The sequence below is a fragment of the Dermacentor silvarum genome, chromosome 1, assembly GCF_013339745.2.
Source record: "Dermacentor silvarum isolate Dsil-2018 chromosome 1, BIME_Dsil_1.4, whole genome shotgun sequence".
In the NCBI taxonomy this organism is placed as follows: Eukaryota; Metazoa; Arthropoda; class Arachnida; order Ixodida; family Ixodidae; genus Dermacentor; species Dermacentor silvarum.
The window spans coordinates 235,244,626-235,388,804 of NC_051154.1; the positions used below are offsets into that span (position 1 = coordinate 235,244,626).

Consider the following 144,179-nt stretch of genomic DNA (forward strand, 5'->3'; position numbering starts at 1 on the left):
ATCATAATGTGGACACACGTGGCCAGGAATCAAACCTGTGGCCTTCAGCTCAGCAGCACCACGCTGTAGCAACTGAGCTGCCACGGTAGGTACAAATTTACACAGAAACCACAACTGTAATTTGGTACTCAATCTTTGGAGCCATCCAAGGTGTGACTGTCACTTGCATGTTGCTATCACTATCCTCCTGTTCACTGTTATAACGGTTTCATTAAGTTTCCAGATGAATATCAGACCAGCCTTATTGAATTCTACAGCTACAGTTGCAATGGTGTACATGCCGAGAAGCTAATGGCACTGACAACCGATTTTTACAGTGCCTAATTTTTAGTGCAATGGAAAGCTCACTGTGTCTGGAGTGCTTAGTCCTGAACTGGTCAAGTGAAAAACACTGTAGAAAATATGACTTTTTCAATTTGTCATCATGTTTGTGTAGTTCTACTCTGCAAACAGTGATTAAGTGAGCTAGCAGTGAAGCAAAAAAACAAGTGTAGCCCTAGTCATAAGAAATTAATCTTTTCTTTATCAAGGTGTTTGTCATATGGCTCATGCTTTCAGAACTGCTGAATTATTTCTACTGACTTTTATGCTTCAATATCCAAACCAAGTCTGAAACATCTTAGTTTCACATGTGACTACATATCTCACTTTTCAGCAGCGTTCATACTCTGTTACAGTGCGAGTCGATAGAATTTTCTAGCTCGCAGAACACTAGGAGCCTAGCAAACTTGCACAAATACAAAGCACCCTTATGTGGGCTGTCACTGTCCCACTCATTTACGCAAAGGCAGTACTACTTTTCAATGGAATCATGTTTGCAGCAAAATTTGCATAGAAATGAGCACAAATTTGAATAATATATAATGAATGCCTTCTTAAACAGAAAACATGGTGCATTAATAACAGACACATATGTGTACTGATTTATCATGTTGGGAGGGCTTCAATGTCAGTACCCATGTTGCACAGTGATGTGTTGCTTCATCTAAGTTTACGTCACCTTGTGTACCAATTAAAATTGATAACGCCTTGTCGGACTGCTAATATCATGCTTGCTTGCCACTGTCAAGCACAATCTCTTTGACCGTCATCTCATTACACATTTTGGTGTCTGTTATTAATAAGTAAAAAAAAAAAAAAAAAAAAAAAAAAAAAAAAGGCCATAGCCTATCCTGCTGTAAACTCGCATGATGAAAATATAGGAAACAAGAATAAGCTACATACACTGGGAAATATATATGCCAAGATAGTATGCTTAAAAAAAAAAAAAAAACAATGCTAAGTGAAGGAGCTCAAGGCAGTGCTTATCAAAACGGAAAACATGCTGAATGTATCCAGCAGTAAAATATGCTGCACCTATTATAAGGTAATATTCCCATCTGCTGTTTTAGGCTGCATCTCGAAAGAAGACGTACAAGTACAAGACAAAGAAAAGGCCATCTAGTATACTTTCAGTTGTGTTACCATCAGTCATAGAAAAAAAAAAAAAAATGTGTTCAAGACTTTCTTTCAACCTTACAAGCAACAAAAAAGATGACTCCTCATTGTTCCAGAACTTTGCAATGCAAATTGTTTTCATACCAGACAGCCTCCACACCGATTCTGTAACATGCTCACTTATAGCAACACCACAAAGCATTCCTATAAATGTGACAATCACAGCATATTGTAATTAAGGAAAAAATGAAACCAATACAATGAATTTCATCATGAAACTGTTCACTACCGGAGATCTCTGCAAGTCGACTTGCTATCAGAACAATTAATACAGGAGCCAGAGGATGAACATGAGCACTTAATTTTTGAAATTAATGCACAGGCAATAACAGCCAGAAATTGCTAATTAATGTCTGCTTTAGTAGTGCTGACTGAATAATTTGTCAGGTTCCCCAGTCTACCTAGATATTCAGTGCCACTGCCAACAATCATAATAGACAGACAGTAGCTTCACAAGTTTGTAGAAAGTGATCTGAGTCTGCTTAAAAGACAGCAAGAAATAAAACATGGACAAGTGAACCACATAAAAAAAAAAAAAAATGTGGTCCCTCTGGAGGCACTAATGAAGTGAATGAGATGGCAAAAAAGGGAAAAAAGCACATGTGCCATTAAAACTGTGACAGTAATGTTCCAATTGTTTGCCAACTCCTAGGAAGTAAAGATGACCAAGCAATAAACCGATTTCACCATGTTGAGAGTGCATGCGCAGTGACCCTGCTGGCGCCATGATGACGGTAGTCCTCACCACTATCCCAATGTACTTGGGTTCAAGGCAACCTTAAGAAAATGCTGAGGTAGATGCCACCGTGGACTTTTTCAGTGAATTTTAGGGGGAAGTTAGGGAGTGAATCTCTTCAACCTCACTTCTATTGTAGAATGTCTTTATTCTTACCTCGCTGCTTTTTATCTCGAGGGCTAAGCAGATTTGTTCATGGTACAAACATGTTTCTTACCATAATTGCCCTTCAGCCTGCTAAGGACTACAACTACTGCTACTACCAGCATGTCTTGTGTCAGCGGTGGCTCAGTGAAACTTGTGAAATTGGTCTATTTCATCTCTATAATGGCCAGCCTTGTCTCTATTGCATTTAAAGGGGCCATGATACAGTTGTTCAAACATTCTCAGTTTATCATTGTAACTGAGAATGGAGGTGCTGATATGGTTACACACACACGCGCGCACCCAGATAGATGGAGAGAGAGATAGAAAGAGGGGCTCTCAACGCACATTTTAACCTGAAATTTCAATCTAGAATTGCTGCCTCTATTCATCCTCACTGACAGCAGGCACATGCAAAAATGAAACCACACATATACCACACACTATGACTGTACAAATTTCATTTTGTCACCTGTCAGTGTTGCCACACTGCTGTACAATTAAACTGATATAAATTATAGCATACATTTTTTAGTGCAGCGAGCACGTCCACATTCTACCAGCTTACTGTGGGATGTGTACAGTTTGACATGCAATGCATAATTCAAGCTAGAAAATTTGGTGTCCAGTATGAAATGGAGCATAGTGAATTATGCCCCATTCACCCATCATCAAAGGCACATCTGATTTTGAGAAAACTAACATGTGGCTTTCGAAATGTCAAGGGTACCTTCCATGCCATACAACTGAATGCTTAAGGAATTTTGTTCCCCTTTCCATATCTCTCCACATAATGTCGAAGTGTAATGATTTAACACACACCATATTACACCAGTGACTGCTCTGAAAAAACTGCACAAACATGTGAAACAGCTGATCTTGCATAACAACCACACCCCTACTTTGAGCAGAAATCCATTAATACACTACAGCATTTTTAGATTTTATCACCATATGAGTCGCAACCATAACATTACCAGATAAAAAGAGCCAACTTCCTGAGAAGAAAGCAACAAACCTCGTTTAGCCTTGTGGAGCCGAAAACAGCTGCACTGTGCATGTTACATATGTGTGCACACTTTTGGCTTCAGCCCATATGAGTATGCAGTAGTTTCAATTTGTGAACACAAGAACACCAACTTTAATGCAGACATCTTCATGTGAACAAAAGTTCTTATCCTTGTGATAGCAGCACCCCACACTTTGTGAATAATATGAACCGAAAAGTGTAGCTATCGCACGAGTCTGTGTACTACATGGCATGGTGGCTGGTAATCAATCATAACCAGCGAGTGCCACACTCATATACCAAACTGAGGAAAGGTTTTCTACCATGATTCACAAAACACTGTTAGCTGAAAATGTTCCCAGAGCCAAATATTATACATATGCTTCTTGCATGCCATAGCTTCTGGTAGCTACGGTTAGCTGATGTTACCAAGGCTGGCAGTGGCGCACCGACGGGGGGGGATTCGGGGGTTGTAACCCCCCCCTGAGGCCGACTTAACCCCACCTTTTGTTTAACCCCTTTTCTTTGCTTACGCATTTGAGTACTGCAACTAAGATGTAAGACGCGCAATCGTCTGCACACTCGCAAAAAGCGCATTTTTTTTACAATTTCCCGTGAAGAAATCGAAATTAGTGCTGTTTAGATGGTATTGGCAAACTGTCAACCCCCCCCTGGCAGACATCCTGGGTGCGCTACTGAAGGCTGGTATAGCGAGTCTGAAATGGCCCTCAAAAGCAGACCCTTGAAATCTGTAAAAAAATGTTACCATGGCTCTGCAATATTAGCGCTGTGATCATAATTAAGATTCTAAGTGATCTACCAATTAATATCCATGTCCTAAAAATGCAGCTGGGCTAAGAAGTGGCGCAGTTGGATGGTTTCTGGTCTAAGTTTGGTTACCTGGGGTAAAATTTTACTGTGCACAAGTCTCAGTAAATGGGCGTTTTTTTCCCCCATCAAAATGCTGCTGCCACAGCTGCATTTCGAACCAGCAACTTGGTGCTTAGCAGCAAAAAGCACCAGCTCCTGAGCCAGCAGTGCAGATTTAGAAGGCATGACACAATTCATGCACGTAAACACTGCCTGCCGAAATGCCTAGCACCATTTGCACAAAACCCTGCACAAGTTATGGAAGATTTGGAGGTAATGTGTCATAGTAGTAAAGTATAAGTACTACCAAATGTCAAAGAAGCACTATGAAAAAGACCTCTGGCTCAGCTTTGCAGGAATATTTCTCTTCCCGTATCTAGTGCACTTGAATAGCTAAACTGCATACCATGATGCTATAAGAGATAACACATGCAGAAGGCCATAAGTACAGCCTTTATCAAAAGTATAAGCCACCTGTGAGGATGCCACTGAAATATTACTACAGTGGTGTATTTCGGAATCAGGGACGAGAGAAGCAGCACGGATGACTGGCCATTGCACCAAATATGGCAGACATAGGGGGATATCATTTTCTAGGGGTGTGCAAATATTCAGAAATTTCAAATAACAAATCGAATGGTGTCCTATTTGACATGGTCCTCTAATTGAATAGCAGTCGCGATTTGAAAATGCAGACATTTTTCGAATAGCTCACATTGCGAGGAGAGTCCAATGAAACAACAGAAGTGATAGTGCAATTAATTTCATCTTGCATGAAGAATGAGGAGTTATGTAGAGCATGCTGCATCACTCAGGGAGCTAACTTTTCCAGGTAAGCTGTGATCATTTGCATTTATATTTTGCTCAGACGTATGGAGCTGTGGGTATTGTTTGGTACTAATTATTGCAGCTGCATCTTTGTGTTTGAATTAAATACGAATACAGGGGATTGCAACATTATCTAATGTGACAGCGGCATTACCGTATTTTTCTGTGTATAACCCACGCCCTCGTATAACCAGCACCCTCAATTACAATACCCAGAAAGAAAAAAATAATCCACACGTGTGAGCCACACAATTAACTGCACAACCACGCTCAAATATTTATGAAGCAGTCTTGCCAATGCATGACCCTTCCATGTCGTATTTTCAGGCAGTGGCTTTGTTCCCTACCTCTTTGGCTATGCCGATAATCTTCTGCTATGCTTTAAAGGACTGCCGTCAAGCGCAGCACTATTCACCAACTACTAACTCAGCGAAAATGCGAAATGGCAGTCCGAAAAGAGAAGGAAAATGGGTGACCATGAAAGAGGGGAGAGGAAGCTTCAACATGCCACTGGGGGGTTCCCTACAAGAGATAATGAAACTTTTGATAGTGGAGAATGTTGCCTTAAGGTGTGGCTTCACGTCAGCCCAGCGCGAGCTGCTGTGAAGTCACACCTCAAGGTGAAATTTGCGTATGATTTGCACCGACTTACTGTTAATTTTTTTGAATTTTTGGTGTTGGTTATATGTGTAAAAATACGATATCTTCCATAAACATTGCAACTAAAAAACATTGTGCTTTTTTCATTTTGCAGTCAATGCATACTTCTGATGAAGTTTTGAAGGTATACATGAATGCTAACGGGCTCGCAAGGCTATCTTTTCAAACTTCATTAGGGCATTGCATGAGCATGTATGCTGCTATCAGTCCCGAGTATACGTATACGAACAAACTCATTGTTTTTAACGCTACATTTGTGCTTTTGGTACAGGGTACGTGCTTCATAATGTGCAGTGTAATGGCAGATAGGATGTGAACATTGTTCTATCCTAATGGTGAAAAGGCTGTTCATTATTCTAAAGCTATTCGAAAAGTATTTGATATTCGATTTGTTTCCATTATTGTGTATAGAAAAATGTTTCTGTGGCGACAGTGCCCAGAAAGGAGAGGTGTTGTACGACAGGGGACATGTATCCCATCAGACACAGAGCGTGAAGTAGAGCTAATTGTAATACCGTATTTTATGTTTGCTGCAATTTGGCCAGCACTGACCTTCTTGTGTAATTTAGTTACTCCAGTGAGCTTGCTGTACTCATGCAAAAAGGATAGTGCCTGAAAAAGCGTACCTAAACAGAAGCTGTGCCTTTGTTTCCGATGTAACCTGCTAGAGTACAAAATCTCCAAGCAAGCAAATAAGGGACACCTTTCAAGCCATAGGTAACATGAGCTGCACGAACCTGCGCCACCATTATTGCTAGGATCAGGAACTTGGCACAATGTATAAGAAAACAAGAATGGGAACTGAAATAGTGTGTTAAGAATACAGTCCCAGGCTAAAAAATGGCATGTGCAAGAGCACTGGATATAGTGTTCTGGGCCACAATACCCAACAAGGAAAGCCGGCCATGAAGAGAGGCAACACAAAAAGATACTTTCGGAACAGGGCAGTAAGCACGGTCATTTCCTTGCAAGCATCCGAGGTTTTGCTGATGCTGAGCAATGCATGTTACTGTAAGCACGATTCACAGTGTTCTCTTATTCACTTGTGAGAGCCACTTTCTGCTGTATATTGCCACTTCAGCGGCCATTTGTATTGTATATTGTATTGTAATTATTGTAATATCATATTTTTGTTGTTTATTCATGCCTGTCTCTTTTGTTGTCTTCTGTACCCACCCTGCTATGATCTTAAAGGGGCCCTGAAACATTCTTCTTTGAAGACGAGAAATGCATTTAAGGTTAAGCTAGACTATTTCAAAAATACTTTGCAGTAAAAGTATTTTAATGCATTCTGCAGAAGGGAAGTTATTGGCAAACAAAGATCACCTTTGATCCTCTTCGTGATGCTCCCGCTCTTTCTTCAGTAAATTAGAATGCAAAGGTTACGGCGGAGCGGGGCATGCCCACAACTCTCCGCCTATTGAATGTCACCATGGGGCGCAGTTCAAATTTGATTTTGGATGTTAATGTAGACGCACAATTTCCAATTTTGGCACCTACGATGCGCCAAACACGGTTGTCTTCAGCTACCACATTTGTACTACAGTTATCTACAACTACCGCATAGATACCGCGGCACCTTGCGGCGGCTGCGGTATCTACGCTACATAGCAGATGCAGCTACATGCAACTGCAGTGCATATGCACAGCGTTTGCTTTGTGCATGACAGGACTGGAGTGCGCGCTCACGCTCATGTGCTCCAGTCTGGCTGAGCTACACGGTGCCGACCAACTTTGTCCTGCACCAGATTGATCGACGGATAGTAGCCAAATCCAACTTGTGCATTTTGAAGCGCTTTCAATAGCTGAATACGAAGCATTGCTGCCAAGGCGTCAAGCCAGGAGCGGCAGGAGTAAGCGCATGCTAGCTAGTGTACATGTGGTCAGACATTAAGTTTTGCATGGTGCAAGGCTAGTTGAGGGCTCAAAACTTATCGAAATTAGACCTCATGGCTACAACACCGATAAGCAAGGTGGCCAAAGTTTAATTTCTACGCAGGCAGCTGCGCGTGAGCAGACGATAGTCAGCTTCTTCTAGAAGTATGCAATTTTTATCGAAATCTGAAAGATTTTCGCTTACTTCAGCCTGTTAATTAAACTGCGTCAATAAATATACAGAGTAACAGTGGGAAGAAGCAGACTCATCCACACACCCTTTTTTGATTGACGTCAGCAGCAGCCATGTATAGGAACCTTGCATATGAGGACATGTGCAAGCCCCCAGCAGCTTCGAAGCGGGCGAGAAGAAGGCGTCATTTGAAAAGATAGTGCTTGAGAAATATGACTTTGCACTTTGCCTGTGAGCTCCACACACCGCGCACGACTGCAAAATTTGACTGAGATTTTCACAGCAGCGTATACTATCCGTGGACTGCGTTTTTTTCACCAAGCCCGAGAGGTGGTTCAGGACCCCTTTAAGAAAGATTTCAGTATCAATAATATTAATAAAAACAATGACCAACCCCAGTTATTTCGTATAGAAGTAAACAGGCAATTGTAAAATTACCCTAGTCGACTTCCGTTAATTCGACCCTGATGGGACCGATGAAATTAATCTAATTACCTGACGGGCCGAATTAACAACATGAAGAAAAATATGCATAAACACACCACTGATTCATTTGGCAGTATTTGCCCTAATCTAACAAGCCACCGAATCAAATGCACCCCCACTTTCTATGTGTCCGAAGTAGAAAATTGATGTATAAATGACATTAAAGCTCCTAAACAAATCAGAAATCTAACATGCATCCAATATTTTAGCAAAAAAAATGGTGAAGGGTCTAATATGTGTTGCACACTGGTGGTAGGTTTCCTTAAGTCCGCTTCGCCGCAATACATCCGTGGTATGCGGTAACGCATGTGTACGCCGTGGAGGTGGTTTTGGTTTCGTGTCAGATTGAGCTGTACCAGGCAATTTCCAAAACAACTTTCTCAGAAAAAGAAAAAAAAAAATCCGTATTAGACTCGGGCAAATACCATAATCAGATATTATGAGCTACAGTTATTGCTTGAAAAATCCTCCTAGGGTAGGCCGAAAATAGGTGTTTTCAACGGGAGGTGATGGTGTTCAACAAGTTCAACGACTCCTAACCTCCGCCGAGACAGACTATGCCACTAAAGGGGTCGCTACTGAGGTCCCCATAGAGGTCAGGTGGGTGCGTGCGGACTGGTGAAGTTCGAGTTATTCGGTAAAGGCCGATTTTAGGATCGAAACAACGAAAGTTTGGGCCCATAGAAATGCGTGGGCACCAGCCAGAACCTCCTGTCAGGATCGAATTAACCAGAGTCGAATTAGCGGCAGTCTACTGTATAAGCAACCCTCTAAACAAAAACGACGATTTCTCAATTCATAGACTTCATGACCACGTGATATGATTATTACAGCAAAATTGAGTCATATATGCGAATGTAATATGAAACATCAAAACATACATGCAAATGCTGCAAGGAGCATTGGCTGTGTCAGCAAATGGGTGAAAGGTCAACTCCCACCACTTTTCATGCGCGCCTGAATATTCTAGTTCACACGCGCTCGCATTCGTGAATGGGACTTTTTGTCCCATTCATGAGTCAGGGCATTGCCATCACCTACAGCTTCAAAGCACACACTCAAGCGTGAAACAAATATACACGCAATTAAAATACAGCATCAGCATGTACAAAGTGTCCCTGGCATCTCCTGTCTCTTATTCGTGTATAGGTGGCGTGGTGGACCCAAAATTCATGGTGTATAGATGTCACTGTGTGTAACTAGGGCTGTTGATTTGCCAGCTAGATAGACTTCTGTTGGAATAACAAAAATACAGAGCTCTGGAGAGTGAGGACAAATATTCTACTTATTTTCCAGAGCTCTGTAACACTACGAAAGCAACAGAAGCTCAATGACACCACCTAGAGTGGACTCTGAACACACAGCTTGGCTTGCACAAGGAAAATAGTATACTACTAGTGCCAGAAGTTAAGAAAACAAGAACGAGGTGAAAAAAAAAAATAAAAAAATAAAAAGAACTCAAGTACTGTTTAGCCTGGGCACATAACTTTTGGCGCTGTGATCAGCACATCGTGCATGACCCACATACAGGTAAACCCTGGTTATAACGAACCTCCATACAACAAATTCCTGGATATAACGAAGTTTTTCTATTCCCCGCCGTTACTCCATAGAAGCACATGTATTTGAGACCTCTAAGTAACGAAGTGGCAGCGGGACACCCCTTCGAAATAACGAATTTTCCCCTCCGACAACCTAGAGATTTCGCCCCAAATTTTGTCATTTTTGTGCGAGCAGCAACCGGAAGAACTTTCTCCGCCACGACGGAATGCGAAGCAGCGGCGTCGCGCTTGGCGCGCTCGAATTCACAGCGACTTCCTGATTCAAACCTGATCCCGCCGCTTGCTGCAGCTGGCCTAGCCCGCCTAGCCAGCACTCTCCTTTTCCAGTCTACCAATTTAGTTAAACAGCGAATGTTAACAAGTTTATACGGCCGATAAAGCTACTATGCTTACTTCGTATAGCTGTCTGCTAATTTGCTGTCGCTATCGATGCTTCGCCTTTCGGGCGAAACTTGTGACTTTTTTGTTCATCACAACTTTAGTGTATTGGGAGTAAATCTTGAGCGATAGTTGTATTTCTGTATGAAAGCATGAGGCTCGCGGTACTGTAAGGGATTTTTTTCCCTCTCTTTTGGTCTCGGAAAACGGGTGCGCGTTATAATCGAGTGCGCGTTAGAATCGAGTAAATACGGTAAGCTTTTCTTTTTGGAATTTTCGTTCAGGACGAGACTGCTTTAGAAGCAGCTGTCTGACAGTGGACAATCGCTGTATAAATGAACATTGTTTCTGAAAGTTACAGAGCTAGGCCAACTTACATTTGTGAAAATTAGTACAGATTTTAACAGCTGTTAACCATGATCATAATGTGCCAAGTGCACAACTGAGCATTTCAAATTAGTAACTGAGCACTAGACAACCGTATCCACCTTATCAATGGCTGTACTATTCGAGAAAGTAAAGAGGTGCAAGGAGGCATGCAGTATAAAATAATTTTGATGTTGGAATGCTTGTTTGAACGTGCAAGTGACTTGTACTTTGTGAGATTCAAGACCTGGGCCGGTATAATGTAAAACTATTTCAATCTCTTTTTATTCCAAATTGCCCATTAGCCCTCCCTGATAGGTCAAAACGGCTCAGGCTCTGCGCAAATGGGCTGGACCCAAACCATTGTGACCTATCACGGAGGGCAAATGGCAGATTTGGAATAAAAACGGATTGGAATAGTTTTATGTTATACTGGTCCGATTACACAAAGAGTCACTTGGAGCTGAACTGGCAGAAATCTGACATAGAAAGACCAAAGAAATGTAACAGAGCCCACAGAAATGCAAGCAAACTGAATCAGGGATAGCAACCCCCTCCTTTCATGTTTAGTGTTCTGAAACATTATTCAAATCAACTGATATTCAAAGTTATAGTGCCTAGTTGGCCTGAAGCTTTCTAGAAAAAGAAAACTACCACCACAGAGTAAACAAAAAATAGCTCATGAACCTCTTAATTGGTTTTGAAGATACAGTTTGACTACTACTAAAATTACTAATTGGGTTCATTTCTCATCACAGGCACATTTCAGTCTCCTGGTAGTGCTTGCCAGCTGCCATTAACAAAGAGATAAAATAGTGCAAAGAATGGCATTATTTCAGACTGGCTGGCACAACAAAAAGTTACTTCATGCTAAATAAATAGTCTTTAAGGTGAAAACTAATTTCCCATTAACCATGCTATAACTCAAACACACTATTTTATCTGTATGAATTAAATGACACTCTTCGAGCTCAGTGTTGGCACAGTAGCTATTTCTCTTTTAACTTCCTTCATTTGTAGCTGGTATATAACTCAAGCCCTTGCATGGGTATCCCATTTGCAGCCCCATGATTAACAGCACCACAAGGCTAACAAAACATAATGATATGACATAACAGGTTGCCAAGTCCCTAATACCATAAGAAGATGACTTGATGAGTGAAGTACCTATACCTTAGCACAAATTTTACACCTAGCATCAGTAAAGGCAACAAGTGTAAACTTTATGAAGCTCAATGGCACTTAAAAAAAAAAAAAAGCAACAATGCTATAGGTTGTCAACCCTAAACGCCATTGCAAGGTAATAATGCAAGTGATTGTAAAAAAGAAAACTGCAATATTTTGATATAGATGAGCGAGACAAGGATAAAATGGATGGCAAATTGCAGGCCGAAAAACGGCAACCAGATCAACGAACCCTTGCTTCCATTCTCTGAACAAAATGAGCAAGTGGAAAGACATTGAACATATTAAGTACAAAGAACAGCCACGCCTCCAGCAGCCCACAATACCATAAACCCAGAGCAACACATGACTAAAAAAAAAAAAAAACTAGAAATACCAAAATGGCCAGAAATATCAGTTTGCCAGAATGATATCTAAATGGCTCTGCAACATCTAGATGCCTAAAAAATAGCACAGGTGTAAAGGCTGTAATGAAAAGACCACACACTGCATATAACATCAGATCAACAGCTCAATGAATATGGCAAGGTGCCTCTGTACAACATGGTGGTGGCCAAAAGATCCACTATTACCGACTGCAGAACACTTCCTAGAGCAGTTTTTGCTGCTTGACTATGGCACAAGCTGCTGTTTGTTGTGGCAGATAGGTACCCAGGCAACAGCTTGTCAGATCCTCACACTTCCAAGATGCGATCTTGGTCACCAACAGTGTCAACATCAGGCTCTGGAAGCGTTTCGTCCACTTCTTCTTCGAGTGCGTCAAACCTAGAAAATAATAGCCATCCTCTGCATTACTTATTAAGATATACATACTAGTCTGCCTTAAAATAAGACTGAACAAATGTCCTTGGTCAATATTTTTAATTCTGAGAAAAAAAGAAGTTGGAAGATGTTGACCAAAGGAACGCTATTCAGAACTCAGTTTTTTAATAATAATAATGATACAGTCGACTCCTGTTAATTGGACTTTTTGCTTAATTCAAATGCACTGGAAAGTCCCGGTGAGAAACTATACATTGTTCCAGCCAAGGGGTGCAAAGTGACACAGAGCGCAGTATGAGGTGTGGGGGGTGGCTTAGGTAGATGCCACTTTAGTGGCCGCAGAGCAGTGGGCATTGACACGTTACTACGAATTTGTTCTATTGTATGCTTCCCCATTACGGACTTTGTATTGGCCGCTGTGATCCCATTTGGATGCAAGTTAAGTGCTGGTCCTCACATAGTGCACATTGCCACAGGCTGGGGACGAACGGAGCAAAGCGGGCCCTCCTCCGTAGTACCTAGGTGCAATCCCAATGTTCTTCTCTTGCAACTCACACATGCACACAAGTGTCGGGCAAAGGCGACACAGCTCTCACGTCTGCGCCGTTGCCAAATTGGAAATACGCTCTGCAGTGATAATGACGACTTGCGCTGTGCCTTCAGTGATGTCTCTTTTGAGAATTTTGTCAGTGCCGACGACAGGTTAGGTCTGTGGGCCACTGGCGGACGACGACATGTTAAACTGTATGTAAGTAGCCTGTCAATGATAGCAGCTTACTTCAAACAATAAAAATTATTTGAAACCTGTTGTTTAGCTGTATTTAGGGCAAACCCCAAAATGCGCCTGAACCTCAACAGCAAGATTCAGTAGCTGTCCCCCAAAACAAACTTTGCTTCATGCACTGTTGTGAAGATGGCCTCTTCTATATCAATACTGTGGTTGAACAAAGCCCACAAAGGCTTTGAGGAGGTCCTACAGGAGTAGGGCGTCCTTCCAACTTGAAAGTTGAACCCTCTGAGCAACCAGAGATACCAGGAAAGATTAGAGAAGAATCAAAAGAATCTCTAGAACACAGACAGCTGGAGCTAAATCTTGTCATTGCACTCTAGCAAAGAAAGCCTGGCTGGAGGAAGAAGCTCGCAAGGGCTCTAAAGGCACCACCTATACAGCAGAAAAATTGTGAAGCTTTTACACTTCTGGAAAGACTTGTGAGCATTCTGGCCAAGTTTTATGCATATTGATCGTCTGTAATAGTAATAAGCATGTTTAGAAACTTTCAACTGCGTGTTTCTCTTTTCTCAATCTTACGCTATTTTTACTATACGTGCACAAACATTCTTATGTTTGTGCATGTATAGTATATAGTTTGTGCACAAACATATGATTCAATATTGCCCCAATTTCGCATGCCCATGCACAAGGATGTGTAGAATGCAAGTATCTAGGTTTTATTATAATTTGTAGCAACTTTGATCATGTGCATTTTATGGAATTAATCATGAATGTTCTCGACAAGTATAGTCAAGATTTTGTTTTTCTTTACATCATAAAGCTAACAGAAAATAATCTTTGAACTTACTTGAAATTGCTTATTAGGAGAAATATAGACTATCTTATAACCGTCTCTTAGGCCTGGTATGAAGCCCAACCCTTCACAGGAGGCCCTACTTTTCCCACTTCCAGGGAGCACAGAAAAATATCAGGATATTGAGAAACTAAAATCATATTCGAAAATAGAATAAACTTTATGCTGTGCATAAATTTCATCCAATTAGTTTCATTATTACCGGAAATGGATCTCTGAGGCATATCTGAGATACCACAATCTCAGCACACAGGTGTTTTTTGCATTCTACATCCACTGGAATCACTTTATTCTTTCGTAAAAGGGAGTACAGTGCCACGAGCAGGGTTCATACAGCGCATCTGACATAAAATTCAAGAACCCTTCAAGGATATCAAGGTTGCTGAAGTACAAAATTCAAGGAGGTTGAAACAAACTTCACTCATACATGTAAACTAAAAAATATTCAAATCTCCTTCTTAGTTGCAATTCTTTACAGCTAAGCAGCCACTGAATTGCACACATGCTTCAAGCTCTTCAGGTGGAACTTCAAAGTGAAGTTTCCTATTGTAATGCAGTCAATCGCCTTGTGGCACATTACACACTTCGCTCAATGAGGGTTAGTAGTGTCCGTCTTCACCCAATAATACTTGTCACATTAAAGCCAAATGGCTGAAACTTACTTTCCTCCAAGTATTTCTCAAGCCCAGGTTTCAAAAACGAAGCCATGATGGCTACAATCTAAACCAATTAGCAAAACAACAAAAATAGTGGTACAGCTTGGTCGCTTGATAATGCTTTGTCTAGCCCCACTATGGCATGGCGATTTAAACAAGCCTATAGTCAATAGCTGTGGACTTGCCAGACTGCAATCACTTGTTGAAACTCTCAAAAGAAAATATATAGGATTGTTTCCCGATAGACAGTGTCCACGGCATAGTGCCAATGCGAGGTTTGTTATTTCGAATGTTCAGAAGTCGCCCCCAACGCATGCTTTCAAATAAAATAAGGAGTGCATTTATCGTTACTGAGTTTTAAGGGCCCTTTTAAGAGATCCTTTTAAGGATCTCTTTTCTCTGCACTATCTGCAATTGGTTGTGGGAGGCGTGACTCTCTGAACTGGACTTGGGAAGCCAATTAGCGACCCTCGATCAGGCCCGGTGAGCCGCAATAGCCAGTGGGGCCCTGGAAGAGGGGCTCCACCTGCAGTAACAAAGCACAATCTTTATTTCAATAAAGCTGTTTCTCTCTCTCTCTTTCCAGATTCTTCTTTCTTTCTTTCTGGGGTTTTACGTGCCAAAACCAGTTCTGATTATGAGGTATGCCATAGTTGAGGGCTCCGAATTAATTTTGACCTCCTGGGCTAGATTCAAGGGTTTTAAAGGATTTCAAGAAGCTGTACGAACCCTGCACAAACATTTCAAAGACAAAGCCAGCAGAAGTACCTGTCATACGATGCTTCTTTGTCAGCCAAAAGAGCCTCCTTGACTTCAAGGTGATTCTTGTAGGTAAGGATGAGGTAAAGGACACACAGAACTAGTGTTGTGGCACCTAGAATAATAAAAAAAAAAAAAAAAAGGGAGGAGGGGGGTAGCATGTCACAATATTTGCCTGCGTGCTTTATCAATAAAATATGCAAACTCACCAGCATAACCGCCTAACCAGGAACTGCTGTGGTAAGCAAAGCACAGGATGGACAAGGCCAAGTAAAGGATGCTTTTCCGCCACAGATCTACCCATCGAATTCCCCTCCACAGGCGAAGGCAATAGCCTCTCTCCTCCCTTGAAGTCAAAGAACACTCAACTGTGGTAAATGTGAAAAAAAAAAAAAAAAAAAAAAAAAAGCTACCGAAGAATGAACCTGTATTAGAACTGCAATGCACTATAAGTCTATTCTGTAATGGTTTACAACTGCTGAACATCAGCTTTTTCTTCTGGCAAATGGAATTGATGAGTGCAGCCCACATTAAGTGTCTGCTTGTCTGGCAAACATACATGCATAGAGAAATTATGCTTATTTCTACAGCTTAGTCTGCCTGCTGCTACTACTACTCTATCTACATCTGTTCCTTTGAGTTCATTGCTTAAAAAAAGTTCATATTTAAAAACTCTTTAAGAAGTCATACAACTGTTCTCAATTAAAACCTAAACTGTACCACTACCACTGCTCTATTGTGAATAACAGTGAGGTGCCAAAGTTGTGTCCTCCCAGCAATTAACCAAATAGAAAAGTTCATTTCTTGTGAAGCCATGCCACACTCTTTCACTTATTCTCTGCATTAATATCACTCTACAATGTTCCACCACTATGTGCAACTTTTATGAACATTTCTCTATCATAATGTCCTGTATCTTTGGAACATGCTCCGTAAGTGTATCGCTCGCCTTGGGTGGCCTGCAAAAATTGCCTTCAAACATTTTGTGGTCACACTTAACACCGTTGTTATTGTAAACTTAAGAAGTTCGCAGAACGATGTACTGCCTGGGATACTTCAAATTTTATATCCAAGTGCAAAAAATTTTACTGCATACACAAATCCATACACCATAATCAAAAACAAGACTGCCTATAATGGCCATTTTTCATGATAAGTGATTTACTAGATATAGCTAGATGCCACACTTCAGGATGAGACCTGTGTCCCCGATTGACAGCGGTGACCCACCTACTTAAATACCAATCTTGTGCACAATATGCGGTTCCCAATGACAGTTCTATGATCATACCACATGAGGAAACTGCACTACATAGGGAACTCAGGATGAAATGACAGGGACACTGCATCTCCTTGTTCTGGCATTTTTCAATTTTTCACCATTTCCACATGTCTAACAAACTAGCCTACCAATGTTTACTACTAAGCTAGTATGTCTGCTAGCATGTACTGTGGGGGCTAGTTGGACGTTTATGGTGTATGGTGAAGATGATGCCGCAGCATATTTTATATTTTTTTAATTTCCCTGCTTGTGTTTCAGTGTGCAATTATAAGTTTCCTAAGCTGACCTAATTTTTTTTCTTTTTTTTATGAATACATATTACATGTAGTACATGCAGCAGGTCAAGTACTTACATACCTTATGCAAACCTCGAGGAAAAGGTCCACAGCAAATGCTGTTTCAAAGAGCGTAATAAACACAGCTGACACCCTGAAATGCGAGTTGGCAGATGTCAGTACATGTCTTCACAACATATAATATCGAAGTGTGCGAAATGACACAGCTACAGAGAACAGCTGATACCCACAGTATGTACGGTCCCAAGGAGTCGCCGTGATACGTGATGTCAGCGCCTATACCCCAGTAAACTACAAGTGCACAGAAAAGAACGGCATCAAATTAGATGGGGAACGCGAGCGAGTGAGACACACGGCATGGTGTGGAAAAGGGTTGTTTCTGAGAAAGGCAATTATAGGAACTGGTTTTATTACAGAACAAATACATACCCTGTTCACGCGTGTAAGAACATTATACGAGCATCGATATATGGTAACTGAACAGTGCAATCAGAAAAAAATAATTGTGGCCTGCTGCTTGGCCAATTTTGACTATAAACAGGATATACGTGCTCGGGTTTGCACGCTGCTACGCACACGTGCAGGCAACTTTCAGTGACACTTGCACATGCGTAGCATGAGTGAAGGGCAAAGTAACGTGCAATGACATGCTTCTAAACGTGACCTGCTTAAGCTAACTCGCGTCAATGTTTAACGATGCAAGCAGTAAACAGCGTGCTCGTCCTACGGTGCCCCCAAGTAGCAATCCCTTTTCTCTCTCTTTTTTTTTTTCTTTCCCTTTCGTTGCGCGAAGTTAAGCGTTTACGGTTTTAAATGCCTTGTGAAGAGAAAAACAGCTCACCTATTGCAGAAAAAATGCCCCATACTCGTGTCACAGGTGTAACAAAGTCTAGGGTGCGATATAAACCCTGATTCGGTCGATAGCTCATCCTCGCGACATTTAACCTGAGCACCGGAAACGAAACACGAGCGAAACCAAGAACGACTTCCGCCGTTTTTCTTGGGCTCGCACCATCAACAGCGTATCGCAGGTTAGCGCAGGCAAGAGGCAGGTATTCGGATGGATGGATCAGCGCCGCCTTTAGCGGGAAATTCAAAGCAGTTTCAGTATTTTTTTTTTTTTTAGGTTATCAAAGTAAACACTAAAAGCAACAGGCAGATGTTAAAACATAAAATATTTTTTTGCGTACACCAGGAACAGAATATGTTAATTTTTTGTTTAAAATAAAGGTATTAATTGGAATATGTGGGAGGGGACGAGGGAGCAATTAGAGCAATCTATCTAGCACGCCGGGATTTACCGTTCTCTTCTACTTTGTACTCCTCATATTAATTGATGCCGCACTATTTTTGGATTTTATGGCTTAAAGATGCTGGTATTGTATAACAGTATAAAATGCTTAAGTGCGCGCCTGGCAATGTCGGCTGACTCCATAAGGGTGTCGCTGACGTCTTCGATGTCGTCATAGAACGAGAGGGCCGCCCGGCCAACTTCGTTTTCGACGCCATGTTCTAGTGCGAAGTTGGTAGTGATGTGGTAATGGAAGTCTGAGTAGTTACGCAGGCGGAGCGAATTGTGGAGGATTTGTGACCATCAATCACGCTTTGTTATTGGCGCGTTTGGAATGGCTACTGGCGCGAACACTACACCGTTGGGACGCCTAAGTTCGTTCCCGGCTGCTCGGCCCGCCGTTGGTACCGGGGTGTCTTTGTTGAAGCCTAGCTACATGGCCGGCGCTATGCCGCCAGCCGCAACGCAACCCAATGGCACCACGGGTGCCGTGGGTGCACCTGCGCTACCCGTGGCCCTGCCAGTCTTCCCTGCCCTGCCTACGTCGACGAAGTCTGACAAGGACCATGATGAACGCGAAAAGGATCGCGATCGAGACCGTGATCGTGACCGCGACCGAGACAGCAGGAGAGACCGTGATAAGGAGCGCTCGAGAGACCGTGGTCGAGACCGTGGTCGCGCTCGGAGTCGTGATCGCAGCAGGGATCGGCATCGTGACAGAAGTCGTGGCAAGAGCCGCGACAAGAGTCGCGATAAAAGCCGCGACCGGAGAGATCGAGACCGCGACAGGGACAAAGATCGCGACCGAGACAAGGATCGTGAACGGGACAAGGACCGTGATCGCGACAGGGACAAAGATCGAGACCGGGACAAAGAAAGGGAGCCAGCACTCCGTGAGTTCTATACCGCTTTCTCTTTTTTATTTATAACATTGTTCGCGCTCATCTGCGCGTGCGCGTGATTCTATGTACAGTCAGCGTACGGCACGAGCATCTGTTCCCTTTAGTGCCGATGTGTCTGTGACATTGAGGCGTTCGGAGAAAAGATCGTTTCAAATACTGACGTTTTCGTTGGACATTCTACTTTAAATTTTTTGGTAAGTTGGGTCTCGAAGAAACGTTCACAGATCTGGTCGGTAAATGTGAGCCCGTTACAGCTGCCCTGTTGGATATGCATACGTGTAGCTACTGTTAGCTTGTGTCATGGATATAATCCGGCATTTAAAATCTTCGGCTCACCTTAGCCAACGCTGCAATTGCAGTATCCGTGGCTCTTTCTGCGATGTTCAAGTTTCCTTTCTAACGTTAGAATGAAATGATTGCTCATTGCCGTTTAGACCGTTTAGGCTATTTGATAGCTGAGCAGTAGTTGCCACTCACGAGATCGGATTTGACAGTTTTCCGTGCACGTTTGTGCATATTGCTTGTGCATATTGGCTGGATAATTATGCAGTGCGACAATTCACATTGCTGAGCCAAAAAATTGGAGGACGCTTAAGCTTCGCCTTAACGCGATAGCGTTATCGGGTCCCGTTCGCATGGCATTTTTCTTCGCAAGTGGGCTTCATTGCAACTTCGCAAGTGGGCTTCACTGCAACATACAACGTGGGAACGCCAGCTTACAGAGACCAAGCTTACACCGATTCTCTTAACTTTTAAGCACAAATGCATTGCTGGGAAGACATTTTTCCAGGGGCAATATAAGCCGTCTTATATCAAAATGTGAAGGCTCTCGGACCCTTTTTTTTATTATTTTATTAATTGTTGCCTCGAGGCGCGCACGTGTCCAGAACGTTTGCATTAGGGTCATTCCACGCCAAACGTCCCAAACATTGCGCTCGACCCTCTCCGATTCTATTCTGAAAAATTGTGGACGCTCATTTTAATGCACTATTTACCCTCGTAAAGTATTTTTGGAAGAAAAATTTTTACGGTCTCTTACAGTGATTTGAGTGTTGCCGTAGGGGGTCAAACCTAGGTTGCCAAAAAATGCTCTGAAAGATACAATACTGCACGGAACGCCATAAATATCTGCTATTTGCTAGAAAAGGAATGGCGCTTTCTTATTCTCTCCCATTGGCGGCCACTACTATGTCTCACGAAGTGCTTTGTGGTGAAGAAATACGGCAATTCTGCCTCCATTTTGATTATTTTTTAAACATTCTACAAAGTTTACAGGCACAATACAACTATATCACATGGCTGGATAGTTGTCAGTAAGCGTGTCTAAAAAGTATTGAAGTCGATGACCGAGTAATTTCGAAGTGAAAGGGGCGCAAACATAGGAAAATGTGGGAAATGCCCTATGTTTAGGCACATGTAGATTGGTGATGCGGTTCAAGTAAAAATGCACGCTTGCGCTCGTTTGGAAGAGTAAACAAAGGAGATTTGTTGGTGAAAGTTTAATCGGAGTGATTTTTGGTTTAAGCGAGAAAAAAAAAAAAATTACGTTGAGCGTTCACCGCGTGCCTGGGCGCCGGCCCGTAAGTCCGCTTCACTGCGTCGCCACACTTCCTTGGGGCAACGGAAATATGCGGCAACCACGCGGGTGGCAAAATCGTATGCTGCCGTGTGTTTTCACGTTGCTGAAAATTTGCAAACAGTGTAGGATGGCTGGCAGGAGGTTTCGGAAGGGCACCAAAGGCTGCCGGTTAGTAGTCGGAGCTGAGCACTATTTCACTGCCACGTCACTACATGCGCACATACAGCTGCAGCGGAAAAAGGTTAGCACAAGTGACCGATTACCCGATCAGATAAATTGCGGCACGCTACACTGTTGTTCCCTAGCACGCCGAAAAGGAGAGTGGCATGCCAGGCACCCCACCCCGTCTTTGAAGCGTGAATCATGTGGCACTTTAGATACAAGTGTGCACGGGAACAAGCGCCGCGTACCGCAATTTACCTGGTCTGGTCATCGGCCACTTGTGCTAATCTTTTTCCGCTGCGGCTGTACCACACAGCCGCATTTCGATGGGGGCGAAATGCGAAATACCCGTGTACTTAGATTTAGGTGCACGTTAAAGAACCCCAAGTGGTCGAAATTTTCCGGAGTCCCCCACTACGGCTTGCCTCATAATCAGATCGTGGTTTTGGCACGTAAAACACCATAATTAAATTTTTTTGTACGACACACGCAGAACTTGGGCTGTGTGCCCGGTTTTCGATCTTTGCGGAGGTTGCAGTTACTTCCGTTGCCGACTTATAGTCTTTGCCACTTGAAATGCCTGTGTTGCTGAGTAAGGAGGTGAGTGAGCCCGGCATTAACAGTGGTCAAGTGATGATGGCACGGAATGGCGAAACGTGCGCGTACCTTTGAGGGGGAGATTGTAGACTCAAACCTTGCTAAGAGCTCAACTTTCTTCAACCCTTCTATCTGGCACCCAGAGCGCAAATATACGTTTGATATCTTTTTTTTTCTGACCATGTAAAAAGCTCATGGGGTGCAAGGATATGTCCCTCGTAGGGTCTCTGAAGGCTTGCCCTGGCTGCCAGCCGCTTCACGGTGTTGCATGCCAACGCCATCGCAAGCGCTCGTACCATGAGAGGTTGCGAAAAATTTCCACTCTGCAGCTAAACTAGTCTTTTTCATGGTTGCACAAGGTTACAAAATTTTTCTTGTTTTTGTACTGCGACAATGCACCGTTGTAAAAGTAGTGAACGTTTTTGACATCAGGAAGTTCATGTTTTAGGACCTTGAGTACTTCATCTTGAAACGTAGCCACTGCAGCTGGGCCGTAATTTTGTAGCGATGCCTTTAAAGTAATAATGCCTTTTCGCACTTATCGCGCTTTGTCAGTGGTTGGAGCGACGGTCCGCTCGCGTTATCAACGGCATCAGCCGGCCGTGAGCGGTGGATAATATGGCTAGTATATAATAAAGCATAACGCATCGCTACAAAATACCGGCCCAGTTATTTTGCAGCGATGGTATGCGACGAAGGGATGCAATGTGGCTTGTGTATTTACCGAGTGGTATGACCGGGGAGCTTCTTGCACAAGGAAACTATAATTCTCTGCGAAGTCCAATTGAAGAATCGACTTGTCGCCCTTTAGGTTCGTTTTGAGCTATCTTAAATATTTTGCTTGTTGCTTGCTCACGAAGTGGCGCAACTTTACCTCTTGTAGCATGTCTAAACACTTCTCAGAAAATTAGGCTGGACTTAAGATAATTGTTTCGAGTCTGCAGCGGACACCACTTATCCATTGCTGAACATGGAAGTAGCCACCCTTATCTTTATCTAGGGATGGTGCGTTCTCCAGCATGCTCTTGAGGGTGTCGATGCTTGGGCACACAAGACAGCAGTTGCGCATGCAGTTTTCATTTTCTGTCTGGGTTGATGACAATTCTTCTGTTGCTTGCGTGAAGCCTGCGGCATTGAGCATCAGATTGAAGTTCTGGTGCGCCATGCACACACTGTGTGGGTGCCACTTCCTCAGGCCAAAACTCAGTGTGGTGGACGCAAACATGCGAATGAAGAGAATCCGCATTTGAGATTGCAACTTTTTTTTTCCATTCCTCGTAAAGTTTTCGTGAATTGAGCAAAATCAGTCGCTTTTGTTGACCGCGGATGACGTCTTTTCTTCCCGGTAGACAGTATGAAACCGAATCGTCTTCATGAAACTTTTTGACTGAATGAGTGACTTCGCCGATGGAGCGCCCTGTTTTTCTTGACGTCGTGCCAAGAACGGCGCCCTTTGCTCTGATACGAATCGCTTCGCGTGCCTCTCCCTCTGAAGTAATTCTTAACCATGAAGTGGGGGCTAGTGTCAAAATCTGTATTATTCGGAGTCGTCCTTTTTCATTCGCATATTTTTCCTTCAGCTGTTTCATTAGAGTTATGTAGTCACCAATTGAAAACTTAGAAAACTCGTCGCTGTGGTGTTCAGCAGACTTTGATGGCTGTTGAAGGCCCAGGTATAAATAGACAGCCTTTTCGGTGCTTCTCTGGAGCCGTTTGACTTTCTTCTTTGCGTAGGTCTGTCGAGCCTTTCTTCCACGCTTTCATTTTAAAGGACCTCACCCCCATGGCAGCCAGCGTCTCATTTACGTCCTCAGTCGCAACTTCCGGCTCACTCGGATCAAAGTCAGAGCTCCACTTTCCTGGAGAGCACCTTCAGAGCTTGTAGTTTTCGGCGTAGCGTAGCACATGTGCTTGCACGTCACGCACCTCTCCCCAGGAATGAGTCCCAGCGTAGGTTGGAGGTCAGCCAAAGTTATGGTAATAATGCATGTACTACGCACATCTTTTACGTGCACGAAGAACGGGTTAGAGCACCACTTCGACGCCATGTGAATGAATGAATGAAGGAATGAATGAATGAAACTTTATTTGAAACGGCTCTTCGTCCGTGCCGTCCACGCCATGCGAGTTGTGTGCCGTTTCACGAACATGGTATAGTGATGGGAGCACACGGTAGAGATGTCTTGCGTACGTTTGCACCGCATTCTCAAGAGACAACGATCTATTTCACTGAGATCTTGCACATCTGCTGTTGCTTTGACTGCGTTGTCTTGTGGCAGTCCGTGGGGCCAAGTGAACACGCAGGTAGTTGACTTCCTGAAATGCAGGAAATGGGACATAAACGTGCTTAGAAACATCCTACTGCCGTGTTCTTAAATAAATATGTAGTACTGTTCCATTAAAGTTACTCTTGCTCCAGAAATACTGCTTGCGCAGTTGGTTTGGCGCACATGATTTTCACGAGAAATTGTAATGAACAGCTTCATAAATTGAAAAAAAAAAAAAAAAGATCGTTAATCACTTCTTTCGATCTTATCATCACGTATGTATCTACATCAGAAACATGAGGACAAGCGTAATCTTCATATTTCTTGACAGTTCTAAATCGTCAAAAAAAAAAAAAAGCACATCCCGTGAAGACGAGGACCTGAGACATAACTTACTAGTTTGTTCGTAAACCAACAAATAAAAGCGCTTTAAAATTATCGTTGCTTACCTTCTGAGGTAGAAGCTTCCTCGTCGTCTTGCCTCCGTTCCAAGCTAGAACCTTCTTAAACTACTACTAAGTGGTTCGTTATGCGGAATGAAAGGTTGGCTGCTATTTTCTGCAGCCCCGCAGCGCTTTAAAGGTACGCAGTCAAAAGAGTAAACCCCACGCGCTTTTTCGCCATCCACGCTGCATGCGATGTGCGGTCAGCTTAGTAATCGTAAGGCTGCATCGTCCTTTTAGATGTTTATCGCTTTCACGTTCCGTTGTACGGGCTCTCCGTGTAAAATATGACACGATAGCAGTATACTCACAGTTCGCAATGTTTATCTTACGTGCTGCCAAGGGATGCAGCCGAAAGACGAACCGCGGGTGCCGCGCGCTTGCTCGGCGACGCGATCACCGTTGCGAAGTTACCTCTGCCGAAGAGCTCAGCGCAAGAATGCGAAGCACCAATCGGCTCCGAGGCACGAACGGCGCGAGACGCGTTTAAGCGAGCTGCCCATAAAAGAGAACTATAAGTGTCTGTTATGTACTTTTATCATATAATAATATTTTTCTAAACGAACCATCTCTGCTTTTCTCTGACGCTTCGTCGGCGACACTGCGGAAAGCCGAAGAGTGCGTGTCGAAACGTGAAAACACGCAGTAGCATACGATCTTGCCACCCGCGTGGTCGCCGCATATTTCAGTTGCCCCGAGGAAGTGTGGCGGCGCAGTGAAGCGGCCTTACGGGCCGGCGCCCAGGCACGCGGCAAACGCTCAACGTAATTTTTTTTTTTTTTGTCTCTTAAAACAAAAATCACTACAACAAACTTTCACAAATAAATCTCATTTGTTTACTCTTCCAAACGAACGCAAGCGTGCATTTTTACTTGAACCGCATCACCGATCTACATGTGCCTGCTGAGGACGCGAGCGCCATCTGGATGTTGTTTTAGCAACCCGGGCGCGCGGCTGTTATATGGTAGAAATGCTGGAAAAGGGGTTGGTGTGTGAGTTTTCTCGTAACAGAATTATGCTTTCTCGTGCATTCAAATTACAATCCGACGCTATCATGTCTTCAGGTTGTGGTTAAGTCGGACGGATATTACTCTGAGAAATTCAATTTTGTACACTAACTCCTTGCGCCACGCGAAGGGACGGTCGGGATGGTTTTCTTGGCAGGACAACGCCCCCGACGCCGGATTTTCTGCGACACGGGGCCCTTGACGCTGTCGCGTTGAAAACTCGGCCGATGTGATTACTCGGCGAACCTGCGTGTCAGCTCTCGCCACGTGCGCTTGCAGCGGGAACGCGGGAAGGTTAATCTCGTCGATTTTAATCAATGGTCACCAGATACCAAGGTAGCTGAATATAAATGCCTCGGCACATGTGTCTACAATCGGGCATTAGATATCTGTCGCGAAAGGCCATGCAAGCCAAAGCAAAATGAATATTAGAGCATTACAGGGCTGCATTTGGTACAGGGTAATGCACAATGTAAGTGGTACAGTATAATACTTGGGTTTATGCTTCGTGTCAATTGGCATTATGTGCCCAGGAGAGAGCCCTGAATGAAGTCATGCGAGAAGGCGTGGGCTGGGGGCCTGTGAAGTGTGGGGATCACAAAATCAAATATTTGAAGTAAGGCCCCAGGAATATGAAAGAAAGCTGCAGCGGGAAAGAAAAGCGTATTTAGGTATTTGTATAAGAGTCATTTACATGCTGTGGAGGAAGAGAACTAAAACAGCATTCTGGGAATTTTGTGGAAAATTTAGAACAAAATAATGTTAAACATCAGATTAAGGAAGACAAGTAAATTTGGTCGATAAAAGCGATTGAAGAAAAGCCAGAAGGGAAACAAGCTGATGTCTAGCACATTCGGCTGGCAGCAAGAATTGCAGAAGTGCTGGCATGAACTTGTCGGAAAATTTCGAGCCTTGCATTAAAGAAGTGGCTGCCGTGATGCATTAGGCAAGTTTTCATGACTTGGGAGATTTACTGGCCATTTGTCACTTAGCTAACCGGAGGCAATCTCTTGAGAAATCCTGCGAAGTAATTCCCACAGCTGCAAGCTTACTGGCCTCTGCTGGTTTGTTGATTCAAATATCTGCAAGGAGCTGTACCTAAGCAGGATTCATTGCATTTACTGACCAAGGCATTAAAAAGTTTCACAAATTCATTTTAACATAATGACATTGAATGTTACAGTGAATGCAACAGATTGCCAACAAAACCATTGTCAATGTGGCAAAGATTAAATAACGCAGGACTTTACATGAATGGCACTCACTGTATGTTGATGGGTGTTGTTCATGCTAGTCATGAGTATCGTTTCCATTGTGCACAAGTAATTATTTAGGTTTAATTAGCGAACTTTTATTAACTTAATCGATAAGGTGTAAATCCAAAGGTTGTAGGTGATGTCGAAAAATGCCTGATAACAGCGTTTAAAGCAATCTAGGTATGGGACAGTCCTATTTTCTGACGAAAAGGAATCGCGTGCCAGGGTTTACAGCGGTCTGAAAAGTAAACCTTGTCAAATGCGGGCATAGCTTATCGCGCTGGGAATGAGCAGTTGCACCGTTTTCACAACGAATCGGCAGCTTTCGGCGTACATTCAAATGTACAAATGTAATTCAAATTTCGGCGTCCTTATCAAATGTAAAACCCTGGTTTGGACGTGTGTAAGATAACATACTAGATGAGATCTATGTATGAAAGCGAGCGCGCATATCGTATTGTCACTTGGCATTCTTAAAATTTCGCGGGCTCTCGTTTTTCAGCGGAAAAAAGGACCACAATCAACCTAAGTTGCTGTAAGCACTGTTATTAGTCATTTCACGACATGCGTATTTACTCGATTCTAACGCGCCCTCGACTGTAACGCGCACCCGTTTTCCCCGACCATTTGAGAGAGAGAGAGAGAGAGAAAGAGAGAGAGAGAGAGAGAGAGAAATCCTTGACAGTACCGCGCACCTCATGCTTTCATACAGAAATACAACTTTCTCTCATTTGGAAAAATAAAAGATTTACTCCCAGTGCACTAAAGTTGCGATGAATAAAGAAAGTCGCAGTTTCGCCCGAAAGTCGAAGCATCGATTGCGATAGCAAATTAGTAGACAGCCATACGAAGTAAGGATAGTAGTTTTATCGGCCGTGTAAACTTTTAAACATTCGCTTGCTAACTAAATTAACAAGCATGGTGTGACGCGCGCACGAGCAAACATGAACACATCTCGCTCGATGAGCACGGAAACTAGGCTATCAAGCGCGGCGAGAGAATTGATCTTTGCGCTAGCACGTCTATAAAGGTGGATTCACACGACTGGACGGAGGAGGAATTTTTGCAGCGGATGGCGTATCACGTGACGCGCACGTCATCAAAACGTGCCGCCCTCGCCTAGTCCGGGCTCCTCCGCTCGCTGTCCGGATTGAAAATGCTCGCCGGTATTTCCATCCGTCCGTTTGGCGGTCGTCTGACCTCAATTTAGCGTAGTCAGCGTCAAATCTGATAACATCGGACGCATTGGCGTGGCTTGGAGCCACGTGTGATTTCGTTGTGCAGCAGTGACCGCGTGTCTTTTGTTGTGATGCAGCGGGAAAGGCGAGTCGTGGTTGCGCGCGCACTTCTTTTTACTCAAACCGCGCAGCCTCCGTGACTTCAACATGAGTGAGGTGCACAAAAAAAAAAAAAAAAAAACGCTAAGTGACGAGGCAACCGTCACTCTTTTGGTTCTTGTTGAGGGATTCATAGCGCTATGGCATATAGGGCACGCCGAGTATGCAAACGCGCAGCTGCTAATAAACGTTGGAGTCGAGAGTAAGCACGCGGATTCCGCAAAAGGCGGTCCGGCTGTGCGAATGCGACCTAACTCGGCTGCGCCGGATTCAAGTGCTGACGTCACTGTTTGTCCGCGGAGCAGGCGGGATTTTGCCCTCGCGTGTGTATCCACCTTAAGCGGCGAAAACACGGCGCGCGGCGGACTCTCTCCCCGTCGCAGATCGCTTTCAAGATAAGGCCAAGGCGATCGTACCGCCGAAGTGGATCGTCGCTGAATACGTCCTTTCAGTCCGCTGAAACATTTCCGCGTTGCTTTGCTGGCGAAACTCCTCTCGTTCTGTTTGCGCCAGTCCCGCACGCAAGTTTCACCGAACGCCCCTGATGCGGCCCGATTTCCGCCCGTTTCCGCACACATTATCACTTTCTTTTTACCAATGCCTCCTTTAGAAGATGCCTGCCGCGTGAGCCGAGAAGCTGGGGCGGAATCGGAAAGCGAACGGTTCGCTTCGCCGCTTGCGTCACTAGTGCTCCCTCGTCACACAGATGGCGCTAAGCCCTATGAACCGCGGATGAACCGCCATGTGTTGAACGTATGGGATTCTGTGGAATCTTCGCTACCAGGATTTACCTTGGCGCTGGCGTCAGTCCAAGTCGGTCCAGGCCACGCTGCGGACCGTTCCTAGTAGACAGTTTTAGTTTAACGTTAGCGCAATAGCGGGGTTAAGGGAAATAGCGTTACCGTTCCGCAAACGAATTTTGCAGAAAGAGAGTTTTAGTATAGCGTAATAGCGTAGTTTACGTGCGGGACGCTATTCCATTGCGCTTTGAATTTCGCATACATAAGGCACGTAATTTCTATCTGTGTGTGCGTCCGGAAAGTGCGATAGGCAGCTCAATGGAAGCCAGGAGCGCGTTGTATTTTTACTTCCCATGTCCACCGATCTGCAGCGAAACAGACAAGCAGTACGAGCTGTCTACCGTAGCCTCCGAAATCCCATCTCAGAGGCCATATGTCGTCGTCGCGCCTATCTCCCAACTTTCCCGATAGGTGGCGCTCACATCTCGGAGAAAATTTCTCTCGTTAGGCTTAGGCGCGTTCGAAACGAGAAGCGATCTCGAAAATGTCACAAGCCTAACAAGGTTATCCATAGTACTCTGTCGTCGAAGCGGCCTGAGACTGAGGGAAAGCCGTTTACACAGTCATTTGCTACAAACGAAGTGAATTCTACAAAAACAACGCCAAATTCAGTTCGAAGCGGGCGACCGGGACCGCCGCCATGTTTTACGTGAACTACTACTAGTACCTTCGGCTGACGGCACTCATGCGGTTTTCAGTGCACTCGCGCGGTGTCGCACGTTCCTCTGGGCGCCATGGTTGTAGTGGCGCACGTTCGGCTGGGGCGAACACGACACGAGTGCGCGCCACCGTGTCTCCGTGTGGAGCGCGGTGCGATCCAGTTGAGCAGCGCGGGGCAGCAGACGACGAAAAGCGGGCCGTTCAATTCAGGCGCCATTTTGTAGCAGGCGATGACGATGGAAGCTCTGGCTGTGTTCCAATTCTTTCCATCATCGTAGACAGTCTACTTTGACGTCTACGAAGACAGCCAAGACAGCTTCGAGGCCAAGTAATGGAACGCGTTTCGAGCCGTCTGGAAGACGCTTCTGCGACGTGACGCCAGCCTCGCGGCGACAAAAAGAAAGTTGAGAAAAGCACACATTATTTCTATATTTTAAGTATTTTCGCCTGCGAACCTATGAAAAACATGTGACTTACATTTAGGCTATGGAAAAGCGTGTCTACGTTTTTGTGTGTGCAGACAACCTTCCCGTCGAGTTTCTACATAAGTTTCTCACTACATTACCTAGAGGGAAAACTGGCGCTGCTGCGCTGTGGTATCCATGGGAATGCCGGTATGTTGTGACTTCGAATTGGCATCGTTCTTGGAGAGCCAGAACGCCTTGAAGACGCGCCTGGCTAGCACCGTTCCGTCTGTCACAAAGATGCATTTCCTGCTAAAACAGCACGTAAAACTGCTTTAGCTTTATTATTACACAAAAACATGTTTTGTTTAATTTTGAGGGCTTACTATTGGATGCACAATTATATGCAACGTAAAAAGTATCAGCTGGCCGCTAAAGTTGGAGGGCAGACGACAAGATTATCGCTCGCTTTGGAACAACTTGTCGTCTGTTCTTGCTTTTGTTCGCTTCATTCGGCATTATAGGTGAGTAAACTTTATTGAGAGATGTAATATGGGTGAATAAACGCCTTTTATGTAGATTTTACTTTAAGAACGCACTATTTGTGTAGCCATATCCACGTTTTAGACGAAGACTCATTTAACACCAGCCAACACAAGCCTCGCAGACAAATATCCCGTTATTCCCATGAGGACACGGCGCCCTTTAAGAAACTCGCATAGATGGTGGCGTCAGTTTACTCCCTAGGTGTTATAGTGAGAAACTCTATGAGTTTCTACCACGGTGTAAGAAGATAGGTGTTCCGACGGCGCGCCCCCGCTGGGGCGAGAGAGCGGCCACTTCGTGTGACCGGAAGTGAGCGCCGCCGCTAGGGGCAGCACGTGTTCAGGAGGCCTTGGAGAAGCGGCACAACAGTGGATAATTTACGACCTCCGTCAGCATTTAAACACCCATGCCCAAAAATATGCAATTTTTCGTTATTTAGACGCCAAATCCTGAGCAGGTAGAAGGTTTCATGCCACTTACAGTCAAAATACCGTCATTCGAACACGAGAGAGACGCGTCGTCTGCTCGAGCAGACGGCGCGCTGCGCTTACCGCTGCTCGCCGCGTCGGAGTCAATCGGAATGTCGGCAGAAATATAGAGACGTTCCTCCAACCAAGTAGAGTCGTTTTAAGCAGGCGAACGACATATATTCATCGAAATAAAGCACTTCTGCCGCGCGTGCCCATAAAAGCGCCAGCAAAGCGAGCGAAAAAGTGGCCCCCAGAACAGGTGGTGCCCCTTGCGGCAGCGGCGTGCGTAGAGTCGCGCCTCGCGCCGCCGTCGGATCACCTTCCTTTTTACACCGTGGTTTCTACGTCCTGCTCAGTCGCCATCTTGTTTGGACAGGAAAGTAGCCTGCATCGTTCTTGACTTCGATGCTGTCTACTTTGACATCTTCGTGAGAATTGGAACGAGACTTAAGATGGCCGCCGTCCGGTTAGCTGTCTATTTAGCCGTCTAAGGGAACACACCCTGTGTCTCTGCGTGACTAGCACGAAACAACTTTTGATACTAGAATCCAGTAGGTAATCGGTCAGCGAAGACAATGCAGTCGATCATCGCTGCTAACCAGGAGCGCTGACGAGAGCAGCCGTCGAAGGTGAACAATTTCATAACCGATCTAGCGGCGTCATACGATGATCACTTTCTGCCTTTGATGCTGTAACTCTCGTTTCTGTCGTTTCTTTCCAGTTTCGAAAACACTTCATATTTCAAGCATTTGTCATTAATAAAATGCTTGACCTTGTTCACGTCTGCAAATCACGGCGAGACCAAGTGATAAGTGGCCTATGTAATAGAGCGTCGTCTGCTGAACTTCGAATTCGGCATTTATCTCGCAGAGGGCGCTACAGTCGCAAACTCCCGTTTGGCGGCCAGCACGTTCCTCTGGCAGGAGCGAAAGAAACAAAGGAGGCATTGGCGAAACGTGAAACTCGGGCGGTGTTTGGCGTAATTTCCGCTGCACTGCCACGGTGCCAGGGTGGCTCAGCCGAAGGTACCAGTAAAGTCTTGAAAGGACGCGCGCCGTACGTCCGGTGACCCTGGTTTGGACGTGTGTATAATACCCCTGTCCAACGCTTTCTAGAGGAGGCGTTGCCCTGTCACACGGGCACTCGAAAGTCTTTTGATCAAAAAGACTTCTCCCGAAAAAGAGTTTCGCCCGCAGACACACGACAGGGAGCGATCTCTTTTTCAGAAGCGGTCTTTTCTGGAAGAGGAGTTCGCCGATCTCCTTTACGGCCGAAAAGGAGTAACCTCGAAACCAGTGGGCACCAGCAATTATCATATATTAAAGAAAATAAGCGAATGCGTAATTTTCGGTCGTCTGGGCTCATCATAAAAAATAATTTTATGTCTCGCAGAAGGTGTAGTAAACCCAGTAATGCTCATTTTCCTCTGTAGTCTCGTAAGCAGGTCGAACGGGCTGGGGATGTCACGTGATGACGCTCTTTAAACTCCTACAGTAAATCTTTATATTAACGTTTCTCATGATAAATTTATTTGAAAAACGTGTAAACAATAAGTTTTCACTTTATATTTCGAGATACATAAGTTTTTTTTTTTTTTTTTTTGGCCGATATTGTTTCGACGCTAGCGCCACGCTTTCGGTAGCGTGTCCAGAAGGAAACACTAAAAGGAGATCGGCGCCGTGTGTCTGCTGCGCAACACCTCTTCATTCAAAAGTCTTTCAACTTCGTAAAAGACCGCTTGCGTAAAAGAGTTTTTGCGTGCTAGTCTGACAGAGGTATTATAACATACTAGATGAGGTTTATGTATGAGAGCGAGCGCGCATATCGCATTATCACTTGGCATTCTTAAAATTTCGCGGGCTATCATGTCTTCAGGTTAGGGTTAAATCGTACTTTACGATTTTCTGACGGATGTTACTTTGAGAAATTCAATTTTGTTCACTGACGCCTTGTCCCACGCGGTCGGGATGGTTCGGGATGATTTTCTTGACCAGGCAACGCCCCCGACGCCGGATTTTCTGCGACACGGGGCCCTTAACGCTTTCGCGTTAAAAACTCGGCCGATGTGATTATTTGACGAACCTGCGTGTCAGCTCTTGCCACGTGCGCTTTGCGCTTGCAGCGGGAACGCGGGAAGCGCGTTCCCGCGAAAGAAGCCCGCGCATATATGCAAAGTGCCTCGAGCGGCCAGTCGCTTGGCAATTTTGCGTGTATTCACGGGCTTCTTTTAACGCTCAGAAAAACACTCTCACATAGCACGTATTGAGCAACAGAAAACTATCGGCATTTTTTCATGCTGCTCTACAATCTCCTCATTGACACTTTTCATCTAATTATAATATTTGAAAAGTTGATTCATTATTGAGGCTAATTATGTATTTAGGCGAAATGCAAAAAAAATTATCTGAGGGTCTCCAAACGACGGCAAACAACATTACCTTGGTTCTGTTCAGCTACGTGACATTTGCATATTTTTAAATATTGGTGTATGATAGTTGGGACGCCCTGTATATGATGTAAGGGGACTCACGATTTGCAGATGGCCGAATAAACAATAATTTTTAAAGCTTTTTCATGCTATCTGGTAGTTCTCTTTCTTTTTTTTTTTTTTTTTTTTGCTGCTTCCCTCATTAGCTATCCTGCTTTTATCCCCCTCCGGCATAATCGATTATGAACTGCCTTATCCGGTGGGCACATCTAGTCACAATTGATGTCGGAGTAGCTTTGCAGTATAGCATAGCCGTTGAAATCGAAGCGTACACGTTGCCCTTAGGATTCACACTGCGCTTGTGAAGCTGTCACTCATAGTGAAAACCATGAACTCTAATTACGAAGGCAGTGTAGCTTTTCAGTAGAGCAATAAATTGACTCAGACGAGTGAACGTGTGTGCAATATCACGACTCCACGTCGCTGCAGCAGCAGCCGACGCGGCCAACCGGTAGCCGGACTCGACCACAGCACCGTTAGTCCTCGCAACCACCGTGTGCGCCACACGCTTGCGCTGACCAATATGCGGAGCTACGAAACTGAGTTGGTTCTAGTAACGTTGGCATAAAGTGCATTTATATCAAGCCTGCTTTAGTGTGACATGTGGCAATATTTAAGAGGTCTGAGCAGCTGTAAGTTGCTGTGTTTTGTGCTGCTTTGTTGATGTATTAATTTGGCAGTGCTGGTAATCTTGTAATGGGGCTTTGTATTATCAAAAGCACTTTGTATTTAAACAGAGTAATGCAACAGAACACAGAATAGGATACCTACTGTTTATTCTGCCTACCGATACATTTTTAGTGACATCTGAGCCATTTATAAACTGCAGAATTTTGGGTTGGAATCATGTCTGTATTTCTTTTTCAGCCGCAATGACTGGAGCACCACCCATTGTCTCAATGCTGCCATCCTGGGCTAGTCAGGATGAAAACAGCAATACGAGCATGGGCTCCATGGGTTCCATGGGTTCTTTAGAGGCTAACACTGGTGAACGTCGTCGAAAGCGAAGAAGCCGCTGGTGCTGTGACGAGAAGGAAAAGGTGTTCATCCCTGGAATGCCCACTGTACTCCCTACAAACTTGGATCCAAACCAGGAGCGGGCCTATCTGTGTAAGTTGGTTTTCTCTGCTTTTCACTTGTAAGACTCCCACCTTAAGACATGTTCAGCATGTGGCTTTCTCCTGCGAATTAGCTGTCATGTTTTGAATTTATGCTTTCTTTAGCCTTTTTCTTTTTGAGTGTACAACGGATATATGTATCAAAAGAATTGTCAGAGTGACTGCTGATAATTAATTCAGGTAAGGTTTTTTTTTTTTAGTCATTGCTAAAAAATGGAGCCATTGGAAGTAAGATTGGCTGTTGCTCTCTTGATATTTGTTACCCAGGGTGATGCATTCTTGAATTTGCTATTCACATGTGCTATAATAGGTTGCCAGCTTCATTTCATGGATATGCAACTGGCAGAAACCGGCAGAGGAACCAGTCCGGTTGTGGGAACATGACAAGAACGCTGTGCTGTGTGTTTGTCATCATGCACAATGATTTCATTTGTAACAGTTTACAGAGCATTCGTAGGGGCACGAAGTTAGTCTTAGCTAATTTTATTGCTCCTCCTGAATATTCTGAGGCTGCACATAATACTATATGAATAGTGCAATTAACTTTATTTCCTGACACTTATTATTTGCATGAGGCTTAATATCTGGTAACGTGTTGCTTTTTCATGTGTGTATCTGTTTTGTTAGACAGATTTGAATTAAGCTTCTGGAACTGCGTAGGCTATATGTTCTCGTAAAGTGAAATTATCTGAACTTTTTTACAGTGTTAAGACATTCTTAGTCTACTTATTGCATATAAGGTCCTAATGTGTCCTGTTTGTTAAGCATTTTTAGAAGTTACAGATCAGCATTTATCACTGGTGCTGTCTTGTAATATATGATGCATAGCTTTAGATTATTTGTCTGGTGTGCATGTTAGAATGAGCTGCTTTTTAATCTTTCTCGTGGGGCATGATATTGTATTGCACGGTGTGGCAAGCAGCTGATGCAAGGCATGAATTGTGTTTACCTCACTAGTTGTTTGGTCACTTAATGAGCAGTTAATGGCAGTGCTTGTTAACAGCAGAGCTCAGTGTGTGTGTGCCATGTCGGCCGAGCAGGTGTTGAGGCCAGGGTCAGCACTCTCTGCACCCTGTGTGCTGGGCTTCATGGCACCACATCTTCCAGGCGACCGCGCATAGGGCTGCTGGCATGCCCCAGCGGTGTGTGTGTGTGTGTGTGCAGGGGCTCCCTTGTGAGGTGGCTGGCCGCCGCCCGACTCCAGGGATGTGGGTTGTGTACAGGCCAGGCTGGCCCTTTTGGTTGGGCTGAACGCGGGGTTAATTGCTGGGGGGCCCCGCCCCTTCTTTCTCTAACCCCATCTCTTCCAGTGCAACTCCAGATTGAAGAGCTCAGCAGGAGGCTGCGCACTGAGGACCTTGGCATCCCCTTCAACCCTGAGGACAGGTTTGGACCAGAGCTGCCCTGGCTGCATCATCTAATGCACTCTTTTCTTCCCCCCCTGCGTGTGTGCTCGTCTTCGAGGATCACAAAGGCTAAACAAATCTGTTTTTTCTTCCTCTCCTTTTTTTGCACTTTCCCGTAATTTGAGGGGGAGGTGTGCCCTGCTTGCACTGTGGTGCGGATGAGACGGGTGGCCAGCTGGCTACTTCTGCTCATCCTAATCACAAAGGGCAGTGCAGCTGCTGCAGGTTTCTCACTGTGGAAGCAGCTGCACTACTTTTCTAAAGTACACTAGCTCTTACTGAGAGGACATTCTAGGCACCGATTTGACCCCCCTCTTTCTGCAGCTCTCAGCCGGGTTATGACCTCTAAAATATCAGCCACTCCTTTAACTTGGCAACTTAATTCTGCCTTTGTGTAACTTGTGCAACCATAATATATTGCCATGGCTTCCTCCACTTACAAGTGGAGGGTGTGGACTAATTCTCAGGGTACAGTCTGTGGTGCAGTGACAGCAAAGCTTTTTGCTTTCTCTCCATTTACAAAGTAGCCTCAGTACTTGAAAATTGGTGTTATACTGATAAAGGGAAAAAAAAAAAAAGATTTAGTAGTTTTTGTTTTTTTAAATGTAAGGTACAGATGCCTACCTGATTACCCTACTATATGAAACCATTATAACAAAGGATTTGCAGTCTGAAATAATTAGCCAGATAATTATTTAGTGAAGGTACATTTATATTTCTTGAGATATATATATTTTTTTTGTATGCCGACTATGAATGTGCTTACCCTTTCTGAGACAGCTATCTATCTTTGGCCATTTGGGCCCATTTTAAAAGCCGTTGTGGGCTGTTACAGATGACATATAACAGAGACCTCTTTTAGTTCTCTGGAGACGTAGTGCACAAAGCTTCCAAAATGAGAAGAATATTATACTGAGCACTCAGTGCTGGTTGTAATAACGTTTTTGCAGCTGTGTTGTAATGAGTAAGTGCTGGGTCAGTAGAGATGGCATCACATCTTTTTGTTTCCCCTCATGGATGTAAAGATACTTCTCGCGTTGGAGAAAAACTTCAGGCTTGCAAATCCCGTTTCTGCAGTGAACATTTCAAGCTAAACATCATGACAACATACATGCATTGCACAGGAGGTTAATGGAATTGGTGATTTTGGTCGATCTGTATTATTTTCTTAATTTGCTTTAATATTGCTCATGGAGAATCAATAAAAATGCTTCTGTACTGTGTTTTGATTGTACTTGGAATCCCAGGTGGTCAAGTATAATCCAGTGCCCTCCACTACGGCATCTTTCATAACTTACTGTGCAGTTTTGAGATGCTTAGGCGCACTATTAAAAAGTGCTCATAAAGTTCGGTTAATGTCGCAATTTTATGCTGAAAGTGAAATGGCTTTCTTCACTCTGCAGTCTCCGCCTCCTGTGCAAGTAATTTAGGTGTGTTGTCATAACATTGAATCACCCTCCCTTGCCCTGTTTAAATGAGCACCAGTTTACACCAGTCCTATCATTTTTCATGGCTAGGTTCTAGCATAACAGACTCAACACTGCCAGAAAAATGCATGTTTTAAGTACTGACTTTGTTCGGCATTTGGCATCTATCTTTCATAAAATAACTTGTTGCTGGACTACTTAGTGTTTCAGGTGTTTCACATTCATACACATTACTACCATGGCACAGATGAACAGTTGCATTAGAAGAATACTGCTAACAGCCTTATGTTTTTTGTCTTAAGGTGAATTCACTGGTCAGTCTTCAGCCCTTTGTCTTTTCCTTTTGAAGTGAAGAACTTATCCCTTTTTTTAATAATGTGCTGTCATTTGCCGTTTACCATAGCCAAGGGGTGGAAATTGCTTGATGGGCACCCACTTATTACGATCCCATATAATTCCACAAATTTAAGTCAGGTGTAACAAGCATTTTTCAATGCTTTGACCCTGATTGCAAGAATTGAGAATAAAAATGAATGCGCAAGCAAGAAAAAAAATTAATAAGAGCCGGAAATAGGCTTCTTCAGAACCTGGGAAACTTTCGTGATTTTCTTTCTGCATGCCCTCCACAAAGCACATGAACAGAAATGAAAGAAAGTATGCGAAAGCAACAAAAAAGAATAATAGTCAGTTGCCTATGTCAGCCACACCTTATTGCTTGCATCACTGGCCGGTTACGACTTGCTGGGAATATGCAGGGATGCGATTCGTAGTTGTTTCATGGCAGCGGTACCAATGAAGTTTACTCGACGTATGGCGTGACTGCGTCTGAAGGGTGATAAAATAGAAAATTAAGTGGATTGTGGATGAAATAAAGTGGATGGGAGGCCACAGTGCAAAAACGGGCAACCATTATTGAATTATTGACAATGAGGTGGCTTTTCAACTGTTGCGCCCAGCTACATGCATTGTCATTGCTTTTTACGGGTTTTAAAGGTAACTCCACATGTGATGAACTGCAAATATATAACTTTCCCGGAATTATTTTCTATTATAGGTGGGTTCAACTGTACACAACAGCAGTGCCAACATTTTAGTTACCCTGGTAGCCATGTAAATGTGAATGGAGATTTGAGAATGGAGAACGTTTTCACTAGAATGTAGCGCAAATAATTTTGTTTTTCTTGTGCAGATTTCAATTTACAAATCGTAATGCAATCTGAGTGCTTGCTCTCAAGGATTCAGGCAGCTCCTGCTTGGACAATATCACCAGTGGTATTCACGATTAATATGATTGAGTTGTCATGAAGCACCTTGAATGATCACATTTTCAAGCCACTGTCATTATTATTGTAATCTACTTAGAACCTACTTAGAACCTACTTAGCCTACAACTTCAACACTGTTGGTTTTTCTGGTCAGCTCATATTTCAGCACAGTTCTATGTAAAATTGAATTGTTACCCTTCGCAATCCAAGTACACTATACTGTAACATGGGTGAGGAAGTGGGTGGGGGGGGGGGGAAATGGTGCAGAGGAGGGATGAAAGAAGCAGACAGTGATTGCCATGTGTCAATTGTCCCAGCTCAATTATGACCCTCAAATTACTTTATAGTGGCACTCCTGGTAATAATTTGCATAGCATTAAAGTGGCCTCCAAAATATTGAATGTTGTGGGTTTAAAAAAGGTTCTATGGAAGGGCAGTACAGTGCACTATATGATTGTTTTATCGCTTTAATTCCACCATACATCCACTAAGCAACAGTATGGCTAATTTCAAAAAGAATGACATTCTATGCTATGGTAAGGGCAAGTGCAAACATGCAATGTTTTTCTTGTTTGGTCACGTAAAACAAAGCAAGTAAGATCTAGTCAATTGAACCACTTTAATTATCCAAGTAATTTAAACAAGCGCTTTTGTTTCGGTACAGTTTTTCTCGTGAAACAGAAAACTGTATGAGTAAGTTTCTTGCGATGACAATACCAGCAACTCACTTGCCATGTTTGCAACAGAGACAAAGCTCAACAGGACTGAAAAACTGCAATAGAATAATATTCTTTTTTTTTTCCAGGGCGGTTTGCTGCCTAACCAGCTGTTGCTTTTATGAATTCTTTCAGGCCACTTAATTAGAAGTTTCGTTTTCAGCATCCATATAGAAAACTTTCACGAATGATGTTCTACTCCACATTTTTCCTTATTTCGCTTACTTCAGTCTGGAATATAAAAGCAGCATAGAACGTTTTTGCTATATGTCTTAAGACATTCACTAAATTGGTCACAAAATTTTGATGTGTGTTAGCAGTTGTTGCATGAAATTTGTGAGTTTAGTACCTCAAATACAAACCTTGCTGCTTGCCCTTAAGAATGAAGGTTTAGAGATATGCTCACCACCACTCAACATGCTGCCTGAATGTTGTTCTTGTGTGACAGCTGGGTTATCAGCATATTGAATGGCCCTCTAATCAGCATTTGTAGTAATCTAGAGAGGCATGGCTCAAGCAGAGCCACCATACTGCCATCCACAGGCAGAGCTGCTGTCCATGAAAAGTTTTTAAACACATCCCTGTAGAAAGCAAAGGGCGAATGAGCTGTGGAGTGCTTTCGACATGCATTGACTGAGCGCAGTCTTAAGGCTACACAAACTGTGTACCTCTTGTTCTTTCTTTCTAGGTCGCCATCTCCAGAGCCGATTTACAACAGTGCTGGAAAGAGGCTGAACACGCGCGAGTATCGAGTGCGAAAAAAGTTGGAGGATGAGCGGCATGTGCTCATACAAGAAATGTTCACCATCAACCCAGAGTACAAGCCACCTTCAGATTACAAGTGAGTGAGTCTTGATAACACTTTCTTGCAGCTTTTGCATTGGCGTGGTAGTGAAATCGCAGGGATTCTATTTAAGTTTGTTTATAAGAAATTGGTCTTTTATCTGCCTGTAATAATTGGTTGGTATAGTAAGCTGTGTTGCTGTTATGCATTTTTTGTCTTGACTGGAGGCACTTATCTAGTAATATGGAGCTACTGTGTGATCTTTCCCAGCATTGTGGCAGTTCTGCATAGTCAATCAAGTTGAATAGTTCATTGACGTTGGGAAGCTTGGCCATTGGCCTTGTTGTTGATGTAGGGATTGCTGTTTTGCGGAGCCTGTATGCAGGCGATCTTTGCATTATTGCTTCCTTGATGTGTGGCTTTGGTGACCAGGTCTTGGACCTGCAACATCGTGTTCTGTACTGTAATGCGATATGTGTTGAGTTAAAATGGCAGATGATATTGATTTTATTGTGTTGCGAGTTCACTCAAACTCATAACCTTACCTGACCTCGGGTTATAAGTTGGTGTGAACTGATTTCTGTCAGTTATAGAAGTTTAACAGTTGTGCCTGCCTGTTATTTGTACAGGGTACTGGCTTGTGATAAGGTGTCCTGCCTATAGGGGAGACGCTCCTCAAAAAAAAAAAAAAAAGAAACATTTTTTTAATGTTTGTACTAGAGAGCAGGACACTGTGGTCACTGACACTGCAAAGGTCATGCTCTCTGCATTTTATTGTACATCGCACGCCCCCTGGACGTAGTGTGTGCCTGATAAGGTGACCAAGGGGTAAGGGTTGGCGCAACCGCGTCCACGCGAAACATGCTCGCCGAGGCTTTTTCGCTGGGCGTTGCTGCTGGCTGGGTACAGCTACAGTTTGAGATATAGGCCTGGAGGCCTGATAGGCCATGCAGATGGGTTGAGTAGACTCCCCTTGCCAACAACTGAATGCTCTCCAGTGGCGCCTGCAGAGGTATTCATGCTTCAAGGTGTCTATCCCCGTGTCCTTTCATCGAAAGTGGTTTCAGAAGCCACTGCAAGAGATCCGGTGTTGTCAAGAGTGCTACAGGATTTATGGTCTGGTCAAGTTTAAAACTGGACATCAGCCCCCCCCCCCCCCCCCCCCCCCCCCCACCGCATGCTTGGAACCACATTTCACTTTATCCTCAGGGACCGCAGGTACAACTGCGAAGAAGCAGCAACAAGCTTGGAGGGTCAACTACTACCGTATTTTCCCGATTCTAAGCGCCCCCCGATTCTAAGCACCCCCCTATTTGTTAAGAAGAACGCGTAGCCAAGGCTGCCAAGCGCGCTTGCTCACTCCCTTCGAGTCGGAGCCGTTGGAGTCCCAAGGTGGCACGGCCACCGCGGCGCGATCTCGCCGCACAGTCGGACTGCAGAGGCGCGCGGACTCGTGACGCCCGCGCGTAGCCGGAGCCGTCAGAGTCCCGAGGTGGCACGGCCACCGCGGCGCGATCTCGCCGCACAGTCGGACTGCAGAGGCGCGCGGACTCGTGACGCCCGCGCGTAGCCGGAGCCGTCAGAGTCCCGAGGTGGCACGGCCACCGCGGCGCGATCTCGCCGCACAGTCGGACTGCAGAGGCGCGCGGACTCGTGACGCCCGCGCGTAGCCGGAGCCGTCAGAGTCCCGAGGTGGCACGGCCACCGCGGCGCGATCTCGCCGCACAGTCGGACTGCAGAGGCGCGCGGACTCGTGACGCTCGCGCGCCGCGTATAGCCGGAGCCGAGCGTCATGGAGATTTTTCGAATCTAAGCACCCCCCCCTCACTTTGGGCATCGCGATCATGAAAAAAAGGGGGTGCTTAGAATCGAGTAAATACGGTACATCTGGCAAGCCCTATCAACTCGAGACCAGTGACACCATAACATCAACACACACCGATTGTTCCACGCCTCCTTCCACACCTCGGCTTCGTCGGAGCACTAGGGACTAGAGAACGCCGGCCAGTGTTTCGGTAAAGTGTACTAGAATGGGGGGAGTGCGTCCAGCGGACGATTTAGCAAACACCTAGGGTGAAGCAAAAAACGCGGAAATTGTGGCAGCACTGCCGTCTCCTTATTCTGAATCTCCGGCCAATAAACGTTTGCTCCGGCTGTTTCGGCAGCGCTCATTGCCTGAGGCGAGCTCACGGGCTGAGTAGCTGTCGTCTGCTCGACCCACCGTCGTTGTTGCATCGTTTGCGTTCTTTCCGCCGCTTTTTTTCCATTTTATTTACAATAGGTCGGTGGGGAATAATCTCAGTGTTACCGCCACCGAGTATCCGCCTGTCAAATCTCCATGCAGCTGCGGTAAGGTGTCCGACGCGACAAGCATCCGGCCGGTGAGCGGAACGCGACGGTGGCACCACCTGGATTTTCAATAAAAAAATGCCTCAGTGCGGAGCCCTCGTTGGACCCACTCCCCCAATCTAGTAGACTCTAGTTTCAGTTTTCTCCTTGAACTGTAACTGCTTAGGGGCGTGCAATGTACAACAAAAAGCAGAGCGCATGACCTGTGCAGTCAGTGTGCCTACGCCCCTCACAGTGGCTACTGTGTCTTCATTGCCGTGCGCTATGGCCGCGGGTCCGGTCACTACAGACACTTCAATAAATTTTTACAGCGAAGCTGTCTATGGTTAGGATCCGGGATTTTATGGCGTCTGCGCGGCAAAACTCTCCGCTGGAACTCTCCCCTAAAAGTGAGAGGGAAAGAGCCAACAACAAAAGCAACCGCATATCGGCGCTTGCGTCGGAGCTCGGTTTACCGGCCACCTGTGTCTAAAACGATGTCTCTGTGAATGTATGACGTAGTGCGTGACGTAGTGTGTGTCTGATAAGGTGACCAAGGGGAAAGGGTTGATGCCCCTCGGTGCAACCGCGCGTTCACTGCTCATGCGTTCGTCGTCGTAATGGGGAGGCTGCGTTTACGGTCGATGTCCGAGGGTCCATCAAGGGTTCCATGTATGGTGCCGTGCCAGGTGCCGAGAGGAGGAGATATCCAGGGAGATTAGAAAACTGTTTTATATACACTGTACATGGTGGTATATTACAAGAAGAGCTCCATGATATTGGAGCAGTCTACTGCTAACATCTTTGCATGTAGTAGCGTTTACATCTCCGAGCTCTACATGGTCGAGCGTTCTCTACATGGTCAAGCCTCTCTCCATGGTCAATTCTCCCTCACAACACTCAAGTCCCCTGTTTTATCCCTTCCGTTTCCCTCTTTCACTCGATCCCTCTTTCACTCGATCAGGTGGCCATATCCCGCACGTGATGTGTCGTCGTTTCCCGCCGGGCTCCGCCTCCAATCTTGCTAGGTCGCCCCCGAACACAGGCAGCGGTTGACACCTTGGGAACCGAACGTTGATGTCGTTCCCCCGGGATTTCCAGACACTGGCCCCTTTCAAGATTCGCCTCTCCATAGCGGTCAGTTCGCGGAACCAGGGAGGTCGGTGGCTGTCTCGAAAGGGTGCCAGTTTGGCGCGTCGCAATCGGCGCCGGGCCTCTTCGTGGTTCGGGCGGCGCTGGTAATTCACGGAACCGCACCGAAGGTGCGACGCTGCCGTTTAGCGACGACGCATGAGGTAGCCCGGAGACCAACTGCTAATCCCTCAGTCCCAGGTGACAATTCTCGGCCGCGAGAAAGGGGCTCCAGATTGGCGCGTCTGAGTCGGCGCCGGCCTCCTTTTGTCCCGAAGGACCGCCAGACACAACAGTATGTCCGTCTTGCGTGGCGGACAGATTTAATAACAGAGGTGATACGCAAATGTGTATGCATACTTATCATCACGATGACCACCGATCAGGACAATAAATATGGTCGTACCTCTGTTGAAAATTCTGTTTCACCTCTGTGTCGTGCGCTGAACAGCTTTGCTGGTCATCCAACTTTACAGAGTGGAATGGCTCATGATTTTTTTTTTATAATCCCATGAAAATAACCTTGTACACTTATAATTGTCTTATACTAGCGAAATTTGGCATGCATGCTACTCTTGAAGTCGATGTTTTGACTGAAGCCCGTGTGGTCGGGAGGCATCATGAAGAAGGGTAAAAAGAAGGACACCGACCACTGAAAGAATACAAGACGTTTCGGCTCCCCTGATGGGAGCGTTGTTCACAATGAAGGTCGGTGTTCTTTACCCTTCGTCATACTATTCTTATAGATATGTACACGGCCGATACCTACTTAAATTGTAATATCTCAGAGCAGTAGTTGCGAAAGTATAGTCGCCGACAAATTTTTCGGACTCCAAAAATTTGGACTTGTTGGATATTCTGCTCACGAGGCGGAGGAGGCGGCTACAGTCGAATCCCGATAATTCGAACTCGAAGGGACCTGAAAATTTGTTCGAATTAAGGAAGTTCGATATAACGGAAGGACGTATTCTTGAAGTATTCGAGCACCATAGCAAGGTGAACGATTGTGCGAGTCGTGAAATTTCGCGGCGCGCAAGTGCATAGCGAGTTGCGCCCACGCCGGCCAAAGCTCGGTTCCCGATAACGGCAGAAAACGAAACTTCAGGCGAGCGGACGGCGTCGACATGGCGACAAGCGCGCGCGGAGACCGTCGAAGGTGAGGGAGGAGGACGGCAGGAAAACGGATTTTGCCGCTTCGGTGGCTCCCCTCGCCCTCTCTCACAACTCCCTCCCAGCTCCCGCACCTTCGACTGTCTCCGGTTCGCACAGATTAGCAGACGGTTCGGCGCAGATTAGCCTCCTTGAAGTTTAGTTTTCTGCCGTTATCGGGAAGCGAGCGTTGGTGCTGACGCCGCCGGTCCAGCTAGCCCGGCGCCAGCTTAGGGTACGGCCACGCTAGCGGCAAAAAACGCGCGCGTCATGCCGCGAGGCCACCGTGGCACGCGCGTCTCGCAGCGTGAGCAACCGGGAGCGCTCGGTGTTTCATGCGAGAGACGACGTCTCTCGGAGGCTCGGAGCCATCACAACCGACCGGCGGCGGTCCGGTTGTAATGGCTCCGTGACGTCACCCTCGTCGCCCTTGATTGGTTCATCTCGCGGCACGTGGCAATGCCGCAGAAATGGGTCTCGAACCCAATTCGCGCGGCACGCCGCAAAACACCCCATTCCTGCCGCTTTTGCCGCTAGCTTGGCCGTACCCTTAGGCCGCTCCCTGAAGTTTCGTTTTCTGCTGTTATCGGGAAGCAAGCGTTTGCCGGCGTGGGCAGTTCGTTGGCCGGACTGGGCCTCCGCCGCTGCATGAAGGGGTCTCTCCTAAGCTTTTGCTCTATGGCGGTGTCGAAGCAATGCCGGTCGGAGGCGCCGCCGCGTTATCCGGCGCACTGCTGAGAGCATTGTCGGTCCGCGGTATGTTCGAATTAACCGTCGCAAATGCTTTCGCGTTCGAATTACCGAGCGTTTTCGCCCATTGAAATACACATAACTTTGACAGGACCAGAGCGTCAGTTTGAATAAACTGGCAGTTCGAATTAAGCGTGTTCGAATTAACGAGATTCGACAGTATCGCCCTGGCCATACACAGCGCACATTCTCCCCTCTTCGTCTTCTCGGATTCCCGTACAGCCGTTAGGTCCTTTTCGGCGGCGCGCGTATCGAAACGGGCGAATAGAATTGCGATCAACAAGCTCACTAATTTCAGTCAAATTGGCACAGAAGCATATTTCCACATTTCATGGTTCCCGGCCCACCTGGGAGATTCAATCCAACCGCACGGCTGCAAACCCAACGAACGGGCTCACCGGCTGGCGCGCGATTTCACGACCCGCGCAGCCGTCAACGGCCCTCCTCGTAACGAGGCTAGCATCCAGAAAGACCCATTGTGCACCTTTCACGAGATCGTCTCACACTACCGCTTGGAAAGGAGGTGGTTCTCTCCTCCTCACCCAAAACTAAGTAAACCACAAGCTAGCACGCTCAGAATGTTACAAACCTGCACGTACCCCACTCCGCGGTCCCTTAGCAGGATAGACCCGCACTTCCCGTAGTCATGCCCCAAATGCAGAGCCGACTCATGCTCTTTCGATCACGTGCTCTGGCTGTGCCCAGCCATAGAAAACTCTATACTTGCCACAAAGGAACAGTGGGAGGAGTTCCTAAGAAGCGACCACCACCACATCCAACGCCAGGCAGTCCAGAGGGCCCACGACATCTCAACGGGATTTCGCCTCCAGTGCCATCGTGGGCGGAGCCACCGACTTGACCTGAGGGAGCCTTCGGCTCCCCCTGGCCAGTTCTCAGGACCAATAAAAGTTCTTGTCACTGTCACTGTTGGATATTCTGGACTTCATAAATCACCGTCAGGGTTCCCAGAGCTAATGCATTTTCTCGACCGATTTTTCGGACGAATTTAGGCCCTGAAGTACGATTTTCCGGACTAAATCGCTCGTTCTGAGCCACGCTACCCTGTCATGGAGGCTGCCATGTTGGATTTTCCGCTGGCTTGGCTTCCAGTGGCCCGCTCTGTAGCCTCCAGGATTGCGAGGCGCACGGTATGTGCCATCCCCCGGTTTCGGAGGCCATGCCCGCTCTTCCTTAGCTGACAATGGGCCTCTCCGATTTTCCACTTCTGGGTACCTGCAGGCTGCCAAAGCCAGCCAGAGAGCACGTTCGTTTTCTCGGGTTGCTCCGCCCACCATGCGACGCACTTCCGCCGTGCGTTTGTTTTACTCAGGCTTCTTTGATTTTCGGAGTTCTGGCCATGGAGTAAGAACAGGTGCTCCGACGGAAACGCGCGGCGCGTCTCAATAGTGTTGGGCCGCCGCTAGGGGGGCGCATGCAACTAGGGGGCTGGGGCGCTGGGGGGGCCAGACATTCCCTTGCCACCATTCTGGGAGCGTGCTTTGCAGCCTCTGTTTAATTTTAGAGTGCCTGCTACTGTTTTTAGCGACAAGCCTTAGGTCACTGTCTTTGTTAGAAAATTGGAACATGGTACAGTATAGACCACTTATAACGTAACCGCTTATAGTGCAGGACCGGATATAGTGCGGTCTTTTCAGACTCCCGTTAATTTTCCCATAGCACTCTATGTATACACGTATCACTTATAGTGCAGTTGCGGGATACGAAATACCGGTTACAGTGCGGCTGCCTGGGAGTACGGAAGTCAGCGGAGACGGCGAACGCTCCCCTCGAACGGGCGCCCCAAGGAGTGCTCGAGGAAGAAAGAGACGAAGTGGAGGAGAAGGGCACGTGGTGCGAACGAACAGCCAGTGAGGCTGAAACCAGAATCTTGAGTGCGAGTTGTGAAATATCACGGCTCGCATAGCGAGCGAGGGCCACGAAACTGCCAAGGCCGGCCAACGCTCGCTTCAGTGGACAACCACCTCCTGCACCTCTGGGAGGCTCGGCACAGCCTAGTCCGCCACTGGCGCTGACAGAAACACAACCGAAAACTCAAACTACGAATCGCAGCCCTCACTCAAGAAGCGGACGAGCACGTGGCCCAGCTCGCCGATTCTAACTGGGTGGAACGCTGCAACCCTGCCGCTACGCAGATGTCAAGTCGTAACACCTGGTGTGTTTTCAGGGCTCTCATAGACCCTAGCCAAACACGCACAGAAAAACAAAAACACTTACAACGTGCACTTCACGCATACGCGGAGAAATTGGCACAAGCGCTAAGAGATAAATATCTCAGCGGTTGCCAACAGGACCCCCTCGGACCGGCGTACTCCTATGCAGGCACGGAGAATGCTGACCTGGATCGTTGCTTCCAACTCCACGATCTGAAGGCGGCCCTGTCCAAAATGAAACGAGGAACGGCGCCAGGCAGGGATCGAGTGACGGTTAGGCTTTTAGCCAACCTCCCTGACTCGGCGTACCTTCACCTCCTCGACTATTTCAATCAGATCTGGGAGGGGCGTGAGCCCCTACCGATTGATTGGAAAACGGCCTTGGTTACTTTCATACCCAAGTCAGGCAAATCCATTAACATTGACAATCTCAGACCCATTTCCTTAACCTCCTGTGTGGGGAAACTTATGGAAAGCATGGTCCAAGATAGGCTCTCTGAATATCTGGAAGCCCAACACACCTTTGCGGACACCATGTACGGTTTTCGCCCACATCGCTCTGCACAGGACATTCTCCTGCAACTACACCGAGACGTTATCGAACCAGCGGAACACCCCAGTGACGACAAGGTAGTCCTCGCCTTAGATCTCAAGGGAGCTTTCGATAACGTCACCCATGACATCATTCTTACCCACCTCTCACAGACAAATTGTGGGCATAATGCTTTCAGGTATGTTCGCCAATTCCTCATGGAACGGCAGACATACCTCCGTATTCAAGACAAGGAGCATGACCCGTACCCCCTCGGTACGCGGGGAACACCACAAGGAGCGGTCCTCTCTCCTCTCCTGTTAAACCTTGCCATGGCTCACGTCCCCCCATTGCTCAATGATGTCCCAGGCATGCAGCACGCTCTGTACGCTGATGACATCACGCTATGGGCAACCCAGGGATCTCTTGGCAGCATCGAGACGTGCCTGCAACAAGCAGCGTCGGTAGTAGACGACTACGCCCGTCGCTGCGGTCTCGAATGCTCACCTACCAAATCGGAATACGTGCATCTTCGCCCCAAACCAAAGGACACCACACAAATCGAACTTTCCCTGCGTACCGGGCCTATCCCGGAACGTGATGAAATCAGAGTCCTTGGGCTCTTCATCCACACACACCGCAAGATCGACACCACCCTGCGTAAACTGCGTACGGTAGGGGATCAGGTGGACCGTATGATCCGCCGGGTTTCGAATAAACGGGGAGGCCTCCGGAGCAGGGATGCTCTGCGCCTCGCCAACGCATTCGTGACCAGCCGGATCCTGTATTCGACCCCCTACCTGCGTCTGCGTAAATGCGACGAGAATACAATCGACTGTATACGCCGCAAAATCTACAAACGTGCCTTTGACCTCCCCATCTCGACATCTAACCAACGTCTCGCAGACCTGTGCATGACAAACACATACGGGGAACTTAAAGAGGCTCATCTCAACAACCAGTACCTGCGACTTGGCACGTCGCAGGCTGGGAGAGACCTCCTACACCGTTTACACATCTCCTACACCTACACGGTAGAAGAGCGGACCACGATACCTGAGGACTGGCGTGGTGCCCTGATCATTCCGCCTCTGCCCCAAAACATGACTAAGGGGACCCACGATGGTAGGCGTATAGCGCGGGCTAACGCCCTACAGCAACGCTATGGCTCACGCACGGGGGTCTTCTACACGGACGCATCCGGCCCGCATCACGGCGGGTGGTACACGGCCGCTGTTGTTCACCAAAACGTACCTATTCAAGGGCTCACCTTACGAGCACCCGACATCACACACGCGGAAGAAGTCGCCATAGCACTCGCCGCAGCGGACCCCGCATCTCGGATCATCATTGCCGACTCGCAGAGTGCGTGCCAAAATCTCATCCGGGGCTGCATCACTGAACGCGCACCCAAATTCTTAAACGATGCTACTATCTAGATCGCCCCAACCCGCGTACAATCATCTGGACCCCTGGCCATACAGGGCTAGGTGGAAACGAGGCTGCCGATGCCTCAGCCCGCGCACTAAATTACCGGGATCCGCCTCGCCCTCCATTGCCTGATGTTCCAGCACCAAATCCGGCTACATCCTTCAAAGAAATCATGACCCTGTACAAATCGCACAGGTTCAGATTCCCACCACCGGCATCGGGCCTAAACAAGGCGGACGAGCGCTGGCTCCTCCGTCTCTACACCTACACGGTATTGTGCCCGGCCATACTCACACTTTAACCCGGCATTCTCCGGGGCCTGCCCACACTGTGACCATCCATTCGCGGACCCATTCCACATGGTGTGGGCCTGCCCATCAAACCTGGCGGTCCCGCCACACCCCTTCCCATTCCCCCCTACCCGAGAGAGCTGGGAGGCTGCCCTGCTCGGCTGCTCGACCCTGGAGGATCAACGCGCCCTAGTGGCCCGAGCGCGTGCTGCAGCAGAAGCCACAGGGGTTCCAGACTAGGGACCCCTCCTAGATTTTGTGAGAGGCCGGCCCTTAAGGCCGTCCCCAACTCTCTCCTGTCATCACTCAATAAAGTTTTTCACCACCACCACCACGATAACGGCAGTAAACGAAACTTCAGGGAGCGGGCAGCGCCGGCACGGCATGGGGAAGGGCGCACGCAGAGACCGTGGAATGTGACGGAGGAGGGCGGCAGGGAAGAGGATTTCGCCTCGGCAACTCCGCCGCTTCGTTGGCTCCCCTCGCCCTCCCTTGTACCGCCCTCACTTTCGACTGTAACCGCGCGCGCCCGCCTGCCCGCCGCTACAGCCGGCCCGGCGCCAGCTCCCCGAAGTTTCGTTTCTGCCGTTATCGAGAAGCGGGCGTTGGCCAGCCTGGGACAGCGCCGCTGCTTCCCTCTGCGCCGTAGCCGCAGCGTGCAAGGTCAACACGGGACTAGAAAGTAGAGGAAGCATAAAGAAGAAAGAAGGTTCACTGCCATTTCTGCGCGTGGCTAGGGTAGCGTGGCTGAGACGTCGGCACGTACACGCATGTTCCGGCGGAACGCAAAATCGGCGACGTTGCCATTTGAGAGAGGGTGAAATTTCCGCCGCATTCTTTTTATTTATTTATTTTTTTTGTTCGCGCGCGACATTGATGGGTCTCTTCTAAGCTTTTACTCTATGGCGGTGCCGGCGCAATGCTGATCGGAGGCGCCGCCGCGTGATTTGGTTCAAATTAACGAGATTCGACTGTAAATTGAATGCAAACGTTCTAGCTGCATTCCTCGACTGTCGCATACGCGTGGCGGCTCGGTGCACATGTTTTGCATATGTGCGGGCCTTGAAAATTGTTGCTTTGGTTATAGTGCGGTACCGCTTATAGTGCGGATATTCGCGACTCCGGCGACTTACGTTATAAGCGGTCTACACTGTATTTTCAATTGCTGAAGTGCTTTGCTGCCTTTCCTGAAGAAAAGTGTGTAGTATTTCTCTCAGTGCTGCACTCAGTTATTTAACATTCACGGCGGAAAAGAGACTAGAGATAACTGCAACTTGCAAACCAAAAAAAGATCTCAAGCGATGTGCAGAAGTCATTACGTACCCATGTGGCCTATCTCATAGCACAGTTCTACATGAGCTTAGCCAGATTTCTCAAATTTGCTGTTCTGGACGTGCTGACAAGAACAAATTTATTGTGCACTGCTGTCCATGAACCTGTGACGTACGCCCGGTCAAAGTGCTTCTCGCAGCCGTACACTCCCGGTCGCAGGATGTGGTCTCCATGTTTGAGAGCATCTTACGAACCATACAGTCGGCTCTTTTCACTGAGCATGGAAACTGTGTCTTTGCACATGCAAGACCCGCTGTTGCAATTTGGTGCGAATCACTTCTTGACAACAATCTGTCTCCGAGACCAGGCAACGTTGCAGCTCGAGATGCAGACCTCCCTTCCCCCTCTTGAGATTCACTCAATTTTTTACTGCTTACCAAGAACGACGATGATAGATTGCTAAATATTGAAGTGAACATTGCTAAACTAAGAGCTTATCGTCTGCCAGCGCTGCTTGTCGGCGACCGCTTCTAAGCATCGACACACGCCGTCTGCTAGAGCACTCGGGAGCCTGAGGGAATTGAATTATTGTAGTGGAAGACCGAAACAGTAAAAAAAAAATAGTTTTGCAGTTGAACCGTGAGCAGTCTGGCGACACTGAATGGTGACGAAATGATTGGGCACCTCCTGAAACCATTCCAACGGGTAACATAAGCCGGTCTCGTAGGCCATGCTTTTGTGAACTGCAGGAGCTGAAAATACGTCATGAACATCATGCATGTGCGTCTCGGTGCATCTGTGGTTTGCTACTGCTTTTTATCGCGCAAGTGAAGGAATTGCAAGCACAATTTCAGTGGCAATGTTGCTACGCCCTTAGGTATTATAACGTGCATAGAAGGACGTCTGATGTGGTCTCGAACTGCTTCGAAGCAGACAACACAGAGATGGCCCCTCAGTTCCTGACGTTGGAAAGCCTTGCCAAAATGGCGGTTGCTGTCGATGGGAGGAGTTGAAAGGCAGCGATTTCAAATAGAAATTTCTGGTTAAAATGTGTGCTGGGAGCCCAGCTTCTTACTGTACATAACCATATTTATCCATCTACTCTCAGTTACAAATATAGGCGATCTTATATTAGATTCATGAGCGCCGCCATCTTGAGCTGTTGCACAAACAGTTTGCATGTTTTATGAGAAGTGAAGTCACGGAACATGGTCATGAGACGCTGAACGCATTTATACAACTATTTTCATGCTTGCGAATCGACTATAGTAACGTACACTTCATTGTTAAAGAAAGAAAACAGTAGTGTTAACAGCCCAAGATGGTGGCACCTAAACGCTTCTGTAAACTGTTGGATGACTGTGTCATGAATTTTTTCAACACGCTTTACGTACAGTTGCAATTACTTACACAATCGAATTTCCCGCTTTTCGGCCTCCTAATGTGTGCTGCCGCGCAGTGGTGCAGACGTGAAACACCACCATTAGTGAGACTCGTTTCTCACCAGCGCCCCCGCGTCATCGGAGCACCTGTTCTTACACCGTGGTTCTGGCAGACGGCAGCCAGCTAGTTCCGGTCCTGATAAGAAGTCACGTGGGCTGGGATCCCAAGACAACCCGAAGCTGCCCGAAGTTTGCAAAATCGAAAAATCTAACGCCGGGCAGCATTGGCCGCAGGATAAATGTGAACATGCTACTAGCATGGCAGCAACCGGCGTCGGCGACGCATGCTTGGTATAGTCGGCTCATTTCTGCGTTGCCAGCTTAAAGGGCAACTCCGGCGATTTTTTCGATGTCAACGGATGTCGATGAAATTCGCTGGGTCTGTTCCTCTGAATACCTCCGCCATGTCCTAAAAAAAGCAGGCTTGTGAGTTGCACAGATTTTTTACAAATGAATTTAATTTATTGCCTCGAGCACCCTACCTTACCTCCTCCTCAGTTATAGGCCACATTGTGTATGACGTCAGGAATAGTCCACGCAGAGCATGCCTGGATCATGCAGACGACAGCGACGAGAGCGTGCAGGAGTCGACGATCGTGAGCCTTCGCCATCCGCAAACACAGTTTGACCCGATGCCGATCGCGTTCAGCCGAGGTTAAGCCTATCACAGTGGTCGAGTTCGTGCGTCTGCTGCTGGCGGACCAGACCCACTGATATGAAGCTAATTAAGCTATTAGGATGAGGAAAGCTGCTTCTGTACAGTTTTGACCATACGGATTTGAAATAAACCATTCCTCATTTTGTACAGTGCACACACAAAAAGCTAGAAGCGACAACACGACGCGCAATCAACATCCGTATACGTTGCCGTTCTCGAATGCGGCCAGTCGTATGCACTCGCCGGCGCTTCCCTAAATGAAATGTGACTACGCAAATCCATGGGTGTATTATTGCCTATTGTTATGCTGACTAATTGTTTAGCTTACGAGGTGCACTGTTTGCCTCGTATCCCAAATGGGCAGCAAGCGGAGGCCCCTTCGATACAGCATGCGTAAACAACCGTCTCGTTCAGCTGCCAACGATGTCATACTTCACGACATCGGCGTTTCTGCGAAAAAACTATACATTCTCTAAATGAACGATCATACGTGCAATGTCCTAAACTATGCCTACTTTACGGAACACTAATTGTGTGCATGAAGAGAATACGAAGAATGATAAGCAGGCTGCACAACGCTTGCCTACTACGGTCTCCCGCTCGCTGTTTCCGAAGGTGTGTGGTCGCACGTATCAGCGCGACCCAGAGTGATGTAACGGTGCTTACATGCACAAAATCTACGTGTTTTGATATGTTCTGACATTAATTGATGTCACCGATGAGCGGCTATCTCAAGCGAACGACGTACGAGTGGTTGCTGTACCTGCAGATGTAAACAAATGCACCGGTCGGTGCTTTGGACTTTCAGCGGCGTTCTTGTCTGATACAAATGTGGAAAGTCGTGCTCCACATTTAACAGTGAGCATGCGAAGCGGTTCCCTGAGAGGGGTAAAACACCTAAAATAGCAAGCAGCGCGTATATCAGTGGTTAGGGCTACCCTTGGTCTTCATGTCGCAGCGCGATATGTTGCGCATGGGTGCTGGCTCTAGTGGTGGAGGACGGCAATTCGTGGCTATTGAATTCGTCTGAATCATAACTGTCACTGTTTGACAGATCCGAATAGGTGGTGCAGCTTGCAATGTAACCTGAAGGTCCCCGAAAGTCCGGCGCGGTCACGAATAAGCTGAGCGTCTGCTCTTCGCCGGTTTCGTTCGCCCCGCGGGCTGAGACCGGCATGCGTTGCGCGCCTTCCCCGCCGGGGATACATTCGTGACGTCACACGCAGAGGTTCGCTCGGCTGCTTGCTCAGGTTTCGGTTTCGTTTGTGCGCTTTTCTGCTTATTTAAAATTATTTTCGTAGTTGTGGAACAATTTTCCTATCAGGTGCGTCACAGAAGGGTCTCGGGAAGCTAAATATTTTATTAGCTCGACATGGTCAAAAAATCGCTGGAGTTGCCCTTTAAAATATATAGTTGCATTCGGGAATCTGATCACTTTTGCGAGGTTTCGCACAACTCGGCACAGGACGTGCTCAGGGCACCTCGGACGTGCCCAGGGCACCTCACTTTGCACAGCACAGCAGACGGCGTGCGACGCGTCCGATGCCAAAACGCGAAATCGCACATAAGTGTTTGCGAAATCACTCGCTCGAGGATGCCTGCTCGCAGCGATGACGTCGGCCACCGGCGACATTTGACATCATTTGACTAGACACGAAAAAGCAGGATATCGGGTATGTCTTATACGCATAAAATTTCATGCTGACATGCTTGAAATCGATTTCACAAAAGTTTGTTTTGGCTGATGGTTTTTCTCTTAATTCTGCCCCATGCTGAAGGAACTGCGCTGGCGCATGAAAATGTACACTGCCTGTGACCAGCGAAAAGCTTTAGACGAAAAATAGTTGTGCAGACGAATTTTCCACTTCTGGCTACCCGCGGGCTGTCAGAGAGCGCCTTCGTTTTTCTCGGGTTGCTCTGCCCACTGCGTGATGCACTTCCGCCGTGCATTTGTTCGCGCTGGACGGTTCTGGCTACCCGCGGTAGAGCACTGCACGGGCCTGATTTTTCGGCCCGAGCCCGGCCCGGGCCCGTGCATTCATTACTAAGCTTAGCTAGGGCCTGCGTGTGCATGACCAGGCCCGGCCTGTAAGAAAAAAAAAATCTTTTTTTTTTTACTTACAGATTGTACCGTATCTGTCAGCCTCACCTTCTCGAGGTTTAATCAGCTGCAGTTTATAAGCAATAAAAGGCCGAAATCTTTGTTTCTCCCACTGGAACATCAGTAATCCGGCCCATTGCCTGTGGTACTATTTTTCTGGTGGTGCGCATGCACTTACCTTGATTTGTACGATATGGTTCTATGATGTCATTTAGCATGCAAATATACAGGGTGTTTCATTTTAGCTGAACCAAATTTTTAAAGATTGCCTGTGGCAGATAGCACAGTTATAATCCTTGATCTACACTACTCGATGAGGCGGCCATTACTTCCACGAGAAATCAAAACGGCAAATTGAAGAATTAACATTTTAAATAATTATTTTATGGAACATCTTTCAATCTACGAATTATAGCCGCCGAGTTCGCAAGGCGATCCACTTAGAACGAATTCTCAGGACTAAACCAGTTTCGAGATAACTTTCAAAGTGTCCGACGAAATCAATCAAATCAAATCAATTTATTGTCCAGTTTACATGCTGGACGGTCATTTTGGACTAAAAGCTACATATGTAGCTTGACGTGACCCAAAAGACCAGGCGGGGCAATAGTACAGCAAACAGTGTGTACAAATGCACAATAATTCACATATATTTCCAGCTATCGCTGGAATTCCTCAAAGATGAAATAGCTAATAACGGAAAGACAAAGAATATTTGCGTCACGGCGAGTTAACAGAATTGGAAAAAGTTTTAACAGAATGCATTTTAAACAACACTACAATAAGAATACTAGCTATACAAAACAACTCAACACCAGCTATACAACATAGCATGAGACTGAATTTTACAAGATCAACATTTGCTAAGAAAACGAAACAGGATTTACATTATATACTCAGAACCATACACAAAGACAGAATAATCACATCAGATACATTACAAGCGACCAAAGTGTCAGCTGAGTTCTGTCTTACTGAAATTACCGCCATTTTTGTATCTGTTCAAAGTGAATGGTAGGTAATGTATTAACGACTGATGCTTATAGAGATTTCTGAAGTATGGAATTGACCATATCTCAGGATTTCTTGTGTTCGCATTAATGCGACGACGCTCTAAGGAGGCTTATTGTTTTATGTAGTTCCAAGCTAATTCTGACATGGATGGCCTAATGGATGGTCAAAATGCCTAATTGAATATTTAACATAATTACGTGAATTAACTTTTTAATTAATTATTTAACGGAACATCTTTCAATCTACGAATTGTAGCCGCTGAGTTCGCAAGGCGCATCCACTTGGAACGAATTCTCAGGACTGAACCAGTTTCGAGATAATAATTTTCAATGTCTCCGACGAAATGCATGGGCGTTCCAGTTAACTTTTTGAGGAAAACGCTGTTTTATGCATTGAAGCACAAAAGTAACTGGCCTTAACGCTAAAATAATGCCATAGTATCGACACTGATAATAGTGCGATCGCAAAAGCGGTAACATGGACATGGTTTGAGGAGTGGTTCTTTGTATAATTTATTTTTCCTTATACGGAAACAATGTTCGTTTTTGCGGAAAAGAAAAAAAATTGCGTAGCTTGCACTGGCGGCGCAATGCTAAAGAGACAGCGGAGAGGATGGGCACCTAGCTAGTCCTTTCTTTTGGGCTAGACTGAGCACTACCAAGTCATCCCCAGCATTTCCCGGAATTTATTTATTATTGATTGATTATCGATTAGCTATTGATTGGCTATAGATTGTCTATAACAAGATATTGGCCACGTACTTGGGATAGGCTAAGCACTACCAAGTTATCTGAATTTATTTTTTGTTGATCCATTATCGATTAGCTCTTGATTGGCTGTTGATTGGTTATCGTAAGGTATTGGCCACGTATTTGGGCTAGGCTAAGCACTACCAAGTAATCCCCAGCATTTTCGGAAATTTATTGATTATTGATCGATTATTGACTAGCTATTGATTGGCTATCAATTGCCTATCGATAGGCAATTAGTCCCCACCATTCAGGTGTATGTGCCATTGCTCTTGGATCCTTTCTGCACTGCTGCCAGGATCGGCCCACATTTTTGGATTCAGTGGACACATTAGGCCCGGCTAAAACAGCTCCGCTTTTAAAAATGAGAACTTCATCTGTTTTACTATTTTCTTTGATGAGATATAGTCATCTGATAAGATATGCAGTCAAGACAGCGGTGTGGATCTGAGAACAAACTGGGATAACCGATATTCTAGTTGACATTAAGCGGAAAAAATGGATCTGGGCAGGCCATGTAATGCGTAGGATGGATAACCGATGGACCATTAGAGCTACAGAATGGATACCAAGAGAAGGGAAGCGCAGTCCAGGACGGCAGAAAACTAGGTGGGGTGATGAAGTTAGGAAATTCGCAGGCGCAAATTGGGATCACCTAGTGCAAGACAGGGTTAATTGGAGATTGCAGGGAGAGGCCTTCGTCCTGCAGTGGACATAAATATAGGCTGATGATGATGATGACAGTCATCTTGCACGTGTCACTTCAGCTTGGCACAGAATGCATTGAACCATGCTATGCATAACAGTCGCATGTGCTCGAAGGCCTACTTAGGCCCTTCAATGAGCGGGCCCGAGTCTGGCCCGGGCCCGTGGCTTCAAGCCCAAGTCCGGCCCGGGCCTGCGGCCTCAAGTCCGAGCCCGCGGCTTTAAGCCTGGGCCCGGCCCGAGCCCGCCGACAAACACTTCGGACGGCCGGGCCCGGCCCGCGGGCCCGTGCAGTGCTCTAACCCGTGGGCTGCCAGAAGCAGCCAGGACGATTTTGGTCTGGCTGCTCTCTAGAAGTTCTCTGGCTATCAGACGACACAAAGAGGCGATGAGCGCTCGCCGCCATCTTTGTAAGGACTTGATGGACTGCAACGTGGGCGCTTGAGGCCAAGCCCAGACCACACGCACAGTACGTTTACGGACGCGCGCAAGCTCGCGGCACGGCTCGTACGGGTCGAAATGCGGCGCAGTCTCTGTGAACAGCTCCTCTCTGTTTTCGCGCGCTTGGGCTGCCTTGTGTCAACGCACCTGGATTTGCAGCTAGGGGCGCGGTACATTCAACTCTCAGTGAAGCAGATTCATATCATGCAAGAAAGTGCTTCTTTCCTTTTTGTGCTGATCTAACAGCTCTAAGCATATAACAATATAACAATTACGTTTATAGATATCGAAGCATTTTTAAACACTGTCAATAACAAAGTACAAAGTGGCGTCTGCCAAGGCGTCTATGAGTAAGCCCAGTGAGCGCGCGCGCGCGCCTTTGTGGATGCAAACTGCCATTCCTCGCGAGGCGCGGCAGGTGCGAGCTTGCGCGTGTCCCCAAGCATACGTGTGGTCTGGGCTATACCTTGCTAAGCCAACTGGCGACGGTCATCTTCGGATTGCATTACTTCTAGCATTATCTTCTAAGGTTCTAACTCACCATTCCGCCTTGTGAGGCGGTTCGATACGAGCGGTAGCAAACAATTTGAAGCGTTTTGTGCGAGTGTCCCGTGAAAGGTTATTCCCGGTCGTGAACAGCGTGCCGCACTCGCATGCCATATCTGTATCGTGTCTCACACTAGTTGTAGAAGCTCATTCCCACACATTGCGGTGCCTTTTCAGTTCATTTTATCTGGTGGCATCCCTTTTCACATCTCTCAGTGTATATGCGGTGATATCTCCCTTTTCTGTAGTAGCGAAGGCGTCGCAGCTAGCCCTTCTTTGCTCCGTCTCTCCGTCGTATATTTGGGTGGCAGCTCAAAGCCAATGTGTTCTCACTAGGCCGTTGATGTCAAAAGAATACACTGGTTGAGTAATGACCACACGTACATTAGCTTATTGCCCTCATGATCTACCAATATACTGTTCTTCGTGTGACACTTTTCGCTGATCATAGGCGAAGTGTGCATTTTCATGCGCCAGCCGCAGCCCCAGCTCATTCAGCACAGGGGCAGAAGAGAAGCACCATCAGCCGAAACAAACTTTCTGAAATCAATGCCCAAGGAGGTCGGCACAAAATTTTATGCGTATAAGACGTACCCAATATCCTAGCAGCTTTTTCGTGTCTTGTCCAACTCATCAATGTCGCCAGCTTCATGATCGCTATGAGCAGGCATCCTCGAGCAGTCACTTTCGGGGATACAATTACTTACACGCGATTTTGCGTCTTGGTATCGGACGCGTTGGAGGCCGTTTGTTGCGCTGTGCAAAGTGAGGAGCACCAGTGTGCGCGTCGTGTGTGTAGTCGCGCGAAATCTCGTGAAAGCTGGCGATGCATAAATGGACCGATTATGACGAGCGCGCGCCTGCCGCTGCCATGCTGCTATCATGCTTACTTTTATCCCGTGGCCTGCTGTGACCTGTCCTAGTGTTTGATTTTGCAAATTTCGAACAGCTACTTTCGAACAGTCTTGGGATTCCAGCCCACTTGACTTCCTATCAGGACCAGAACTAGCTGGCTACCAGAACTCCGAAAATCGAAAAATAATGCTCTCGGGTACGACAGGCGCGCGGGGGCGCTGGGTCATGTGGCGGCGTCCGTTTTACTTTGGCGGCGGCCGCGCGGGCGCCGTATCTTAAAAGTGATCTGTGACAAGGAAAAAGTGCGCGCCCGCGCGAGCCTCATCTTCAAAGTGATCTGCGGTGCAACTAGTGCCGGTAGCTTCGTATGTGCTGTGCTTTCGACGTTTAGTTTGTGTTGAAGACAGACTAGCGTTTTTTGGAGACTCACTCCAGCGTTTTGACCGCAAGTTTCTGCGGTCATCAAGCGAGATGTGTTCATGTTTACCTGCGCCCGCATTTTACCGTGCTTGTTAATTTAGTAAGTGAATGTTTACAAGTTTATAATGCCGATAAAGCAACTATCCTTAGTTCGTATAATTGTCTACAGATTTGTTATCGCAATCAATGCTTTGCCTTTCAGGCGCAACTGCGACCTTTTTTCTTTTTTAAAAACGTTTTGGTTGCTATTTTGCACATGATGCGTCCACAGAGCAGGCGTGTATCGGAGACGTGTCGCATCTTTGTGTGTTTGTGTGGCTTCGCATTTGTGTGAACGGCGCCACCTCCTGTGCCTTCGAGAGAGCAAAATGATGCGAAGTAACGGGGTTGTTTCTTCATCTACATGGTAATCTCCACCAACGGAGAATGCCAACGTGGTTATACTCTTGTCGACTGATACGGAGACGTCAGTCTTGCGCGAATCCAAGCAAATCTGATTGCCTCCAAGAGCAGTATGAGGTAGGGTATGATTAGATCTTTTTACAGCGAAGCTGTTAAGGGCTAGTTCCCCCAGGATTGTGTCCGCGTGGAGAAAAAACAACTATCATCATTAGCATTGTTCGGCTCCATGTGCGTGGCGGTTTCCCACCAGTTATGCCTTGGCACAGGTGTCAAAATGGATGATGGATGGCCCATTGTTATACCCCTCACCACCGCCGATGCCCGCGAATACACGCAGAATTGCGTGACTGGCCGCTCGAGGCACTTTGCGTGTATTCGCGGGCTTCTTTCACGCTCGAAAAAAACTCTTATGTAGCACGTATTGAGCAACAGAAAGGCTGTATCGGGAGTTCTTCATGTTGCTCTACAACTTTCTCATTGACACTTTGATAATTAGGGCAGTACTTCTCGAGTTAGATAATTAATTACAATTACCTAATTAAATCACAGTTACGAAAAAATTACTGGCGGCTACTCCGCTGTACTGGAAACAATACGCTCTAGGATTGCTTCGCGTAATGCCGTTCCTCTTTAAATCGTGCTGCGTGATAGCTGGGACACCCTGTATAAATTCACTATAGCAGTATCCTCTATAGCAGACCCACTATAGTCATAGCTTTGCTGGCTTCCATCGTCACAGTAGTGGAAGGGCTCTTTTTTTTTTTTTTTATGCCACTCTAAGCCTAATAAATTTTATTTTTTGGGGTGAACGAGTTTTTCAGACTATTTCTCGGTCTCCGCGAGGTCCGGAAAATTGGTCAGCGAATGTACAGGGTTATAGTTCAGGGAACTAAGGGGGAAAAAAGTTTAAATGTTCAAATTTTTTGCATAGTTTCAGTAATTGTACGCGCTGTTTCGCTAGATATCGGCACTTTGTGATCTACAAGAGCTAAACAAGCTACAGCACGATGCTATTTGTGAAAATTTAGTACATAAATAAGTGCCCACAACGATGACTATTTTGCCATTGTGCATCACATAACTCCTATAACAGTTACAAAAAAAAAAAAAAAAACTGATGATACATTTTAAATCTGCATAGAAAACTCTATAATTGGCTGAATTTTGAAAGCTCTAGTACATGTAATAAAAAAAGTTATTTCGAGGAGCGCCTCCTGTAAGTATAGGGACACCATGAGAATACATTTTTTTCATGAGCTCCAGTAAATATTTCAGTTTATATAACTGGATCTCTGCTTTCCAATAGTGGCTTTTACTAAAAAGTAGCATTTATGCTCAGCCTCTTGTTATTCCCACTCCTCACATTCTTGGTTCTGAGTAACTCCCAAGAATTATGGTGTTCTTTATACTTATTACCTAGTTGTTGAAGATATGACTGCATCGCTGTGTATGTGTCATATCACTATAGACCGGATTACAGGCAAATGCCTATTCCTGTGGGTCACGGCCCCACCCTTTTGGTGTACGAGCGGCAACACAGGGGAAAGGTTGCAATTCCAAAAAACCACCCATTCATGTGGGTGTATTAGTTTCCTCGAACACCCTTTCTTATGGGTGTAAGGGGGTGAGTTATAAACACAAGAAAACACCAAAAACACAAGTTTAGTGCATTCCATATCAGGCAGCAGCTTTAGAAACGTTTGTGCAGAGGTGCAATCTGTCTTAGACAAGATAGAAACATGGATTTGTTTTTTGCTTGAAGAAATTTTGGCGGTTCTTGGAGGCAAACATTCAAGAATCCCAAAGCCTGTAAAGCCATGAAATATACAAAAATATAAAAATGCTGCATTCACTTCTGTGTTTTCTTACTGGTACATTAGTTGACTTCAATCCTTTAGGCACGGATTTACCTTCTATGATTAACCATTTAGCTGCTCTTTGGCATATATTGGGTTTTTCATACTTGCTCCAGTTGATGCGCCTTTGTAAGCAGGAAAATATGCTAAATATACCATACGTACTCATACCGTCTGAATTAATGTATTAGGCATGTTGGCTGCAGTGTGCAGGTAGACAAAAAAGTAGCCTCTGGGGTGCCCAGCAAAGCCCTATAAAGTGATGGCTTGTACAATATGGTTGCTGCCTTTCAGACATCACACGTGAATGCAAAGTCAGCTTCTTACCATGAAATTGAGGTTACACACAGTCAACACACAAAACAGCTTGTGCTTTGCAAAGAGATTACAGTGCCTATTTTGACCCCTGTCGTGCCTAAGATGAGGCTTTATGGTCCGGTTTAGGTGCCTAGAACCCACATTTTAGTGCCTTTGCACAATCGAGCTTGGGCAAAAAAAAATTGGTTGTCGACTGTGTGCCCTTAGACACCAAGTGTGGACAGAGAGCAGCCAGTAGCTTTTTCTTTTTTAAATCAAAAGTAACAGCTTTTTCCCTGCAAGCCATGTGGAGAACTGGCAAACATGCAATGGCCAGGGAAGTAATTTCACGTTTATTCTGTGGTGGGTTGCTGGCTGTAGCAAATTAATGTCGGGGCCTTACGTGAATGACGTTGATGGGTGTTGTTCATTCTAGTCACTAGTATTTTTTGTTCGTTGTGCAAAAATAATTTAAGTTTACTTAGTTAACATTTATTAACTTGCGTAATCGATAACAGCATTTAAAGCGACCTAGGTTTTGTGCAAACCTTTTTTTCTAGCTAAAAGGAAGCCTCGTGAAATTGAAAAATGGAAGCTGTTACAGCATGTGTGCGCGCCATAGATTGCAGTGGTTTCAGTGTAAACTGAAACAGCTAGTTTCGGGCCTAGTTTATTGCACTGGAAACGAGTGGCCGCGCCCTATTCCCAACGCGTTAGAAGCTCTCCGCACTTATCTTTGATCCTTATCAAATGTGAAGTCCTGGTTCGCGCTTGCATTAGATGCACAACATACTAAATGACAAGGTTTACTTATCGAGACTGCTGATATCACTGGCACTGGAGTGCATTGTCACTTGTTATTTTAAAATTTTCGTCACAGGCTTCTTCTTCTCTATCTTCTTTATTTAAAAAATTTATTCATTCATTTTTTAAGACCTAGGTTGCTTTAAATACTGTTATCGGTCGCTTCTTGACATCCTCTACAACCTTTGCATCAAGACCTCATTGATTAGGCTAAACAATCAACATTGCCCATCAACATACAGTGGGCGCTGTTTGCGTAAAGCCATCCATTAGTATATTTTGTCTCTTGGCTGCATTTATAGTTGGCACAGCCAGTATGTAACTTGACACTGTTCTGCAAAGTCAAATAAAGAAAAAGTAAGCAGAGCTTGAAAAGGGTCTAGTTGGTGTAGATTCATCATCGTTCTGTTGTGCTGCAGCAGGCACAGTGACACATGAAGTTAATAGAAAACAAGGAACACACGACAGGTGGTGAAGCACAAACTGTCAACTGAGATTTATTTGAAAAATCATTTTTTGAATAAGCCTCTGTTGACAGTTTGTGCTTTGCTTGTCGTGTTCTTTGTTTTCTACTAACTTTGTGTGTCATTGATTGTGCCTGCCACAGCGCAACAGAACGATGAATCAAATAAAGAACATTGTTTTTAATCTGCCTGTATTTCACTCATGTTGAGTTTTAGCAAGCTGCACCAAACCTGACAATTGCTGCTCCAAACCTGCTCCGATGTGGCAAATTTACTGCTTCAAAACACCTTTGGCCGCTTCCACTCCTGCACTTTGGTCCTAGTAAAATGCAAGCAGGCAGGGTTTTTGGGTATGCCAGCTGCTTGCGTCCCAACTCTCTAATGAGGCTTTTACTATGCTCATCAATTTTACTGTCGCTAACCCGATTCTTTGGGCATTGAGGGGACCGCAAAGATGTCTGAAGAATTGGCCTGTCCGAATAAATGAATTTCAAGAGGAACCTCAGTCTTGTTCTTTTTTACAATGCCAGTGCTACCAAAAATAATTTATGGACTTTTGCTTAGTGTTGTGCTTTGTAAAATAATATCTATTTTAAGTTAATTGAGTGATGGTCAAGGCTGCAAGTCCATTTTGCATTTGCCTCTCACACAGCCCGGTGTGCTTTGCGTGTTGCCATGATTCTGTGAAGTGCAGATGAGATGATGCATGTGACCTTGACTGCGATGCTGGCAAGCACTTCCTTAAATTTTTCTTCATTCTGAGTAACAGGACAGATTCCATAAAACTGGCAAAAGAATAAGAGCATCTGAATTAAGATAGTCCTCTTTTGTAGGCACGATTTTACATCATGTGTCATTTGATGCACAGTAACCTTCAAGCATGCTGAAGCAAATATTGCCTTGTTTTCAGGCCTCCTCTGGTCCGTGTGTCTGAGAAGGTGATGATTCCACAGGAAGAGCACCCAGACATCAATTTTGTAGGCTTATTGATTGGCCCAAGAGGCAACACACTGAAGTCCCTTGAAAAAGAGACTGGTGCCAAGATCATCATTCGAGGCAAAGGCTCGGTGAAGGAGGGCAAGGTTGGGCGCAAGGATGGCCAGCCGTTGCCTGGTGAAGATGAACCGCTGCACGCCTTTGTCACAGCTTCTAGCCAAGAAAATGTTCGGAAAGCTGTGGACAGGGTGAGAAAGCTTCGCCAGTTGTTTTTATGTTCCTCCGCTCCCTTTTACCCTCTTCAAAAAGGGTTCATAGAAGGCTTGAGCTTTGTCAACTAGTAACTGTTTGATGGACACAACAAGAGAACTGATCACATTATCTAAAGCAGGTATTGTTCACAGAAAGTGAAATCTGAAAGCTGAGAAGCATTTAGTATAGGAGAAAAGCTGGGACACACTTAACCGAAGCCATAATCAAGCAGGGCATGCATATTCTTGTTGCCCAATTCTGCGTTGTCACGGCTGTCTGAAAAAATGGTAAGAATCAGCCTTTGGTACACTAGTACACTATACAAATAGGATGTGCATCCTTTTCATGCTTTTATTAAACTTATTAAGCCCCCTTTGTACCTACATGGTCTCTCAGTGCTTCATAGTATCACAAAAGTTCAAGGAAAGCAGATGTCTTTTGGAAAACCTCAAACTAACTAATAGTGCTGTGGTGGGTTGGTGATTCTAATAAATGGATAAATATTATTAGTACGAGTGAGTATGGCATATTGAGCTGCCTCGATTTCACCAAAATTATAAAAACATGCAGCTGCAGCAAATACGTCTTCAAGTATTCTAAATGAACGTATACCCCCTTCAGGTGCTGTGCGCACAATTGTGATTTTTATGATAGTGCATGCAAAGCAAAAGCAGTAATGAAAAAAAAAACTATATATATGTGTGTGTGTGTCTATATATTATAAAACATGTTATAAATCATGAAACACTTCTGATTGGGCCTGTGCTGCAAGTTTGAGTAATATGTTTAAAGTGTTTTAGTAAAACGAGTTGGGGAATGTTGATGGCTCTCATTTATTTTCAGTGTCAGCATTTTATCGTGCAGCTGGTTCATTTCTTTCATTCTTTTTAACTGTCTTTTACATTGGAAGTATTTTACAAGGCATTGGTTATGTTTCCACATCTGATGTTCCTGTGCAGAGTTCTCACATAGAGTCCACATCCTGTGGTAAAGCTCACTGAAAATTAAAAATTCCTAGCGCTCGGGAGCTGTATGCATTTTGTAATTCTAAAAATGCAGGGAATGTGGGAAACTAAATTGTCAATAGACAGAATTATCTGGTGCCTGAAGAGGATATGGCAGGAAATGGGCTTGCACTTTTCTTGCGTCTCAAGTGCAAGAAAGAAATTTATCTCTAGAGAGATTTCAGTTATCATTGTAGTGGCTTGAATAAAGATGAAAAAAAAAGTATTAGTCGATAAAATTTGCAGCTCCACGTCACGTTTCGTCATTCTGACGAAAATTTCCGTTTCCCGGCACAAATTTCAAAACACGTGACCCCTGGACAGCCAATAAGACAGCCAAGATGGTGGATAATGGCGGCTGTGCAGCCGCCATGCGTGTCGAGAATAGAGCCTCATGAGAGAAATGTCTCTAACGACGTGTGAAAATGAGTGATTTCAGTGCTTCTCGTAAACCAAGTTCGTTAAGTTGCAGTGATGCTGTTTGGAATTGTCATTACTCAGGCAGCTGTGTAGTGCCATAAAAGCAATTAGTTTTTTGGTGATAGGAGAAGGCCTATGACAGTAGTGAAATTGCTGCTATATTTACACCAAACTGCTACAAAGAGCACATGTTGCTACTTGCTGGCACTACAAAAGCCTCATTTATCAACTATTTCACTGAGATTCACAAGGCAAGAAGATCCTAGATGTCAACATACTTATTCTTGCAACAAGGTATTGGAAATGGTTTCAGGACTTCTGAAACAGCTTCTTATTGGGCAGCTGTAGTGGGCACAAAAGCTCGAAGCTGAATCCAAGTAGTGTCGACACATGCTTTGCATTTTTGTTGTCATTTGACATGTTTCTAACAACAGTGAATTGGGTTTTAATACGTAAAAGTTCTAGAACAATTGCGTTAATGGTATACATTGAGCTTATGGCATGAACTTAGTGTCGTACAATCTTGTTTGCAGATTAAAGAGATAATCCGGCAGGGTGTTGAAGTGCCAGAGGGTCAGAACGATCTTCGACGGATGCAGCTGCGAGAGCTAGCTTTACTGAATGGTACTCTGCGTGAGAATGATCTTTTGGGTGGACCTCGATGCTCCAACTGTGGGGCACCTGGACACAAGGCGTGGCAGTGCCCTGACCGACCCAACATCACCAACAACGTCATCTGTGCCTGCTGCGGTGGCACTGGACACATTGCACGAGATTGCAGGGAAAGAGGCAAAGGCGGTGGCGGTGGCGGTGGTTATGGAGGTCGAGGTGGCTTTAGTGGTAGTAGTGATGGAGGACCAGGAGGGGCCCAGTCCAAGATAGACGAAGAGGTATGGAGCTCTTTTTTTGCATTCTTTGTCAACTTTGAGTGGTCGGCCCTTTGTAATGTTTTTAGTACAGCCAACTGATCAAAGGGACATGAGGGTGAATATTAGATAACCTAAGTCAGGCATAAGTGGTACATAGTACATTGTGTTACAGTGTTTCCCAAGGTATTGCCTTACTGAGCGAAATAACTTTTGTAAGTGAGGAACATAAGCATAGCACAATGCAGAAAGGATTTGTTGGTAGCCAGAAATAAAATGTCTGCTTTTATAAACATGGCTAACAGATACAGCTTAGACAACATAGAATGTAACCGTTTATAGTGCAGAACCATCTATAATGCGGCCTTTTCTGATCCCTGCTTTTCTTCCCAGAGAGCTCCATGTTTACACATACCGCTTATAGTGCAGCCGCGCGAGACGAAATACCAGTTATAATGCGGCATTTCACGGGAAAATGCCGCAGACAGGTGTGGTAGCGAGCACGCTTCTCAACGAGGTACACCAGCCAATGGAAGGAGAGAGCAACAAGGGCGATGTGGAGGAGGATGAGATGCGGAGCGAATGGATGAGTAACGAAAAAGAAGAAAAAAATGGTGGTAGCTGTGCAGTGTGGGCGTCTTGTTGGTTGCCTAGGCAACTGAGAAGCCTTTGCTTGGCTGCTTATCAGTGGCGCGTGCTTCGCACTGAAGGAATGCAGCTTCAGGTTGCACTCGTTGCGACGCGCGTCATCATGAAGTGCAGATTTTGCACGTGCGACCTTGACTGCTGTCAGTTTAATGGGGGGGGGGGGGGGGGGGGGCAGTTGGTGTGTCAACTATAGTTGTTTCAAAATGTGCTATGCAATAAATGATCGAGAATTTGTTGGTAAATGGACTAAAAGACATTTCAATTGTGGCCCACAAGCCAGTAATCTTGGCAACTACATCGCAGTGGACAATGACATTGCCAACTGGTCCACAGAATTTGTTCAATTGTGCAAAACGCACTTATTTATATGAAGACACTGTTGCATTCACCACTGTGAATGAGATTATGATTGAGAACCTTGCCATTCTTGAGTAATTTCATTGAACTTCTCTCCACAGCTTGTGAGCGCTGCATTAGTTGCTTAAGTTTACAAAAACTGATGTGTCATCATGCAGATTTTGTGCAAGACGAAAATGAGGGTAAGGCTTCGTCACAGAATAAACAAGCGATAATCCAGCAAACATTTTTGAATTGTTCTCTTGATTAATTTAGTTTTTTGGCGTTTTGGTAACTGCACTTGTATTTCTTGTTTGATGAAATTTAAATCAACACTGTTTTACTGTACAGTGGAACCTCAGTTATACGTCCCCCGGTTATGCGACGACCCGCACTTCACGACGAATTGGTTTGGTCCCGGCAAACCCCCCATAGATGTAATGTATTAAAAACCTCGATTATACGATGCAATTTTTACGCCGACCCCACCTCGTACGACGCCTCTCTGGTACCGTCCGAGAGAGAGAGAGAGAGAAAAAAAAAGAAAAATAACCAAAGAAAAAGCCCTAAGCGGACGCAGGCTGGCACGTGCGCACACTGCAGTCAACTGATAACGGGCGTGCAATTCCGTATTTGCCCGCATGTAATGGGACCGCGATTGTAACGCGAGAGGCGACTTTCCAGTCGCGCAAAAAAAAAAAAAAAAAAAAAAAAAAAAATAAAAATAAATAAAAAATACGCCCATATAGCATGAGATGAACGGAAAAAGAAATGGCACCTTTATTCAAGAAATCGCAAAATCGCAATCCGGAAACTAGTCCTCTCTACTCAACATCGTCTTTTGAAGAGGAGACTGAGCTTTCCTTGGGCGGTATTCTCAGGTGATCACTTTCGTATAGTTTCATGCCGCACTGAAAGCGACCCGACAAGTGTTTCTGGCGCTGGTCCTAGACTCGCTATTAGCGTAAAGAAAGCTGTCGGCCGTATACTTCGAGGGGTTCGGTGCCGCGATATGCTGTGTCTCGCGAAAGCGAAACTATCTCCAAAAGTGATCGCCCGAGAATCAAGTCATCTTCCGTGCCGTTGAGCTTGTTTGAGATTAAGTACTTCTTAAAAGACCGCACAACCATTTCATTCTGGGTCAGTACCACTTCCACAGAGAGCCTTTCCGGCCGGCCCGGCATTAAAAGAGGGCCTGCCGCTGGTACCGCCATCCGCAAATCGTCGACTCGTTGACGTCGAAACACCGAGCCGCGGCAGACTTTCCCAGCTCCTCGGCCATCAAAATTGCTCCATCTCTCGACGCGGCCGTCATACCGAATGCACTCGCGTCGCCATAACGTTGCGAATGAACGGAGCAGTCGAACCGCGAGGCCGTAGGGTATTGCAGCATCGTAACCAGACACAAGCGCAGCGAAAACAGCGTGGACAGCGTCGATTCCACCAAAAAATAAGTTCCGGCTTCGGTCGACTAGTTTTTGGATTAGATCGAGACGTAAATTTACAGGTTGCCAACGTAACGCTAAAAATCGCGGGATTTAGAATATTTGTTTTAAAATGCCGTTATTCGAATGTAACACGAATGGCGTATTTTTTTAATGCGTAATCATTTCTATGCTTACCCAACGAGAAAACTGGCCCTCTGTCCCTCGCGTAAGACGATCGCTTTCGAGATAAAGCCCGCAGCAGCGAGCGACTTTACCTTCGTTAGAGTCGGTTAGAGTGCAAAAGATCGGGGGAGTGGGTCCAACGCAGGCTCCCCGTCGAGGCTTTTTTTTTTTTTTTATTGAAGTGTTGGTGGCGCCACCGTCGCTTTCTCCCGAATGAGCGGCCCCGCGCGCCAGCCGGACGCTTGTCGCGTCGGAGACCCTACCGCAGCTGCATGGAGAAGGTGGATACTCGGTGGCGGCACCACTGATGTTATTCCCCACCGATGTATTGTAAATAAAATATAAAAAGAGCGGCAGAAAGACTGCAGACGACAGCTACTCGGCCCGTGAGCTCGCCTCAACCAATGAGCGCTGCCGAAACAGCCGGAGCCAACGTTTATTGGCCGGAGATTCAGAATAAGGCGACGGCAGCGCCGCCACAATTTCAACGTTTTTTGCTTCATCGTCGGCGCTTGCCAAGGCGTCCGCTGTCCTAGTACACTCTACATTCGTGCTGCCTGTCCCCTCTAGTCTGACGATGGAGCATCCACGGAGGAAAGCCTGGCATTCCAAAGCTAGAGAGACTAGGCCTAAACGAAGTGGCGTAAAAACAGCGCGTAATGTTATCAGCAGTCGGCACTCCCTGTTGCCTCGCAGATCGCTGTCAAGATACGGTCTTCGCGGCCGTGCCAGAGTACGTTTGATCGGTCCGTGCTGCCGCCGGAATCTTTGATCACGGTTCATAATGGTTTGGCTGATTGTGTCGCCGCAGTGCTGTCGTTTCCATGGACCCGATCAAGTGTCATAACACTGATAATGACACCGGGCTGTGTGGAGATGAGCAAGTGGCACAATGCTTGCACATACTTAGACAACTCCCGGAGGAGTTTCTGCTAGAATTTTTTGTTGAAGACTGAGCGTCGCGGCCTGTATTCTTCGTTTTTCGATTATACGACGCCCGGATTATACCACGGTTTTACGTGGTCCCCTCAAAGTCGTTTAATCGGGGTTCCACTGTATATTGGTTATAGTCCATATCAGTGTGACAGTGTTTTGGCCATGGTCTCTCTTAGTCTCTTAGTGCATGTGACCTGTGTTCAGAGTAGGCACTGGCTGATCATGCTTGTTCAATGTAATTGTGCAGTATATGTCCTTGATGGCTGAGCTCGGTGAAGGTCCCCCACCACCAAGCAAGAGTGGAGGGGATGATACCAGCAACCGTGGTGGTAGTGGACCCCAGCTAGGAGGCACACAGGGACCAATACGCGCCATCATGGCACCCCCACCACTGACTGGAGGCAATGCCCCTCTGGGAATGGTGAGTGGCGCCTTGCAGACTGTGGTTGTGTGCTCTCACCAAAGCCTTTCATGCTACTCTTTAACTAAAGAGTATCGAGTGGCATGAAAGGCTTTGGTGCAGTCTTATAAGGTGTCTTCACAAGGGAAACCATTTCCTCGTTTGTGCTTAAATAATAATAGCAATCATAATACAGTGATCAAAGCGCTGTGCCAATAGACTGTGCTCACAGCAACTTTTACTGTGGCTCTACTACTGTAATTTAAAAGTTGCTAGTAGTTGTAATATTTCCATATAAGGGTCACATTTTTTTATTGCAGATTTAGAGATTATTTAGAGTGACCTGTTTAAGAAAGAAAAGACAAGCAAATAATTTTTTTTAATGTGACGGTGCCATTTTTTAAATATGTGCAGTTTTATGTGTGGTTTATTGTTGAATAGATGAATAAAATAGCATATAGACTTTCTTACATGTATAATAAAATTCACACAACTTATTTTTGCATTTTTAGTTGGGTTGATGTAGCTAGGCCCATATTTTGAACCATTTCGCACGGAGGGTGCGATACCGGCCAGGACAGTGGTGTGGTGACACCCCAGCAGCGTCTGAACCAAGGGCATAATGCCTTAAAAAAGCTCGGCCAATGCTAAATGGATGCCTGGCATGTCACCGCCCACCAGCAAACTCAATGGTGCGCTCCTATTAGAAAAATGGGAGAGAGTCTGAAGCTTGTAGGGATTAATTGTTCGGTCGCTAGACAAGATTCCATAAGTTCTCGTGTGCCTCGCAAAAAGAAACGCATGCTCGGCAGTCTTGCCGGTATGCTAGTGCCCACCTGTAAACAATGTAATCGTTCGCTTACGGGAGAGCCATGTGGGCGAGCATCTCTCGGTGCGAGAATGCTCATAATAAAGTAGAATGCTCATAATAAAGTGCACAAGCACGGGCGTTAGCATGAGGTAGTTAACTATGGTTCGATACAAGTCAAGAGAAATGCGGCTTTTCCATGTCAAAGGACCCCCTTCCAGCCAATGGTGTCGCTGCGTGAACGTGACGTCGCGGCCGACCGCCTTACACCTACGAGTAGCGCTGTTGGAGCCAGGTCTCTCCGAGTGCAACCGCACGCATGAGTAGTTCCGAAGGACGCATTAATTTTGAGCAAAAATAAAATCTGAGTTCAAATTCTTTATTTGCTCGTTACTAAACATGAGGTGAAAGGGTTTATTTGTCAATTGGAGCAATGACTTGAATTCTAGTAAACTGCAGCGGCGGCTGTTTCTCGACGGTGCCGAGTGGTGACGCAGAAGACAAAACACCAGAGTGGTCGTTGTTACCGAGTGTGTTAAAAACGCTGCTCGCAATACACAAACGAGGCTTTTCACGGAATTCACCTTGAGATATGACCGAGGGGCAGTAAAGTCAGCTTAAGAGAGCACAATCTCACTGATGCCGCCGATGGGTAGACGCGAACAGCTGAGGCGGCCATTTTGATAAAAGTCTGTAAGCGCGGAAGAACACGCTTTCTTTTTTTTCGCGGCACGAAAGAAACGTGTCGTCGGCCGTGACGTCTTTTTTCGTTTTTTTGCGACCGCAGCGCGACAGAAACGTGACGGCCGCGACGTCGCGTTGACACCGCGACACCATTGGCTGGAAGGGGGTCCTTTGACGGGGAAAAGCCGCATTTCTCTTGCCTTGTATCGGATATAGGCCAAACAGGAATACTCCCAAACCAGCTACCTTAGACAGCTACCATAACCAAAGAAACAAACAAACAAAAAAGTCATGGAAGGTTGCAGCTTTCCGTTCTGAAAATGCACGTTTTTTAAAATGTTCAGTCAGTGTAGCATGTACAGTGGTGACCATCAAATGGTTAATAAACTGAATCAGGCTGCTTTGGTTGGGAGCACCAAGTTTGTCTCAGCATTGCACATTGTGAAGGTTAGATTCCGTTAATACATGTATTCATCCCCACATTTCTTTATTATGTTGATTATGTATACACCACCTGTACCAAAGTAATCATTTCAAAACTCAACTTTGCTTCCAATACTGTGAAAAAATGCCTGTGGAAGGCCACTCATGATGGTGGGGTGGTTTCTGTGCAGGACCGCCCACCACCACAGCAGTGGACTGCAGGACCAAAAGGAATGATGCCCCCAGGAGGCCCACGGCCTCCTTCGATGATGGGTGGGCCACCGCCGCCCCACATGGCTGGCACTGGAATGCCCTGGCAGCCATCCCAGGTGGGTACAGGAGCTAGCTTTATTGATAAGGCATCGAGTTTGATCGTGGGTGCCAAATACATAAAACAAACCTTTAATGTCATCTTGTAGTTGCTTGACATGCGACCAGACTATCAGCTGAAAGCAAAAGATGAGTACAGTGCAGTCCACTTATAATGACATCAAAAAAACGAAAAATCCTATCATTATAACCGATGATGGCTATATCTGGACTGCCGTAAAAAAAAAAAAAAAACGCAGCCGAACTTGCTTTTGTAGCTCTGAACCAAAATTTGTGACTTACGTTTGGGCTAATAAATAGACATAGAAAGTAAGCGGGGAAAATGAAAACTTTTACTATATCTCTAAAACAGTTTGTCGAGCATTAGGCACGCTGAAATGGTCAGAAATCTGCACTTGCTTTCACAGCAGTTTCAGGTTTACAATCGCGGTGTGCATCGCGTCCAGATCGAACACTGGCGGCAATCATTTAGTGTGCACGAAATCAGTGAGTGATTCGATCAACGACAGCGCACTTTGCGTGAACATTCGGGCCGGACTCTCGTCGCTGCTGCTGCTGTCATTGCACAACGTCGTCGTCTGTCGTCGTCTGTCATGATCTCCTCGTCGGAGATCTCTTTGCAGAACGAGACAGCACCATCTACACTCATTAACTCCTCCATCGAAGCAGCACCTGTCTCATCGTCAGTAGCGATATGCTCTCATAGTTCGATAATGTTAGTGGTTTCCACCGTGTTGGTTTCACTATCATGGGGGTGGAATCAATGGAAAAGGTGGGCTCAGTGCGCCAGGGCGCACTGAGCCCACCTTTTCCATTGATTGCCATGGCCACTGGTTCCAGCCTTCATGATCGCGGCACTTCTGGTTTTCAGAGCTCGTACTTTGAGTCATGCAAAATTCACAGTTTCATCTCAAGCGACTCAACTTTGCGCATTGTTGGCGCCATTTTCTAGAAATTGGCAGTGGGCTGTTCGGCTTCCGTTGCTTTGGGGCTGCTTCCGCGCTTGCTAAGAGGGAGAGATTGTTGAGGGCGGGTTCCACGACCACCATGCCGCTTTGCTTTTCACTTACTGCTTTTCTTTTTCTCTCTCCCTCTTCTCTGGACACGTGTATGGAGCATGATCTAGGGCGACAGAGACGCTGCACCATCTCATGATGCTCTCTGTGGTTTTTTGCAGTCGGCACGTGGTAATGGCGGCAGATACAAACTTGCGTAGGCAAACTTTTCGCCCCATCCAAGCATCATTCGTTTAAAGAGAACCTAGCAACGTAAATGTCAAGCTCTGTCTGCATGGAAGGTAAAATTTTTATCGTATCTGACATGCAGTCATAAGATAATGTTACGCAGATGAACCCACTTATAACATTATTCAAGTGCCATGAAAATTCCATTGTTATAACCGGGTTGCATGAAAAAAAATCAAACTAAAGGACTGTTGTGAGAAAACTATAATGGCGGGGAGGCCAGTGCCCCTCCCCACCACCTTCCTCCATCCGGCTGCTGATTGTGTTGACTCGTTTAACCCTTTCAGGGTTAATGATGTACATGTACGTCCTCCGCGAACACCTTCAAAATGGTCTATGACGTACATGTACGCCATCGCTTGTACATTTAAAAAGTGCGCTTCTTTTGATCATTTCTTTCGCTTGGCATGTGCTGCCACTCGACGGGAACACGTGGAATTTTTTACTTGCACCAATGCCTCTCATTTTTTTTTTTTTTTAATGGCAACAGCACGTCGGCTAGTGCTAGCATCCGGGCGCGCGCACGGCGGCGGCGGCAAGTTTTGTTTTTTTCCTGCGGCGGCTCCTGCTTGTTGCACGCGCTAAACTAATGGCTATCTAGTTTCAAATCTCTCAAAGGGTGACTGCTTGTTACTCGATCGTTTATCGCTCACCGCAGCGCGATTACACCTGTTCCCGGGCAGGCGCATATATACACAAACGATGCTGCCGTTTTTGCGTTTCCTTTTTTTGGAGACCACAAAAGCTCTATCGCACCTTGTTAGCGATAAGACGAAGGCTTCTCACTTGTTTCGGTTTCCGGACGTGCACACAACCATTTTTCAGTCCGCTTATCTTCTTACTCATGAATAAACATTGTGTATTTTACAACACAAACGATTTTTTCGTCACTTCACGGTCACTCTAAAAAAATTGTCATTTTTTTTCGAAATAGGTTCCTTCGAAAAATTTAAATCGGCAATAAAAAAAAATCTATCTTTGGCGGTCGCCATTTGGCAAAAAAAATTCGACCCTCAAAGGGTTAAGTGGGGGACGCGGCTTTCGCATTACGAAAAATGGCCACAAAATTGATTTCTTGAAAATCACATTTTCAGTTTCTATAACTCTTTTTCTACCTGATTCATAAATATCATCACTGAAAACTAACACTGGACTTCTCGGCGCTTCTGGCAAGTGGCTGGCGTGCACGCGCCAGCCACTTGCCGGCTTAGGGTACTCCGAGTGAACTAGATACAGTGTAGACCGCTTATAATGTAAGTCGCTGGAGTCGTGAATATCTGCACTATAAGCGGTACCACACTATAACCAAAACAATGATTTTCAAGCCCTGTACATATGCAAAACATGTAGACCAAGCAGCCATGCATATCCGAGAATCGAAGCGTGCGACTGGGAGTTTTGCATCCGTTTAAATTAACGTTGAAACGTTAATGTCCAAGTACCCACGATCTTCGCATGAAGCAGACAAAGTACCGTATTTACACGATTGTAGGTCGACCCATTTTTTCAAATTTGACAATCCAATGTTGGGGGGTCAACTTAGAATCGAAACCGAACCGTGTACTACTAGTAGCGGCAAGAGAAACGAGAAATCAGGGGCGCTACGGCGTGGTTACAACTTTGCACCTATGTTTCCATGGTTACGGTAGAAGCGTAGTGTATTAATTTACCGTATTGCATACATTTTGATTGCGAGCACCACGAGCGCACGGCTCTTGTGGGAGCATCGATCATGGAAGAGCCGCCGTTTGAGGGGTATTGGTAGAAGAGCCGTCGTTTGGGGGTATTAGTAGTTGGCGGAAGAGCTTTTCTTTGAGATACGATTGTTTTCGGCGGCCGCGCGCATCTGTCACTTCTGCTGTTGTTGGTCTTCATTCTATGCTTGTTAAGTTCGACGACCTTTACTTGGATATTTTATTTGTATACATGGAGACTAACTAGGGGGGTATTACAGAAACGTTTCCATATGTGTGTATAGGCCCAGGGAGTGCCGCGCGCTATCGGCTAGCAAGATAGGCCTTTTAGAGCGGTGTGGCGTGCGTCGCTGAGCCGATGGTCATGGACCACATGTGCAGGATGTTTCAAAGCGTCAACCGCGGCAAACGGGTGCCGACAAACGCTTCACTTGCCGATCGTCACTGTTGTCGCCCCCGATGTCGGGGGAGCAGGACAAAGGATAAAAGGGCACGCGCCGGCAGCGCTTCTTGTGAGGCTAATGGGCAGATGGGAGTCGCGTCGCTCAGGTGGTCTTCGTCGCGTAGAGCAGGCCGCCGCCTGTGTTCAAGCAATTACACGGCGCATCCTCTAGTTTGCAGCTTGCTCGAGTGCATGGGCCGGGTAACAAGCGGATTCAAAATGGAAGGGAAATTCGTTTCCTGGCTTTTGTTGGTGTACTTTGTTGTTGCTGTTTGTTGTTACTGGTTTCTTTATTTTGATTTGTTCGTGTTTGCTTTGAAGTGAAGCTACAATGTAAGGATTGGCCAGAGGAAAACGGGAAAGAGCGAAATGAACCAATAGGAGTGACTGAAAGAAAACTGTTAGGCTGATTTGAGATAACCATTGGTTCGTGACAGTTGTGTGCTTGTAAAACTGCTTGTGATTGTGAGAGTTGTCCGGCCTACAATGCCGAGGGGCGGAGAAGAGAATTCTTGTGTGAACCGAATGGCTTAAAACGGGGAATTCGGCGATGTTTGAGGGGGAGCGATGGGATAGCGATGAGAGAGCTGGAGTCGATGACTCCGCAAGCTGTTGGCGAAATGTACATATGTAAATAAACCTGTACATACAGAGGAGTTGTTGCGAGCCTTGTATGCAACGTGTAGCGTACAAGGAACGGAAGGTTGAGGGCTAGGAGCCCGGATCAACAAGGGTGCCATCGGGAGCGACGGATGAGCAACGGCCTGAACTCGGAACAGCGACACTCCCACCACCACGGAGGGAAACATAACTATGCTGTTGTGCTGGATCGTCGCGCCTGTCATGAGTGCCAAGAACTTTCGGCGTTCGTTCACAGCAGCGTTTAAACGGGCTGCTATCCTCCATGCCGAGGAAACTAACAACTGCGCAGCAGGACGCAAGTTTGGAGTCAGCGAACGTGTGGTGTGGCAGTGGCGGCTTCAGCGCGAGGAAATTTTCTCATGCGACTCACCCGCCGTGGTTGCTCAGTGGCTATGGTGTTGGGCTGCTGAGCACGAGGTCGCGGGATCGAATCCCGGCCACGGCAGCCGCATTTCGATGGGGGCGAAATGCGAAAACACCCGTGTACTTAGATTTAGGTGCACGTTAAAGAACCCCAGGTGGTCCAAATTTCCGGAGCCCCTCACTACGGCGTGCCTCATAATCAGAACTGGTTTTGGCACGTAAAACCCCATAATTTAATTTTAATTTCTCATGCGACTCCAAGTGCCGTGGTTTTCGCGGGCCGAAGTCGGGACGCTTTCCGGAGCTGGAAACAAAGCTTGCGGCATACATGACTGATCTACGCGATCGATCGCTGTTGGTCACATGTGAAATGATCACGCAACAAGCTCGTGTCTTCGCTGCGGAAGCAGGGATTCCAAGGAGTCACTTCAAAGCTAGCAGGGCCTGGGCATCCAAATTTATGAAGAGGGCTGGCCTCTCCCTACGTCGACGCACCAGCGTGTGCCAAAAGTTGCCGGCCGCATACGAGGAGAAGGTCCTCGCCTTCCATAGGCACTTTCTAAAACTTCGCGACTCCCGACGGTATTTGCTCGGCCAGATTGGCAATGCCGACCAAACTCTCGTATACTTCGACATGACCAGCAGCACGACAGTGAGCGTGAAGGGAGCACGCGATGTAAATCTGCTCACAACGGGCAATGAAAAACTGCGTTTCACTGTCATGCTGTCATGCTTGGCGGATGGCACCAAGCTTCGCCCGTACATCGTGTTCAAAAGGAAGACGATGCTTAAAGAAACACTTCCCAAAGGCGTTATGGTACGGGCGAATGCGAAGGGCTTCATGACAGATGAGATGATAGTGGAGTGGTACCGTCTGGTGTGGCTCCTGAGACCGGGGGCATCCCTTATGAGAGAGATCCCCAACCTACTAGTGTTGGACTCATTCCGGGGCCACCTCACTCCTAGGTGAAAGCAGTGCTTCAGAAAGAGCGCACCGACATGCTGGTAATCCCCGGTGGCAGGGCAGCTTCAGCCTCTCAATGTGGGGGTCAACAAGCCTTTTAAGGACCTCCTGTGCCGTGAATACGAGTGGATATCCACAGAGAACTGCGAACTTACCCCAAGTGGGCGTGTGAGGAGGGCCTCCCTGGCTACTGTGTGCGGGTGGGTGCTCTCTGCGTGGGCGGCTGCTGTACCGCGCGATGTCGTGGTGCGGTCGTTCGCGAAGTGTGGACTCGCACTTGATGACGACGTGCTGTGGGACCGCAGCAACTATGACGGCAGCAGTACCAGTGAGGTCGACTCCAGTGATGATGAGTAGTCATACCGTATTTACTCGAATCTAGGCCGACTCCGATTCTAAGCCGACCCCCCAAAAGTTCGAAGTCCGAAAAAAAAAAAAAAAAAAAACTTACCTCGAATGTAGGCCGAACGAAAAAGCGAGGACAGCATTCGCAAAATGAAACAGCATTTATTAAATTTGAACATGCCAAGCTCATTCTATGTCACCATCGCTGCTAGCCTCGTCGCTATCTTCCTTACTGCTGACATCTTCAAACAGTTCAGTACCATCCAGCGCATTAGAGATGATGCATTTTTGGAAGGAGCGCACGTTGCGGCGCACGCAAAAACCATCTCCCGTGGCCCCCTACAACGACAGACCGATGCCGAAGTTCCGCCCGGTTTGAACGTTTGACGATGCCTCTACGGCTAGCTCAACTACCGTATTTACTCGATTCTCACGCTTCCTCGATTGTAACGCGCACCCGTTTTCCGTGAGGAAAAATTTGGAAAAATAGATTTCCTCCCGATGCACTGATGTTGCGATGAATAAAAAAAGTAGTAGTTTCGCCCGAAAGGCGATGTATCGAATGCGGTAGCAAATTAGTAGATTAACAAGCACGGCGTCACGCGCGCTCAAGCAAACATGAACACACCTCGCTCGTTGACCGCGGAAACGAACTGTCAAAACGCTGGAGACGAAGCGCGCCTTCGTGCTAGCATGCCTCTTGCTTCAACGCGGCGAAAACACGGCGCGCGGCGGACTTTACCAGTCGCAGATTGCTTTCAAGATAGGGCCAAGCCTGATCGTATCGGCGGAGTGGATCGTCGCAGATTACGTCCTGCTTCGGTCCACTGAAACCGTTCCGCATTGCTTTGCTGGCGAAAATCCTATCCTTCTCTTTGCACCAGTCCCGCTCGCAAGTTTCGGATTCTCCGAACGCCCGTGATGCGGCCCGATTTCCGTCCGTCTCCGCACAGATGATCACTTTCCTTTTAAATGCGGCATCATGATGAACTCGGTACTTCATGCTGATAGATAGAGCAGAGGCTGAGAACGTGAAGACAGACGGTAGACTATTGCCTAAGCACGTGTACTGCAACACACGGAGGAAGCTTCCGCATGCCACGGTAGCTAGGCTCGACGCGCGTGCGAGGCGGCCATTCTGAAATGCCGACGCAGATTTAGGGTCGTGTTGAAAGTGCGCGTTAGATTCGAGTAAATACAGTATTTGTTTAGAAAGCGGCCCTATAGTGGCATCGCCCATTTGGTGTCATTACGATAACGCCACACCGCGGGCCGATGCTGCACCATACCGATACTACCGATACGGCGCAGGTCAAAATGGCGAGGTCGCTCGTGTACTTCAGCTGGCTACTTGCGCGGCTAGTAGCGGCTGCGATACTGACTTTTCTAGATGGCGCTAACTATGCACCATATTTATCAGTTTCAGTTAAAAACTGGCGCGTTTTTTTAAAATCCTCGAATCTAAGCCGACCCTAGAGTTTCATATGTGATTATTTGAAAAAAACTATCGGCCTAGATTCGAATAAATACGGTAAGCAACCTCATAAATAAATTTCCCTTGTGTGAAATGCACTCGCATAGTTTTTCTTTCCTCCCCCCCCCCCCCCCCAATTTTTTTTTTTTTTTTGAGACCTGCAATTTTGGGGGGGGTGTCGACCTACATTTGAGCCGACTTACAATCGTGTAAATATGGTAGCTCTCAACATCATCTTTGATGGAAGGACCAGACTTCATAGAACCATCTGATGCAAAGCTTGCAAAGGCCCCCCATACAGAAGCATCTTGGGAGCTATCTAAACCTGTGCCACTCTCACTTGATGTTTTACAGCATACAACTTGCAGTGTTCCCTCGGCTGCTTTGGTGAGAACAGTGCAGGCCCACTCTGCCCTTTCCATATAGCAGGCTTCCTTAAATCTTGGATCTAGCAACATCGCTAGGGCTGTATCCTCAGATGTCTTGACACCAGGAAACCTTGCCTTGATGCTGTGTGCCAGACTTGAAGCAAGTGCCAATGACTCACCTGATTGAGCTGCGTGCCGAGCAAGTACAATGCCAGTGCACTCCAGCAATGGAATGACTTGGGACAACGTGGGATATTTGTCCCCAGATAGTTGTGGCTTGAGCAAGTGGATCCAGTACCTTCACAGCGGCAGTCATCAGCTTCCGTTAGCTGCAGTGAGGTTATCAATGATACCCCATCACACTCTGAAAGCTCCACGTTGATCGGTTTGCGAAGCTTGAGCAGCCTCTGATGTAGCCATCTGATGCTCGCTATTCCAACATGTTGGAACATCTTGCACCACTTATAGGGCATTCAGCTGTATTTCCCTTTGTACTTCCATAAGGCGCACCTGAGCCTTTGAGCTTTTCTTATAGCAGCCAACGATAGCCCTGGCCTTCGTGCAGAGTTGGGAAAATCCAGGTACATCTTTTTGACATCACTCATGCACTACTGCAATGTGTGCCCGAAACATTTTATGCCTATCCAAGGCAACTGAGTAATTGCTGCAGTGAAATTTCTTTCATTATCTGTAACAACGTACACTGGCACAGTACCTGGATCGGGAAGTGCCCACTCCTCCAACACGCTTTTCAGAAACAGCACCAAGTTTCCGGCTGTGTGAACGTCTGCCATTTCTGTACAAGCCAGTGCATGCACATGCAGTTGAAATGAGCTGTCCATGACGTGGCATGTTACCGACAAGTAGCTTTCATTAGCACGCGATGTCCAACTGTCCGTCGTTATTGGAATGTCACCACAATAGACTTCGCATGGTCGTGCTGCATGCTTGGATCACTTGCACTATAGACCAAACAGATCTATAACACAGCATTTAGTACTCCCTCGGACGCTTGCGCAGTCTGCAGCTGGTCGTTCCACCACTTGACAAGTGCGATTCACACTGTACAGTATGCGGTTATTATTAACCAAACTATTTTATTTGTGGACTGAAACCTTGCCCAGAAATCACTGCACTCGCCGCAATGTATCTACAGATAACAATTTGAACGCTTGTCAAAGTAAACAGCACAATGCATTCCGCAGCAGAATGGTACCCATGCTGTTAGGATTGTCATATGTTTCGTAAATACTCATTGCTCATTGCGTAAATTACAGTGCTGAGAATGCTGCAGTAAGGTAAAATTCGTGAAACGAATTTTCAGAAACATCTAACTGATCTCCAAGGCTGATTGTAGGCTTAAACAAATGTGCACACATCGCGCTGGGTGCTTCCGTCCGCCCAAACGCCAGCAGAAACTCCAGCCGCTTAATTAATTCAGACTTAAATCCCTTCACTACGCCGCGCAGGACCGTTCCCCATGTTCGCCATCTCATGCTAAATAGACCGCACGAGTGTGAAAAAAAACTACCAGGAACTGCCGCCGAGCGTATACCATAGCATACAACACGGGCGTTCGCCCAAGCCAGCATGTCAACTGCCCATAGATAGTGCCACTGCCTACGCAATGGTGGCGCCCATGAAAAAACGCTTTATAGCCTATGTCCCCTAGTGTGCCAACTTCTATCAAAAGAGACTGCAGTGTTTCCTGGGTTGCCAAAATTGAGGTCTATGTAAAGGTTCTTGACTACAGTGGCACATTTTGCCAAATGTCCAGTGCAGGCTCTTGTTGCTGCAGGATTCAGCTTTCTATTGAGCTACTGCTGAGAGGTCTTGTTGTGAAGGCCTCTGTGGAAAACATCCATAGTGGCAACAATGTAGTCCAGCGCCGTCCATTTCTCGTACTTGGACATTTTTTCCGGTCCTGTGAAATTCGAATTACCGAGGTTATACTATATAGTCGCATCCTGCCTATCCTCACATCACTCCTCGTACCTATTCTTTCCCTCTTTCCTTTCACTCTGCAGAGAAGAGTAGCAGTCTAGAGGAATCTCTGCATTTCTTCAAATTCTCCTCTCTCATTAAAGCTTGACTTCATATAGATTCCAGTATTGATGTCTGTTGTCGATAATTCTTTTGTAACTACTATGTGCTGCCTGCAGAACAACACGCATAATATTTTTGTGCAGCTTAGGAGCAGCGTCAGTCTCTTGTACGAAATAAATTTATACTGTTTTCCTGTAATTATTATTTGATTATGCAAATGAAATTGAACTGGTTTGAACATTTCTTTCTTTTTTTCTCTCTCTCTGGAGTTTAACCGGAATTGAACCGTTTTCGCTGAATCGGAATGAAAATAAGTTTCGGTTCAACACTCGTCAAGAGTATGTGATGTGGGCTACCAGCAAACGTGGTCTGTGAGGCAATTGTGAATCGCTCCATTTCAGCACCTCAGCTGAGCTTCAGAAACAATGGCAACAGTGATGGTGACACATGCATATATTTTCAGAGCAACAAGGCCTATCATTTTCGAAGCAAGTAGCAATGAAGGTTGCAGCTCATGAGTTGTGTGTAAAATGTTTTAAAGGATTTATCATTTTTAATTTTGATGTGTTGATTTATATGGAGCATTATATGGTAGATATCAAATGCTCAATTTAACAAGCAGTGTTTTTTTTTTTTTTACACGTGTGTTCCGCAGGGAGGAATGCCTCCCATGACTGGAGTGCCCCCACCTCCACCTATGATTGGGCCTCCACCATCAGGGCTGCCCCCATGGATGGCAGGACCTCCACAAGGGCCTGGAGGTATTGTGCACACTGAATTTCTCACCTGTCTTGTTTTTTACTGCAAACAGAAACAATAGTAGCCATTTTACAGCTGCTTTCTTATCAACTCTTAATTATGAAAACTTCCAGACACTTTGGTTGTGATTTTTTCCGCCATGGCGTACCAGGTTGTGCTGGCCTAAATTTGGTTCAAAATGCACTGTGCATTTCAGCTCCTTGGCAGACACCGATAGCAGGGGTGCCCCCACCGCCGCCTCAGCTGTTTCCTTGGGGCCCTGGAGGAGCCTTTATGAGCATGGGCTTGCCGCCGCCACCACCACCACCTGCAGTTAGCACAGTGGCCAGCACAGACAGCACCACCTCGGGCAGCAGTACCAGTGCTACGGCTACTTCAACTACTACGACTATGGTGGACCTAAGCACATTGGCTGCGCTACCCGGGCTGCTGGCAGCTCCGCCGCCACCGCCACCCCCAAGTTAAGCAGCACTGTTTGGGTCATGAGTAGTTGGCCTAGGCACACCCTCATATTCACCCTGGTATCCATCGTAGGGTTACTTTTGAGGGCTGGTGGTTTAGTTGGCTTCAGGTACACACTGCACTACTTTTGCACCGGTAGGACACATCAAACTTTGGTCATCAGGCATCCAAGACATTGGTCAGCCTATCATCATTGCTCTCAATTTTTGTCAGTGTCTTCATTCTCTTAAGTATTTGTTTATCTGTTCTGCATTGTAGCCTGCTGTTCTCTCGGCTGCTTGACAGCAGGCTATAGTGCCTAAAGTGCTCCTTTCAAGGTGGCAAATTAATAGTCACTCTCTCATTCTGTCATTCATGCTGCTAATCAAAGGTGCTTCATGGACAAGCAGCACTGTGTTACTTTTTGTGGTGCAGATTCATTAGAACGAAATTAGTGTTCTCGAACAGCTGTTTTCAGTGCAGGTATGGTTTGTTTTGGAATGCATTGAATATACCTTGTAAAAAGTAGCTTTATTTTGTTGTATCCTTATGGGACTTTGTTGCTGTTGGGGTGATATTTCGAGCCATTCAGATAATTTCTGATTTCCATTATACAAGTATCATGTTTGTTGTGCTTTTGCACTCCTTGGGTTGAGAAAATGGTAGGCATGCAGCAGTTTCTCTTGGGGAAAGTCGCACAGTATCGTGAACTGTCTTCTTTGTCACTACAAACCTTGTATGGTTACCATTATACTGCATGGTTTTTGCTAGTGTTTAAACTGCACATGGTGGCAATATGTGCATCTGTGGCTTGTAGAACCTGTTGTCTTAGGTTTGTTAGAACCTCTCATAATATGCCATTATCCTAGTGAGTTGTGGCGATGTATTTGTTTCCGCTAAGAGTGATTAACGTTAAGCGAGATCATCTAAGACTGTCACCCTAAAATGCTGTTCCTCAGAATCTGATGCCATTTTCTTTACCCCTTTGAGTACATTGAGCCTGCAGGAAATTGAGGAAATAAATTGTGCCACAAATTTTGATCAGATTGCACTGGGTTGAAGGTTGCATGCGACAGTGTAAGAAATAAATTCAATGTAGTTGTCTGCCATTTTGTCTGTAGAGCTTAGATTCATTTTTCCATTTCATACGTCTACACTACTTGAGATAAAATTTGCTGGGCATGAATGGTTGCTTTGTTCATTATTGTACATGCCATAAAGGACATTAAACATCAAAACCTGTATTTGCTGTCTGTATTCATTCACGCGCATCCTGCTTATGTAAGAAGCGCATTTAGTTTTCTGTATTTTGTAACCACATTGCTTTTGTCATATTGAGAGTCCAAAACAAGTTTTATAACAGTGATATTGCTGCTGCACCAATCTGCACCGAGAGGTTAACCCTGCTGCATCTTGGCAAGACATGATAGATATGCGCCCATGAGATAGATAAGCCCCGTTTCTCAGCATCATGGAAAGCAGTATGGTGTGGGCCATTAGCTGCATTTACTGCGCAGTGGACTGAGGCAAGCCTTGAACATGCCACTATTTCTTCCATTGGCTGTTGTTTTTTTAGTACCATCAACGCCACCGAGCATCTGCTGGGCTACCACGTGTGGGTTGCTTAGTCAACACCACAGCTTCGCTTCGGTCGCTTTTCAGGCGGCAGCAAACGATCGTGCGAGGAAATTTCACCGTAGGAATGCTGTACAGCCACTACTAAGATGCGCAAAACATGCATAAGTGGCTGAGCTGAGCAGCTGTTGCAGTCTGAGACGACAGGGGTTGGGGGTATCACAAGTTCGCAGAAGCTTCAGGACTGTAGTCCATTTCGGCCGCCACTGATTGGCTGGAGCAATACGAGCAAGAAGGCAGGCTGAATGCGCCGGCCTCGTTTACGCTTATAGCCCAGCCCAGTCAATTGGCATTTCAGCAGCAGCTGTAATGGATAGTCCACTAGGTGGACACACAATATCGCCTCTGCAGACGTTCTTTCAAACTAAGCGAAGGAAAAGCAGGGGTGGGAATACTGTGCCAACTGCACCATTTTGATACGCGAGCAAATTGCTGCGCCAGAACAGCTTTGGCTTTGGCGGGCGTCAGCGAAAGATGGCTGGTGTGGTGCTATGAAACTATGGTGCAGGGCGCTGCGTCATTGGTCTCGGAGTGCGTGTAAAAGTAACTTTTGTATTATGGCCGCCAGTGGGCGCGAACAGTCGCACCTAATTATGCGACATTCTTTCATCTTGCCGCCCGAGCCGGCGAGCGAGGGCAGGCGATGAGTTCTGGGGCTTATCCGCACGCCACTGTAGGTGGACTGTAGTCGTATGGTTGTGCTGGCCCAGTTTAAGTGAAACTGCAAGCTGCTGTTCGCGCTGGCGCTTTGACAGTTGCTCTTGATTGCAGTGCGCAGCCCACGATTGCAGAGATCGGGATTCCTGATATCACGTCAATCACATTGCTGCGCAGCACGATCGCCGCAATCAAAAAGTGCGAATTGAGAAGACGAGTGGCGAGGGAAGGTGCATGCGGCGAAGGGACTCTGGAAAAGGTAGAGGTTAAGAGATGAGAAATGTCACACCGTTTACCTTATTGAGGGGGCTTACACCCACTCACGCAATGAACTCCAGATGTCTTAAGTGCTTCTAGCGAGTCTGGTGAGTGGCAAAGCGTAGTTAGTCAGGTGCAGAACCTTGGTTTGAGCTAGTTGGTGCTGTCACATTGCCCAAAAACGTCTGAATAAACCACTGTGGTGTTTGCTAACACTAGCTTCACAACTTTTGGAAAACGCCTCCAGTCACTTCACCAGCACTTAAAACAAAATTAGTATGAAAAATGTTTTTAGGCTGCTCTTCAACACTTCAATTTACCATGCTGAATGCAAGTCTTTGTGACTCTTATCCCACTTAATTATAATAATGCCCTAAATTAAAATTTGCTTGCTCCAGACTGCTCCAATAATAAGATATATGCTGCAGCGGAATTGGAGTTTGAGAAAGAAAAACTGAAAATTGCGAACTCGAAACGCAGCCTTGGAAGAAAAATAAGTGAGCTAGAGCGATACACAAAAATAGTGTTGAACTAAAGGGTGTACCTACCCTGCACTCAAGGTGAAGACTGTGGCAATTCTTCAGGCTGTTGGAAGTAAAATTGACTGCGCAGTATTGAGGAGCGACATCGATATTGCCCATAGAATGCGATCTGCCTCAAGCACGAAAAATTTCATCGCAAGGTTCACATTGAAGGAAAAAAAAGCAGAATTCGTAAGACTAGCGATATAGGTTCTCGAGGAGCAGAATTAACGCCGGTCTACATCAGCTATCCCATCTGACAGAAAAACTAAAATATATTTTCAAAAGCTCCGTCTTAGAAAATAGAAACTTACTGGCAGTTCCTATATGGACAGACAACTGCCTATTCAAGGCAAGGAAGAACACTGACAGCAGGATATTTGCATTTGAGACGAGGCCAATCTCAGAATTTTACAAACCATGCGTAATAGCAACTCTGCTTCTTCCTGCATGGCTTACGTTGACTCAAAGAAACTAGCATCGTTGTCCAATTCAAGCTGCCGAGTTATCCATTTTAATGCAAGAGGTCTCAAGAAACACTGATGAATTTCATCTGCTGTTATCATCGATCCAAGTTTCCTTTTCACTGGCTTGAGTCGCAGAGACATGGTTAAATGATAACGATAAGAATTTTTCTTTTCCTTCGTACACTCTGGAATACTGTCATCACGTGTCGTCTAGCCTCGGCGGATCTGCAATCTTAATTTCACGAGATACTTAGTACAGACACAGACTAGATTTAACCCTCAGTAAATATGCCTGATTGCGAAACAGTATAGATTGAAATAAGTAATTCATTTTTCGATACCGGTGAAAAAAGCACTGTATTTGGCTCCATCTACCGATCACCGAGCTCTAGTGCAAGTACGTTTTGCTGTGCTCTAGATGAAATTTTGCGTACTGTTTCGAATGAAAACAACATAGTTATCATGGGCAACATAAAAATCAATCTTCTACATGAGGACTGTGCTTACAACAGAGAATACGTTAACATCTGTCATGGATATGGTATCGAGTCGTTAGAACTTCCCACTATTTGCGTCTCTAACTCGGGTAGTATTCTCATCGATCATGCATTAACAAATCTGCTTTATCCCCCTGAGGAACTTATCGTACGGAGCAACATAACCGACCACTTTCCAATAGTGCACCGTTCTCGACGTCCTAATCATGCCTTTGAAACTCTATACACAACATCCATGTTTGACAAAGAACACTTCATAGAGCTAGTCATCAGTTCAGATTGGCCTCAAGTTATATAATTAAATGATGCTGAAGCTTCTTACAATGAGTTATCTGGCATAATTAAAGCTTGTATATCCTCAGCGACAACAGTAGTTAAGTGCCGTAAGTATTTTGCCTCCCCTTCAAACCCTTGGCTTACACCAGGACTATTGGATTGTTGAAGAGCATGCACAAGAAAGAAAACCTGTATCGTAAATGCAGAAATAGACCATTTAGCCAATCTCGTTAAACTTTGCTACAAAAATTCATGAGCCATTCCACTCTGTAAGGGTGGATGATCAGCGAAGCTGTTTAGTGCACGACACTGAGGAGACGCAGAATTTTGACCAAAGGTACGAACATATTTATTGTCCTGATCGGTGGTCATCGTGATGATAAGTACGCACACACATTCGCGTATCACCTCTGTTATTAAATCTGTCCTTCACGTAAGACGAACATACCTCCTTACACAATGGATCATACCCCCCTAAACGTGGCCTCCCCATTACAACAACAGAAAAGTGAAATTCTATGCTGGAATGATGAGTGGCAATGGAGCCAGCAGTGGAAGAAGACTGAACGCGTAAGCAGTGGCACGAGCACGTTCGCGCAGTTACAACGAGGGGTGCCAACCCGTTTTCCCTTGGTTGCTTTATCAGGCGCACACTACGTCACACACTATGTCATACATTGACAGAGACACATTGTCTTAGACACAGTGTGGTGGCCGTTACACCGAGCTCCGACGCGAGCAGCGATATGCATTTGCTTTTGTTGTTGGCTCTTTCACTTTTTAGGGCAGAGTTTTAGGGGAAAGTTTTTCCGGATGCCATAAAATCCCGGGTCCTAGCGATAGACTAAATGTTTTGCACCTTACTGACATATTTGCTTCAAAATGCAAAGAAAACGTAATATGAAATTCTAATAAATCAAACCAGGAATGATTCCCGAAAGCAATGGTAGGTATACTTAATGTGTTTCTGAATAACAATTCTACTAGGAGTAGAATAACAAAAATTCAAAAAGACTGTATGCTTATAAATCTTTAAAAAATTGCTCGCGCATTCAGCAACTTTTTTTGCTACTGTGCCTAATATTCGTGGCTGTTATGAATGACACTTGCATGTCGCACTTGTCACCACATTCATTTTATCTTTTCCCAACTACAGTTAAACCTGCTTATAACGAACCTCCATGCAATGAATTCCTGGATATAACGAAGTTTTTCTATTCCTCACCGTTACTCCATAGAAGCACATGTATTTGAGACTTCTACGTAAGAAGTGGCAGTGATATAATCTCGACCGGGTGAGGTGGGTCGTCACCGCAAGATCGGGAGACGGCGATGAAAGCGGGCACCGAGATGATGAAAAAATTAGAAAAGATTGTATTCACTTCATTGGTACATGGTTTTGACTCTATCCGAGTCTCGAGCAGTTCTGTCTAACACGGGGGCCAGGACGGCCTTAAATAACCCCTCGTGGTCTTGTGGTAGCCGATGTCTCCTTCGGGGAACTTGTGAAAGTGTCAGTCCTCTGTCGGGTGGTCAAGTTGACGACCTCCTCTCCCTCGGGTCCTCTTTCTTGGTAGCTCGCCTTTTTCGTCTGCTCAGGTCGTAGAGGTGTGACGCTTTCTCGGGGATGAAGGGGATTATCTCGTCACGGGAAAGGCGCTCGGGCTTGTTTCCCACATTTGAGAGGTACAGTTTCCAGGAAGATCACAACCGCCTCTTGGGGATGTAGATAATTGCCTCGACACGGAAATGTGCGCGGGTTTGGTTTCCCACATTTGAGAGGTACAGTTTCCAGGAAGATCACAACCGCCTCTTGGGGATGTAGATAATTGCCCCGACACGGGAACGTGCGCGGGTTTGGTTTCCCCCATTGACCTGTCGAATTCCTTGCCGATCATAACAGCCCGTCCGCTGCCACGGGAGGTCTCGAAGGGGTTGCAGCATCCAAGCACCTCGAAGAGACCGGTAGACCCCATGCCTCTGCTTCGTTTCGCCGTTCGTTCCAAGGCAGGCGAGGTGACACCTTCTGGAAATAGACCACGCCTAGCCCAAGGCACAACAAACGGAGAGCACCCAACTAGCCCCGAGAACTGCCAGGTTCACACGTTCTTCACATAAAACCTTATCAGAATCATACCTGCAGCCCTCGTACGAGGGCTGCAGGTATGATTCTGAAAATGAACAAAAGGAGAAAACTAGACGTCAATGTGTAGTTTAATCATTCTAATACCTAACGTTTTTGTTTCTCTTGCCCGAGAAAGCTACGTTTATTGAGAGACTGAGAGCCCATTGAAAATGATCAAACGGATAAATGCTGCTCAGTGAGGTAGTTACTCGTTGGGTCATTGGTGCCAGTACCAACGCTTTTAACGCCAAATGTAATGTGCTCTGATGACCGCTTCAACTCCTAATTAAGCTGATTCATAAAGTGGCATTTAAAGCCAGAAAACAAGAAACCATACTCCATCTGTGCGCAACACCGTGAAAGAAAATTGTTTCTCCGAACACGCTTCAGCAAATCAAAATTCTACAATGGTAGCCGATAAACACACCTACTCAGTAAGCATTGAATTACCCAAAATCATTTGTTTCTACAAACCTCCAATGTCAATGCCTATCTACAAAATCGACGCGTTCACGAGCCACCACCGTCGCAAACCTGCTTCACAGTTTTATTCGCGTAACTGGCTCGCATAACAATCTATACAACGAAACACCGAGATTAACGCGGAACCTTTGAAATTAAAAGAAATACGGTCTTAATAACTAACAAAAGAAAAAAAAATGCAATGTGCTCTATTTACAAATTTACAAACGAGAACCTTACGGAGGCGCCCAATTCGACAATCACTACCTCTTGATGCGCACTCGACTAGGTCGCAATCTGAAAGTCATTGGGCCTCGCCACGGGTAACAAAGGGCATCAGACATGCACTGCCTCCTCCAGAAACCTGTCAATTCGTGTGGCCGCAGCTTTCTTTCTCGTCTCGGAGACGGAGGCCGTAAACGCGAGGAGAATCGCCATTCTTCCTTTGTCCTCGCTCTCGCGGCGCATTCCCCCTCCTTGACTGTTTGACTGGCCCTGTGTGTGCGCGCGTACCTCTGCCAGGTTGACCCTTTCAGCCGCAGTGCTACTCGCGGAGACGCTCCCTGTTCTGTTGTCATCCGCCTTTGGCGACGTCTCCGTTTTGTCAACAACCATAATGAGCCTTTTGAAGTTCTGCATGATGGCCTGTACCCTTTTCTTACGGCCTGTGGTGTGACGTCTTTCTCGAATTTGCGCTGCGCTAAATACTTCGCTCGTTTGCGCCATCTGAAAAAATTTTGCATCGCCAGGTGGTCACCGAATGTGCCTCTACAATTCCCCATCGCCCGGTTCCTGCCCTGTTTGGCCGCCATGTCAGTCTCCTCTCCTTTGGACAATTCTGGAACGTTGCTCAAATGCGGAGGTACAAGGGAGTTTTTCAGTGCCCCCTTGACCTTTTTGGGGCTGCTAAAACAAGCCTTGTCTCCGCAAGGAACGTCCTCTGGAAGAACCACTGTTTCTACTCCCGAAACGTAATCGTTTGCTTCTTCTGCCGCACTTCCTTCTTTAACAACCTTCAGAAGGTCTAAAGATCCTTTCGAATTCGGCAGCACCAAATTAGTTTCTAATCCCTCGGCTAGCCCTTGCTTCGGTATGCCCACTGAGCTGAATGCCTCCTCGCTAGCACCTTTTCCCCCGCTTTCATTAGCTATGTGCTGCGCTTCCCGAGTGCCTATGTCATGAGGCCTTTTCCTTTCTTCACTGCCGCGCCTTATCTTCGCCGCGATCTCCTGAGCTTGGGGACGTGGGAGAGCTTGGACCGTATGGTCGCCAAAACTCGGGCCATTCTTCTTTAACAGCATCTCCGAGTAATTTGAAAATAAGTAGGGGTATTGCTTGGACAGATTTTGCGATACTGCAGCTTCATTCGGCAATATTCCGAATGGCCCTTCGATCTTTACGCTGGCTATGGGCAGACACACACTATGCTCATCAACTACCTGCCGAATCCATTCATATTCCCTGGTGAAATCCTCAGGTTGCACATACGCAGGGTGGACGATGTCCATTGTCGCAGCCGAGTACCCAAGTACCCTACATGGCGTTCCGTTCACTCTGAGGTCGCGAAGGTAGGGTTCTAAGAGCACTAAGTTGTCGTCATTCACGAAAGAAAAAACAATCCTAGGCTTCCGACAGCCGATCGCAAGGTGTCCAGGCTCCTGGCAACGGAAACAGACGACCGGTTTTCTAGCCTCGAATGCCTTTTCTGTTTTTCTTTCGTCTTTCGCTGCGCTGTTATTCTGGCCTAAATTATCGGTCGGCGGCACGTCTTTGGTCTCACTTCCAGCTTTCTCATTGTGAAAGGGGCGCCTGTTTTCCTCTTTGCCGGATTTAGTGAACGGCCTGACACGCGTTTCCTCGGATTCGCGACGTGCGGCGAATTCATCCGCTAGCACTGCAGCACGTTCTAAGTCCTTTTCGCCCGACCTATCTTGAATCCACAGGCGCATCTCTTCATTCAAGGACCCATAGAACTGCTCCATGCAGAATCTCGCGACAACCGAACCCATCTTTCCCTTTTAGCCACTCAATTAAATTGGCTTTCAGCTTATAACTGAAATCTTGAAAAGACCCGCCCGGTGTCCTAACTGCCTCCCGAAAACGGCGGCGGAAAGCCTCCGCTGAGAGCCGATATTTTCTTAGCAGCGCAGCTTTTACTTTCTGATAGTCCTCTGACTCGTCCTTCGTTAGCCTTGCAATTATTTCGGTTGCTTCGCCAGGAAGAACGGTCAGAATCTGTTGCGGCCAATTCTCTAGTGCCAACCCGTTTCTCTCGCAGGTTCGTTCAAAAGTAACGAGAAACAAACCCATGTCATCGTTCACCTTGTACGACGGCATGAGATCCCTTATCTTCACTCCTACTTCACCTGAACGCCTTTCATCTACTGAGAGGTTATTTGCTGATTGCCTGGCCAGATCCCGCTGCACGTCTAGTTCTTTTAGCTTTAGTTCGTGAGCTCTCTCTTCCTCTCGTTCCTTTCTTTCTGCAGCTCTCTGTTCCTCGCGTTCCTTTCTTTCTGCAGCTTCCTTTTGATCAGCTCTCTGCCTTTCCCTCTCTTCTGCAGCATTTTGTTCAGCTTTCTCAGCTCTCTGCCTTTCCCTCTCTTCTGCAGCGTTTTGTTCAGCTTTCTCAGCTCTTTGCCTTTTTCTCTCTTCTGCAGTGTTTTGCTCAGCTTTCTCAGCTCGTTTCTCTATCTCTTCCCATGCTTCTGAAATTTCGTCCTCAAGAGCCCCGCACTTCTCAATCGCCTCAATAAGCTGTGGCTTCCTCTGACTTTTCCCGACCTCAATTCCCAGCTCTTCACAAAGTAATAACAACTCTGGCTGTCTCTGTTTGCTCAAATCCATGGTCAATCCCGAACGAGGACTTCCTTACTCTGCTGTGACATGAGGAAGCTTTCAACAGGAGCCTGCACGTATAGAAACTAATTCGCCGTTTTAGAAAACAGAAGCTAAAACCTGGCAAATTCTCAAAGAAAGTCAAGCGCTCACCATTCTGCTGAAGCCAGGACGAAGGGTGGAGTATCCCATTGCTGCCAACCAGCTGATATAATCTCGACCGGGTGAGGTGGGTCGTCACCGCAAGAATCAGGAGACGGTGATGAAAGCGGGCATCGTGATGATGAAAAAATTAGGAAAGATTGTATTCACTTCATTGGTACATGGTTTTGACTCTATCCGAGTCTCGAGTGGTTATGTCTAACACGGGGGCCAGGACAGCCTTAAATAACCCTTCGTGGTCTTGTGGTAGCCGATGTCTCCTTCGGGGAACTTGAAGTGTCAGTCCTCTGTCGGGTGGTCAAGTTGACGACCTCCTCTCCCTCGGGTCCTCTTTCTTGGTAGCTCGCCTTTTTCGTCTGCTCAGGTCGTAGAGGTGTGACGCTTTCTCGGGGATGAAGGGGATTATCTCGTCATGGGAAAGGCGCTCGGGCTTGTTTTCCACATTTGAGAGGTACAGTTTCCAGGAAGATCACAACCGCCTCTTGGGGATGTAGATAATTGCCCCGACACGGGAACATGCGCGGGTTTGGTTTCCCACATTCGAGAGGTACAGTTTCCAGGAAGATCACAACCGCCTCTTGGGGATGTAGATAATTGCCCCGACACGGGAATGTGCGCGGGTTTGGTTTCTCCCATTGACCTGTCGAATTCCTTGCCGATCATAACAGCAGCGGGAGACCCCCTCGAAATAACGAATTTTCCCTGCCGACAACCTAGAGATTTCGCCCCAAATTTTGTCATTTTTACGCGAGCAGCAACCGGAAATACCTTATCCGCCGCGAAGAATGCGAAATGGCGGCGTCGCGCTTGGCGCGCTCGAATTCATGGCGACTGCGAGGGGAGAGCGAGCGCATGTGTGCATGCGTGCGAGTGTGTGCGAGGCGGGCCTGCATCCCTCGACCCGGTGATCTTGTCGCCGCAGGCGTGACCTTTCCCCCTCCCTTCATTCAAACCTGATCCCGCCGCTTGCTACAGCTGGCCTAGCCCGCCGAGCCGGCACTCTCCTTTTCCAGTTGATGTTGCCGAAGGAAAAAAAAACATGTTTTTTTTTCACCGCGCTGGCAGCGCCACGCTTTGGTTACTGCGCAAGTCTCTGCGCTTTACTTCACTAATCTGACACTAGGTGACACTATACAATGCTACGACGCCATTGTGTCGCTCGCTCTTCGTTTCCGACGCCTCGCGTTTGTGCGAAACAACACACGTTCACGCATCCAGTACTTGGTATGACGTTCCAAGGATGAGTGCTACGACGAAAATGGAAAATGGGTGTGCGTTACAATCGAGACTGCGTTAAAATCGAGGGCGCGTTAAAATCGAGTAACTATGGTAAGTGTTTCTTTTTCGAATTTTCGTGCCGAACCTGCATATAATGAAATCCTCTTTATAACAAAGTTTTTCGGGAATTCGTCAGTTTTGTTTTATCCACGTTTAACTGTACACCCAGTGAAGTTCGCACCAAGTTTATGAATTTTAAAAACTGTAGTCCTGGTTTAGATACCGTATGCTCTTATCACACCAAGGACCCTGTTGACAGCATATGTGAAGCTTTCAGTTACATAGTTAATTTAATCTTTAAAACGGCCATTTGCTCTAGTGACGTGAAAGGATCAAAAATAATTTCTGTGTATAAAAAAGGAGACATCACCTTATTAGCAAATTACAGGCCTATATTAATATTCCCGTGTTTTAGTAAAGCAGAAGAAAAACTATTTGAACAGCGCCTATCTACTTAGACAAGTTCAAACTATTGGCACCAAGACAGTTTGGTTTTCGTCCTGGATGTAACCTAGCTTTATTCACGCTCACTGACAAGATCAAAGCGGAAATCGATGGGGGCACATTCTTAGGAGCTGTCTTTATCGATTACCCAAAAGCATTCGATTCCCTTAATCACAACATTCTCTTTATTAAACTCAACGCATATGGCATAACAGGTCCATCTTCAGAGCTGCTGCGAAGTTATTTATACATGACAGACAGCAACAGGTTTGTATTTCTGGAGTACCTGCTGACACAAAAATAATTAACACTGGCGTTCCACGGGGGTCCATACTCGGTCCCTTTTTATTTCTTATATTCATTAATGATTTACCAAACAGCCTTAATTCTACAGAATGTCTTTTCTACGTGGATGACACCGCTGTTTACCCGTCCCATAACAATATCTGTACATCAACTGAGCGTTTAAATGAACTAAATAATATCAGTAGTTTGTGTAAAAAAATTAATTGCTCATTAACCCTCAGAAAACAGTTTATGGTTTTTAGTTCACACAGTAAACCTCGAACTAACGTGTCCCACCCAATATTACCATCAAATGAATGTTCATTTTTAGGTGTTCAACTAGACTCCTTTCTAAAATTTTATTTGAATGTCAATTTCTTAAAACATAAAAGGCATCAGGGTGCTCTTAAAGCCCAGAAACTACTTTCAAAAGCACACTCTCCTGACATTGTATTAATATGCCTTTATTTATAGTCACTTAAATTATTGTATCAGTTTATTGTATCTCACGTATCGGTGTCATATAGCTCCATTGCAGCACATCCAAAATAACGCTGTCCGTATCATTGCATCGGCTCCTTATAACGCTCATGTTACCTCCATGTTCACTGATGTTGAATTCCAATGGCGGAGCCGGAGCAGCCGACGGACTCCGCGAGCGAGCACTCGACTCTGGCATAGACCAACACCTCCAAATCCGCGAGTGGAACACAACCTGCGCCACCGGAGCAAGGCGGAAGCGGAAGTTCTATCCTTCGGGCGCCAAGTTACCCAGGATACCTTGCGTGTTGTCATTCCCTTCCGCTGTTTGCTCCCAGCACCGCCGCACCGGTCACTTGTCTTTTCAGCGCCGTTCACCCGCTGCTTAAAACTGCAAAATGGATATCTTGCCAATTAAGCGTGCAACAGCTTTTGTTTGCTATGGTGAGCACACAGGATGCGGACAAACATGGTAGGTGTCTTCGCAACTTGAAGGACGTCCTGGATGAAGCTCACTACTTTCGGCCTCTTCGCGGGAATGCGGAACATCCTGTCGAATTCCCGCTCATAAGCGACAGTTTCAGCATCGCTGGCACTATCCGAGAAATCGCTCGTGTCGGAACTTGAGCTTTCCGACTCGGAGCTGTCGCTATCGAGTAGCAGAAGCAATGCCGCACGCTCTGCCAAACTAGCTGAGCCGTTCATGTCGTCCGCCATTACCATAGCGAGTCGTGACTGGCTGCGCCCCCGGCAGACAAATGTGGTAAAGGAAATGCGTCACGAAGAGTTCCGGTCCACTCCGCGGTTTTTGGCGGAGCATCTTTTCCTGCTCCACGGAGTCACTCCCGCTCTGAATCCACTCCGACTCTCTCATTGGAACATTTTACTCCCGCCCTCACTCTGTCATTGGAACAAACTTGCTCCGAAACGAGCAGAAAAACTTGCTCCGACTCCGCCATTGGAATTCAACATGAGTTAAATCTCCTCACAATGTACTCCTGGGCAGAGCAAGGCGAAGTGATTCTTTGATAGAACGCTTGCAGAAGCGATAGAACGTGAAAGTGTGTCAAGTTATACAGACAGCGAGGCCACTGAGTTATTCTTGGACAGCTACAACTCCTCGGACGATGACTTCAAACTCATGATGAGTAGAACATCAAAAAGAGGACTACTGCAGGCATCTTCGTTGGCAAGTGCTTCTACCATAAAGAGTGCACCGCAGCGTAGCCGCACACTGAGCTCTTTCATGCCCGTGGACCCGACGACCAAGTTGGGTCTCCTAAACAGGCGGGCCCTCTCTTCGTCGCTCGAAAAAATCGCACCGAACGAGCTAAAGAGGTGAGAATAAACTCGTGGAAAATGTCCTAGCAGTGGACGAGTTACACCGTAACGTCCTACAAGGTCTACGTCATATAACTGAGATCGACAATATAAAGGTACGATCAATGATCCCTACAGGCGGTGATGATACTGTGGGCGTCATTTATGACATCGACGTTGCCATTCCGAATGACAACTTGCCAATACTAATCAAACCAGCGACAGACGGCGCTTTCGTTACGAAGATTTCCAGACCTTGAAACACACTTTGTGGGAAGGTTTTGTTTGAAGGAGACAGCCTTCCTTCCCACGTCAAAGTAGGACATGTCCGCCATCCAGTACGACCATTTGTACCGATCCCTCCACTGCTTCAAGTGTTGGCCACGTAAAGGGCAGGGATTTATACACCCCCCTCTTCCCTCCCCTCTTACAGACAAATTTCTGTCGTAGCTCCAAGTATCCCCAATATTAGGAATGCAACAGACAAAGAAAAGGAGGAATATTTGCAGTTCGTGGACCAAGACTACGTGATGTGGGCCAAGAAACCACGTCGGGTATTGTAGATATGATCTGAGGTGACACGGTGCAACTGTACAATTTGTGGAGTCCAAGTTTTTAAGTGAAGCTTCCAAGTGTCGGCGGTGGTGCTGAAAAGTCGGCCGATCCTGGTGATAGTGCAGAAAGGGTCCAAGCTCAATGGCACATACCAAGGACAAAAAAGAAAGAGAAAGAAAGACCGAGAGAAACAGAGTGAGAAAGAGAGAGAAATACCACGAAGGTCAAAGAAAGAAAGAGAGAATGAAATATAGAGAGAAAGAAAGATAGGAAGAGATAGAGAAAGAAAGACCCAGAGAGTGAAAAAGAGAGAGAGGAATATACGAAATCACCACGAAGGTCAGACAAAGAGAGAAAGAAAGAGAGAGAGAAAGAAAATCAACATGAAGGCCAGAGAGAAAGGAAGAGATGTAGAAATAAATAAATAAAGTCAGATAGAAGGAAGAGAGAGAAAGAAAATCACCACGAACGTCAGATACATACACGACAAGCTTCGCTTACCCCATTTTCTCGACAGGGGAAGGGCTGGTGATATAAAAAAAAATTATTTCTTTAATGTTGCAGTCACGGTTGGCCTAGTAGTTTCTCTGCATATTGTATGTACCGGATTGTAGTGGACATGATGCGTATATGTAGTTTTTGTTCTTAGTTGTTATATTTTTATTGTGTTGTTTAAGCTATATATGACAGCTCCGTCTCTATTGTGCTTAGCTTTTTGTTTTTTTCTAGTGCAAAATGATATTGTACTTAGTTTTTGAAAACGTCTGCACTTTGTTCTATCAAGACTTGTAGATTAAGAACTTGCTTCACTTTGTTCTGCGTAGAAAAAAAAGAATAAACTTTGTGTAATCAAATGAAAACTCTAAACGCTTTGCCTTATATTCTTGCAATTTTCAAATGTGGTGACAGAATGGCATGGGTGTTTAAATACAGTATTATATTTATAATCCGGCACTACGAGGCACACATTTTGGCCTTCTATACAGCGTTCGTTCGTGCCCACCTGTCTCCTCCTCCGTTGTATTTTTTGGGCAACAACATAAGCTCGACATGCACCAGCAAGGACGAACTCCCTTGTAACACGTGGTTTAACATGCTTGCTTAAAAGGTTAATTAGTGTACTTCTGCTAATTAGCAGTTTTTCCGTCACCATTAGTTGAAAAAAAAGTGTTCGGCCTTAATTAAATAAAACAATGTGGTAAAAAGAGCACTATAGTCCCTTGAACCTCTTCCCCCACCCCTCAAAAAAGATATAACCAATAACTTGGTATCCACACCCCCCTGCGATCAGGTAACATCCCCCCGCCCTCCAAATCGAAATTCTGGATAAACCCCTGGTAAAGGGTGTCTGTGTAAACAACGTCGTGTGCCTGCGGTGCTGTAAATCCAATTCAGAAGACGCCTACCGCGTAGACGTTCTAAATTGCCTTAACTGGCAATGATGCTCACAAGGCCTCATCAAAGGATTGCCCGATGGTGCGGAAGGAATTTGCAATCCTCAAATGAATGGTGCGGGACAATTCAACTCAACGAGAGGCTGGCGCTGCCACTCTTCGGCGACGTCGGCATCGACACCGGTGACGTTCACGAAAAACCGTAGCTACAGATAGTGATACACCATCTTCCGCCAGAGGGGTTGCCGCATCAACGCACAGCACCACCAAGACGGATACAAGGAAAACAAAGAAAGTGGAAGGACTCGCCCGTCCTGAAGAATGGCCTGAGCTACCGAGGGCACAACGTGCCGCTGAGTTACCTCAAGATGCACCGACCTCGACGGCTGCATCAACTGTTGAAGTGACGTTGGCAGATTATCTCCTGGTCATCAACAATTTGCGCTCTCATGAATGTCATTCGCGTAATTGTACTGAACAACATAAAAACTTCGTCTGCGCAAAGCGCGCAACAGGTGCTGGACACTTTGAGTCCAATGACTGCAGCCCTTGGTTGAAATTGTGGCTCGCCAGAAGCCACCGTTTCGTGACAAGGTCTGATACGTGTCGATATTTCAGTGGAACGCCAGAGTACTTTAGAGGAAGTTTTAGCTCGGGTTCAACTCCGATGCCACCTATTCGAATACATGTAAAATGCAGAAACGCTTTTCTGAGATAACCACTGGGCCGATATTAATGAAATTTATGGCATTTGAGAGAGAAAGTTAAATTCTAGTTACTCTTGGAAGAGGGAATTTCGATTTGGGGCCTGAATTTGTTTTTTATGGAATTTCCAAAAATGCATAAGTTTGAACAATATAGAAGCACGAAGTTGACAAATTTGTAGCATCTGCACCTAGAACAGATATCGCAGTTCTGTAAACTACATCCATTAGAGCATCCAAAGTGGACAAATTTGTATGTTAATTTATATCTAATGTGAATGTGTTACATTGTTTACAAGGGTTTTGCAAAAGTTCTACTCACAGATTAGTGGTCTATTTGAAAGCCATGTATATCAATTTTGTACACTTTACAAGTACTACAAGGCGCAATTTACAGAATTGTGATATCATTTTTTATTGCTGAGTTACAAAGTTGTAAACTTGATATAGTATCGTTTGCAGAAAGTTTGCAAGTTTTGTCAATATTTATAAAAACATTGACGACTTAAATAAAAAATCCCCAACCAACAGTGACTAGATTTTAACTTTTTCTTTTAAATGCAACAAACCTCATCAAATGTAGCGCACTGGTTGCCAAGAAAGATGACTTCTTCTTTCCCGTATTTTATATAGGAGGCTCCGAGCTAAACCTTCCTAGCACGTCGGATTTTTGACAGTTTGTGTTCATGAATCAGTTCCCCATTATCGTCATCTGCTAGCCCCTATCAGCTCACATCAGACTGTCTGGGTATGAGTGCTTCATGTCCGCCACACACGGACAATGCAGCAAAATTATCGTTTCATACTACGTGATCTTACGTATGTCCATCATCCAGTGCCGCCTGACCATGAAAACTAGTATGTGTGTCTGACAATGAAGAAAGGCAAGCTCACTTTCACTGTAATTGAAGCCGACATATCGCCCTCAAGCCGGCTGGACTGTGAGCGGTTACGGCAAATGACTACAGTGACTCCGTAGTATGAGGTGATGACTGGAGATTTTAATGCCCACCACTATCTCTGGGGAAGTTTTAAGATGAACTCGAGAGGCATAAGATTAGTGTCATTTGCCTCAGAACAAGAGACGCGTTTGTTAAATGATGGAAGCCACACCTTTCTGCGTGGGACTGTCTACAGTAGCTGCCTGGACCTCACCTTTGTTTCACGCTCGTTCACCACTAAGGTTAGGTGATTTTCGGATATTGAAACGCGGGGAAGTGACCACTTCCCCCCATATCTTAGGATTGAAGGGCTGGTGGACTCAAAGTTACCCGGCTTCACCCAATGTATCGACTGGCCGATGTTCAAATCATTTGTGAAAGACGGCTGTTGTGATGACTTATCCTCTAGCCTAGAGGACACAATAAAGGTGCCCGAGAGGCTGCCATGCATATTCGCTTTCGAGAACGTCTACATGCACCGACTGCGACATTGAGCTGGAGAAGCCTCGTGCAATTCGTCGCCGTGCAGAGCGCAGATATAGCTAGGCGCACAAGTCCATAGATGACTTGAGGTTGGCCACACGACATTCAAAAGGAAATTCAGCATCGCATGGACAAACTCGCATTGAAAGACGGATGTCGTTCTGCGAGTATTTGGATCCAAGGAAACCTTTGCCTCACACATGGAGAACTGTTCATGGTCTCCGTGGAAGCCCTCAGCAGTGCCACCCTTTTAAGTCTAAATTTGGCCCTTCACCAACATTGCAGAGAGATTGACGTCGCTGCCGATTTCTGCAGGAGCGTTGCTGGTGAAACTAGATCCGCTGGTACATCGACTCTCGACCACTCACCTATTTCACGCGACCCCCGCATGGACAGTCCTTTCACTATGGACGAACACGAAGCTGCACTTGCCTTGAGCAAGCGGTCATGGCCAGGACCCGACAGTATAACCTACCGTGCCCTATGTAATCTTGGCGAAGGTTCTCGGAAAGTGCTCCTGCTCTTGTTCAACAGCTCCTTGCAGACAGACACGGTTCCCCACGAATAGAAGACCAGTCGCCTAATTCCACTGCTCAAGCCTGGCAAGTCGCCTGTAGGCATTGCATCATACCGACCGATTGCGCTTGCCAGCTGCATCGGAAAACTAATGGAGAGGGTGGTTCTAGCACGTTTAGAATGGTACGTACATACCTTGAAGTTTACGAGGTATATCCAGACGCAATGGCCGGTTTCAGGCGTGTCCGTTACGTTTCTTTTTCAGGCAACGTTTTCGACTTGATGACCTACGTCGAGCATAGGAAGTCCTGCAAATGATTATCTGCTGCCCTGTTTCTGGATGTTAAATGAGCATGTGATAACGTTACGCGCGAAGCGATCTTCAGCACATTAGAGGCAGTAGGACTTGGCGGCAAGATCTACTTCTGGATTAGTAGCTACCTACAAATGAGATCCTTTTTCACACTTATCGAGGATGGCCCAACCTCCCAGCATTACTATAACCGTGGGGTGCCTCAGGGCGGAGTACTGAGCCCAACGCTCTTCAATCTAACGCTGAAGGACTCGCCGACATCCTTCCATGCACCGTTCGGCTCTCCATCTATGCCGACGACGTTTGTATTTGGATGCCGGGTGTGACGCGACTTCAGCTTCGCACGCGGCTTCAGAAGGCAGGTACTTTAACATCATCCTACCATCGGGAACAAGACTTCAAATATCATGTGAAAAGTGTGCAGTGGTGGCATTTACCAGGAAACCAATCTCTCCATACGTTAATTATATCTGTCGACGGACAGCTGATCTCGTACAGCATAAGTCACAGATTTTTGGGGAAGGTTATTGACAGAAATGTCTCCTGGACCCCTCATGTGAATTATGTGGAAAAAAAAAAAAAAAAAAAAAAAAAAAAACGTCGGACGGGAATTCGCGGCCTGTTTAGGTTCCTAGCAAGAAAAACCTGGCGAGTGTCAATATATTCTATGCTGCAACTGCACAGGGTCCTCTTTATTGGATTCCTGCAGTACAGCCTACCGCTAATCTCCAACACCTGCAGAACTAACCTGAATACAATACAAGGTATACAATCCTAGGCCTTCAGGATATGCCTTGGTCTACCGCGGAGCGCGACAACGACAGAAGTTATTGCATTCGCGCAAGATTACACTATAAGAACGTTCATTACCAGTGCAACAATGCGCGTGCACATAAAACACTTCGCCCGGACCCCTACGCACCGCCTCGCAAGTCTCCCCGTAGAATAAGCCCCACACGACATTCAGTGCAACTGTCTTCGCGCACTGCCTCTCTTACGTCAGGGTACGCACCTCTGGCAAGACTTTCAATTCCTCCATGGTGTGTGAGCCGTACTCAAGTAAACCTCACAATCCCAGGAAAAAGTTGGACTTACCGCCACCTGCACTGAAGCAACTTTGTTTACTCCACTTGTATGAGAAATACAGCGACTGCACACACGTATATACTGACGGCTCAACTACACCAACCAGTTCCGGTGGCGATGTAGTTATCCATAACAATGGGAATAACTCAATGGTGCAAGACTTCGCATAGTACTACGTCTACAGCCGCAGAGCTTGCGGCTCTCCGCGGTACGCTCATGTGATCAATACAGAGAGTCCTGGCCGAAACTGGGCAGTCTTCTGCGATTCAAGGCCGGCATTACAATGTATACATTCGTTTCTCCGACATGGAACTCACGATCAACTGACGTGCGAAATCGTGGAACTTATCCATCACTTGAAAGAAAAAGGCCATGATATCTCTTTTCAATGTATACCAAGCCATTGCGGTATCATTGGATCATTGGAAATGATGACGCAGATAAGGCAGCTCGGACGTCAAACCTTTCTCAAGGACAGACGTTGCGAGACAGCTTCGCATTCTAGCACGCACACTCTCGTTAGCCGACTGGAATACCGCACATACAAGGTGCACCAGACTGCACAGACTAAACCCTTGCTGGCAACTCGGACCTCCGGCCGGACTGCACGGATGCGAAGCGTCTCGTCTGTTGTGGTTGGGAGTTGCCTTCACGAAAGCGTATTCAGCACTCATTGGAATGGCTGACAGTCCTGCATGTGATGTCTGCGGCTGCGATAAATAAAAAAAAAAAGAGGGGGGGGGGGGCGGGCAAGTTTGCACTCGGTCGTGCAAAGCTTAGGCACAGCGACACTGTCGATCCTCAAGTCCTACTGGCTGCGTTTGCTAGGTACTAACTACGCATGTAGGAAAGTATTCTCGAGCGATCATTTCCGGAGGTACCTTCCCTTTCGCGTCATTTAGCGTGACGAGCGCTGAACGCGTCGGCGCCTACGAGCGACAGCGTTCCTGGCATGCCACAAACGCAGGCAGGCTAACCAAGGTTGGCACAGTGCCAAGAACGCTGTTGCTTGCCGACGCCGAACGCGTTGGAGGCTAGCCGCTCGATATCAACCGGCCAGCTTTTTTTTTCTCCTGGCTCCACATGTGCAATGGCACGTTCCTGGGCGGGGTTGCGGCAGCTCGTCCGGCGGTGGGCTTAGCCAGGCGGGTGTGCGGCCGTTGCAGAAATCGGGAAACAGGGCACTCACTCGGTAGTAGTTAGTGTCCGCCGAGTTAATGTGGCGCGCGGCTCGTGCTCGCGCTACTCGAACGTATCTGTGAGCGTAGCACGGGCGCCCGCCCACGCGGAGACTAAGCTCTTGAGATGAGCCAAACAGCAGCAGATGCAATCGAAATACCAAGAGAACAGCTGGAAGATACAAACACAATGCAGATGGACCCGACTAAAGTAAACAGCGCAGAAATTACCTGGAAATATGACGCAAACAGCGGAAGAACAATTGAACGTGAGAGCATCTGGATCACGAGGGGCAGAATAGGCAAGAAGGACGCAGGGAATAAAACCAACACAAGAAAGTAACCCAACCACAGAACAAACGACCAGAATGCCACCGCAACAGCGAAAGCCCAAGATGCCGCCTCTACCAGTCGACGACTACAAGGTTGTATATCGCCCACAAGCAGGCCTTGACCTTGCAAAGTGGAACAATGTCGCCATCATGCATGCCATCGGAAGAGCCAGCGGTTTCTCGCAGCAAGACTTTGGCGAAAAAGTGTGTGTTCAAGGGCAGAGAATCGAGAACCTGATTATTGCAAGCACGGCCAGCTGAGAAGACGCCAAGAAACTCGAAAATATCAGCAGAATACAACTTGGCGGCACTTTCTTCGCTGTAAAAGACAACACGAGAACCCCAGACGATGTATCCAGAGGTGTAATGAGTGGACTCTTGCCCGGCACGAATGACGAAGAACTTAAGGCAAGTCTTCGCGCACCAGCAAGGTACACGGTCCTCCACGCCCGTATGCTCGGGCAATCGTACGCGGCCATTATCTTTTTCCAAGGACCGCACGTTCCTTATTACGTCCGCTTCCAGAGTCTCGACTTTCGATGCCGACCCTACCGCAAGTCGTTGCAATACTGCAGGACCTGCGGTAACACGGGACACCGCCAGGATGTCTGTTCAAGACCACTGCCAGCCTTCTGCTATAAATGTGGCAAAACTAATCAATTACCTGACCATGAGTGCAAACTAGCTTGTAAGTTATGTGGAGAAGGGCATGAAACCGCAAGCAAAGATTGCAAGAAAAGACTGAAACTCAACCCACCGCCATTCAACATACGACAGCAACCATGGACAGGCTCAAAGCGAGAGACAGTCGCTGGAGCTCAGGCGGCGAAGAATTCCCAGTATTAGGAAGCCCAACTACGAGCTTGAGCAGTAGTGATGGCAGCACCCCCAAACGAAGATACTCCAATCGCCCTCCCGATCACGCTCACACTCGCCCAAACGCGTGAACTACTCGAATGTGGTAAGTGGATCGAGAACCACGAGCAGCTAAAAAATGTCGTCGGTCGAAACTGCGGCCTTCTAGGCTCTAGAAAATAGGGTGCAAATTCAAAGCAGTCAACTACAAAGCCAACAGGCCCTCATCGACAATCTGATTCAAAGCCAACAGAAACAGCAAGACAGCATAAACAGGCTTCTACAGAAGTGCGAGGAGCAAAGGGACCTCATTGACAAGCTGCATAAGAAGTGTACCAAAGTCCAAGAGAACATTGGACAGCCGCGTCCATCCCTTCCCAGCGAACATGTGGAATCCTTAGTTGACGCAAGATTCCAAGTCCTCCAAGAAACTCTAATAAAAAGCACCCACGCCAGAATTGAGAAAATCGTTCCGGCAGCAATAGCAAATTTCGCCGCAAGTATGGCAAACAAGATTACTACGTTAGATGCCAAGGTCGATGGACTTGCAGCGAGGCAAAACAATTTCATAGCCCACGTGAAAAAGACCTACGTAACCAAAGAGAACCTCAACACTGTGGGGTCTCACACATGCTCTTGGGACAAATGAACGACAACACAGTAGTGCAAACAATCAAAAGGGCATTTATTGCACATTTCATACACTAATGCACACTAGCCGAATTACAACCAATAAAACATTCACATGGGCGCGCGACAAATCAAGTAAGTCCGACTCACCGCGACCCGATAGCGAGCGAATACGTTCGCCCCATGCAATGACACCATCGCCTAGTCGTTCACGTGTACGGTCACGCGAACGGTGGCGCGTTCGAACGATCCGTGTTCGTCCATACCGGTGCCCCGCTCCGAGCCACGCGAGACGTCTCGCGAAGCGTGGATCGGCGCACGCGCGGGACGTCCGCGTCGCTCACCGATCCCAACCCAAAAAGAGAGCGCCTTCGACCTTTTTCTCCCAAGTCACCCCGCCGTTCGGTGGCGTTAGCATCGCGACACTCGCGCCATCTCTCGCAACGCACCGCAACCACTACGACCGCCTCCGGCACCCAGCCGCGCGGTGAAGCCGGACCACAGGAGACGCGTGAGAGTCGCGCATCCCCACAACACCTCACTAAATGACATTCAGCCCGACAGAAAGCGGGCGCGAGCAAACGGCCGACGTGTCTCTCACTCAGTTTCACCTACCCGCGAGCGCCGGGAGGGAACAGAACTAACCCAAGATGGCGGTTCCTAATCATACGACAACAAATGCGCTCTCGACTCTCCGCATATGGCAGTGGAATTGTCGTTCCAACCGACCACGGCATGCTACCTTACAAGAATTTCTCAAACAAGACCCACCCGACCTCATAGCACTGCAAGAAACAAATACACAAAACGTCCGGCTACAACGGTACAACGCCCACGTACAAACAAAACGCACAACAATCCTCACCAAGAATCTCACCGTACAGGAATTGGAACCAGTCAACACACCGATCGAATACACTTTAATAGAAGTCATACCGGAGAGGAAATCGCACAAGAGCTTCTTCGTAGCGAGTGTGTACAGCCATCCCAGAGACCTCCTTTCACACTTCGACCACCTTGTCCGAGAAATTAAGAAACGCGCTGATGGTCAGCAACTCGTTATAGTGGGGGACTTCAACGCCCCACACACGGCCTGGGGATACCAGACCACCACGACCAAAGGAGCCCGAGTACGCGACACTGCACAAGAGCTCAGATTCACCATGTGGAACGACCCACTCCAAACCACGAGGATAGGCAATAGTGTCTCCCGAGACACAAACACAGACCTCACATTCACGCTAAACGTGCCCTCGGCAGAATGGAGCCGACTCCCAGAAACCCTGGGTAGCGACCACCACATCCTCCAACTGACCGTGGCCCACACTCGCAAGCCCGCCAGGATTGGAATGGCCCGGGTAACGGAGTGGAAGTCATTCAGAGACGGCCTAAATGTCGAAACCACCATCGAGAACATAGATGACTGGCTGAAGAAAGTCCTCGACACGGCGGAACGCCACACCAAGCGCATACGGCTGAATGAAGTCGCGCCAGCTGTCGATACCCAAGCCAGAAGAGCTCTCCTCAAGAGATGGAATAGACAGAAGCTAAACAAGAAATTAAAGAAGCGAATCGCCCTCCTCACCGAGCAAGCGCAGGCATACGCGGATAAATTGAGAACGCAGAACTGGCACGCATTCTGCGACAAACTCCAGGGGACCCTGAGCACAAAGACGACGTGGCAGCTCCTGCGCGCCCTTCTCGAAAATGGCCCTACAAAGACGCAGCAGCGACAGCACCTCTGTAGGCTCGTGCTCAACCACGCCGGATCACAGGGGCGTAGCCAGAAATTTTTTTCGGGGGGGGGGGGGGGGTTCACCGGCCCGACCGGGGGGGGGGGGGGGGGGGCAAGCGTCTGCTTTCCTCTACGTGGCGTGATCGATAATAAATATCGGTAGTTTAAGCAGACTCTATACATGTATATCAAATACATGGGACCCCCCCCCCCCCCCCCCATCCCCCCCCCCTTCCCCCCTCGCGTGTGCTTGTGAAGAATTAAATAAAAAGTAAAGCAAGCTCAGTAAAATACAGTAAGCACGACAGGTACAGTGGGCGTTTGTAGGAACGGTCTCTCATCGCGCCACTGAATGGACCAGTCTTCGAAAACGCATCATTGAGACGACCCGCCCGATCGGAGAAGCCACCATTAATTGTTAATCTTCGTTAAGCGTAGGTGGCGTCGTCCTCGTCGGGGCGAAGTGCGTTTCACAAGTCAAGGTAGGCTATACACGTGAAAATGCATACGTGACCAGGCTATACATACTCCCATAGCAATAACTTGTTCGCTGCGTCTTTGCGCTAGAAAACCTAAGTACGCGTCAAAACGGGGAAGGCTTTTTTTTTTTTTTTTTCGAAGCTTTCGTCGCCCCGCTCCCTCATACGAGAGAGTTGCATTTCCTGCGGCAAGTGCATGGGCCGCTGTGTCTTCCGCTGTGTGCGAGTGTGCAGCGGTCATTTGCCTTTACGTCAACAGATTCAGAATTGTACAGAATATTTCACCGCACAGCATAGATATGGCATGTGTACGCATTTTAAGTAGTGTGTGCAACTCATTTCTGCTTCACTTACGCCGGTGCAAACAGGAAGCGGCCTTGTACCTCACAGGATCTCGACTGATTGGTGTACTAGTGATTAGAGCACTGCACGGGCTCGGGCTTACCCGAAAGCCCGGGCCCGGCCCGGCCCGTGGGCCGGGCCGGGCCGGCTAGAACAGTTTTTTCACGGGCTCGCGCCGGGCTCGAGCACGGCGTGTGCTTTTTGACGCGGGTCCGGGCCGGGCTCGGGCTTTCTGGTGGTGTGCATGTAACGTGCAGCGAGTTATTCTCGGGCGTCTCAACTCTGAAAAACATTATTTTTCGGTCTCGGGCCGGGTTCGGGCCGGTTTCGAGTCGGGCTCAGGCCGGGCTCGGGCCTAAGGTAAAGGGGTGGCGGGCCGGGCCGGGCGGGTAACGTAGATTATTTCCGGGCCCGGGCCGGGCCCGAGTCTCGCCATAAAAGTTTTGATCGGGCTCGGGCGGGCCACCCAACGTAAAAACGGGCCCGGGCCGGGCCCGGGCTGAAAAAATCGGCCCGTGCAGTGCTCTACTAGTGATGCAGGAATGAACTCCGGTCTTGTTCAGTGCATAGTGCACATAATCAATTTCTCGGGACGCGTGAACTCCGACGAGAACTGTCAGCGCCTGCAACAAGAGTTTACTTACGCTGTACTGCGCACAGCAGTAATCCATGCTTGTTGGCTGTCTGTTTCGTTCATTCTGTTGCGAGTCGGTGGAATTTCACTGCTGGCATCAACCCCTTCGTGTGTACATTGCTGGTTTGGGATTCCACAACACAACAGCAACTACCAGCCTTGCGCAATTGCTGGTTTGGGATTCAACAACAACAGTAACAACCAGCCTTCCGTAGGGGCGCAATCGCATACAAGAGACGTTTCGCGCGCAGACTAGCTACGTTCACACTTGGGAAGCGGCAAGCGGGCGGAAAGGCCAAAGCGGCCGGAAAATCTTTTCCGCGCATGTCCAAGTTGTTCACATTTGTTTTGCTACTGCCGCTTTCGTCCACATCCATCTAGTCTGCGTACGTTTGTCGGCGTGGTGGCGCTCATTATCGCATTATTTCGAGCGGTATGTTCATTCATTGACCCACCCGTCATCAAAAGTGATCATTTTGTGCAACTTCGCGTGTCATTTGCGACCTTCGGTAAATTCCTCGTTGGCGTTCCGTGATTCTCCTCACACGGGCGCGGTAGCGCTGAGTCACAGGTTGGTGCCTAGGCGTGATTATATTTCTTTAATAGCTTTTATTTACAAGTTGTAATAACATTTCATCATTTCGTATTATTGTCGGCGCCTCCAGGACACCAAAGCGGCAACGGGAACACCAAAGCTAAAACCCGGGCTGGCCCTTGTGTTGGGGCTCGCCAAAGCCTGCGCGTCCTACGTGAGACCTACGCTCCCAATCTATCGTCGCGACGAGAAAAGCACCCCGCGACTTCTGCAACATACCGTGCACGTGCACGAATTATGAAGCGCCAACGAGGAATCTGCCCAACTATTGTCTGACATGGAAGTGGAAGAAGAAATGGCTTTTATACTTCTACCTACTTGTTTTCTAGAAATGGACAATGAATAAACGGAAGACGTGGACACCTTGGAAACGGTGGTGGTGGGTTCGCCTGGCTTTGCAAAAGCGTGAGAAGTTGGGTCACGCCAAGGCTTCGTTGCCGCACCTCCGGTCGCGCGACATACTATCGCGAGTATTGCTGACAGTACGTTTTAGTACCACTCTTGCCGTAGAGCAAGGGGTGGTTCTTGACCGCGTCGATCAGCATTGCAGCCTACACTTTTGGTGCCATGTTCAATTTTACGACCGGTTGTTTACATGCTAGTGTAGCTTCCGGTAGAGCAGAACGACTTTCCGCCGCGTTTCCGCTTCGCCATAGCGAAAAAAATCGGTCCGAGACCGATTTGGCTCGCCCTTGTTTTTCTGCCTGTTTTGCCGCCTATAGCGGGTGGATTTTTGCAAGATTTTGCCGCTTCCGACAGCTCCGAGACCAAGTGTGAACGTAGCCTAAGATCCTGCGCGAGCGCGGCCTAACCGGCACCTGAAGGGAAGCGGCGGAAATGTATACGGAAATTTCGACCACCTGGGGTCTTTAACGGGCACCTAAATTTAAGTAAACGGGCCTCGAGCATTTTCGCCTTCATCTAAAATGCGGCTGTCGCATTTGTTGCTTCAGAATGCGGCCGCCACATTCTCGCCCAAATACTCAGAGAGCGTCAAAGCATTGACAAACACCGTGACAGTTTTTTTCCATATGCAGAAATGATTCGCTGTAAATTACGAACCCAAACGGAAGCGCCCAGGAATGAAATTGTGATATAGTAGCACCGGTTCCTTGAATTATGTCAGCGCAAAGCGACGTGAACAAAGGGTGGGTAAGTGGGGCGGGGGGGGGGGGTTGCGGAAAAAAATTTCGGGGGGGGGGTTTGAACCCCCCCACCCCCCCCCCCCCCCCTGGCTACGCCCCTGCCGGATCAGAAGAAAACCTCCTTCGAGAAATTCAGAAGAAGCTGTGCGGTGACCCACCCGGTAATACGACGGCACAAGGCAAAGTTTACGGTGGGAAACAAAACCCCGAACTTGACCAACCCTTTACGCAGGCTGGACTCTCTGCAGCACTATCGACGCTCACAAGAAACACCAGCCCGGGCAAAGATCGTGTCATCAACAAGCATCTCCGGAACCTTCCGCAGCAGGCCAACGCAGCCTTACTCCAGTACTTCAATGAATGTTGGGAGAAAGGAGAGCTACCCGCTGCCTGGAAGCACTGGGAGGTCACCATGATCCCCAAACCAAACAAACACCTCAGCATCGATAACTTGCAATTTCCCTTACCTCGTGTGCAGGGAAACCTTTCGAGCACATGATACACAACCGGCTAACCCCATACCTCGAAGACAACGGATATTTTCCGAACACTATGTTCGGATTCAGGCAGAACCTGTCAACGCAAGACGTCTTCCTTCTACTCAAGGAAGACCTCATCGACTACCTGAGCACCCGAAGCAAATCCTCGATCCTAGCCATCGAGGTAAAGGGAGCATTTGACAACGTCAGTCACGAAGCTATCCTCTGCAGCCTTGAAGACCTGGGCTGCGGGTCGCGGACATACCAGTATGTCAGGAATTTCCTCATGGACCGCACGGCCACAGTGGGAATAAACAACCTCCGCAGCAACAGCTTCCGACTACCGAACAAAGGCACGCCGCAAGGGTCGGTCATACCGCCGTTGCTCTTTAACGTCGCCATGATCAAACTACCCATCCTCCTCGACGCCATATCAGACTACGACACGCTCTTTATGCAGATGATATCACGTTATGGACAAGGACCTCGAACACCGGAACGCAAGAAGCACGCCTACAGGAAGCAGTAAATACTATCGAGAGCTACTTGCAAAAAAGCGGCCTCCGCTGTGCTCCCGAAAAGTCTGAACACCTCGTCCTCCAGTCAAGAACGAGAGTCAGACCACCCAGCTGCGATGAACTTGATCTCAGCGTCACCCTTAATGGAACGCCCATCCCAAAAGTGAAAATCCTACGAGTTCTAGGGCTACACATCCACAAAGACGGGTCCAGGGTGGTCACCCTCCCGCGACTACAGCGAACGATGTCACATCTCACGCATCTCGTCAGGAGAGTTGCAAGCTATAGAAGCGGCCTTAAAGAACAAGACACGCCACGCTACGCGTGATGCAAGCACTCCTCATCAGTCGAATAACCTACGGCACGCCCTACCTCGCGCTCAGGAATGCAGAGGTAGAAAAACTTAACATTCTAATACGCAAAGCCGTCAAAATCGCCCTGGGGCTCCCATCCACGGCTTCGACCGCGAGGCTTCTCAAGATGGGCGTACACAACACCTTGCAAGAACTAGCTGAAGCTCACAAAGCCAGTCAATTAGAACTACTGAAACGCACGCCCAACGGAAGATCAGTGCTCCAACGGCTAAGCTACGGCGAAACCTTTATAGCCGCCACGGACCGAAAAGAAAGAATTCCGCCGAACATCCGTGAATCCCTGTGCATAGCACCAATCCCACGCAACATGCATCCCACGTACCATAAGGAAAGAAGACAAGCCCGAGTGGATACCCTACAGCGAAGACACAGGCAATATCCGGACGCCAGATACACCGACGCAGCCAAATACCCGCAAAGAAACGGTTACGCGCTAAGCGTAGTAGATTCCCAGGGCAGAGAGCTAGCGTCTGCCACAGTTCGGGCACAAAACCCTGAGACTGCAGAAGAGGTGGCGATCGCCCTAGCGACCACAACGTGCATGGACGCAGCTGTCGTCTTTTCCGACTCTCAAGCAGCTGTCAGAAACTTCGCTAAGGGCCGCGTCTCGACGGAAGCCCTAAAGATGTTGAAGCGCCGAAGCACTCCGATCCCGTACACCTGCGTGACACGGGTTCCTGGGCGCGAGTGGCTGGAGGGGAACGAAGAGGCACACGACGCGGCCCGCGATCATGCCTGAAGTGCCAACCCTTCCTACTCTCGAGACGCCCGGCCAACGTCAGCAGGGGCAGAGAGCGTACCTATAACCTACTCAGCGATCCTTCAACATCACAGGCTGGTACGCAATGCGTACCCACCACCTCACCCAAGATTAAACAAATAAGAAATCACCACAGCTAGAAGACTGCAAAGTAACACTTACACCCACGGCATACTCATGCATAGAATCTATCCGACACTACAAGGGTATCTCTGTCCAATTTGCGGCGTACCGGGCACCTTAGCGCACCTGATCCTTGAGTGCCCATGGCACCTTAACACAGACGCATCGCCCTCACCAAAAAACTGTAAGGCGATAAAAGAAAGCAAAGACCTCATCGAAACGTGGGAGGCCAAGCTCGTCTCCGAGGACCTGGAACAATAACGACGCCTCGTCGCCAGTGCCAAGGAGGCAGGGAAGGCCAGAGGGTTCCTGGAATGAGGAGACCTCCCACCTAGAGTATCCCACCCGGGATACTGTTCCGAAATTAAACGTTTATTCATCCTCCTCCTTTCTCCTGGCTAAGCGCGCTGCGGGGAGAAGAGAGGCGGGGGTCGGAAAGGGAGGAAGCTGGCAAGGAGGAGACCGCGTGCGCATGCACGCGGACTCCTCCTCCTCTTTCGGGTTGCCATGGCGATGGCGCGGCAGTTTCTTGATACGAACCACAAATTACGGCTGGCCTAAACAGCTTCGCTGTTAAAAAACTTGACCACCTATTTTGCCAGTGTCCTCAATTTGAAGCACAAAGACAATCTATGTCCAACGCATCCAGCAAACTAGATGATCGTCTTCTGAGTGAACAGACAATACTAGAACACCGTCCCCACCGATCATCGGCTCAGAAGGCAGTGAAGGCACTTTTGTGTTTTCTGAGAATGTCTGGTTTGTGCGAGCGCCTTTAACTCTGATGTGCTGTCCGTGCACGTCACTCAACCTCCTCCCCCCTTATCTCTATCTCTCCCTTCTTTCTATTCCTCTTCTCCCTTCCCCCAGCGTAGGGTAGCCAACCGGACTCTTGGCTCGTTAACATCCCGTTTACCGAGAATTGACGACGCCCTCGACTCTCTGCATGACGCACAGTACTTTTCTTCTATAGACCTTCGGTCCGGCTGTTGTCAAATTGCCGTTGACGAAAAAGACCGGGAGAAGACCGCCTTTATAACACCCGATGGGTTCTACCAGTTCAAAGTTATGCCATTTGGCTAGTACAATGCCCCAGCAACATTCGAACGAATGATGGACTGCCTTCTTCGCGGTTTCAAGTGGTCTACTTGCTCGTGCTATCTCGATGACGTCGGCATTTTCTCGAGTATGTTCTCAAGCCATCTACACAGACTCTCGGCTATTCTGCGCGTCCTTCGATATGCAGGTCTTCAACTTAACTCTGCCAAATGCTGCTTCGACCGCCGAGAGATCACTGTACTTGGCCATCTTATTGATACTACAGGTATGCGGCCTGACCATTGCCAAAGTTAGCGTCATTACCAACTTTCCGAAACATCGTTCTACTCAGGACGTCCGTTACGTTTTTTGGCCTTTGTTCCTAATTTCGCTGGTTTGTGAAATATTCTGCAGAAATAGCACGGCCCCTCTCCTGCCTTCTTAAGAAAGACGTGACTTTTTCCTTGGGGTCCTGATTAAGCGGCCCCCTTCTCATACCTGATTGAACTACTGACATCACCACCAGTGTTGGCTCACTTCGACGAATCTGCCGCCACGGAAATCCGTACCGACACCAGTGGTCACGGAGTCGGTGCAGTTCTAGCCCAACGCCAGCATGGACAGGCTGCGTTAGTGCTTATGCCAGCCGCCTCCTTTCCTCTGCTGAACAGAACTGTTCGATCTCATAGAGGGAGTGTCTTGCTCTTGTTTGGGCCGTCGCCAAATTTTGCCCTTACCTCTACGGCCGACCCTTCACCCTCATTACTGATACCCATGCTCTCTGCTGGCTGTCTTCCTTCAAAGATCCCTATGGCCGCCTTGGCCGTTGGGCACTGCGACTTCAAGATTACTCATACACATACCTTCGTTTACGTGTTTGACCGCTTGTACCAGGTTGCCGACTGCCTCTTCAGATGCCCCGTACATCCACCGGACACTGCCTTGAGCAACTACATCCCTTGTGTTCTTTCCATCTTTCAATTGACGCATCTCAACGCAAAGGCATTGAAAATTTGTACTCCCACGCTCCTGATACTTCCCTCCGCCTTCTTATACTATAAAATGACACGTTATATGGTTGCAGTTTACTGCCGGACGGTCCTGACCTGTTGCTTGTCATCCCGGCTCACCTCCGTTCCAATGTACTGGCGCAGCTTCACGACGCACCAACGGCGGGACATCTCGGCGTGTCACGCACATACGACCGCGCACGCCGCCGTTTCAGTTGGCCTGGGATGTCCCGCTCAGTGCGACGTTACGTGGGCTCGTGCGACCTTTGTCAGTGCCGGAAAAAGTCGACACTGCCGCTGCAGGCCATGTCCAGTCTCTGGACATTCCGTACAAACTATTTCACCGCGTCGGGCTCTATTTACTTGGTCCGTTTCCCCTATCCGCCTCTGGAAACAAGTGGGTCACTGTTACCACAGATTATGCGACGCTGTTTGCCATTAGGCATGCACTTCCCACTATAGCTACACCACCGACGTTGCAGAAGTCTTGCTGCATAACGTCATCTCCAGCACGGGGCTCCTCGGCAACTGCTAACTGACCGGGGCAGACAGTTCCTGTCGAGGGTGATTGATTCAAAATCCTGCGCGACGCATCATAAGTTGACTGCGGCCTACCATCCACAAACCAATGGCTTGACACACCGACTGAACCGACCATTTGCCGACACGTTGGCCATGAATGTGTCTGACGACCATCAGGATTGGGATTCGGCATTGTGATTTGTGACATTCCCGTACAACCCTTCTAGGCATGAGACCGCTGGGTATTCACCGTTTTTTTTTCTTATACGGTCGCTACCCTACATTACCCATGGACACTCTGGTGCCTTCTTCTGGGTGCCCACCCACTGAATATGCTCGAGAGACTATTGCCCGCGCCAACCGTGCACGTCAAGTTGCTCGCACCCAATTTTCTGAGTCCCAGATCCACCAACAGTCCCGTTACAACAGCCACCACAGGACCACCCACTTTGTCCCTGGATTGCTCGTCCTCCTGTGGTCCCCAGCACGACGTGTCAGACTTTCCGAAAAGCTGCTACTCCAGTAGTAGTAGTAGTAGTGGTAGTAGGAGTAGTAGTAGTAAACTTTATTATTAAGACAGGGAGTAGGGCAAAGGGGTGAACGAGCGATGGGTGACTCGCTTAGTCCAGGGCTTCACTGGCCTTGGCCACCCGCTAGACTTGCTGAAGGCATTGGAAGACAACCATTGTCCGAAAATACTATTTTGTCCGCCATGTGTGACTGTACAGTACGTCAATAGCAACAAGGGCTGCCCTGGACTACTTGAAGACCACCGGACTAGACACAAGGCTTTAAGGAAACCACTGTGTTAGTGTATATATGCACCCCTTCCTGTCCTCATCATCATCTTCCATCACTCTTTTTTGTCCCCTTTCCTTTTCCCCTGTGCAGAGTAGCAGGCCAGAGCATGCTCGCTCAGGCAGACCTCTCTGCCTTTCAAATAAATTCTCTCTCTCTCTCTTTGCTGAAGGAGTGTCCTCTGCACCCTCAGGTCCCAGCTGGCGAGCTGTACCTCTCATTGCTCCGCTAATGATTTCTGTTGGTTTGTGTTAGGCTGAACAGCTAACTCTGTCGGCATTCCTTCACACGTCCACGAAATGTGGGAGAGGGTTAGTCTGCCTCCACACCACACCGGTGCACATCGTGTGTGCCGCCAGGTGACTGATTTCACTTATGAAATCGCTCCACTGCTGCCTTCGTCATCATCTGCTCATCCCCGCATGGACGTTGTAAACGTTGTCCGTCTCAAGCCGTATCGTGTCCCGGGCACCCATTAATACCTTGTTTGCTAGTTTTTTTTTTTTTTTTTTTTTTTTCATGTACGCTCTGTTCACCTGCACCGAGTCAGTGCTTTCGCCGCCGGAGGGCAGTGTTATGAGCCGGTTGTCCTGCGGATGTAAAAGAAGATGCTGAAGTATAGAGCGGATAAGAGGAGGACGAAGAGATTTCTATCGTCCGCCATCTTAGTTTTTGCTGCCCCACTTTTAGCCTCCTTGTACATAGTGTAAATAAACCCACTTCTCTGCAGATCTCCCCGTAACAATATGATAAGTTGACATATGCGTTATATAAGAGAACTGCATGTTCTTCTATATAATTATGTGTAGACATATAGTGTTGTGTGTATAGATAATGCGTCTGTGTACATATACATATAGTCTGGGCTTTGTTGTGATGTTTTCGAAAACACTGATAAAGTTGGACTAATCGGACGGCAGGCGCTTCAGCAGATAGTATTTTGAAGACAATGTCTTCCTTGGCGAATTACCGCCACACTTCCGTATGGGGTACGCCTGTTTCTAACGCCCGTTTCTAGTTTCGTTCGTGGGCCGATCCCGAAGATTGTGCAATCTAAAAAATGTGAAAAAACTGATGATTATAACGGATGATGACCCATATATTTTATTTTGAGAGCAACGCTGATGATGATGATTCCGATGATAATAAGCGATGACAAAACGCTGGAAGGCTATTCAACCTCTAGTTGACGTCGATCATAGGTTGTCGCTCCATCGCGGCTCTCAGAATAAATTATACGGTTCACACGCCCCATTCACATCCTTAACTCGCCAGGGAAGACATTGCCTTTCATCGACTTGAACTGGAGGTTGAATCGCCTTTCAACTTTTTTTTTCCATCATCACTCCTGATCCTCCTCTACTCTGTTCTTCCGCTCTTCATCTTCACCACAGTGTCAGCAGGACAGAGGCACGCTCCCCCGGCCAACCTCTCCGCTTTTCCTCTCATTAAGCCTTATTATTCTCTCTCTCTTTTACTGTTCGAGAATCCCGCTCTTTTCTGTACTACTTTCAATGTGTGCTGATGTTTGAGGCCTTGTGTGCTTTGCTTGTGAAGATGGGTGCGAAAGGCAACGGTTGAGCACCTGTCCGGTGTCCTTCCTCGTTCCTGCCAGATGTTGGGCTCGTTCTCACCCTCTATGTAACGGGAATTCGTTCACCGAGTGTCCCTGAACGAAATCCGTGGCAACCGTGGTGACTACTAAAGCGCAAAATTAAGCGTAACGTACTGAATCAAGCATCTATTCTGCGTCCATTAGCAAGTGATGTTTCGGCCAATATTTTACTTGATTACTTTACAATGACCACGTGTGCGAGCAAAAGGTGTGACAAGAAAAAGAACGTAGAAAACTCTTCCTCGGAGGAACATTTAAAATATGATTGTTCATGAAAATGAAGCGCGAAATTCGGTCCACCGGAAAGCGAATTATCGTTGTTTTTTATTGTTCGCATTTGCTGAAACGGCAAGAAAGACTCTACGAACAAGTAAAAAAGTGATAAAGAGAGAAGAAGAAGAAAATAAATAGATGTCTCGCCGCTTGCTATTTCTAAATATAGTGCCCCAATTAGGCCTCACCAATTAAATAGATAAAAACTTGAAACTAAGGCCGAAATAAGGCTACTTGCGCTTATTTTATGTTTCAGTTGGCATTGTCGCGAGCGTGTGGCAGTACGAACTGCGTGGACGCGCTCCTTTCCGCACAAGAAAGCGGGCGATACACACAGAAACACATAAAGAGTAAAAAGTATTTTATTTCACACTATGAATACGAATGCGACGTCAAACAATAACTTAGCTTCCAACTTTGCCTCCTGAGTTTACACGAACACACTTAGTGGACTCTAGTAAAGGTGGGATTGGATGAGGGAACCCAACAGCACAAGGACAGACTGCGGAGTCACCGGATCCCGAACGGCGTAAGTGGTGCCAAAGTACATCGAACACATCGTGCACGCCGCGCCCGAAGGAACCAACCGTTGGATATACGACAGTCCGTTCGTGTTCGGCGACGAAGGTGCCAGGGCGCAACTTTCTTAAGTTCCAACGCACACGCGACAAAAGTGCAGAAGCGCTTACGCGGACTTGAGCAAGGAAAAGCGCACGCGGCCACTGGGGCAAAACAACGTGGACACCATGCCTGGTTGTACTCGGCACGCGAACGGCCCTTTCCGCGACTCTCGCATTGAAGGGGCACGAATAGGCAGACCCCGTGAGTTAGGCCAAGCGTGCACATTACTATAACCCTGTTAACGTTCTTTCTTTCTTTTCTTTTTTGCTTTCTCGACAGCAAGGGATGACTTATTAAGAAGAAGAAAAAAAAAATGATCCTGCCTTGTTGCGCCAGTAATCTTTCTGGTGTAGAAACATCTTGGCCAAAATACCAATTTAATGCCACACTTGTGCCCACAACCCGGCAATAATGACACCATTGCGTGAGGACGTCACATATCTTACGGTCTTTTTCTTGTCTGTATTTATTTTCTAATTAATTGTTACATGTTTGCATGTGATGTTTAAAGTTGACTGGTTCAAGTTTCGTTGTTAAGAACCAGGCGTGACTCCTTCTTTGATAATCAACGAATAACGAACCACCGGCTTCATTCAGACAGTGATTGCCACATCCTGTCAGGTTACAAGAGCTGTCTTGGGAATTCGACAGTGGTATTGCCACTCGTCTTTCAATTTTGCGCCGTCTTCGGGTGCATAGTAAGATTCTACTCTCGGTAAAAAAAAGGGTAGTATTTGCTACTCTAGAAGGCCAAGTCCACATACCAGACTATAGCTTGACCTATACTGCTTTTCTTTGACGTTTCTTTTAACACCCCCATGGCGGGAATTGAGCCGAAGCGGAAGGCGTGCTTATAAGGACCGCGAGTACCTCACAGTATAGCATGCGAGCGCGTCACCGATAGAAGTTTTGTCCTGCGCCATCATGGCGTGAGAAGACGCTTCTGCGCTAGAAGTCCGCGTGGTGCTGGTTCCTGGAGCACGCGGTGCGCGCGCGGTGCTGCTTTTCGGCAGCGTCGAGGCAGACACCGAGGAGGTCCGAGTAGAAACTTCTGGAGGGGCAGCCGCCTACACGAGAACGAGTGAAGCCGTGAGAAATGCGTATTTTTTAGTTCCTTCTTTTTTTAATAGAAATAGAAAGCCGCACTCACGGGAAGCTCACGCGCATCACGAGTGCTCTTTCTCTTCCTAATTGCCGAGATGCGTTCTAGATTACGTCAACCATAAAAATTCCCTCTTTGGGCTGCCAGAACACTCGTTTCTCGCTGAATATCGTAATTGTGGTCGATGATCAAATTGTTCTCGATGCTCATTTGTCACCAGAAGACCTGTGACGCAAAGAAACCTGTCGAAAAAGAATCGTATGGCCGTGATTTGCCAATTACGAAATGGCCAAACATTTTACGCCACTGCTTCGGCGCCCATGGTAAGATGGCTTCTGCGGCTTCACTGCTTGTACGTAGCCTTCACTCTACGAGCTCTTTTGTTTGTTTCAGAAACCTCCTTGAGGCGGACGTGGTTTTTCTACAGCAAGCAATCATTCGCAGGAATGGCACCACTCCAGCCGCTCGGATTGAGTGACTTCATGGGATGGGGAGGGAAGGAAACACGGTTCTTCTCGGCGCTTTCTCGCTGGCATACGCGTCACTGGCGCATACAAACATCAAGTCGGTACACACTGGCAACTTCTGGACGCCCGCCGTCACAGTCTTTCGGCGAGCAGAGAAAAGTAAGTATTGCGCACCTTCTCGTTTCTATACACGCTCACGACACACGACGACTGACTTTCACCGCTGAGATGTTCGCGTTATGTGTTCATTGTTTCGCTTGGCTGCGCACGGACACACACACACACACATAAAAAAAAGAGCAAGGGCCGGCAGCAGCAGCAACGCGATGGATCCTGCCACGCGCGTCTTCGTCGTTTTTTTTTTTTTTTTTCTAACTGTGAGATGAGCATATCGTGGATCGCGAACGTGAGCTTGAAATCATGGCTTGCGTTAATTTTTCTATTATGGCCTGTAATGTTTTGGCATAGTGTGGGACTCACGCCCGTTCGCTTTTGCTCGTTCATTTGTTTAATTACTTGCAGTTTCTTCACCGCTGGACTTGCGGATATGCAGTGCTATTCCGAAAAAGATGCCAGCAAAGCTATCGGATATTTTTTCACATATGTAAGAAATTCACTTTCATACGGCCGCCTTAGACCAAGCGATACACCTCGCAATGTCTATAGCACGTCCGGACGCGTTTTTTGCTTTCCCTTTCTCCTTTCTTTTCTGCATGAGGAAATACGCTATTCACCCATCGGGCTACTTGAGAAACCATCCCAGTTTCTTGAAAGAAACTTGGCAGTTCTCGCGCCTTTGCTACTGAAAATTAACAGAAGCGTATGCATCTTGTTCGCCCAGACAGACAGCACGCGTTTGTAGCACACCATCACGTACATTCCCAAATGAAAGAGCTGCTCGCCGTCGGAAAACGCCACTGGTACAGCTGACGGAAACACGAAGTGGGCGTTGTTACGAAAGAACAGCGATAATGACAGGACCTCAACTTATATTCATTACAAACGCAAAGAAAGAAAAGAGCCTGGTGAGAAGGAGACAGCGAGAAAAGAAATGTACACTCTTAGCTACCTCTCCTTGCTTCTATACTCTACAGCGGTAGCCGACAAGTCTCGTGGTGCAGGTGAGGTGATGGCATTTACAATGATCGACAGCGGAGAGGGAGGGAGAAGCCAATGCCTGTGCATCGCTATACACAGGGTTGGGCACAGTGTGGCACAGCACATAGGCGCGGCGGACGGGCGTCGCTACTCGTTCGGCAACGAGAAGGCAAGGTGCGTGTCTTGCTGACTGAGCCCCATTGGTAGTTTCAGCTACACACATTCAGGGTTTGCACCATGCCTTCCCTCATCTTTCGACAACGCGCATTTTCTTGTCGCTTGCTCCAGTTTTCATACGTGCCTCCACGTTGAACTTTGATTTGCATGAAGCTTGGCGGACCTGTACGACATCGATGTATCTGATTCGTCCGGGAAGCGATGAATACCGCCTTTACATTTACTGCGGCAGTATTCGCCTCGATGCACAGCACCTGCTGTGGACTCCTGCGCATGTCTCTGCAAGTTAACGCCACAGTTTCATCTTGGCATGCGCATCTAGTAGCGCACCGGTGCCCGGTAGAGCATTTTCTTGACCGGTGTTTTGAGTGAACGTCCGTGTTGACGTCCAGAAAATGTTGTCAAAGGCGCCGTCGGAAAGCCAATGTATGCTTTTTCTTTGCAGTGATTTCATTGGCCTAGACGAACGAGCAGTTGCGAACGCCGCGGCTTCCTCGGCAGTCGCCACTTTGGATTTGCAACGCTTTCTTGACACCACCCTTCAGCCCTTCATTTCTCCTTCCCTCTCGCGAATATTTGGATAAAGAAACGCCTAGGACAGGAAAACAAAAATCAAGGTGGAGTGGTGGGCAGGTCATCAGTGGTAGGGCACGGGGCACACCTCCGCGCTCAACCGCGCTGTCATCTGGGTCGGTCGAAGAGAGCGCGTCAACTAGCGCCTGCATGCGTTTGTACGTGTGTGTGCTTGCGTGTATGTATGTGTGTGTGTGTTTGTGTGTGTGCGTGTGTGTATGCGTGCGCGAGTGCGCCGAAGGCGCTGGGGCTGCGAAGAGAGCAAAACTTGCAGCGAAAAAGAACCCGTAAATAGCAGTGTGGGACTGGGGGTGGGGAGCGTGAGTCTGCGGCTCGCTGCACGGTGCTTCTCCTCCGAGGCTGCAGGCGGCTGCCATTGACGTCCCGCGGCCCACTGACGCGGTCCCGGCGGCCGTGCTCTGAGGCAACGACGTCGAGCGATGACATCTGCGAACGAAAATAAGAATAAACACCGCGCAAAACGTCGACTCGCAGCCGTCCGAGGCTGGCGCCTCGAGCATTCGACGCCTGCGCGCCGACAAGTCTATGGTGGCGAAGCCAGCGTTTTCAACCGACCACCCTGAGGTCCCAAGCGACCACCCTGAGGTGTTTTTCTATACTGAACTGAGTACGGTTGTGACGCATTTACAGAGAATATATTTGTTATTATGTCAATTACATCGTAGCATGCAAGTATGTGTACCTTGCTTCTCCGACGTTATGACGTTTTGAGTCAAGTAATGCCTATCCACACAAGTTCAGCTATACGGTGATGCCACATTTAGCTTAATCTCGCAGCAAATATTCGGCGCTTGGACTCGGACTGCATGTGACGACGTCCCTGTCTGAGACAGGGCCGTAGGGCTGCACTGCCAATTTGTCTTGCTTTTTGGTCGGCGTTAAAGCACAATTATAGGCTGCAGAGAAAAATGTGCATGACGAGCAGCAATGACAGAGCGATGGGAAAGTAAGCCGCGTTGGGTATTTTACACGAACGTAACTATTGTAGCAAGGGGGGACAGTCGGGAGATGTGGTCAATATTCATAAAGATCGCGCACACAAACAGAACCGAACTTAATCTGACTTTTCTGCCTGTGTCCGCATCCCCCCCCCCCCCTAAATATGTAAATAGTTGATTATTTCATCATTTACTCACTGATATAGTGGTGTAATATATTCCTCAAATCGCTCGCAATTTCGCTATAGTCTCTCTCTCCACTCACTCACTCACTCACTCACTCACTCACTCACTCACTCACTCACTCACTCACTCACTCACTCACTCACTCACTCACTCACTCACTCACTCACTCACTCACTCACTCACTCACTCACTCACTCACTCACTCACTCACTCACTCACTCACTCACTCACTCACTCACTCACTCACTCACTCACTCACTCACTCACTCTAGGAGATAATCATGTATATGCGATAGATTGACTTGTCAAAAAAAAAAAGAAGAAAAAAGTATACATAGTTGTACCTATAGCACCCCGTATACAGCATACGCTGTTGCGCAAAGTACACGCTTGTGACCGGAGCATACTTCTATGGTCTTACCGAGAATGCTCCTGATGGATGCCGCCAGAAGCTTCTGTAGAGCGCGATCTTATGAGTCTAGTGGTTCTTCCGGTGGTACTGGTGGCATGGGACCCTGCATTACAAGTTACGAATACAAAGAAAGTGAGCGGTCTGCACGAAAACGAGAAAAAAAAAAAACGAAAAAAAAAAAAGCGCACGGCGATATTTGACGCCACATGGAGCGTCACACACACAGTTTAAGCGTAGGTAAAACCGGGAGCCTGTACTGCTGGGCTCTCCGGTGTCCGTTAGCGAAACACTGACTCCTTGCCTATACACAATGAAATATACACCTGCGCTCTTGCTTTCGGTCCCTATCGAACAGTTGTTTTTACGCTTAGCGCAGTCGGAGGTGTTGAACATGTGACTGTGTTAAAAACGGCAGTACGTTGTGACCTCTCGGCGAAAACAGTAGGCTAGAAATACAGTGAAAGCACCAGATGCGTATGAAGGCTAGAAAGACACCAAAAAAATGTCACCCTCAATACAGCACATTCGTTAGAAGCTTAAGTCTGTGGCTTCTAACAAAATCGAATACCTCGCTAGAACAGCCTCCAAAGGAAACTGATGGCGAATAACACAACTACTGCATAGGGACAAAGGACGGCAGGAAAAAAAGAAAAGAAAGACGTTGGAATACGTAGGTACTACGGCATGGCTCCTTCTGAGTTTCTCTAACCCGTTGCCGCCTAAGCATCCATACAGTTCTCCATTGAAAGTGGAAGGATCAGAAAGCAAAATAAGTTATTGTTACGGCTAGATGACCAGGTGCTTCAAATTCAGGGTAGAACGTGACAGCCAGAATACACAGTGATGCAGGTGAATTTCTTTGTGCCAGCTGCCGAAACTATTTCCTCATCGTGGTCCAAAGCGCTGCGTACGTTCCTAGAAAATAGCATCACCTGAAAGTAGCGCCAGAGACCGCTGACTGCGCTTTTGACCTCGCGCCCATAAAGAGACTTCATTGTGCTCACTCTTTCTTCATAGAATTAAGTTTTTCACTCGCAGTAGCAAAAATATTCGATAACAAATGAGAGCGATATCAACAGCTAACTCTTAATTGTGTCGTGTCTTTCCTGCTGTGGAAAAAAAAAATGAGACGTGATAAGCTGCGTGCTACAGATGTTATCCGATGGCATTCTCGCGACTTATTTGACTTCTTGCAAAGAGAAGACTCCAGCGCGTGCTACCAGCCCAGAGCGGAGAACAGGCGCCCTCTTACACTGACAAAGAGAGCAGATTTTCAGTCTTGAGGCTTTTCACAATACGTGACGGCACAAACATAGTCGTCCTAGAGTTTATACTGCGCATGCAGTTTATACTGCGCATTGATGGATCGTTTACATGCTGCTGCATCTCCCAAATTCAGACTAGTGCTGCGATATCGCGGTACGCGGTGCTTTGTGTCACGAACACGCCTGTAACGCGTACAGGCCGTTTTATATATAAAAAAAAATTCTGTTCTGTTCTGTTGCAAATAAGCTGCGGTATAGTGATTGATGCAGAAAATATCTTGGCTACATAATTTCTCTTTGTTCTATGAAAAACAAATTAATAAAATAAATAAAGAAGGAACTGTTGGAACAACGCAGATCTCGATAAATTTTACCGTAAAATGTAAGTTGTACCTTTGGTCGAGAAGTTGTACCGCGCGCTAGCACGGTCACACGGAGTGTCAAAACACACAGCTCAATCTGAATATATAGTCCGCAATCACGACGTAGAAAGCACAGACGACTATAGAAAATATGCATACAACCTTGTGTCCACCTAGAAATTTCCATCTCCACCAAGTAAAGAAGCGCTTGTCCATTCTTCATAGTTTATTGGCTAATGTTCTCCTTCCTGTGGAGCATTTCTGGCGTTCGCGAAGCATGCGGTAAATGGTCTCAATTTCCCGGCCACATCAGCATTCAGAAGTCGAGAGACGTATTTGGCAGATGGAGACTGTTCGTGTGTGTAACTTTCCATCGAAGCCGGTGGATCAGCTTCTCTGTGCGTTCCATGCCAGCAGTAAGTGCTCATCAAACCACCAATAATCAGGAGTTGGAACAGCTTCTTACTCGAGCTACCTGTGCATTCGTGATACAGCGGCGCATTTCTGGATTCGCCGCTCCGGTCGCCTGTCACCTGTGCTCTCTTCTTCCCAACTAGAATATCGCGAAAGTGATCGTATCACAGAGAGAGATCGTTCGAGAATACCGCCCCTATATATACTCTTTCACAAAATGGCGAAGACCAACGATCTTAACGGTAAGCGAGAAAAGACAAAAAAAAAAAAAAAAAAAGAACGAAAGACATGTGGTGGCGCCACCCTGAAGCTTCTCAACCATTTCGCTGTGACGTCATGTATTATTGCGATATGCACACTCCAAGCGCATTTTTGCCATCGCCGTCGTAGTGATGTTCCGTATACAGTCCAACGGCGATAAAATCGCTGCCGCGCGACGTGCGTTGTGTGTGCGAGTGAAAGCTTGCGAGGGTGAGCCGGCAACCGCAGCTTTATCTGGCGCACGCGAGAGAGGAAGGCTAAAGTCCCTATATAAAAAAAGTACCACCATCCTTTGATCAACGCCGCTTCGCTCTCTCTTGTATCTCCGATTGGACGATGATAGCGCGTGCTTTGACTTCTTTATATTTTTTTTTCCCGCCTCAGAGCCATGTTGGAAGTCCTCTGCGCAGCCGCAGTTGCCGGCGGCCGCGGCGGCGCGCGCCCGGTCTGAAAGTTTCAACGTGGACTTTCTAGGGCCGCCACCGTCGACTTGCTTTCTCAAGCAAAAAATAAAGAAAAAAAGCACGCGCTTTAGGAGAGGAGACGACGGAGGAAAGAGTAGATGGCGGTACTTTTCTTATATTGACCCTTTTCGCGGCGATCCCGCGGGCGCTGCCATGTTTGATCACGTGTTGACGCGTCCATTGCTTGCCTCAACTGCCTCCGCTGCCGCCTTGTTTACAATGGAAGCGTATGACGCCGGCACGGCTTAGAAAACCTTTGTTTTCGGAGATATCGTAGATGGTGACTACTAGGTGGACGACACGAAGCTATGATCACAGCTTCAGAGAAAATGCAAAAGCGCTTTCGGAGCTGATTAAACTATGTCCAAACGGCGCAAGCAGCGTATATTGTGCTTGTTCTAAAAGCGGGGCTAAATATGTATTCCAAGCTATCCAAACATTCCGCTCAAGAATTCAGTCAGGATTAATGTGTTTTGCTCTTTGTTCTTTATTCGGCAAGTATTTTGAAGCAGTGGCTTGTAAGTTTCTGACTCAGTGAAGTTCCTCGGTGCGGCCACTATCTGATTATTTTCTGTCTAATCGCTTGCGGGTGTGCTCAGTTCCGATAGATTTGTTCTTGCTGCGCACAAGGCTTGAAACGTAGCTCTTTTGTACATTGTAATACCTTGTAGCAAATATATATTACAGCTACTAACTCGCTTACTCTTGTGGACCGTCACGAAACATTCAGCTTCGACCATTCGTGGGCCGTAGGTGTAGTCCATCATTTATTGTGCGTATACAGTGCGCATATATTCAAGTGTGCGGCCATTCATTTATTTTTGATACGTCGTAGGTAGAGTGGGCGTAAGTTTTCCTGCTATTGGGACAGATGTGTATAGATAACGTGCGCGAAACCTACTACGACAGGAAGCGGCGCTACTCCCTTTGTCATTGTTTAACGAGTAGTACACACTGTTGCCGAAATTCTGGGGATGAAGCCCTTTATTTGAAGGTTAGCGATACAAGGCTGGCGGATGAGCAAATTTCTGTATCCTCGAGGAAAGTTGTACATCACGAAGTGCCGGTAACACGTTCGGACAGTTGCCGCAGCGGTCGGCGCACTTGGCCACACAGATTCATTCTGTTTCTTAACATGCTAGTCACTATTTTTGCAGCCAACTATTGCACACGTCTTCAATCCACATGATTCAATCTAGCGTGATGGGAGCACAGTGTGTTAGCGAAAACTCAGTTGCATTTCCGACAGCTGATTGCACAGAAGCAAGGTAGAAGCGTTAATGGTTTCGTATTCGGGCGCGGTCGCTGAGGAGAGGTATGGCGCGCCGCCGTGAGCGCCATCTCGTTTCTCTAAAACAAACTGCTCCGCGAAAAGGGTCAATAGGGATTTTAAGGAAGGCGGCCGGAAGCGCACGGTCTTCGTTCACGCGCGGGGCACGGGGAGGAGGCGAAGGAGACGGGACGGGGGGAGGGGGGGGGGAGGGTGCGTTCTCCTTACGCGGCTGCTGCTCACGGAGGTGTCTTGAAAGCGATCTGCGACGCGGCCGAAGTGTGCGCCCGCGGGAGCCTCATCTTCAAAGCGATCTGCGATGGGCCAAAGTGCATTCGCCGAGTGCCGGTAGCTTCGTATGCGCTGCGCTTTCGACGTTTAGTTCGCGTTGAAGCGAGAGCCAGCGCGAAGGTCAATTTGCTCGCTGCCGCTGGCGCGCTTTCGAACTCCAGCATTTCTATGAGCTCTCGCGGTCATCGAGCGAGATGTGTTCATGTTTACCTGTGCGCGCGCGACACCGTGCTTGTTTATTTAGTTAGTAAGCTAATATTTACAACTTTATACACCGATGAAACTACTATGCTTACTTCGTATAGCTATCTACTAATTTGCTATCGCAATCGACGCTTCGCCTTTCGGGCGAAACTACGACGTGTTTAACAGCGTCAATACTCGGGTCTGGCTAATTGCTTATCGGTAAAGAATGGTTTCATTGAATTTTAATTAAAGCAAACAAAGCGTAGATCTATAGGAAGTTTTAGGGCCTTTCCATGCGCCAATACTGCCAAAAATGCGAGAATGCCTTGAAATCAGTGACGTCACGTGATGTGCCAGTGCTGAAGTTTCGGCCCGAAATTCAAAAGACAGGCCACTTGGGGCCTCAATTTCTCCGCGGATAATGAGCGATTTTACCGCCAGAAGAATGAAGAGAGCGCTTTGAAATGATACGTTACCAGCCCTAAATTTATTTGGTGGTATACTCTTTAGCGTCTTCATTAATGCTCATTGCATGCGAGCGCCGTCGAGCGCTGCAGTGTCCGACGCACAAGAGGTGCCCCCTTCGTCGCCGAAAGCGATGTTATTTACACTTTTGTTGCAGACTGTACACCAGTTCATACGCTTTCGAGCTGGACGCGCGCCATTCAGGAGCGCCGTTCTCCATATTCGCAGGCAAACCGCGGGCCTCTAAACGTTCGCCGACGCGATTGCATGTAGTTGTCACTTTCTCTTTTCTCACCGCGCTCTCGCTCATGCACCATATTTATCAGCGTCTTCCGGCCCGGTGACGCTGCAGGGTAACACGCGAAGCCAGAGGCAAAGGGGCTCGACTCCGGCGGTCGGGCCCGCCGCAGAGAAATGCACCCGGAAAATCTATACACAAGACGAAGGGCCCGCGCTGTGCGCCCATATAGTCTGTCTCCGGTCGAGGCAAGATAGGGAGACAAAAGAAACGAAGCAAAATATATAGGAGCGTGCTATATACATAAAAAAAGAAAAAAAAATAGAAATGTGTGCCGGGGCGACGGAACCGTTAATAATGCGAGAGAACAATGCAATGCGAAAGAAAGGAGATGAAACGATATAGGAAGGAGCTTGTGCTCGTTACTTTTTTTGGCAAGTGCGCGCGATAGAAAAAGGTGTAAATGCTTAGCGCACTCAGAGGTGTTGAACACGTGACTGTGTGAAAAGCGGGCAGTACTCTGTTTTTCTTAATATTTCTGAGGCACAGGTGACACTGAAGACTGTGGACCTCTGCTGAGTCCCTAGCAAGCAATCGGAGGAGTGACGCGTGAATAGATTCGACCACTAAAGAAAAAAAAATGAGACTAACGATCTAACATGCGGGGCAAGAACGAGAAATGTATTGCTTTTTTAAAAATATCATTCAATTCATGGCGAATATAAAAAATTGCGCGGTGGGAACTTTATAATGACCTCTCCAATTAGTGAGGACGTCTGAAAATTTCCGTTTATTAAGTTGTACGGCGTTTACGCGGATTGGCGGCGAGGGACGGCAGGGTTCGGAACGAGCATATCCGAAGCGCTGTCAAGACCTCAGAGATCGTAACGGCTAAAGAAGTTAAAGAAGATAGGGCCGGGAAGATTCAACCATTTAATGAGGAGAGACGGGAACTATATCCGTAGGAAGGTAGGGGCCGCAACCTAAAGGGGTACTAGATCGGTCTGAGGAAAGGTGGCGATCGACTGAGATTTATCGAAGACGATATTGAAGCCAACCATTGTAGAAAAGGAGCCGGCAAACGACGGGACAAAGCGGAACAAACACACAAACACAGTGGCTCCACATGGTGTAGCGTCCTATAAGAAATCATTGCAACTTCATGATATATGTAGAAGACGGGTAGCCGTAAATGTGTGCAGCGTAGTATCTAATGTCCCAATATTCGAGGAGGTGGTAGACTTATATTTTTTTGCGTGTTATGACTAAGGTGCGTAAGGCGATATGCGCCAAAATAATAGGATTTCACACATCACTCCGACAAAAAACAAAAAAAAAAAGAAAAAAAAAAGAACGAATTATTAGCTTGGTGTTAGTAGCTCAAGTGTTGGTAGCTTAACGATAGTTGGCAGCACATGGAACACGAGACCGTAAGTTGGACCGGTTCGTTGCGATTATACGAGAATATAGACGCCAATTCTGGGTCTCTCGTCTACTAAAAAAAAAAAAAAAAAAAAAAAAAAAAAAAAAAAAAAGTATAAAGTTTGTTATGTTATAGTTAATAGCATAGTTAAATATTTTAGTTTGTTATAGTATAAGGCAGTTTATATAATAAACCGCTTGAAACGAGATGGCATGGGAGCTATGACTGAGTCCGTTCAAACCCAAGAATTCAGATCATCAAGAACTAGCGCCTGTAGGCTGTAGCGGCAGCGGTCGCGCGATAGGTCATCGTCAAGGTTTAGAAGTAATCTCCCGAAAAAGAAAGAAAGAAAAGGACTATTTGATTTCTAAACGAAACTAGGTTACCAGCCTGCCATAGGAAAAATAAAATCATTCACAATTAGGCAAGAAACTCTTGCGTGAATTGGTATCTGCCAGCATTGTTTTACTCACATTACGTACATTGGTTTCAGACTCGGCTTTCAGTCAAAGATTTGGGCGAGTTGGTTATGCATAGCGAAAATTGTTTTTGCGCTAGAAGACGCGGATAGAGAAAGAAGGGTACAGGACACACGAAGCGCTTCGTGCGTCCTCTACCCTTCTTTCTCTGTCCGCGTCTTCTAGCGCAAAAACCATTTTCGGCTTTCAGCTCGTTAAAACAGCACGTCTCGAAAGCTCCCAGAAATGTGTCCTAAAGAGCAGTTTTCAAAGCCACAAAATTATAGATCAGCTCATTGTGCGATCCCATGCATAACAGTAACACGGCAGACGACCGAGCCGGAATGAGTGCCAAAGCGTTGCTGGTGATGTTCTGCTTCCACGTGACCACCTTCTGCGCGGTGACGTCACGACACATATGCCTTCTGAGAAACGAAACCGAAACTGGTTCGTGGAAAAGTCATAGCATATTATTTTGGGCGCTCAGAGGCTTGGCAGTTCTTTTTCTTTTTCGTTTTTCTTCTATGGATTAGAGGTCCAGTAGCTTCATTGAACCCCCCCTCCCCCCCCCCCAAAAAAAAAAAAAAATTAACAATCGATAACGTCTGCTTTCAGCTATAAAGGATGGATTGCTGCCCAGGGGCCAACCAATTCACAAACCACTGCGACGGTTAAGGAAATGATTAGCGAAACATTAAACTAGTGCTTTTGCCATGGGCAAGCAGCTACTGCATCTGTCATGCCACTACAGGTATGTAACAGTTAACATACAGTTAACGAGCATTGTTGGCAGTGGTGGCTGCCCGCGAGGCTAGTCGGGCTGCGGATTAATTTGAGCACCGAATATCCTTACAAGGCAACGAAATCCCAGTACGTGGCCGGTAATATAATACGAATGCAGCTCCCATGGCCAAACCCTTGTACTCGCACTCAGCAGCCAAATGCAAGATAGTTTGCAAGATAGTTTACCAATGCGATTACACGTCGAACTGCTTTCATTTGCCTTCTGGGGCCGTAGTTTGTAACTATTAATTTAATTTTCCATTCTTTTCGCTCTTCCTCATTGACTACCGGTACCGTCAGAATCGGCCGCTCGGTGCGACGGATGATAAGAAATGAAGAACGGGCAATGGAATGGATCATTACACCCGAAAGTGTTCAATTCCCATGAAGTGTTACTAGTATACCTAAATGGATCGGCATGCGGCTACTGAGCGACTAAAAGAATGGGCGTTCAGGAAACAGCCCCTGAGTAACACAGTGTACACGTGCTCTGAATGTGACGTCAACTAGGCGGGCAGACGCTGCCGTTGGAAACCCCATGTGGCAAGAAAGTCAAGCCCAAGAGGCGTTTCCGGTGTCCACAACCGTAATCTGCGGGCTCATGGCTTATACCTGTGTGACGTCACGGCTCGAGACACGCAGGCCCTGTGTTGTCTATGAGATATTGGCTCCAGGATGTGCGTGATACTTATCAGAGTAATTAATGGCCCGTACGCCTAATGTGTTCGGTGGCTTCCAGCCGCAGCCGGGCAGTGGAAGGCCGTCCGGGCCAAGTGGGCACGGTGCATCCAGTCCTGGTACTCCCTACAATCAATAGAAAGATGATAGTTAGTTGGTGCATATTTGGAAGCAAACAGCGCTAAACAATGGACAAGTAATGAGAAGGCACAAGTCGCGCTCACTATACCAACAGAGATAGTCCAAACACGAACCAAAGAACCTGCAGATAGCACATGGCGTAAGAGAAACTACACTAACAGCAAAGGTGTGCTATTTCTCTATCAAGTCATGTCACGCGTACGTGAACCCAGTGCCGTAGCCCAGTGGCTATGGCGTTGCGCTGCTGAGCTCGAGGGTCCAATCCCGGCCGCGGCGGCCGCATTCCGATGAGGGCGGAATGCAAAAGACGCCCGTGTATCGTGCATTGGGTGCACGTTAAAGAACCCCAGCTGGTCAAAATTAATCCGGGGCCCTCCCACTACGACGTGACTCATAATGAGATCGTGGTTTTGGCACGTAAAACCACATAATTCAATTTTAACCAAGAGTACGTACAAGACGGCCTGCTGCCACTAAATAGCAAGGACCTCAAATAACATTTGACGCGCTCATTCCTCGCGAGACGTTCTGAGGATGCGCACATTTTCAGACTTCGGCACACACCCGCACATGCCACAGTGGATTGCCATATCGCTACCTGTTTTTGTTGCCAGAAAACGGTCGTTGACACGACGGCAACTTTGCACGGTGTATATAAGTCCAATCGCAAGAAGCGGAAATTCGTAGACCGCAATTGTCTTGCACGGGGATGAACCACCGAGTGTGACGCTTCTTTGGTTCAGGCTTTGTGTCTGTCTTAATGTTTCTTGTTTTTCGTGCTCCTCCTAAGGTTTATAAACCACTTTTCATGTAATAACGCATTTCACTGGTACTCAGCGCCACGTCCTGTGTCTTCTCGTTCATTTTCCTGCATTTAGCGCTGTGTGCTTCCAAATAATGCACTTGTCGAACCGTGCCACAGCTTAGCCAAGGTAAGATTTTACGAGCGAATAACAAGCAGTGTAATCCGCAATAACCAGTCCCACGATAAACTAAACCCGCCGCGGTGGCTCAGTCAGCTAAGGCGTTGCGCTGCTGAGCACGAGATCGCTGGATCGAATCCCGGCTGCGGCGGCCGCATTTCGATGGAGGCGAAATGCAAAAACGCCCGTGTGCTTGCGTTGTAGTGCACGTTAAAGAACCCCAGGTGGTCAAAATTAATCCGGAGCCCTCCACTACGGCGTGCCTCATAAGCAGAACTGGTTTTGGCACGTAAAACCCCAGAAAGAAGAAGAACACGATAAACTATACACGATCTTAGTTTTAGGCCTATAATTTTGGCACGACGCAGTCTCGTGAATCATTTTACTCTATTTACTGACCGTTCTCGCGTGCATGCAGATGTTATCGACTTGCTACGACAGTCAGCGACCCAATCATGCCACGCGTGTTCTATACCGTACATGCGCCATTAATGCGATAGTGGCGTAGCCAGGAAGCTATATAGCACTGGCCTTACTTTCCCTTACAATTACATTTTTACAGCTCTGCCTGCGAGTAAAGAAGAGTAGGAACAATGAAACGCTATACTACTCATTCGCCAGCGCAATTCCCTTTTAGGGCTTACTAATGATCGGCCTCCGCGCGCACGCCGCGCAAAGTGCAAATGGATGACGGCGCCGCAGGTAATCGCCCTCTATATAGGTTCGCTCTGCCAAGCGTATTCGGTCAGTGTTCATTTTCTTGCCCGCGAATAGCATCGACCAAAGGTGAATTCCCAGGGCTTCGCTGAGAACGACACTATACACTCCGGTGCAATTTCGCGCGAGACCAGAGCAGGGTATTGATATGCAAAGCAAGCAATGTTTACTTGATCGCCTTTATCGCCCTTGTCTCCTTTCTTTCCACGCTTCCCACGGGGTCCCTAAAAAGAGAGAGAGAAAAAAAAAAGCAGCCAAAAGTGAGCGACTCTCGATTTCATCATGCCCCAGGACAGCGCTCGCTGGCCTGATTGGCGGGGACGTTCGCCACTGCTCGCCTTTGTCCCCTGCGCGTCCCACGCCGGCCCGTGGCTCGGGCGAGGGCAGCGCGCATGGTTGGGTGCGCTTTCTCTCGCGCAGCCCACCAGTGCAGCGCTCGAACGCGCCAGATTAAGGAGCCCAAGCCGCGAGGTGGGTGAGATGGGTAAAAGTTATCTCGGGCATAGCTCGGAAGGGCCACATACTGCGTCGCCTTACAACGACGCCATGTATACGGTACGCGCACATTTCTGCCGTTGATATGAGCCGCCGCGTTCTTTCCTTCTCAAATTTTTTTTCTCTTGGTATTTGCGTCTCCATGCTGCGTCAATAGAAACAAAACAAAGCCTAAGTGAGGAATTGTTGACCTTTTTTGCCGTCGCCTTCATCTCACCGACAACGAGTTGACCAAGTTTTTAGGCATAAGTGCAAATCGAGACTCCATGCACAATTTCGACAAACAACAAAGTACACGCAAGAAAAAAAAAATCACCGTTTGCCTTTCCGGCACGTTACTAACTTATAAGAATCTCGCAAAAACTTGACCATTTGTATTGCTTGATCGTTAACGTGATGGGCGTTCTTTGTATCTGTGCATACATATAGTGCCCACCTGCTATGGTCTCAGTAGAGACTGGCAGTATTGTAAACAAACAAACAAACAAACAAACAAACAAACAAACAAACAAACAAACAAACAAACAAACAAACAAACAAACAAACAAACAAACAAACAAACAAACAAACAAATTTACGCAGACTGAAAAGTGGTTATCCCGACAGTTTTTTTTTTTTTTTACACAATATTCTCCTTCGTTGTCTGTCCTTTATCTCGTCAACTAAAGAAACATTCCCCTTCTCGTTTGCGAAAGGATTCGGTTAGACTTATACAAACAGAAAGCGAAGGTTGGTTTGTCTGCGACGTTGTGCCTGCCTTTTCATTGCGTCCAAAGCCGCTGGCTGTGTCGCTCTTTGAGGTGCCAACCTGTACGCGAGAGGTAATTAAATCGGCACGTAAGCGTGGAACCAAACAGAAATATCTTGCCGCTGAGCTCAAAACTACCCCACTTCGTCTCTTCTATATCAAGCCTTCTGCCAAAGGCAGAGTTTGTAAAGTATCTTCTGGCAGAGGCGACACCGATAGAGACTGCACGGTCAAGCTTGCTAGTGATTTTATGTCGAGTTCGATACAATGCTGCTTTATGCGCTGAAGTTGTGGACCTATACATAAATCTGTCTCTTCTTGGGGCCAGAAAGTCTCTGGACCTGATTTATCTGTCGCTTCTCCCCTACTATACACCCCCCCCCCCCCCAAAAAAAAAAAAAAAAAAAAAAAAAAAAACAGGAAGAAGAATAACTATGGAGCCCCCACCCCAGTTGGTGCAAAAAAAAAAAAAAAAATAGCAGGCAAGTCGTAGGAAGTCATATTAGTGTCGATTGTTGCAAGACGCATGTCCATTGCCTCGCTAGAAGGCGGTGTCGACAAATATTTTTTTTTTCGGTAAGCGTCCAGAGGAAGATATATTTCGTCGTGGAAATTTCTGGATATATACGCTTCAAGTTTCTCCATATGTACGAACAGGCAATAACCTCGGACTGAAATTTTCTCTTGGCAGAAGTACAGGGTTTAAGCAAGTCGTTTAAATTTAGAGCGCATCCAACGATTACCAGTGCGTTCGGAAACCTCTCCGAGTGTTACGAAATATGCACATTGTACAGCGCTTCGAGAAAATTTCTGCGAATATTTAACAGAAGTAACCGTGTATACAGGCTGTCCAAGCTAACGCTAGCCAAGCTGTTCTACGACGACAACAACAAAAATATTAAAAATACACGATGCAAAATGTAATTATTAAACTCACGTCAGAGGTCTGATGACCGAACACCGTAGGTCTTAAGATCGTATTTCACACAGTGTGTTTTTTAAATCCTTTCTTTTTCTTTGAACAGTTTGGTTAACGTTAGCTGGGTAACACGGTATATAGGCGCGGGAGCGATTTGTGCCTCTGAAATAGCCCGCGCTACACTATACCCACGCTTACACTCTATCGCGTCGCTTATAATAAACGAACCACGTGCGCCCCTCAATCCAACCTTCGCGCCTGGAGCTCCGCGGGCGAGACAACCACCGCTGCCGTCTCGGGCTTAATCATGCCCGCGTATTGCGAGCGTCGGTGCGGGGGAGTGCGCTGGAAGGCGCTTTCTGCATGGCAGCACCTTATAAGCGCGGTCTGCCTGACTCCGAAGTATTCGCGCGGGATAGAAAATCGGGGAAGGCAAAGCCGACACTCACCAATATGCCCGTCTCGCCCCGGTCGCCCTTGGGTCCCTGCAAAATAAAGTGGGCGGCAAGAGGAAGAGAGCGTCAGTGGACACCGCCGTTCCTGCTGAGCCTCGGACGGAGCCACGATGGGCGGCGCGGGGACTCGCAAGCATCACACACAGTCACGCACGCACACGCAGAAGAAGAAAAAAAAAGCGACGTGAACAACACTGCAGGTCAGCGGCCAACAGCGCAGCAGCCCCCAGCATGCACACGGCTGTAGCAAACAGGGGAGGGGACGGGGGTGGGGAGGGCAGGAGGCTCTGTCGCGCGTTGGGGTTGAGGGTGTATGACCGCGCGTACCACGAGCCAGCGGCTGCGCGCGGGGCCCCGTAGTCTAGAGAGGAGCTTCATAATTACCGGTAACCCTGGGATGCCGTCGGTGCCCTGATTTCGGGGAGGGGGGAAAAGGGGATGGAAGAAGAAGAGACGACTCATTAGAAGACGCTGGCACAGCAGCGAGACAGCCGGTCGGCGCACGGGGCTGGCCGACTGCCCGATGTGCATATGACACAGATGTCGCGCAAAGAGAAACAACTCAAGTTCTGACAGGCCTGCTGGACCACCAGCTGGGGGACCAAATATTCGACAACGTCAGTCGGCGGGCGCAACTCGTCCGTGGGATAAACGTGGCGTGGAAACTTTGGCGTGCACCCCCTGCAGGACCGGCCGTCCGCCGCGTGTTGGCCGTTAGCCACGGTCCTGACGCTTGTCCTTGCAATATCGCGCGTGCTCCTTCACGCGGACACCGCGTGTTGCAGGCACCGGCCATAGCTGTGCCCGTCCTGTTTAGGCACTCGTTAAGGATGCCAGGGGACATACACAGCTATGTAGCACACAACGGTCGCGTGAAGGGCCAGATACAGCACTCGATGAGTTAATGTGCCGGGCAATGGCAGATGGCATATTGCAGCATATCTTCAAATACTATCGCACAAACCAAGTGCTCCTTAAATTGCCTTTGATCTGTCGTTCTGAGTGTACGTGTGTTTAGAATTAGCGCGTGCACTGCGAACTTCTGCGTAGAATGGTATGTCTTATACGTTTTGCGTATACTCAGCGAACGCTTTATACACACCAACGCACTTATCTTATACACTACATTTGCCTTAGGAAGTGTTAGTGTCGTATAGATCACGATAGATTATTAGTTTTCTTCCCATATAAGTTCCCGTCGATTACAATAATTTGTTGAACATCCCACTATCACGGTGCGCACTGAATGGAACGACACTCTAAAAGAGTGTTGTTTCGCAAATTCAGATCAGCAGGGTTAGACAAAAGCAAACTTAAAACCTTCTCCGCATTGAACGGTCCACTATTCGCCGTCATCATACACCTGAAAGGTTACACACGTTTATTTCGCATAAGAAGCTGCACTAGCGGTATGCCAGAAGCGTTGCCAGTTGAAAATCTTGCTGAATCTACGCGTCCGTTTATGGCAGTCTGTCATTCATGTCAGTTTTGTAGAGTTTCGCACTGCGTCTTGAGGTAAGCTAAGGCAAGGCATAGAAAAGGAAAAGAAGCAAGAGGTAAAAAAAAAAAAATCTACACGCATACCACCATGTTGCAGAGCCGGCACTTGCGCTAGACATAATTAATTTTGGGGTTAGAATTCTTTCCATTCAAAAAATGCCGAGCTAGGATGTGTAAAAGTAGAAAAAAAAAAAGAATGAATGACGTGCCCGCGCGGCAGACTGCAACGATGCGTGCTCCTGGTACGGCATCTGGAATAATGCACTGGATAGAAATTGCGCTTCGTCTCATAATGCCTAGCGAGGAGTCATAAGTCTCGTCACGAGTCGGTCTTTCTGACCAGGTGCACGTCATGAAGCACGAGCTGAGTTGTATATTAGCGCATTTGTTGCATGCGCTGGATCTCGCGGTGAAGCCGAGAGACCACGCTGGTGTTCCACGGATGACATTTCGGGAAACTGGGATTGCAAAGAAAAAAAAATCAAAGCAGCATCTCGAACTTACGGGAAGGCCGGGCTCTCCTTTCTCGCCTTTGTTACCTGGCGCACCACGTTCGCCCTGCGTAGGAAGCGGGCGCGCGCTTACCGTAAATGCCTGCCTCCCTTCGCCAGAGCGCGCGTGCGATCCCCTGCACGTTACCTTCATTCCGTCCAGCCCCGGCGGCCCCTGTGGGGAGGAAGAGGGTCGAGAAAGAAAAAAAAAAAAAGAAAAAACGGGACGATGGGTCAGCGGAGTTCGCATCGCGATCCAAGCGCCACCGCGCGAGCCACAACGCGGTGGGTGCGGGGGGATAGTATGCGAGGCGGGGCTGAGCGTCAGTCATACCACAAACAATCACACCATGCACCTCGCCAGAATGTGTTAACGTGTGCTCCCATCACCAGTGGCCTGTCTCACACCCCGGCGGCTCTCCTGCAAAGATGCGTCACTCGCGCGAACAATCACGGTTAGTTGGAACGTGGAACTTTGCACTGCGGTCACACGTTTCCGGCAGGCGCGGGCTACAGGTGCGCCGGCACAAGGGCGGGCCACGTTTACAATAGGCGCACATATAGACCTGCTTGACAAATGTCTATCAAGCTCGACATTATAACATGGTACGATACAAGCTCGACAAGCTTATATCAAGCCCCCGCCCCGACAAAGACAAAAATAAAGGTATATACAGCAAAAATGAAGGACGGATAGGGCAGTAACTCTAGAATAGGGGGAAGGGGGAGGGGGCTTCTCGTGCGCGCACAGCCCTGTACCGAGACCCAGGGTGCAAGTACTGGCCGGCCTGCACTTGACCTGGCGCGGAGTTTTCTTCCTGTAGAATGGCCTACGGGCGTGTTCGCTCGCTTCCTTGTCGTCATCGACGAGTGATTTCGTATTTGCCGCCTGTGCCGGAAGAAGTGACCACTTACAAGAATCATTACTACCTCTCCACCACCTTCTTTCCCCTCCCCTGAGGAAATGGTTTGCTCTCTCCGCTTTTCATGTCACGCGTCTTTTGCAACCATCTGAGAGCACGTTTCATAGGCTAGAAAATGTCTGACGAAAATGCTTTTCATTTGTGTCTGCCAAGCTGTACTAGCTACTTGTTGCTTCTGGGATGTAGCTAAACACACTCGCTGCGATGGAGGATATTGGAGAAGGCGTTGGTGGAATGGCTAGAGGGCAAAGTGGCAGCATGCAAGGAACAGAGAAGGAGGCGTGAGTAGGCGTGCTATACACACTCCGGAGTGCACGACGAAGAGTGCGCCTTGTGAGGCTGAGAGCTTCAATTTTTGATCAACGAAAGTGTTCACGATCTGAATGAGGCGATCGCGAACAAGTGCGTTGATCGGAGGGAGTGAGGTGAAGTGTGTATACGTCACAGGGCACGCTCACGCGATGAGTTCGTTGTACCTATTATTGTCCGCAGAGCACGCGACGGCAATTCGAGGCCCAGAGGCGTGTTTATCGGAAGCCTCCGCTTGCTAAGAAAAAAAAAAGGACCAAACTTGAACTAAGCGAGAAAGTGGCAGTGCATAGAAGGAAAGTCCCGGAGAGCGACCGTGCACACTACGAAGTGCCCTGTTCGGGTGCGCATCTTCCTCTCGGACGTTGAGACTGTAGGTACGTTAGCCCTATGCTTCGACAGTCGTAACGATTATTGACGCAATTTTCTAAAGTGACTGCTGCCGAGTGCGAATCAACTCTCTCACATTCGTTTTCATCTCAAGTATTTCAAGCGAACTGTAACGTATCCGAAAGCTGCGCGGCAATGAAGATAACGGCCGGCCTCTTTATCGCCTGGCCCTCTTCCCTCGCCCTGCAGTGTAATTGACGTACGAGGCGAAAGAAATGTCTGCGAGCGTCCAAGCATCGCGAAACGCAGCGAAGCTCGTGAATTTTGGAAAAGATGGCGGGAAAAAAAGAAAAGAAGAAGGAGAGGTAGGGAAACCTTTAGGCTTTCTCTATAAACCTCGTCAAGGAGCGGGCGTCGCCCTTTTAAGTACCGACGACGACGACGGCGGCGGCGGCGTCTCGCGCGCTCCCGTCGAGATCGGCGCGCGACGAGAAGTGATGGTCTTACCGTGATTCCCGTCCGGCCTTCTTTTCCGGGCAGTCCGGCCGGCCCCAGCGGACCCATTGGACCCTGAGAAATGACAGCGGGCGTTTTCCCGGGCAATAGCGAGTCCTGCATTCTCGCCGTGCCTTATATACGCGGCCCGTGTTCGATTCCCCCTTTCCCGAAGGACTGACTTACCGGTAGACCCATGGGTCCGATGAGTCCCAGGTCGCCTTTCTCGCCCTGCGAACAAAGAGTGCGGCGCCCAGCCAAGCCGCCATGACCACCGGTTTCCTCGGAGATCACACACAAACACGGCGTGAGCATGCGCGGACGCACAAGCGAGCACGCACACATAAATGCAAGCGTGAAGCGCCACGCACCAAAAAAAAAAAAAAAAAAAAAAACAACGGAGGACGCTTAAGAGTAGAGACTAAGAGTAGAGACTAAGAGTAGAACGCGATAGCGTTATCGGGACCCGTTCACATCGCATCGTTCGCATACGGCAAGTAGGCTTCATTCCCTGCAACACTGAGCGTGGGAAAGCCAGCTTACTAAGACCAAGCTTACACCGATCCCTTTGAAGTCGGCTTCACTGAAATGCATTGCTGGAAAGACGTTTTTCTAGGGGCAATATAAGTGGTCTTACATTAAAATGTGAAGGCCCTAGCACATTTTTTATTATTTTATTAATTGTTTGCTATTGCCCCGACGCGCGCAGGTCTGGTAGAAATGTTTGAGTTTCCTCGTAGCAGAATTAGGTTTTCTCGTACATTGAAATTACAATCCGACGCCGATTGGTAAACAATCCGACGGCGAATCCGACGCCGAATGGTAAAGTCGTGCTTTACCATTTTTCTGACGGATTTAATTGTGAGACATTCAATTTTTGTTCACCAAAACCTTGCACCACGTGGAGGGCCTGCACGGTCGATGTGGTTGGATGATTTTCTCCGCCACCCGCGATCACACGCCGGTTGCCGACGCCGGATTTTCTGCGACACGGGGCCCTAAACTCTATCGCGTTAAAATATCGAAAATCGCCCACAAAAAGCGCCCGTTCGGCTTAGCAAAACACTCCGGATTAGGCGTGGATTTATTTTCACGCGCGCCTGAAATATGCTCAGGAGAGCGGGTGCAATTTAGAACCTTTGCCGATTTCGTTTAATCTTCCGACGTTATGTTGCCGTAACATAGTATAATGCCACACTTTCCTATATATCCGCGTTCTAAGGGTTTTGTTTTGTAGGTTTGTGCTAACGTTCGGCGTCTCTACGGACTGTAAAGATGGGTAAAGTTGAACAAACCAATAAATAACGAGGACAATTGATGGGTGGCCATTCGCTTTCACTTAGCGTCTGGCACTTTTCCAACTTGTATCCGAATGATGTGACTGAAACCGTCCCGCTGATGTCACGGCCTTCATTTATCGTAAACTGGAACCTTTTCGACAACGGCGCACTCCATAAACAACACACTTCGAGACAATACTATAGCATCAAGTTAGCGACTACAAATTCTGTTCACATTTACCTGTTTTCTTCCTTTTTTTGTGTGGCTCAACTAGATCCCGCTAGTCCAAAAGTGCAGCTAAAAACAAGACACTAAGCAAAATAAAAATTAGAGCTAAATAGAAATTATCAAAACCTTTCACAGTTGGTTTGTAGGAACTCAACTATTTGTAGATACTAAGAACATAATAGAAAGTTACAAATATATACATCCTGTTTACATTGACCTGTCCGTTACACAAGAAACCAGTTGAGTTAAAGCAAATACGTGATCACTTGCGGAAGACGCCGCAAAGGCGAGTCGCGCCGCTTTCTTGCGTTTGTCTCGGTACGAATCGATCGTTCGAGGACATTTAAACAAAAATAAGACGGCTATGACACGAAGCAGACTCCGTATAGACAACTGTGTCTGACTGTGCCAGCGTGTGTACACTTGGAAGTGATCAATTTTCAGGTCACTTGTATAAGACGGACATATTGCCTCCACGCATTTATTGATTGTTGCAGCTTCGCCATGGGAACAGCTCGATGGAACACCAACATACCAACCTCTCCAAATAAAATGAAAAGTTTGTATTGTCCACTACAGAAGTGGGACATCGAATGAACGTCAAGATGAAAGAATGCATTCAAACTCAAATAATCAATAAT

The 144,179-nt window shown here is 47.1% G+C and overlaps 3 protein-coding genes across 4 annotated transcripts in view; 1 reads left to right on the forward strand and 2 right to left on the reverse strand.

The window, feature by feature from the left end:
* Positions 1 to 4,090: 4,090 nt before the first annotated feature.
* Positions 4,091 to 18,146, reverse strand: LOC119436945 (uncharacterized). Of its 2 annotated transcripts, XR_007464792.1 has the most exons (7): positions 17,972 to 18,146; positions 17,361 to 17,421; positions 17,192 to 17,263; positions 15,762 to 15,898; positions 15,562 to 15,667; positions 7,523 to 12,554; positions 4,091 to 7,102 (listed from the first exon to the last, which is right to left on the reverse strand). XR_007464792.1 is itself a non-coding variant. In XM_037703991.2 (6 exons), exons 1-6 carry the CDS (start codon positions 18,057 to 18,059, stop codon positions 12,464 to 12,466), a joined length of 555 nt encoding a protein of 184 aa, XP_037559919.1. In that variant the 5' UTR covers positions 18,060 to 18,146; the 3' UTR covers positions 4,091 to 12,463. The 2 variants fall into 2 exon arrangements, 1 of the variants encoding a protein (XP_037559919.1); XM_037703991.2 differs by having other exon boundaries at positions 4,091 to 12,554.
* A 454-nt stretch (positions 18,147 to 18,600) lies between these two features.
* Positions 18,601 to 85,542, forward strand: LOC119436944 (splicing factor 1-like). The gene is made up of 10 exons (XM_037703989.2): positions 18,601 to 19,314; positions 34,207 to 34,449; positions 35,768 to 35,843; positions 39,960 to 40,112; positions 64,774 to 65,047; positions 67,009 to 67,365; positions 71,119 to 71,292; positions 73,378 to 73,515; positions 83,754 to 83,859; positions 84,054 to 85,542. Exons 1-10 carry the CDS (start codon positions 18,756 to 18,758, stop codon positions 84,320 to 84,322), a joined length of 2,349 nt encoding a protein of 782 aa, XP_037559917.1. The 5' UTR covers positions 18,601 to 18,755; the 3' UTR covers positions 84,323 to 85,542.
* Positions 85,543 to 119,776: 34,234 nt separating this feature from the next.
* The window catches only part of LOC119437878 (collagen alpha chain CG42342-like), a 362,253-nt gene continuing 337,850 nt past the window's right edge, over positions 119,777 to 144,179 (reverse strand). Inside the window, exons 24-33 of the mRNA XM_037704752.2 lie at positions 142,216 to 142,260; positions 142,042 to 142,104; positions 140,121 to 140,147; positions 139,986 to 140,039; positions 138,366 to 138,392; positions 137,976 to 138,011; positions 135,535 to 135,588; positions 133,620 to 133,709; positions 125,035 to 125,128; positions 119,777 to 123,915 (exon numbers count right to left, since the gene is read on the reverse strand). Coding sequence (XP_037560680.1) covers positions 125,084 to 125,128; positions 133,620 to 133,709; positions 135,535 to 135,588; positions 137,976 to 138,011; positions 138,366 to 138,392; positions 139,986 to 140,039; positions 140,121 to 140,147; positions 142,042 to 142,104; positions 142,216 to 142,260 — 441 coding nt within the window. The 3' untranslated portion in view covers positions 119,777 to 123,915; positions 125,035 to 125,083. The remainder of the gene's footprint in view (positions 123,916 to 125,034; positions 125,129 to 133,619; positions 133,710 to 135,534; positions 135,589 to 137,975; positions 138,012 to 138,365; positions 138,393 to 139,985; positions 140,040 to 140,120; positions 140,148 to 142,041; positions 142,105 to 142,215; positions 142,261 to 144,179) is intronic.

Coding starts and splice junctions, on each gene's coding strand:
- LOC119436945 (XM_037703991.2), bottom strand. CDS start 18,059: ATGAGCTATCGACCGAATCAGGGTTTATATCGCACCCTAGACTTTGTT. Junction 15,668..15,761: donor CTGGTTAGGCGGTTATGCTG/GTGAGTTTGCAT, acceptor TTATTATTCTAG/GTGCCACAACACTAGTTCTG. Junction 12,555..15,561: donor AAAGAAGCATCGTATGACAG/GTACTTCTGCTG, acceptor ATTATTTTCTAG/GTTTGACGCACTCGAAGAAG.
- LOC119436944 (XM_037703989.2), top strand. CDS start 18,756: ATGGCTACTGGCGCGAACACTACACCGTTGGGACGCCTAAGTTCGTTC. Junction 34,450..35,767: donor CCAGGAGCGGGCCTATCTGT/GTAAGTTGGTTT, acceptor CATCTCTTCCAG/TGCAACTCCAGATTGAAGAG. Junction 40,113..64,773: donor AAGCCACCTTCAGATTACAA/GTGAGTGAGTCT, acceptor CCTTGTTTTCAG/GCCTCCTCTGGTCCGTGTGT.